Here is a 121,466-nt window from a genome sequence, read left to right as displayed (position 1 = left end):
CTTTTTATGTGAGTAAAGTACGTCGGGTAAAAAAATGTCATCACAGGCCTGATGGTAACAGAACATTTTTCAGTAAACCTTCCAAATATCGATGAAACAAAATACGGTCGACAAGGGGGGGGATCTTTTTATGTCGGTTACATTTATTATGCGATATATGTTGGTGGAAACGCAAATAATGATTAAATAACCATCATCTCCAAGTAAACTGAGAGTCATGTGATGACATGTTGTATGGTCCTCCCACTACGTCTATGGAAAGCATTCAGTTTAGGCTACAGTTGAAATAAGTTAAAATGAACAAAAATATAAATACAGAGCATCCCAAACATGCTCAACGGGTGACATGTCTGGTGTGTATGCAGGCCATGGAAGAACTGGGACAGCTTCCAGGAATTGTGTACAGATCCTTGCGACATGGGGCCATAGATTATCATGCTGAAACATGGTGGTGGCAGCAGATGAATCACACGACAATGGGCCTCAGGATCTCGTCACAGGAGCTCTGTGTATTCAAATTGCCATAGATAAAAATGCAATTGTGTTTGTTGCCCGTAGCTTATGACTGCCCATACCATAACCCCTCCGCCTCCATAGGGCACTCTGTTCACAACGTTGACATCAGCAAACCGCTCACTCACGCAATGCCAATCACGTGGTCTGTAGTTGTGAGTCCGGTTGGACGTACAGACAAATTCTCTAAAACGACGTTGGTAGAGAAATTAACATAGACTTTTCTGGCCACAGCTCTGGTGGACATTCCTGCAGTCAGCATGCCAATTGCACACTCCCTCAAAACTTGAGACATATCTGGCATTGTGTTGTGTGACGAAACTGCACATTTTAGAGTGGCCTTTTATTGTCCCCAGCACAGGGTGCACCTGTGTAATGATCAAAATCAAATTCTTGATAGGCCACACCTGTCAGGTGGATGGATTGTCTTGGCAAAGGAGAAATGCTCACTAACAGGGAAGTAAACAAATTCGTACACAGAATTTGAGATAAATAAGCTTTTTGCGCATATGGAACATTTCTGGGATCTTTTATGTCATCTTATGAAACATGGTACCAACACTTTACATGTTGCGTTTATATTTGTGTTCATTGTATGATGAACTTTATAGGGTGGTGAAAGTGCAAAGTGATGAGCTTGATATTCCTTTCCAATAAACATTGAGGGTCTTATTCTGTTGACATGATTATCGATGCTTGGCTGCCGTTTGACAAATTAACATAATCTTTCTCTTTTTGTCCATAATAATCTCATCATGTAAATTATTTGATGCACTCTAGTCAACAGCATGGTATATGCATGCTGTAGGCTAGAGCACATGTGCCAATACCACAGTGGGCACACGTGTTATATAACAATTTTTTTTGTGAGAAAACCATTAGTGGACCTTAAAATGCTTGTATCTTTATTCGGTATATGGGAATTTAATTTAAGGTATTTTTATGTGCTCTACATCATCATGCACAGCCTTTTATCTGCAACAAGTCAATTGGATGGGAAAATGCACACATTGTTTTAATGCAGATTTTAGAATGTTTGCATGAAAATCTGTTGCCAATTGGATGGAAAACTATAGCTATTGAAGTCATATTGTGAGGCAACATGAATCTTTACATGGAGGTGTTGGAAAAGGCTATCTGCCACTAACCGGATGTTCCACTTTTCAGGGGAAATGGAAAGAGAGCTTGTGACACGTGGAAAGAGAGCCTGTGACACAACTTCCACTTTTGGTTGTTAATTAATAACGTGACACCAGAGAGGAAGAGGCGAAGAGGTTTCACTTCCTCCAAAATATATGCAAAATAAGTCCAATACGTTTCAATATGATTATTTTGGACAGAAGCTTGTCGTGAATATATTTCTCAATTTCATTAAATCAACACAAGGTAAAATACGATTTGTATCAATAAAAGAGAGTGAGAAGTATTAGTTAAAGTATTGTCGAAGATGATTTATGAACCAGTATTTTGCAATTCAGTGTAATGTTGAAAATATAACCTAATACAATTAATAATTACAAATGAATACAAACAGTCAAATAAGAGTTGATATAATAAACATGTCTGTTTCGTTCATTCTTTGTTCAGCAATTGGACAGAAGTCAGATTAAACAATGATGCCTGCATGTTTATAACGCTTTACATTAAGCTGTTGAAATACCACATAGCTGAAATATTTACCCCTTTGATAACATCTGATTAATTACCAATAACTTCACAGTACCTACACCTGTAACAAATATGGATAAAATAAAAACATTTAATTAGCTATAGACTAACTGCGTTGTATGTGGGTAACTTAAGTGTTACCCAAATGTTTTTCATTGACACATAGAAGCCAAAGTTATACAGGTGTGCTATCAGTGACATGCAGAGCTAGAACGTTCTGCAGTAACAACATTACACACTGTAGCTGTCTGAGCCCTGTATATGGCTCTTCAGCACAAGCAATAGAACCATTTTGAAAAGTGATAACATTGTAAGATTACATTACACTGTTTTATTTCAAATCAAACATTTTGCCGGAAACACAAAAAAATTGCTTTTAGAAACTTAGTTTTGCAGCAGAAATAAAGAGGTCTAAATATGTAAAAAGAAGAAAATGAACACCCTCGGGCTGCACTTATTTAAATTAAAGGTGCTAGAGTAGGCCTTGATGCTCTTCTCCAAGCTCCCCTCACATGGCTTCTTTCGTAGTACCAGTGTGCTTTCATTTGTCCGCTATGGGCCGGACACTACAATGGGGTTCACTTCAGACACATTGAAAGATGGAAGCCTGTCCTTCATATTAGAAAAGTGAGCATGTTTCTCACCGGTTCCAATCCAAGTGCCAATTCTGTTTAGCAAACTCCAGGCAGTGCTATAGTCAGATGACATGAAAATAGAGCTCTTTGGCCATGCACACCAGCGGTGGATTTGGCGTCGAAAAACGGAAGCATATGGAGAAAAGTGCTTCATCTTATGGGGCTATTTTGCTTCCACTGGTCCTGTGGCCCTTGTTAAGGTTAAAGGCATCATGAACTTTACCAAGTACCAGGACATTTTAGCCTAAAACCCGGATGCCTCTGCCAGGACTTGAAAACCCTGTGGTTTGAATTGAAGAGGTCAGTCCATAGGAGCAGATGAAGGATATCAAGGATTTGGTAAGATTCTGTAAGGAGGAATGGTCTAAGATCCCTCCCATCATGTTCTCCAATCTCATAAAACATTTTAGAGAAAGGCTCAGTGTCGTGCCAATTTTACTCCTTTCTTTTTTATATTTTTTTGTATTACTTATAAATAAAATATTTCTCTGAGCAATTGTATTAGTATAAAATAAACGTTCTGCTGCTTGGATAACGTATCTTGGATGACGTCCTCCTCTGAGACCACGTTGCTTGTTGCACCAGTAGGAGAATTATAAAGAGAATTTATGCTGGCAGTTAAGGGAACTAACAAAGGTTAGGACATTTACGTTAAAAGGTTAGGAGAACTAAAACAACAAAGGTTAGGCAACTTTACGTAGCAGGTCAGGTGAATTGGCATAAGCTTAGAAAATGGTTAGGAGATGTTTTAGCTAAAATGCTACAGTTGTCCCAGACGCAACCTGAACACGCAACCTGTGGATTGCTAGAAGGATGCGGATTATGCCTACCCATCCTCCCCGACCAACCTCCCTACTTTCTGTCTAAAGTAACTAGTCCATTAGGCCAGGCTGAATATTCTATAGGGCTTTCATCCAGAATTGTTAATAAGAGTTATATTGTCATGCCTATTACAATCGCCATTATTCTCATATGTACACAATATATAATAAATTAACTACAGTGAGTTTTTGTACATGCTTATATATTTCTTAAAACTCTAATGTAAGGAAAGCTTTGTACATAAGGCATAGAATATGTACAGACCTGGTCTAAATTAATCAGTATCAAACATCTTCTTGTCAAATATTCACACTTTGGCAACATAACAGATAGTACATACAAAAAATACAAATACAAATATCCTAGAATATATATGTTTATATGTATAGGTTTTAATCTTTGAATAAAAAAAACGAAATAATATTAATTGATATCTTCAAGAAAAAACCAATGTTATCAAAACATGCAATTACAGAGCTTTTCAGTCCAGCCATTGTCATATACCATCTATCTTTGGGGGGCAAATTACCTCTTTAGGGCTAAAGCTGTCCTTGTTGTAGGGTTCCTAGGACCAGACCATCCTTGAACTCAGGTTCCCCATTTTTCTGCCTTGGCCCTGACCTTTGACCTGGGACCAGCTCACCTGGTCACAGCCATGAGGAGTAGAGACACCACAGTAAGCCCCTCTGGCCTAAGTTCTCTCCCCTCTACACTTTGGACTCGCTCTCTATATTAGCAATGTCACCGTTCCTCTCTGTCTGCTCCTCTAGCCCCTCTTCCTGGGTTACCAGTGTAGTATACTTCTTCTCGCGGCCCTCGGGCTCCAGCACCCCCTGCTGGCTGAGCTTGCTGGCCACAGACCAGGTGAAGGGCAGGTGGATGCGACAATTAATCTCAGCCAGCTCTCTGGCGCTGCAGCTGGGGGTGTTGGTCTCGTGGATGTCGTGAAAGCTGTTGTAGTCCACCTCGTAAAAGCCATCCTCCAGGGTGAGCACCGGCATGAAGCGGTAGCCCCACTTTATCTCGCTGGTCACATACGAACTCCTGGCCTGGCAAGTCATCCCTGTGGGGACAGAGAGAAGAAAGAACTTAGCCTCCTCTAGAGTTGACAAAAAAAATGGTATAGTTGTGGATATGACTCATTCAATGTTAGAGTCATTACAACATAATGACACAGGTCTACTAGCACTTTATGAGAAATAATGTTATATCATGTTATCATGTCATTGTTAGGTGTTAGTATCGGCGATCTCTGGCTAGGGCCGTATGTGTTGAGAGTGAGTAAATTATTAAATGTCAATACAGTTGGACACTATAGCTGTGGAAAACTGAGCACTCAGTAATATATACAGCCCTATCCAGTCCACCCAACACTCAGGAAGGGTTGGTATATTGAACATACTGTACAGAGACTATTAATAACTCTTAATTATGAACATAGCCACTAACCATTTTACCTTTCATGCAGCAGTACATTGTAATTGTACCTCAAGCACTTTGCCCAGATTTTATTGTCACATTAGAAGGAATGGTGCTGCTAGGTTCTGTGTGTAGGGTAAGTGAAGCCGTCCTCTAATAAATTTCTCAAGGAAAACAGCTTTCTCACTACTTAATAATTTGTTGGGTCAAATATAATGACATGTTAATAATTACTCTAGAAAGTGTCTGAATTCCTTGCCTCATTACAACAGAAAGCTACATTCTTAGAGAACAGAATTAGAGACATTTCAAGTTGGCAGTTAAAAATATTTTTTCACGTATAAGGAGAACTGTTTTAGAAGGGGAACTTCTAAAACATTGGATGAAAGACTTTAAACAGTAATTCTTACACAAGAAGAAGAGCCATTAATCATTAACCTCCTTTTGCCTACAGCTGTGAGTTAAGTTTTTTTTCTGATCCGTCAGGTTTCATAAGACATCCTAATAAGAAACCGTTAAACTAACACTGAATGACAAGCAATGTCCCTTTGACACGTGCAATGCTGCAGGGCATCAAAATGGCACAATTATTGAGATTTAAAAATATTTATAAAGTGGAGGGAGGTCAACAAGGCAATGAACATGCGATTAAAAAAATAATTGGTGTTTTGGAGCAAATCCATCAACAGGATATTGAGTAAAGCGAAGAGACGGTATAAAGGACTATATCAAGTGTGTGTGTGTGTGTCAGTATCATGGTAGGGGAGGAAGGACTGGTACATCTCGTACTGCAGTTTAATTTGGCTGATGATGCTGAAAATGTGCAGCTCCAATGAGCAGCTGGTGTGCTGCAGAAAGGATATGGCGTACCTTCAGGGCTCCAGCAGCAAGGATGCTGAAGAAAGCCTGCTGCTATGAGGTCTAACACATAGGTTTCTAAAACTACAAGCCAGCCCAAAAAAGTATGAATTTACAGAAAATGTAAAAGAAGTGATATAATTATCCTGCTTGGAAAGAAACCATTACAAAATGTTGTTTTCTTTCATGTCAGACCCTAAATTCCAGGCTGCACAGTACAACACACGCATTTCATGGACTAAAACATTTCAATAATGTTTTCATTGAAGACATCCAGGGGGTGGAATTGGATATACATACAGTTGAAGTCGGAAGTTTACATACACTTAGGTTTGAGTCATTAGAACTAGTTTTTCAACCACTCCACAAAGTTCTTGTTAACAAACTATAGTTTTGGCAAGTCGGTTAGGACATCTACTTTGTGCATGACACAAGACATTTTTCCAACAATTGTTTACAGACAGGTTATTTCACTTATAATTCACTGTATCACAATTCCAGTGGGTCAGAAGTTTACATACACTAAGTTGACTGTTCCTTTAAACAGCTTGGAGAATCCAGAAAAGTATGTCATGGTTGCAGAAGCTTCTGATAGGCCAATTGACATAATTTGAGTCAATTGGAGGTGTACCTGTGGATGTATTTCAAGGCCTACCTTCAAACTCAGTGCCTCTTTGCTTGAAATCATGGGAAAATCTAAAGAAATCAGCCAAGACCTCAGAAATTTTATTTTAGACCTCCACAAGTTTGGGTCATCCTTGGGTTTTCCAAATGCCTGAAGATACCACGTTCATCTGAAATGCCTGTTCTTCCAAAAGTCTATCTCCTTCCTAGGGAATCACATTTCCACATCAGGGGTGGAAATGGAAAGTGACCGCATTGCAACCATGCGTAATTGGCCGACTCCTACCACGGTTAAGGAGGTGCAGTGATTCTTAGGGTTTGCCAACTACTACCGGAGGTTTATCCGGGGTTTTGGTCAGGTAGAGGCTCCCATTATCTCACTGCTGAAGGGGGGCCCAGTGCGCCTGCAGTGGACAGCTGAGGTGGACAGGGCTTTTAGTCACCTGAGGGCTTTGTTTACCTCGGCTCCTGTGCTGGCCCATCCGGATCCCTCTTTGGCGTTCAAAGGGGAGGTGGACGCGTCCGAGGCTGGAATAGGAGCTGTGCTCTCTCAGCGCTTGGGTACGCCACTGAAGCTCCGCCCTTGTGTCTTCTTCTCGAAGAAGCTCAGCCCGGTGGAGCGAAACTATGACGTGGGGGACTGGGAGTTGTTGGCTGTCGACACGGTCTTGAAGGCGTGGAGAATGTCTGGCAGACACATAACCACACAGTTTGCTCATCCTGCTGTGGATACTGTGTTTGTGTTGCGTACTGCACAGCCCTCATACGACGGAACAGGTCAGCCGTGAAAATGGCCACAAGCTGTTCCTGATTCGCATCATGCCTTCCACAACCTTTCGACCTCTCCCCTTTCACCCAGAACATTCTCCTTTATGCCACTGCTGCTTCGGCTTATACAGGCCCTTGGGCTGAATGACAGGGCACCGCTCCGATTGTCCGTCTACTATTACTTCAGCCGAGCATGCAAAACAGGCCACTGACCCAATAACACACAGTGCATGGTACACGCGAACAATTATTAAACTTTGAGTCTGGCCTCACAAAGTTCACATCTCACCTCTTTTTCCAAAGTATAGTACCTTTAAATTATGGCGGGAGGGAGTGAATTGATGGTTTCAAATGTCACCTGTGGTACCACCTGTCCACGTTGGTAAATCTGGTCTTGTATTTAGTCTACACAATATCAACTACTCACCTTCAACTTTCCCAAAACAATGACTTCCCTTGAATCTCCCATTTATCTCAAACATTTTAGAAAAAGCTGTTATTGCCGCTATTGTTTTCATTATACATTCACCATATATTCTACCTCTTGGTGATGTCATTAGGGAACGCAATGTCAACTTTCACTGCTATGCGGACGATACACAGCTGTACATTCTGGTTAAACATGGTAAAGCCACAAAATTTGCTAACCTGGGAGCCTGTGTTTCAGACATAAGGAAGTGGATGGGGCATTTTTAAAAACTTTTAACCTCAGACAAAACAGAGATGCTAGTTCTAGGTCCCAAGAAACAAAGAGATCTGTTTGATCTGACAATTCATCTTGATGGTTGTACAGTCTTCTTGAATAAAACTGTGAAGGACCTCTACGTTCCTCTGGACCCTGATCTCTCTTCTGACGAACATATCAAAAATATTTAAAGGGCAGCTTTTTTTCGTAACTGCAACACGCTGATCTGTTTCACCTGTCTTTGTGATTGTCTCCACCCCCTCCAGGTGTCTCCCATCTTCCCCATTATTCCCAGTGTATTTATGTGTTCTCTGTTTGTCTGTTGCCAGTTCGTTTTGTTTTTCTTCAAACCCACCATCGTATTCTCCTGTATTCTCTAGTTCCTGCTATCTAGGTTTCCCGGTTTTGACCATTTTGCCTGCCCTGACCATGAGCCTGCCTGCCGTTCTGTACCTTGTAACACCTCCCTGGATTACTGACTTGTGCCTGCCCTGCCTTGACCCTGAGCCTGCCTGCCGTTCTGTACATTTCGGACTCTGCTCTGGAATACTGACCTCTGCCTGCCCTTGACCTGTTGTTTGCCTGTCCCCCCTGTTTTTGTAATAACCTTTGTTACTTTTAAACTGTCTGCTTCTGGGTCTTCTCCTGAGCCTTGACAGTAATATTGCAAAAATCACAACATTTTGTCCAAAAATTATGCAGAAAAGCTAATACTTCTAGATTAGACTACTGCAGTACTCTACACTCTGGCTACCTGGATAAAGCACTAAATAAACTTCAGAATCTTGACTAGATTCTGCTAGAATCTTGACTAGAACCCGAAAATGTTATCATATTACTCCAGTGCTAGCCTCTACACTGGCTTCCTGTTAAGGCTATGGCTGATTTCAAGGTTTTACTGCTATCCTACAAAGCATTACATGGACTAGCTCCTGCCTATCTCTATACTTTTGTCCTGCCTTACATACCTACACGTACCCTACGTTCACAAGCCTCCTTATTGTCCCTAGAATTCCTAAGCAAACAGCTGGAGGCAGAGTTTTCTCCTCTGGAGCAACATTTTTATGGAATGGTCTGCCTATTCATGTGAGAGACGCAGACTCTGTCTCAACCTTTAAATCTCAACTGAAGACTAATTTCTTCAGTAGATCCTATGATTGAGTACAATCTGGCCCAGGGGTGCGAAGGTGAATGGCAAGGCACTGGAGTGATGAACTGCCATTGCTTTCTCTGCCTGGCCGGCTCCCCTCTCTCCACTGGGATTTTCTGCCTCTTACCCTATTACGGAGGCTGAGTCACTGGCTTCCAAATAAATTAAAAGCAAACTAGTACTAGTTCTCTTCCATGCCGTCCCTAGGAGGGGTGCGTCACATCTGCCAGGCTTTTTTCCTGCTATACTCAACTTGAGTGGGTTGAGTCACTGACGTAACCTTCTTGTCCGATTTTGCGCCCCCCCCCCTCATGCTCGTGCGGTGGTCTGTTGATATCCCTCTAGTGTTGTCCGGGGGTATCGTCTGACAGTGCCATAGTGTCCCAACCCCCCCCCCAGTCTCAGCCTATAGAATGTATGCTGCAATAGTCTATGTGCCAGGAGCATGGGTCAGTCTGTCCTATCTGGTAAAATTCCCCTGTCTCATCTGTTGTCCTGTGTGAGCTTAAGTATGCTCCCTCTAATTCTACCATCTCTCTCATTCTCGCTTTCTCTCTCGCTTTCTCTCTCTGTCTCTCTTTCTCTCCCCTCCTGGAGTACCTGAGCCTAAGGACCATGCGTCAGGGCTACCTGGCCTGATGACTCCTGGATGTCCCTGTCCCCAGTCCACCGGTTCGTGCTGCTGATCCAGTTTCTGATGTTTTTCCTGTGGCTATGAAACCCTGACCTGTTCACCAGACGTGCTACCTTGTCGTGCTGCTGCTCCAGTTTCAACTGTTCTGCCTGCGGCTATGGAACTCTGGCCTCACCGGATATGCTACATTGTCCCGGACCTGCTGTTTTCTACTCTCTCCCTTCTTCTCTCTCCCTCTCTCTTGCTCTCTCTCCCTCTTTCTCTCTTTCTCTACCGCAACTGCTATCTCAACCTCTGAATGCTCAGCTATGAAAACCCAACTGACATTTACTCCTGAGGTGCTGACCTGTTGCACCCTTTACAACCACAGTCATTATTATTTGACCCTGCTGGTCATCTATGAGCGTTTGAACATCTTGAAGAACGATCTGGCTTTAATGGTCATTTACTCTTATAATCTTCACCCGGCACAGTCAAAATAGGACTGGCCACCCCTCAAAGCCTGGATCCTCTCTAGGTTTTTTCTTAGCTTCCTGCTTTTCTAGGGATTTTCTCCTAGCCATCGTGCTTCTACAGTACATCTGCATTTGTGCTGTTTGGGGTTTTAGGCTGGGTTTCTGTATAAGCACTTTGTGACATCTGCTGATGTAAAAAGGGATTTATAAATAAATGTGATTGATTGATTGCCTGACACCTGTAGTTACCTCAACATATAGAGATTAGAAAGACTGATGCCCTGTGCACTCATGCCTGGTGCGTGTCCCCATCTGTCGGGGCATTGGGGGACACATAGTAAACTGGTTGCACAAATATGGAGAGCACACTATTGAAATTCAAGAATTACCAGGAGCAGGACATCACAGCGAGGAAGATTAAGAAGTTTGAGCAGCACTCCAATGACTATGAACAAAATGAGGTGTATCTGTAGAGAGGGAATCCACATCGAGGACATGCAGTGATGTCAGAGACTACCCAAAACAGGTTACCCTACCTCCACACTTAAGTGCATCTTCTCTTGATGCAGATTCAGATTACAGCTATGACTCCCATGGGAGTGGATCTTTTTTAGGACGCAAGCGAGGGGGAAGAGGATACCCTCAATGGCCCGACAGGGGTCAGCAGCACCGCAGATGTGGAAGAAGTGTAGGAGGGGCAAGAAGAACAGAGGAGCAAGGCTGCAATTGGACACGCAGTCAGAATGCCTGAGTGTGATTAACCTTTCTTCACGTCCCATCATCACTTCATGTGAGTTGGCGTTGAGTAAGGGTTTATCTTTCATCCCCACTGCATCATGTAATGACTTTGACACCACAATAGAATTTCAGAAATTATTTCCAAATGTGGATGTGTCAAGTATGGGTGAGATGAGTGTTCAGACTATGGGTGACACAATAGAGAATGACATTTCCACCAGAACGAATACCCCGTTTTGAGCCAAATCCACCTTTTTTCGGCCAGATACAGAAATCCCTCCCTAGAAACATACTGCAGATTGGTGGAAAAAGATGTCTCAGATTTGGAATATTAAAGTGAGAATACAGAGTCTGCAATAATCTCCCTAAACAGAGACAAGCATTGGATGTTTTAAAAAATGATTCCACTTTGATAGTACGTAATTGCTGACAAGGGCGGAGTTGTGGTGTTGTTAAACCGTGATGACTATGTGAATGAGATCTGGGGACAATTGAACACCACCACTTTCTATCAGAAATTGTCACGTGACCCCACACCACTGTTCAAAGAAGAGATTCACTGCAAGCTAAAGTCTCTTGTGGAAAGTGGAGACATTATGCAAAAAGAATATGAGTTCATGAAAGTAGACTATCCAGTCATTAGCTTTATTCATGCCTAACTAAAATACACAAACTACTGGATAAGCCACCAGGGAGACCTATTGTGGCCTCCATTGGCTCATTGACTGAAAATATTTCTGCTTGTGTAGATTTCTTTCTAAAAACCCATTGTGGTGTCACTCTCACCCATTACGGGCAAGGCCATTAAGATTAAGGGCATCATGTTCCACAAAAAATTTGCTATACCTGATCAAGTGTATTTGTGGTCTATGCTATGTAGGAAAAACAAAACGAGCTCTGAAAACAAGGATAGCAGAACACAGGAGTAATATCAGGACACCCGGGGAAACCCGGTGGCCGCGCATTTCATGGAGGCTCGTCACACCATTAGCTCTTTGAGACACATTGGCATCGAACATGTTAAGACTCCTAGCAGGGGGAGAGATACTGATCATTTATTATTGAGAAGAGAATTGTATTGGATTCACCATTTGTGTACCATGTCTCCTAGAGGTCTGAACCAAGAGTTTGATATCAGACCATTTCTTACATGAATATGTCACTTTAATTTGTCTTGCCTTCCAGGTAACCCACTTGGTCATTTTGTAAATATATATCATTGTTATTAAATTATTAGAGGTACACAAATTGCTTTTGCACCCACCATGCGTCATGTCCGCAATGGTCATGTAAGGTGAAATGTGTATATTTTGGGATGTGAGCACTCAATTTGTTTGACCTGATGAAGATCCGTTTCGGATCGAAACGTTGTCAATAAATCAGTGAATTTGGAGCTTTAACAGTGTGCGGGCCTTCTTGTTCCTTAATAGTATTCTTTATTAGCCCAGCACCTATGTTTTGAAGGATGTGCTTATGACCACAAACTTTTCTATGCATTTTGAGTCTGCCAGAAAGTAGTTACGGCAGTCAGTCAACCCACAAAAACCCTTCCGTCCCCCTCCTTTTACAAATGCAGCCTGCCCCTTCGCAAACAGTCATCATCAAATTAGACAAAATGGCAGAATACTGTGTGCCCCCTTCTGCCCAAAGCGCTTCACACCTGGGGGGTTTGGGTCAGAGTGAAAAGTGCATCACCTTTTTCTAAATGTTGAGCTAATTACAAGGGTCAGACAAAAGGCAGTAATTGCTTTGGGAAAGTAGTATTGGAGGGGAGTAGCTGTAGTTATTGTTTAGTCTACATGCAAGATTAGTTTACCAACATGTACAGGTGGTACCACAGATGACCTTTTAAGCCATCAAACCACAGAATGCCAAGACGAGGACAAAGGGGCCAGCCCCCTCCCCCAGTTCAAATACATTATTTTACCCTTTGTTATTCTTTGACACCAGTCATGACAACATTTCAAGAGAGAGTTGACAACCACTGTTCCCTACCTTAACACAAAGCAGCACAAGGCACACGTATCTCCACCTGCATTGTCATTAGAGGGTTTATATATTCAGTGACAGAATTTGAGACAACCATGTACCACATGGCAACACCGTATCAAAGTATTGGCCATATCAAAAACAATTAAAGTAGAACTTGTGCAGTACAATAAATCTTTGTCTGTAAGAACAAAGTCCTCGCCTAAAATAAAGTTACCACCCATGTGCAGAGTTGGTGGAACGTAATAACTAATAGCTATTGGCTGGTATGGCCTGCTGTTTGGATAATACTGCTTAAAGGGAAACCCCACTCAAAAGCTGTCACACCCTAATCTGTTTCACCTGTTCCTGTGATTTTATTTCTCTTCGTTTATTTACATTTTTACAGGGACAGCGCACATTAATCAACATTTCAGTAAAAGTGCTGGTTTTAGCCAGCCGGCTAATTTTCAACTGCAGTCCATGGGCAAGCTATTAAAAACATTGTTGATTGTCTCCACCCCCTCCAGGTGTCGCTTATTTTACCCAGTGTATTTATCCCTGTGTTTCCTGTCTCTCTGTGCCAGTTGGTCTTGTGTGTTAGTCAAGTCAAGCAGTGCGGTTTTCCCGTTTCGCCTTTTGCTTTTCTCTTTTTGATAGCCTTCCCGGTTTTGACCCCTGCCTGACTCTGGACTATTTTCCCACCTGCCTGCCCTTCGGTACCTTTTGGACTCTAAACTGGTTTTGACCTTTTTACCTGTCCACGACCATTCTCTTGCTTTACCCTATTGGATTAATGAATATTGTAAGACTCCAACCATCTGCCTCCTGTGTCTGCATCTGGGTCTCGCTTTGTATCATAAAAAAAACTATATTTGGGGTATTTTGTTCATTAGTATTTTGTTTATTAGTACCGGCAGTCAAGTTAAGATATTGTCAAGTATGCCAGCAGTCAAGTTTTTAAGATATTGGACTTAAAAAGCTAAGTGTCTCTGGCCACGTTATGCAAAATGCAGAGAGATCATTCAAGATTCACCCTCTCTCTCTCTCTCACTCTCTCTCTGTCCATCTTACATGGGCACACTTCAGTTGCCATGGCAACCTCACAAACCACCGCAAATGATTGTATGGTTGCTTAGAGAGAGCAATAGAAGCAGGAGGAGGGAGGACTGTCTTCTCCTTATGTTCCAACAACAAGATGGGGAATTAGCCATGTCTGCAGCCCTGTGTTCATGTCTAACTGGAATATTCACAGTACTGTAGACACATATACTGTAGAATAGGATACAAAGAGCACTGCTCTAAAGTATTACCTGTATAATAATTTGGTGTGTGCTTATATTTGTCCTATTTCAAACAAGTGTGTATTATACACATTTCAGAATTGGAAATGTTATTTTTGCATATTCAAACTCTGCCTGGGCCACCCTCAGCAATTAGTGTTAAGTGATTTGCTGAAGGGCACATAAACAGATTTTTCACTTTGTCGGCTCGGGGATTCAAACTAGCAACCTTTCAGTTACTAGCCCAATACTCTAACCGCTAGGTTACATGCTGCCAGTAATGTGCAGTCAAGGTAGGCAGGGTAGGTGAAAATAAATGAAAAAGGAACTGTAATGAAAAATAAATATACCTTTTATCAATCATTTTGCTTTGTTTTTTCTGCATGATAAAATTGATTTCGGAACTAGTACAAATTAGTGGTGATCTGGTAAAAAATGCTCATGGAGGCCAGGGGAAAGGCAACCTCGCCATGTGCTTCTTTTCCACCCTTCAAACTCCAAACTACCCTATACTGCCTACTAATGGACACATAAAAAAGCAGCCAGAGAGCTTCACTGCCTTTCATGTGAACATTTAGCAACTCTTTTAGAGACTGGGTTGGTCTATGATGGAATTTTCAATAAATCTGACGCGCTCTTCCGTGTTCTGCAGAACAAAGTGATGGATATGGGTTTCTGACTTACAGCAACACAATGAAAGCATTAGAACGGCAGTGACAAGATTTTGAGAGTTTCTATGAGCGATTTGAGCAGAAATGCAATGAACTGGGCCTGGCAGAATGCAAAACTCATAGTAAACAGCCGATCAGAGTAAATATCAATGTTCAGCTGAGAGCTAGGTTTGAGCACTTTGGCGAACTTAATTTCCTTGGCTTAGTGGACTGAATTGTTTTTTAAACAATGTCACAAAAGTTCGACACAGCAAACGAGAGCCTGTAAAATATGGCACGTACTTAGATTTAGTTTGAGTTAAGGCTGATCTTGTCGGATTGTACAGTAAAAATGTTTTGAGACAAATTGGACAGCTCCTCAGCTTTTTGTTCCAGTATGACCTGACACAGACTGTCCCCAAGGCAACAAAGTTACTGCAGCTGGTCCTCACTATACCAGCCACGACAGCATCCGTTGAGAGGTCATTTTCTGCATTGAAATGAATGAAGATATACAGTCGAAACCAGACCGATCAAGGACAACACCCATCCCTTGCCATCATCTCCATCTCATCGAGACTGAGACACTTTTAACACTGAGGGCCAACAGGGAGCATTTTTACAGTTCCACCACTGATGTCTTTACCCAGAAAGATAGACGGTTGGACTTCGTTTACAAGTAAGTGCAAGTGTTTATTTACAGTAGCGCTGTAAACTAAATGGGTGTACCATTTAAACTGGCCGGTGAGTGTATATCTCAGTCAATAGAAAGTGCCTACCGGCCTGTTGTGTTGGTACCCGAGGTATAGTAAACCTGAGATATTAACCACTGGTATTGATTTGAGTGTTGAGAAAAGGGCAAAATGCAGCAAACCAGAAGCCTGCTTCTATATTGTATCTCTACACTCTTTATTTTCACATCATCAGTCCATCCACTTACCGAAGACTAATGTGAATGTTTGAAACAGTTGACTGTTTGACCGAATGACCGCTGAGACATTGAAGCCACACAATCCCATTCTAACTTTCTGTAACGTATTTACTATGGGTACAACAAAATTTAACCAGAAACATCAACCAACCTATCACAATAACCTGTCTGCTATTCCTATAACTCAGTGCTTGTGGCCATACATGTGCTTCCCATGTTTTCTGAGAAGGAGAGTAATGACAGAATAATGTTCACGGCTACATCAACATGATGTAAAAGCTATCAGGCCTCCGCTCATCTGAGGAGCAATAGCCAATTGATTTTGTAGCTTCCATTGTATTGTTCACTGCTATAATCCATCATTATGTTATGAATGAACATATATTATGCAGCCAATGTTGCTTGCTGTGGTAATCTCTCAGAGAAACATAGACTGTAACAGATGTATGTTCATTGAACCGACTCGAAAATAGTTTAACCACCACTTCATCATGTATACAGCGTGACCACTGGCTCCTGTCAGATTAAGCACTTGATGTCTGCCAGGCGTGCCATCTGACTACACTGCCTGTGCTGCAGCTACGAATCTTGTCACTGAAAGCCACAAAGCTTAAAATATTTATATCTGACTGGTTTATTCTGATACCAAATCTGACTATATTTGAACTATACATCTTTCTCTTTACTTTATTGGTTTGCTAGATATACAGTATGCTAGGTACAGTATCAAAAATAAGAGTGAAAAATCAGCTGGGATGTCTAATGGCCTGCCGACTGCCACCCCAAAGTCAGCCAGCCAGTATAGCCATCCTCTCTTGGACATTTTAAACAGTTCAGAAACAACGGACTGCAGTATATTGGGAGCTAGATGATACACCAGAGCCAATCAGTCAACTCCTTAACACCGTGGGTCCTCAAATAAGAGGGTAAACTTATTTATTAACAGCTGATAAGGACCATTGGAAGATTAGAATGATCAAGCAATTCCTGCTGCTTCCATTTCTAAATGATCCCTCTCATCATTTTCTGAGAAACCTTTTGTTGTAAACGCCAGCAGACTTGAGAGAAGGAAAATGTTCATTGTGAAAAGCTTTTATTTTTTAAGAGAGAATGTAATGCACATTTTACAACCCACATCATTACATTGGTATTTTATTGCCGTTTTATCATCAAAGTGCTGATATGATTTAAACCAACCGTGGCTATATCAAATAAAAAATTACAATTGTAAAAGAACAAAACAATAGGCGCAGACGTTTCCCCTTTCAAAATACAGGTTGACATTTATTGACATGATTCTTATACAGGAGGCAAAAGCTGAGCGATTTCCTCTAGATACTTGCTGCAAAGTCAACATTGTGTCACGCCCTGACCATAGAGAGCCATTGTTTCTCTATGGTGTAATAGGTTAGGGTGTGACTAGGGGAATTGATGGGAAATGATGTAAATATATCACTAGCCACTTTAAACAATGCTACCTTATATAAATGTTACTTACCCTACATTATTCATCTCATATGCATACGTATATACTGTACTCTATATCATCAACGGTATCCTTATGTAATACATGTATCACTAGCCACTTTATACTATACTATGCCACTTTGTTTACATACTCATCTCATTTGTACATACTGTACCCGATACCATCTACTGTATCTTGCCTATGCTGCTCTGTACCATCACTCATTCATATATCCTTATGTACATATTCTTTATCCCCTTACACTGTGTACAAGACAGTAGTTTTGGAATTGTTAGTTAGATTACTTGTTATTACTGCATTGTCGGAACTAGAAGCACAAGCATTTCGCTACACTCGCATTAACATCTGCTAACCATGTGTATGTGACAAATAAAATTTGATTTGATTTGATTTGATTTGATTTGATTTCTAGTTAATTATTTCTATTCTAGTTAATTATTTCTATGTTGTATTCTAGTTTATTTTTTCTATATTGATGTTTTGTATGATTCCCAATTAGAGGCAGCTGGTAATCGTTGTCTCTAATTGGGGATCATATTTAAGTAGCTATTTTTCCCACCTGTGTTAGTGGGATATTATTTTGTGTTTGTGCATGTGCACCACGTAGTCACGTTCCGTTGTTCGTTTATTTGATTTATTTGTTTTTGGCTCAAGTTTCACTTTGGAATGAATATGTGGAACTCAATATCCGCTACGCCTTGGTCCCGTTCTTACGACAACTGTGACAATTGGCTATATAGTATACAGTGCCCTGCAAAAGTATTCATCCCCCTTGCCGTTTTTCCTATTTTGTTGCATTACAACCTGTAATTTTATTGTATTTTTATTTGGATTTCATGTAATGGACATACACAAAATAGTCAAAATTGGTTAAGTGAAATAAAAAAAATACTTGTTTCAAAATATTTTACAAAATTAAAAACGGAAGTGGTGCGTGCATATGTATTCACACCCTTTGCTCTGAAGCCCCTAAATAAGATCTGGTGCAACAAATTACCTTCAGAAGTCACATAATTACTTAAATAAAGTCCACCTGTGTGCAATCTAAGTGTCACAGGATCTGTCACATGATCTCAGTATATATACACCTGTTCTGAAAGGCCCCAGAGTCTGCAACACCACTAAGCAAGGGGCACCACCAAGTAAGCGGCACCAAGAAGACCAAGGAGCTCTCCAAACAGGTCAGGGACAAAGTTGTGGAGAAGTACAGATCAGGATTGGTTTATAAAAAAATATCAGAAACTTTGAACATCCCACGGAGCACCATAAAATCCATTATTAAATGCAAACCCAACACCTCATCACATCGAGAACACATTGGCAGGGACTGGGAAACTGGTCAGAATTGAAGGAATGATGGATGGTGCTAAATATAGGAAAATTCTTGAGGGGAACCTGTTTCAGTCTTCCAGAGATTTGAGACTGGAATGGAGGTTCACCTTCCAGCAGGACAATGACCCTAAGCACACTGCTAAAGCAACACTCCAGTGGTTTAAGGGGAGCATTTAAATGTCTTGGAATGGCCTAGTCAAATCCCAGACCTCAATCCAATTGACAATCTGTGGTATGATTTAAGGATTGCTGGTAGGCATGTTACCACCAAAGTGGTAGGCATGTTGTGTAAATCAAATGATTCAACCCCCCCCCCAAAAAATGTTTTAATTCAAAGTTGTTAGGCAACAAAATAGGAAAAATTACAAGGGGGGTGAATACTTTCGCAAGCCACTGTATCATAAAAATGTATGAACACGAATGTTTATAAGGTTAGCAGTGTGGTTAATGTTAGGGTTAAGGTAAGGGTTAGGTTTAAAATCTGATATTATGACTTTGTGGCTGTGCCATCAGAGCTGCCACCAGTACATGAGTCATCCCAATATGCCAACCTGCTTTCAAAACAGCTTCGCTCATTTGACTAATTGACATGTATCTGCTCATATCGGCCACAAAGACAAGAAAGGAGGAAATTGGAAGACGGAGGAAAGGAATTGATTTGTTTGGCCTGCGCTCCAGAAACAAGCCAGAGAGCTACAGGATGAGTCAAGAAGCTGGGGACAGATAACTCTCAGAGCAGTTTCCTAGCAGGATCATTTCTAGTTTACTCTTTGACCCAACCTTTAAATGGGCCTGTTTTGAATGGATGCATTCAAGCTTCCATTATCAAATGCCCTTTTTCTTAGGATTTTCCTTCTGTTCTACAAAAAAACAACAGTATCAGCCCAGAAACTGCAGTGCAATGATTTCTCACATTACAGCAAGGCCAGACAAACTCTCACTGCACCCTGTGCGATTTAAAATAGAAAGTTGCAGTCAGACCTTCCCTGGAACACAATACAAAAATTGAATGTGATTTACAGACAAACAAGCACACTTCCTGCTTTGCATAATAATGTGCAACAAACAGACCTTACTCTTAGCTCAATTGTCTTACTCTTCAGCTCAAATCACACAAGCACAGTTACACGCCATACAGTACGACACCCTACACCCTGCAACTCTTAGGTACCTTTAGAACCGCTTTTCAGGGATGCCATCTACAGAAATATTGTTCCAGAAAAAATCTTGAATGCAAATGTCCTCAGTGTGTTAGCATTTTGTTGGCAAAAATGTTAAACAAGGCCCTGTGTTTTGAATGTGTGTGCACAGCCTCTGACAAGCTGCCAAATTCAATCGTGTCTATCCCTCTTCAGGGCTTCCCTGTTACAGTAGATCCCTGTGTGATGTGTTGCGTTGGAGCTGTGCAGTGAAAGGCCCTCTGTGCCTGATAGAGAGTGACTCACTCACATTAATGTTACCTCACTAACTCAACATGAGAATTCACAGGCCGAAGCACACGTGGAGACCTGCTTCTCACCCCATCAAGTCACTTAGCTGCTTTTCTGCTGCCTCTGAAAAGATAAAGTCACTCAGCCTTAGCAAATCCTCGCTGGAGCTCCTTTGAAACAGTTTAAATTTATGAAGTGCGTGTTTATGTCTTGCTTCCAAGGTTTTGTTTTGTCTGAGTGAAAGTCAAGGAAACTCAAGGTAAACATAACCTTCAAAGAAAAAGAAATTGAATTCTTCCCAACAACAGGATAAAATGGTCTTCTAGCAAGATGCACAATACATCTGGTATCTGGAGTGGAAATAATTAGTCTGGAATTCTGGAAAGGCATTGCACTTTATTTCAGTAACACACAGATGTCATGACGTTGCCCTATTTGGGTACAGCAAGCACCATCCCCCGCTCTCTGCTTCTACAACCAGACTGCTGTGGTCAGAGTGAGGTCGTAAATTCCTAGGGAAGACCCTGCCTCATGGCCACACAGTATAGAGATAGAGTGAAGTTTCATAGAGAACAAAGGAATTTCTTACACCTCACAGAACTTGAGGTCCGAACAAATTTAATGTTCTGGAGAAAGTATAAAAGATCGGTGAAGAATCCAGCTATGAACTGGTCCGTTTGTTACAACTTGGGGAAACTCATGGGAGACGGTGCGGCCACATTACCATAACGCTGTTTATATAATAGCCTCAGATATGAGGTTTACATCTTATTTTTGCATAAGATGAATGAGTGAGTATGATACTGTTTGTAAAATTGTGTAATGTGATTTTGGATTGTTCAATGAAGGAAACTCCAATTCCCTTTTGAGTTTAACTAAATCAGAGGACCGCCCATGAGCCCAGTTAGGGTCAGGCATCCTGGGACAGCCCTTTTCTGCAATTCCGAATAAAACCCAACTTTGAGAAATTCTCAGTAGACCATGTTTCTCTCAATCACGGGAGGACAAAGGTTGCAGACCATTGCTGAATCTTTGAACCATACCACGTGGTTAAACTCTTGGACTATTGATACCGACAGAATAAGAACAAGTCTGATATTAATTACTAGTCTGCAGCTAGGAATTTGGTATCATTGAACGCGAAGAAGGACAACCGCCGAAACATCCATTCTACAACAACATTAATGAATGTCGCTCTGAACTATCCCCTCAAACCACAACAGACAGAGAGAGAGAGAGAGAGAGAGAGAGAGAGAGAGAGAGAGAGAGAGAGAGAGAGAGAGAGAGAGAGAGAGAGGACGGAAACTCTCCAACAGAAACAAACTTTTCAACAGCGATTAAGACGACACTGAGCGTAAATATATATATTGATTGCAATTGTTCCCGAATGAGTGAGCGTTCATGGGTAAAGGATTAATATTTCAATTGTTATAATTATTAACTCTGTAGTGACTTCTTAGTCAACCCCCACTTCCCTTTTGTCTAACAATCCGCCATGCCGGTTTAGCCCACTAGGGCACATTCTCCTATCATTTCTTGTAACCATATTTACTTTGCCCCGACTTCCTAGTTAATTACAGTTACATGATTAATCAGTTTGATCGCGTAATACTAATTACAGAGAATCTTTGATAAAAACTAAGTCTTCAATTTAATGATAGTAAAGACATGCACTGAGGTCAAGCCAAATCAAATGCTGCAAAGCTAGACCAACCAACAAATAGCAATTTGAGGCAAGAAAAACATATTCACCTCACAATGGATACAATGAATACCTGTCTTGTGGGTAGGTTTGTGTTAAATAGTTTGTGTGTGTAATAAGTGTATGTTTTTTCATATAAATGCCAAAGGAAAGAAATCTGTGCTCTCTAACCTGTAACACCTGGCTGGCTGCACTGTGCCTCTTAGTTTTATTCCACACTGAACACTCTTTACTGCTTGTGTAATCAGGCAAAAGTGTCTGCAGACAGTGCTTACAATGGTCCATGTGGTTACACAACCAGGGATGCACCAGCCTTTTCCTGGTGATAACGTCTGATCTTTTTTGCATCTCCTGCACAATACGCTTATTGTGCAGGTGATAACCTAACAAAAGGTTGTGGGGCAACCCCATGGTGCACATACAGGACTGGATTAATGCAGGGGTTTACTGGGGCTGAAGACCCTGGGGTCAGGCCCATGGGGGGCCCAAGAGGCAGCAAAAAAATTAAGAAATAAAACATATAGACAGTATATATTATGCAGTATATACAGTACATATTGGATATGTAGTATATATACATATATTTTTTTTGTAATTTTTTTTTTTTTTTTACTGCAACCACAAACCACAGGAGGATTCAGGAGCAGGCTCTCAATGAGTATATACAGCCTGCTGCCGTTCTGGTAGATGGGTGGAGAGGAGGTAGGGGGCCCAAGTGGGTAACCGGGGGGCACTGCCTTGATTTTGTAACTGATTAATAAATATTAAATAAATCAACTGCATAATAAATGTGATAAAAGTATATATTTTTTACATTTTTTTTATTATTAATATAATTTTTTATCCAACTATAGAAGCTCACTCTCAATGTTCAAAATACACCAGATAGCATAATTTAGCCACAGAGGATCAATAGTTTCTGAAAAATAACTGTGGATAAAATTATCACAAGCGTACAGGTAACTACCAGAATAAAGGAAACATCAACATAAAGTGTCTTAAAAGGGTGTTGGGACACAATGAGCTGCCAGAACAGCAAGTGTACCTAAACCATGCCAGAAAAATGCACCCCACACACCATAACATAAACTTTGTATCCCTCATTTACTCAAGTGTTTCCTTTATTTTGCCTACTGTCGGGAAGGCCCGCAATTTGGGCAGCATTTGCGCCAAATATACAGCTTGTTGCATTGTGGGAATAGACATATAATCCATAGAAGGGTTTTGGGGCCACTTGCCCTGGTGTTAAAGTCATGGGTACACTAGCAACGGCTGCCAGTCCTGACTGTCTGGGAACTGCCATCTATGGAATATATTTCTATGGTTGGTTGCGGCTGTCTGTTTACCCTTTTCAAATTTCAAAATACCAATGCTGGAAAAACATAGTTTGGAAAGCAAAGGCCTACCGTTGAAAAGAGAAGAGTAATCTGTCTGTAGAACTAATATAATTTATTTTTCTCAACAACTCCCAATTTTTTGCAAACAGCAGCACTGTTTCTCAAAGTAGCTCATCTTGAGATAGGCTATTGCCAAGAGGAGCGCATCGGCCATTACTATGAGTAATAGCCTATGGTTTCTGCTGTGTGTTGCTTCAATGGCCTGGTCTATTGTTTGTTAGAATTCAAGACCAGTTTGATCTCAGTTTGTCAGAGTAGTCACTAATTCCGGTCATTTGTGTGGTATTAAAAAAGATTCAGCTAATGTCTTCTGTCATATAAATCACATAGAATTGCGTGAAATGCGTTTTTTAAAAGGCACACTTTTGGGGGGGAGACCCTGCTAACAAATGTTCCACTTGTGTGGAAATCCTACAAATGCCTCTGCTCAACTGTAGCCTATCCCACATCGCAAATATTATTATGGCTTTATTATAAAAGTTGTTCTTCTTCAACAGTGAATTTACTATATAAAAAAAACCCCAGGCCTATGATTTCATAATCTGGCCCTGTGCACATAAGGGCTGAATCTAGATTATTTTAATTATATCACATTGTCTGTTTTCCCTCATGCCTTTAATGACTCCCTCTCAAACCTCAGTGGAAAACAAGGTAAGAAGAAAAGGAGAGGAGACAAGTACACATGAATTCATTATTATAATAAGAGATGAAACATCCTTGTTCACTTCTGCATAATCCATGAACTACTAATGCAAATCAGTGGTAACATATGACTGGACGATGAGCATGGTCTTTGCTACTGTATACCATTACTAGAATTATTGTCATAGCTAATACAACACCCACACACAAATTAAATATGTATTATCAAACTGCAGAAAAGTTTCAGTTTAACTAGGTGAAATCTGCTAATAAGGAAACAAAGTGAAAGAGAAATTGGTTCATTAAACCTGTAATTTATATGTTTGATGCTGCTTACCTGTAGCCTCCACCATGCCCTCCAGAATGACCACGATCTCCAGGTCCTCTTTGTCCAGGTGGGCCTGGGAGATCTCCCAGAAGGGGCTGTTCTGGTTGATCTCATGACAGATGATGAGCGGGGACACCAGGAAGAGCCTGTCGTCCCCTGTGTCATAACCCACATTCATGTCTGTCTGGTTGAGGGGTATGAACTCCCCTTCCTTGGTCTGCTTGGACTTGATCAGCTTGGCCCTGATGGAGGCCTCCACGATGTGCGAGTTCCGAAGGTCCCCTACCCTGAACATCAGGCACAGCCGGCCATCCCTCATGGAGATGACAGTGTTGGTAGAGAATACCAATGTCTCCGCCCGCTTCTTGGGCTGCGAGATCTTAACAAACATGCAGCCCACCATGAAGGCATTAACTATGGACCCCAGCACCGACTGAATCAACAGCAGAAGGATCCCCTCTGGGCATTGGTCTGTTATAACCCTATAGCCATACCCTATGGTGGTCTCTGTCTCTATGGAGAAGAGAAAGGCTGAGACAAACCCATTGAGGTTATTGACACAGGGAGTCCACTGGTTGTCCCCTATGTGTTCCAGGTCACCACGAACATAGGCGATGAGCCACCACGCGAAGCCGAATAAAAGCCACGTCACTGTGTACACCAAGACAAAGATGAAGAGGTTGAACCTCCACTTGAGGTCCACCAGTGTGGTGAAGATATCCGTTAGGTACCGATAGGTCTCCTGGACATTGCCATGGTGGACATTACACTTGCCGTCCTTACGGACGTACCGCTGAATCTTCCTCTTTGCTCGCACCTGGTCCCCCAGCTGCTTGGGCAGGTCTTCACAGGCTTGCTTGGGGAGCTTGGCCTTTCGAATGGTGATTGCCGGACTCTCCACATCCTGCTCCATTGGGGCTTTAGAAGGAGTCAAGCCTACAGGGAGAGAGAGAAGACAACAAAACAAAAAGGGCAGGTTAGATTGCTGTTCAGCTAATGTACTGCACAACCCTACTGGGCACGAACTGGTTGAATCAATCTTTTTTCCATGTCATTTGTCAACCTATTGTGAAGTGGAATCTATGTGAAAAATAATCATGTGGTTGAAATTTTAACCACAGGATTTATTTTTATTTTTTATTTATTTCACCTTTATTTAACCAAGTAGGCTAGTTGAGAACAAGTTTTCATTTGCAACTGTGACCTGGCCAAGATAAAGCATAGCAACACATACACATACAACAACACAGCGTTACACATGGAATAAACAAAACATACAGTCAATAATACAGTAGAAAAAAAATAACAAAAAGTCTATATACAGTGAGTGCAAATGAGGTAAGGAGGTAAGGCAATAAATAGGCCATGGTGGCCAAGTAATTATAATATAGCAATTAAACACTGGAATGGTAGATGTGCAGAAGATGACTGTGCAAGAAGAGATACTGGGCTGCAAAGAAGCAAGTTAAATAAATAAATACCAGTATGGGGCTGAGGTAGATAGATGGGCTGTTTACAGATGGGCTATGTACAGGTGCTGTGATCTGTGAGCTGCTCTGACAGCTGGTGCTTAAAGCTAGTGAGGGAGGTATGAGTCTCCAGCTTCAGTAATTTTTGCAGTTTGTTCCAGTCATTGGTAGCAGAGAACTGGAAGGAAAGGCGACCAAAGGAGGAATTGGCTTTGGGGGTGACCAGTGAGATATCCCTGCTGGAGCGCGTGCTACGAGTGGGTGCTGCAATGGTGAGCTGAGATATGACGGGGCTTTACCTAGCAGAGACTTGTAGATAACCTGTAGCCAGTGGGTTTGGCGACGAGTATGAAGCGAGGGCCAACCAACAAGAGCGTACAGGTCGCAGTGGTGGGTAGTGTATGGGGATTTGGTGACAAAACAGATGGCACTGTGATAGACTGCATACAATTTGTTGAGTAGAGTGTTGGAGTCTATTTTATAGATGACATCGCCGAAGTCGAGAATCGGTAGGATGGTCAGTTTTACGTGGGTATGCTTGGCCGCATGAGTGATTGATGCTCTGTTGCTATATAGGAAGCCGATTCTAGAGTTAATTTTCGATTGGAGATGCTTAATGTGAGTCTGGAAGGAGAGTTTACAGTCTAACCAGACACCTAGGTATTTGTAGTTGTCCACGTATTCTAAGTCAGAGCCGTCCAGAGTAGTGATGCTGGACGGGCGGGCAGGTGCGGGCAGTGATCGATTGAAAAGCATGCATTTAGTTTTACTTGCATTTAAGAGCAGTTGGAGGCCACGGAAGGAGAGTTGTATGGCATTGAAGCTCGTCTGGAGGTTAGTTAACACAGAAGGGTGTCGTCTGCGTAGAGGTAGATCAGAGAATCACCAGCAGCAAGAACGACATCATTGATGTATACAGAGAAGCGAGTCAGCCCAATAATTGAACCCTGTGGCACCCCCATAGAGACTGCCAGAGGTCCGGACAACAGGCCCTCTGATTTGACACACTGAACTCTATCAGAGAAGTAGTGGTAAACCAGGCGAGGCAATCATTTGTGAAACCAAAGCTGTCGAGTCTGCCAATAAGAATGTGGTGATTGACAGAGTTGAAAGCCTTGGCCAGGTTGATGAATACGGCTGCACAGTAATGTTTTACCCCATCTTTTTCTCCTCCCGTGTATGACAGTTTTTTCCTACCTCACTCACGACACCTTTTGCCTATTCCCTGCCTGTACTGTTGCCATTTTTGGACCTACCGTGTCTGACCTTCTGCCTGCCCCTGGACCCAGCTACCTGCCTCCTCCTATGGTCCCTTTCATTAAACACCTGCTGCGCTCTGCGCTTGAAACCAGCCCGCTGTCTCCCCCGTGTTCATTACACTCATACAGTTGAAGTCAGAAGTTTACATACACTGAGGTTGTAGTCATTAAAACCATTTTATAAACCACTCCACAAATGTCTTGTTAACAAACTATAGTTTTGGTAAGTCGGTTAGGACATCTACTATGTGCATGACACAAGTAATTTTTCCAACAATTGTTTACAGACAGAGTATTTCACTTATAATTCACTGTATCACAATCCCAGTGGGTCAGAAGTTTACAAACACTAAGTTGACTGTGCCAGAAAATCCAGGAAATTATGTCATGGCTTTAGAAGCTTCTGATAGGCTAATTGACATAATTTGAGTCAATTGGAGGTGTGTACCTGTGGATGAATTTCAAGGCCTACCTTCAAACTCAGTGCCTCTTTGCTTGACATCATGGGAAAATCAAAAGAAATCAGCCAGTACTTCAGAAAATAAATTGTAGACCTCCACAAGTCTGGTTCATCCTTGGGAGCAATTTCCAAACGCCTGAAGGTACCACGTTCATCTGTACAAACAATAGTACGCAAGTATAAACACCATGGGACCATGCAGGTGTCATAAAGCTCAGGAAGGAGACGCGTTCTGTCTCCTAGAGATGAACGTACTTTGGTGCGAAAAGTGCAAATCAATCCCAGAACAACAGCAAATGACTTTGTGAAGATGCCGGAGGAAACAGGTACAAAAGTATATATAGCCACAGTAAAATGAGTCCTATATCAACATAACCTGAAAGGCCGCTTAGCAAGGAAGAAGCCACTGCTCCAAAACCGTCATAAAAAAGCCAACTGCACATGGGGACAAAGATCGCACTTTTTGGAGAAATGTCCTCTGGTCTGATGAAACAAAAATTAAACTGTTTGGCCATAATGACCATCGTTATGTTTGGAGTAAAAAGGGGGACACATGGGGACAAGCTGAAGAACACCATCCCAACCATGAAGCACGGGGTGGCAGCATCATGTTGTGTGGGAGCTTTGCTGCAGGATGGACTGGTGCACTTCACAAAATAGATGGCATCATGAGGGAGGACAATTATGTGGATATATTGAAGCAACATTTCAAGACATCAGTTAAAGCTTGGTCGCAAATGGGTCTTCCAAATGGACAATGACCACAAGCATACGTCCAAAGTCATGGCAAATGGCTTAAGGACAACAGAGTCAAAGTATTAGAGTGGCCATCACAAAGCCCCGACCTCAATCCTATAGAAATATTGTGGGCGGAACTGAAAAAGTGTTTGTGAGCAGGGAGGCCTACAAACATGACTCAGTTACACCAGTTCTGTCAGGAGGAATGGGCCAAAATTCCCCCAATTTATTGTGGGAAGATTGTGGAAGGCTACCCGAAACGTTTGACCCAAATTAAACTATTTAAAGGCAACGTTACCAAATACTAATTGAGTGTATGTAAACTTCTGACCCACTGGGAATGTGATGAAATAAATAAAAGCTGAAATAAATCATTCTCTCTACTATTATTCTGACATTTCACACTCTTAAATAAAGTGGTGATCCTAACTGACCTAAAACAGGGATTAGGATTAAATGTCAGGCATTGTGAAAAACTGAGTTTAAATGTATTTGGCTAAGGTGTATATATACCTCCGCCTTCAACTGTATTTTATCAATAATGATATTTAGGGCTATATAACATTTGTCATCAAGAGATATATATTTTTTAATTCAACTCGGAATTCAACAAAAAATAAACAATTTAACTGGGTTTCATGCTCTGGTGTATTTCAAATGTAATGATATTGAGTGATACTGAATTGTGTTTGATTCCAACGCAACCAAATATTCTACATATACCAGGAGATGTATATTCTGCTTCGATAGTTCCATCTGTGCCACTGACATAGTCTGGATTTAATTTCAGTGTGTCAACAAATTAATTGATATGTTGGATTAACGTCTCTATCTCAAACAAAAATCTCATGTAAAGAATAGGACTAAATCTAATAAACCTTTATTTCAAGTGCATTTTTTCTATGCTTGTTTATTTTTTATTGTGTCTGTGTTTTTGCTTGCTTATATTTTTGTACGTTAAACATTTACTGCAGTGGTCTAAATCAGGGTCACTGTAACGTGTGCGCTGGGAGTCAGGAAGCAAGTTCAGGGAGTGAATCATTTTATAAATAAATTAAACATAATACAAAACAAGAAACACAAACAACGTACAGACGGGAAACTCACACAGAAACAATAACGCCTGGGGAAGGAACCAAAGGGAGTGACAAATCTATATGTAGAACATGTATATTTAGTCAAAGTTTATGATGTTTATTTCTGTTATCTGGCGGTGCTATCTATAATTTCATCTGAAATTTTTGTGCATTTTCTGAACATGGCGTCAATGTAAACAGAGATTTATGGATATAAATGGCATATTATTGAAAAAAACATAAATGTGGCAAAAGGTTGCAAAGTTCAAGGGGGCCGAATACTTGCGCAAGGCACTGTATATTTTTTCCACCGATATACACACAATACCCCATAATGACAAAGGAAAAACATGTTTTTAGACGTTCAACAGGACAATGACCTAACACACCTCCAGGCTGTGTAAGGGCAATTTGACCAAGAAGGAGAGTGACCTGGCCTCCACAATCACCCAACCTTAACTCAATTAAGAATGTTTGGGATGAGTTGGACCGCAGATTGAAGGAAAAGCAGCCAACAAGTGCTCAGCATATGTGGGAACTCCTTCAAGACTGTTGGAAAAGCATTCTAGGTGAAGCTGGTTGAGATAATTCCAAGAGTGTGCAAAGCTGTGATCAAGTCAAAGGGTGGATACTTTGAAGAATCTCACATATATTTAGATTTGTTTAACACTTTTTTGGTTATTACATGATTCCATATGTGTTATTGCATAGTTTTAATGTCTTCAGTATTATTCTACAATGTAGAAGAAAAAAATATACAAAAACCCTTGAATGAGTAGGTGTGTCCAAACGTTTGACTGGTACTTGAGCTCAGGTGCATCCAATTTCCTTTGATCATCCTTGAGATGTCACTACAACTGTGGAAAATGTAATTATCTTGGGAAGGGTATAACACAATTTCTAGAGTGTTGAAAGTTTCCAAGAGCACATTGGTCTCCATCATTGGGAAATTAAAAAAAATATGGATCTACCCAGACATTGACTAGAGCTGGCTGTCCGACCAAACTGGGCTTCATGTGAGAGTGGCCAGATGGATGCCACTCCTGAGAAAAAGTCACATGACAGCACGCCTGGAGTTTGCAAAAGGGTATGTGAAGAGAGCATAAGACAAAAGAGTTATTGGTCTGATGAGACAAAAATATATCTATTTGGTCTGAATGCAAATGGCTTTGTCTGGAGAAAAGGTACAGCTCATCCATCATCTGTCTAAAACATGGTGGTGGCATCATCATATATGTTTGTGTCTGTCACTTTTCCTGAGGCGCTCGTCTCAGTCACTTGAGGGCTTTGTTTACCTTGGCTCCCGTGCTGGCCCATCCAGATTCCTCTTTGGCGTTCATAGTGTAGGTGGACGCGTCCGAGGCTGGGATAGGAGCTGTGCTCTCTCCGCGCTCGGATACGCCACCAAAACTCCGCCCTTGTGCTTTCTTCTTGAAGCAGCTCAGCCCGGCAGAGCGAAACTATGATGTGGGGGACCTGGAGTTGTTGGCTGTCGTCAAGGCCCTGAAGGCGTGGAGAAATTGGCTTGAGGGGGCTAGACACCCTTTTCTCATCTGGATTGACCACCGCAATCTGGAGTACATCTGGGTGGCGAGGAGACTGAACCCTCGCCAGGCAAGGTGGGCCATGTTTTTCACACGTTTTGTGTTTACCCTTTCTTACAGACCAGGCTCCCAGAATGTTGAGGCAGGCGCATTGTCCCGGCTGTATGGCACAGAGGAGTGGCCATGGATCCCAGTCCCATACACCCCACCTCTTGTTTGGTGGCGCCGGTAGTGTGGGAGCTGGACGCGGACATTGAGTGGGCGTTACTTGCAGAGCCCGTTCCACCTCAGTGTCCAGCCGGGCGTCTGTACGTACCGTCTGCTGTCCGCGATCTGCTGATCTATTGGACCCACACATCATCCTCCTCTGGTCATCCTGGGATCGGTCAGACGGTGCACTGTCTTAGTGGGAAGTACTGGCTGCCCACTTTAGCTAAGGACGTGAGGGTTTATGTTTCCTCCTGCTCGGTGTGCGCCCAGTGCAAGGCTCCTAGACATCTGCCCAGAGGTAAGTTACAACCCTTACCCGTTCCACAATGGCCGTGGTCGCACCTGTCGGTGGATTTCCTCACCGATCTTCCATCTTCACAGGGTACCACCAAGATCCTGGTCGTTGTGGATCGTTTTTCTGTCGTCTCCTCCCGTTGCCCGGTCTCCCGTCGGCGCTTCAAACTGGCGGATGCCCTGTTTACACACGTCTTCCGGCACTACAGGGTGCCTGAGGATATAGTTTCTGATCGGGGTCCCCAGTTTACGTCAAGGGTCTGGAGGGTGTTCATGGAACGTCTGGGGGTCTCGTTCAGCCTTACCTCAGGTTTTCACCCCGAGAGTAACGGGCAGGTGGAGAGAGTTAACCAGGATGTGGGTAGGTTTCTGAGGTCCTATTGCCAGTTCCCGCCGGGGGAGTGAGCAGTGTTCGTGCCCTGGAAACATGGGATGCCGCATATGTCCACCTTCAGCGCGCCTTGCTGCGCCAGAATGTTGGCACAGACCGTCACCGCAGTGAGGCCCCGGTGTTCGCACCGGGGGACCGGGTCTGGCTTTCGACCCAAAACATGCCCCTCCGCCTGCCCTGTCAGAAACTGAGTTTGCGGTTTGTAAGGCCATTTAATATCCTGAGGAGAGTGAACGAGGTATGTTACAGGTTACAGCTTCCCTCCAATTACCGCATTAACCCCTCGTTCCATGTGTCTCTCCTCAGGCTGTTGGTGGCTGGCCCGCTCCAGGAGTCTGAGGTGCGGGTGGCTCCTCCTCCCCCTCTGGACATCGAGGGGGCTCTGGCGTGCTCTGTTCGTTCCATACTGGATTCGAGGCTAGGGGCCTTCAGGGGCCTTCAGTACCTCCTGGACTGGGAGGGGTATGGTCCGGAGGAAAGATGCTGGGTGACGTGTTGGATCCTTCTATGCTGCGAGAGTTCCACCGTCTCCATCCGGACCGCCCTGCGCCTTACCCTCCAGGTCGTCCCCGAGGTCGGTGTCGACGAGCTGCTGGAGCCACGCGTCAAGGGCTGGAGCCACTGTCTCGACTTCCTCCGAAGTTGGTCCCTCTCCTTGTTCGGTCGACGTCACCGACCTTCTAGCCATCGCTAATCCATTTTCCATTGGTTTTGTCTTGTGTTCCATCACACCTGGTTCCATTTAACCCTATGTTTCCCCTCATGTCTTTGTCGGCGATTGTTTAGTGTATCTAGTAGTAGTGTATCTGTACGTCTGTACTGCTGTGCGTCGGGTTATGTTACCCATTGATTTTTACTATTATGTTTTCCGGTGTGTTCCTGTAAGTAAACTGTGCCGTTGGAAACACAGTTATTTCTCTCCTGCGTCTGACTTCTCTGCCGCCAGTTCACACCCTTACAGCCTGGTTCCTCTCCAGGTTTCTTCCTAGGTTCCTGCCTTTCTAGGCAGTTTTTCCTAGCCACCGTGCTTCTCCATCAGCATTGCTTGCTGTTTGAGGTTTTAGGCTGGGTTTCTGTATAGCACTTTGTGATATCTGCTGATGTAAAAAAGGCTTTATAAACAAATTTGATTGATCGATTTCTGAAGCACAGTGATAACATATTAGTCTATTGTATGGTTTTAAATGGTGGAATAAGCAATGATAGATAATTGGGTGACCACTGAACCAAAAATATTACAATTGGAATTTGGTTGTGCTTTTAGATGGTTAAAGCAGTGATATCAAATTAGAAATTCAATTAATTTATGTCTGTCTTTTTGAGTGGGCGAATATTGGTTGTAATCTCACTGATCAATGTCTCAACCAAATTATGTGGTGTACCAGTGGGACCTATAAACCTTGTGATGGTCATTTCATCCTAGATCTCACTATGTCACACTTCAAGTTCTGTGGTAGGACCTTGCTATGGTTTGATTTATCTTATACAATTCTGACTTTTTATTTCTCTTTGAAAATCTGTGCTCTAAATTCCTAGTCTTCATACAGTGCAAGACACAACACAGTAAATATAATGTTTATTTAACAAATGTTTTACTGCTGACAATCTCAGACAGATTTTGATCATGAGGGGCCTTGAGTAAAAAATAGATAATCTGTCAAGGTCAAAAGGTTAATATACTTGCTCTCCAATGCTACTCTCTAAATTCCATGATATTTACCAAAACAGTATCCCCACAGCACTTTTGAAGATCCTCTTCAATTTACAACATTTTCTGTCGTGCTTCAACTTTGAAGAGGCTGGCAGAGAGTGTTATAGGGATTTTTTTCACCAGCTAAAAATATAACTATGAAACTGGTAGTGGTTAGGTCATCGTGGGCTGAGAGGAGTGATGAGTAAGGTTATAGCGAGGCTTCTGCTCAATCCCCAACCAACCCTCTAACTCTCTCCACATGGGGTCCTTTGAGGTCTTGGGCAGATGGACGGTCGTCCAGTTAAACCATGACCACATCTCCCTCTTCTGCGTTTCTGGATACCACCAGATTAGAGACCGTCCATTCTGTCTCTGAGAGAACTGCCAAGAAGCAAATAAATGCTCACTCTGTTGAAATTAAAGCTACTCTATTCCACTTAGTCGGATGAGTCAAGAATTCAACCGGGGTCTCGGTCCTTTGTTGCTTTTCCACAATATTTTTGAAGAGATATCTATTAAATTCCACCAACTTTAAGCTGTCATCGCAGGATTATTTTCTCTCCAAAGTTTTTATTAAAGGTCGCTAAGCAAGTGTTTTGCTGAAAATATAGACATACACTGAGTGTACAAAACATTAAGGACACCTGCTCTTTCCATGACATAGACTGACCAGGTGAATCCAGGTGAAAACTATGATCCCTTATTGATGTCACTTGTTAAATCCACTTCAATCAGTGTAGATGAAGGGGGGGAGACAGGTTAAAGAAGGATTTTTAAACATTGAGACAGTTGAGACATGGATTGTGTATGTGTGCCATTCAGAGGGTGAATGGGCAAGACAAAAGTTTGAGGTGGCTTTGAATGGGGTATAGTAGTAGGTGCCAGGCACACTGGTTTGTGTACATAACCGCAACATTGCTGGGTTTTTCATGCCCAACAGTTTCCCCTGTGTATCAGAATGGTCCACCAGCCAAAGGACATCCAGCCAACTTGACACAACTGTGGGAAGCATTGGTGTCGACATGGGCCAGCATCCCTGTGGAATGCCTTCGACATCTTGTAGAATCCATGCCACAACAAATTGAGTCTTTTCAGAGGGCAATTCACCTTTACTGCCCCTGGGCCTCCATGAGTGTCAAACTGCTCAGGTCAGCAAAGGCTTAGCATGCGTCACAGATCTGATGAAAGACTAGAAAGCAAAATGCAGATATGCCTTGGCAAACAAAGCTGTGGCCCTGTGAGTGAGGGGCAGGGAGGCTTCTGTGCCCATGAATTATCCCTATGTCACTGGCTGCCGGCAGTCATACAGACTAGAGGCAGGTAATTCAATTACTCCAGCTTCACTAGGCCCTCCTCACATCCCCCAGATTTGTCATCTGCATCAGAGTTCCAGCTAGGGCAAAATGGAGATGGATGTTGAGCAACAGTTCTTTGTGGAGATGAGTACAATACACAACATGGAGTGTGTCCTTACATTTTTGTCTTCAAAAGACACAAATAAACACATTCAGCGTAATGGTATTGTCTTGATGGATAGATTTAATTTTGTTGCTGTAACTTCGTTGTTATTTTTGTCCTAGAAATGTATGCTATATTTAGATTTAATTGGCTGAACCCAATTTAATTACAACCGCCTTACAGTGCTTCTTCTCCCCTCCATTATTTTCAGCATTGTCAGTAGGCTGCATAGAGAGAATGTATGTATGATCTTTCCTGCCCTTATCCTGATTGACCAGCGTCTGTTGCCACTCGTAGCCATGTCTTCTTTTTCAAACGACTTCAAACGATCTCTGGGTCGCCATCACTCTAAATCCATAGAACTGAGTAATCTCCTTTTCACAGCGACAGTTGAAATGATTCAAACTGCCAAAGATAAGGGGATCCAGTGGATGTGGCCTTGTGGAACAACACTCATCATGTTTCAGACACCGAGTATCGTTTATGATGGTCTTTTACAGCCGTCCACCAAAAGAGTATATGGGTCAATGAAATGACCTACACTGACTGTTATCTAATGTGACACACATTTCTTTTACACCCAGCAATGCAGTGACTGACCCACCTTAACATGATTACAATTGTTTTATTTTATTGTAGCACCTAGATTCATATATACACAGCTCAAAAAAATAAAGGGAACACTTAAACAACACAATGTAACTCCAAGTCAATCACACTTCTGTGAAATCAAACTGTCCACTTAGGAAGCAACACTGATTGACAATAAATGTCACATGCTGTTGTGCAAATGGAATAGACAACAGGTGGAAATTATAGGCAATTAGCAAGACACCCCCAATAAAGGAGTGGTTCTGCAGGTGGTGACCACAGACCTCTCAGTTCCTATGCTTCCTGGCTGATGTTTTGGTCACTTTTGAATGCTGGCGGTGCTTTCACTCTAGTGGTAGCATGAGACGGACTCTACAACCCACACAAGTGGCTCAGGTAGTGCAGCTCATCCAGGATGGCACATCAATGCGAGCTGTGGCAAGAAGGTTTGCTGTGTCTGTCAGCGTAGTTTCCAGAGCATGGAGGCACTACCAGGAGACAGGCCAGTACATCAGGAGATGTGGAGGAGGCCGTAGGAGGGCAACAACCCAGCAGCAGGACCTCTACCTCCGCCTTTGTGCAAGGAGGAGCAGGAGGAGCACTGCCAGAGCCCTGCAAAATTACCTCCAGCAGGCCACAAATGTGCATGTGTCTGCTCAAACAGAAACAGACTCCATGAGGGTGGTATGAGGGCCCGACGTCCACAGGTGGGGGTTGTGCTTACAGCCCAACACCGTGCAGGACGTTTGGCATTTGCCAGAGAACACCAAGATTGGCAAATTCGCCACTGGCGCCCTGTGCTCTTCACAGATGAAAGCAGGTTCACACTGAACACGTGACAGACGTGACAGTCTGGAGACGCCGTGGAGAACGTTCTGCTGCCTGCAACATCCTCCAGCATGACCGGTTTGGCGGTGGGTCAGTCATGGTGTGGGTGGCATTTCTTTGGGGGGCCGCACAGCCCTCCATGTGCTCGCCAGAGGTAGCCTGACTGCCATTAGGTATCGAGATGAGATCCTCAGACCCCTTGTGAGACCATATGCTGGTGCGGTTGGCCCTCGGTTCCTCCTAATGCAAGACAATGCTAGACCTCATGTTGCTGGAGTGTGTCAGCAGTTCCTGCAAGAGGAAGGCATTGATGCTATGGACTGGCCCGCCCGTACCCCAGACCTGAATCCAATTGAGCACATCTGGGACATCATGTCTCGCTCCATCCACCAACGCCACGTTGCACCACAGACTGTCCAGGAGTTAGCGGATGCTTTAGTCCAGGTCTGGGAGGAGATCCCTCAGGAGACCCTCCGCCACCTCATCAGGAGCATGCCCAGGTGTTGTACGGAGGTCATACAGGCACGTGGAGGCCACACACAGTACTGAGCCTAATTTTGACTTGTTTTAAGGACATTACATCAAAGTTGGATCAGCCTGTAGTGTGGTTTTCCACTTTAATTTTGAGTGTGACTCCAAATCCAGACCTCCATGGGTTGATACATTTGATTTCCATTGATCATTTTTGTGTGATTTTGTTGTCAGCACATTCAACTATGTAAAGAAAAAAGTATTTAATAAGAATATTTCATTCATTCAGATCTAGGATGTGTTATTTTAGTGTTCCCTTTATTTTTTTGAGCAGTGTATATGTAGTCAATAGAGAACACCAGACTACAATGTTGAACACACTGAATCTAAGCTATTTTATCACACAAATGGGCTTGAATACAGTGATAAAATCATTCATATAGCCTTGATGTTCATTATTCCCCACACATACTGTATGTACCCCACAAGGTTCCATGGTTCCTTGAGATGTGTATAGGCTGTGGCCTTAGCCCCGGTCACTCCCTAGCCACACCCATAGTCACTTCCTGGTTTGAATTAATTAAAAAAGTGGGTGCATAATCTGTGTGTTGACAAATCCAGGTTCTTGGCCTTCATTGCGATGGTCGTGAATTGTGCATATTATAAAATTTGCCATTATTATAGGATCTACAGAAGATGTCAGAAGAAGAAGTGCTACCCTCCCCGGCCTGTGGGCAGAGGAGGGATTCATTTACCTGATCTCTGTAGTATGACTAGTGGGCAGTGTAGTGTATGTAGTTTGGGTGGATTGTATGGGTTTGGATGATTTCTAGCTAACAGAAGAGTAGAAGAAGTGGAGGTACAGTTGGTTCTGGTAATGCAACATTAATATTGGATGCCAACCGCAGTTAAACCCCAATGACGGAGAAGAAAAAGGAAGTGGGTGTGTCAATTGGGGAAGAAGCCATGTTGTGGTCAGTAATGTTTGGTTTGATAGTTTATAAGACTCACTCCATACAAGTGAGAACTTTCTCAAAGACTTTTAAGCCTCAGACGTAGGAATTTATGACTTTCCTACGCACACCTCAGTATTTAGTATTCAGACTCATCTTATTCAGTGACGTAAAGCACTCTGCAGGTGTGGCTACCTTGCACACTCTGAATAAATTTAACTAAACCGCTGAAAATCCTACCACTTGCTGGTCAACAGATATTCTCGTGGAGTTTTCATTCAATAGGGTTTTCAGTACATTTGTCTTAAGCCATTCGTGGTGCAAGTTTTACTTTTGGGTTCAGAATATTAGGGATCAATGAAAAATCCATCTAAATATATGCATATTTGTCTCAGTTTCAGCATCAATACTCTGTTCTTGTAAATTATTTAGGTTTATGGAAGTATTTACTCTATGAATCTCAAAAAACAGGTTTAGAGAGCCTTTACTCACAAAAGAAAGAAAATGGTGGTTCGATTTATTCTGCAAATTGCCACATTCAGTTCTTTAAACCATGGTAATATTGGAAGATTAGTGTACATATAATTATAATAGAGAGAATAGTGTACAATAGTAGGCTATACCCTTGTCTATTGCTTGCACTAACCATGGAACTGTGTGATGACACGGCCCAGTATTACACCATGCGTAGCTTTCAAAATGTTACGTCTTGGCCTGTGCTCTGCTCCATAACGATTTAATTAACCTACATGTCTTTTTTAAAATATTGTCAACTGTTACTTATGGTCCTCATCAACAACCACACGCCAGGACGGCATTTAGAGGAAACAAATTAACCAAACAACGTAAATGGAATGATAATGTAGGCTATACCAACGGAATGGAACTATCAGTACATTGGCAGTTGAATACACTTCCTTTTAGAAAGTATTCAAACTCCTTGACTTGACCAAATTATGTTTCATTAAATAAAGAAAACATCTCACCCATCTACAGACAATACCCAATAATGACAAAGTGAAAACATGTTTTAGACATTTTTGCTAATTTATTGAAAATGAAATACAGAAATATGGAATTTACATAAGTATTCACACCCCTGAGTCAGTACTTTGTAAAATCACCTTCGGCAGCGAATACAGCTGTGAGTTTCTCTGGGTAAATCTCTAAGAGCTTTCTACATCTGGATTGTGCAACATTTGACCATTATTCTTTTCAAAAGATTTGGTTGTTGATCATTGCTCGACAACCATTTTCAGGTCTTGCATTGATTTAAGTAGATTTGAGTCTAAACTGTAAATTGGCCACTCAAGAACATTCACTGTCTTCTTGGTAAGCAACTTCAGTGTAGATTTGGCCTTGTGTATTAGGTTATTGTCCTACTGAAAGGTGAATTCGTCTCCCAGTGTCTGTTGGAAAGGTTTTCCTCTCGGGAATTTGCCAGTTGCTTAGCTCCAATTTGTTTATTTTTTATCCTGACAAACTCTCCAGTTCTTAATGATTACAAGCATACCCATAACATGATGCAGCTACCACTATGCTTGAACATATGGAGAGTGGTACGCAGTATGTGTTGTATTGGATTTACCCCAAACATAACACTTTGTATTCAGGACAAAAACTCAAAAACTCAATTTCTTTGCCACATTTCTTTGCAGTGTTACTTTAGAGCCTAGTGTTACTTTAGAGCCTTGTTGCAAACATGATGCATGTTTTGGAATATTTTTTATTCTTTACAGGCTTCCTTCTTTTCACTCTAGCAATTAGGTTAGTATTGTGGAGTAACTAAAATGTTGATCCATCTTCAGTTCTCCTATCACAACCAATAATCTCTGTAACTGGTTTAAAGTCGATGTAGCCTATAATTAAGACATTCAAGAGTGCCCATCCCTGCAAGTTAAAATTATGTACAATTTCAATTCTGCATAATGGAATGAACTTTAATGTGGGAAAGTTGATGTGTTACAAATCCCACGGTACTGCTGCTCATTCGGTTCCAAACGCAGAATGGTTGCCAGCACGCTGTCCATGACGCTCGAACGGTCGACAGCTCGGCCTTTCCCACAGTCTATATTTTCACTGGGTCGATTATTCTGTCACGCTGTATAATGGTAGGAGACAGCCGCAGGAATACTTAATAGGGTGTTTTATTTCTCCACCAAAAATAAAGTACATGAAAACGACAGGGATGAAGCCCAAAAACACACACACATATATGTAAAAACAGGGATGTAACCCAAACAAAAGAGTGAGGTGTAAAACCTCTAAATAATACATGGGAGGAGATCCGTAATAACAAGTGCACAATAACACGTAGCACGAAAGCCGCTACAACAGAGCACAGGTACTCACAAGATCAACGGACATGGGGACAATAACCGACCAGGAGAATGGGGAACAAAGGGCACATACTAATCAGGGGGAATGGGAACCAGGTGTGCGTAATGAGACAAGACAATCCGTGGTTGGTGGTAATGAATCCAGTTCAGTGACACCTAGAAGGCCAGTGACTAGACCTGGTGAACGGAATGAGCAACAGTACCGGGGGATCCGTGACAATATGCTTCAGTTTGCTGCCAAATGCTTTGTCTCCAGCGACTACAAGGTAAAATAGATCTAAAACAAGTGTCATTTATATTTACAAGTCCCATATCCAAACTAATTACTAATTTATAAAGCTCTTATCAATAGTTCTTATCAAGATGTAAATTACAGTGCATGGAGAATGGAGTTATTTCTTTCTGGATTTTTGTTATTGTTGATGCTTGCTTTTTCTACTTGGAACCGGTAGGTTTGTTAGACCTTATTAAATGGTTGTCTCGTGTGTATAGGTGGTGGAATTATTAGGGAATTAGGTCAAAGTCAGCATACGGTGTATCTGTAGACCTTCTTTAACACTTTCTTTAAGACACGGATGTTTCATGGTAGAGTGGGGTGTGCAAAATGGGTCCATTTTGGGTCAAAATGGGTCAACACTTCCCCCATGTGCAAACACAGGGCTGGTCTTAACATTAGGCAAGATTAGGCCGCCCTCCGAGCCCCTGATCGGCTACTACACCGTCCGCGGCACCCCAGCCACCAGCTCATAGCGTTGCTGCAGTTCCCGCCCTCACCCCATTCCCGCTTCTCCCGAAGTTCACTCCTACCATATTTGGCAGCTATGGTGATGTGTGTGTTTTATATGGGATTATCCAATTGTGAAACATTAATACAAATGAATCTGCCAATTAAATGGTTGCATTTATGTTCATGTTTGTGTGTGAGGAAGACAATTGGTGATTAAGGCAGTAGCCTAACCTAGCCTGTTAAGCCTAGCTAACTACTATTAGTGGATATAATTTCAGCTAAAAGTCATCTATAGAGATTTGAAACAATTTGCTACCATGACTAAGAGACAAAAACCATCAGGAAGTGAATATATATTTAAAAAAAAACAATGATAAAAGAAGCACAATCTCTAATCCAAAGAAATTTGCTGGTGAAATGTATCAGCGTGCAGCAATGTCCATCAGCCGGTATGGAGAATGACAAGCCTACGAGGAAAGGCCATTCATTCGCATAGAACGCGCTGATTCTAGTAGCGAAGACGGCAAAACGGAGGAGTCCGAGACATGCACTTCCACCGACGATGACAGCTCTCTGGCTGGACAAGAACAGGTGGTCGCACCACGCCTAGACTCACCTCCAAACAATGCCGGCGAAGACCCTACTATCTTGGACCCAGACTCAGATTCGTCACTCCCCGTCCCCAATGACAGTGGTGGTGGTGCTGCTAAATCCAACTACCAGACAAAAAACATAAAAGATCCCAGTGAGTGGCCAAAATATATGTATGGATCTTTACGGGATATGTTAGTGCAGGCTGGGCCACATCAGGATGAGGAGGGGAATTTCCGAAGAGACGAGGAGCAAGGGAAGTTGTCCGTGACCCACTACAATTGGTGGATGCCAAACGGGGAGAGAGTGGCGAAACCAAGGCTTGTCTATCCAAGCAAAACGTTGCAGCCTTCTGTTTTCACAGGAGTGCAAATCTGCGATGGTCAGGGATGGAACCAGGGACTGGAAGAATCCGTGCCACCTCCTCAGCTCGCATGAGAAGTCGCATGACTACCTAGATAGTTCCCAGAGGTGGAAGGAGCTGGAGATCAGGCTTGAGTCCAAGCAAACTTGATTTGATTTCAGGACCATGGACATCTACCGACAGAAAACATCGCTGACTGCAATGCAGCACCACAGGAAAGGAAAGAGGCCACTCTTGGTGGAGACAAAATAAATAAATGCTGAAACTGATGTTGGACAATCAAATTGGATATGTAAATAAACTAACCTTGTTAAGGCTGGGTCATTGACATAAAGTTTATTTTACACTGCTCTAGCGAAACGAGGCCCGCCATGCATTTATGAAAGCACTTGTTTCCAAAGCTCAAATGATCTTACTCCATTTTACAGTTCTACAGGAATATTAAAATATATGTTAAATATGTTATATAAAGGGTTATTTTTATTGTAATTGTAACAATGATGGGGTCGTTCATGTGTGATGTTAATAAGAAACTTGTTTTCCTACTATAGGTAGTAGGTTGCATAGTGATAGCAACATTGTAATTCTTTGATGCAGTACAATCCATTCTGCCTGGTAAGGGACCTCCTATATGAGCACCAAACATTTTTATGGGCATAAACATAGAATTACATATATACTTGGAGCTTATTTCTTCATCTTCCAAAAAATAAGTGGTCAAGCCTACCTGTTTGACAGACACAATTATCCAATCCATAGATGTCGGTACAGTATAGCCAAATACTCCAATACTGTCACATGCACTGATTAAATACTTTGGTGTCTGGGAAGGGCTTGGTGTGCTTGACTAAAACCAGGGCTCAAATTAAGTGAGGGTATCACATATCCTTTGTTTTAAAGAAAAGGGCAAAAATGATGTAAATTGTTTGCTTTATATTTTGAAATAAATACATAAAACGTATCCAGATTACATCAAGCGTTCTACAACAATGCTTAACTCGGTGATGCCTTTATGGTAGAAACAAACTGTTAAATGCCCGCGAAAGACGTGACTCCGATGCATATGGGGATATTGATTCCTCTTTATGACGATCTGAAGCTAAACTGCAGCCTATAATATTCGAGGAGATAAAAACATTGAGTTTGCAAATCTGTCCCTATTACTTGAGCTTTTCTCTTTCTGAAAAGATAATATGTTTGTTTAAACCCAGGCAGCTTTTAGGGAAGCACTTCTGTTATTGGGTTATACAACGGACGAGTAGCCAGCAATTTAAGTTTACAGTTTTCTACATCAGTAGAGTCTGTCTGGGTGGAAAAGTAACTTTTGAAAGTGCCATGCTTAGATTCATAAGGATGTCTAAGATGTAATAATTTTGGTCCTGCCTATGGCAGCAGCAGTCCAGGGCATTGGGGATTTTATCAATGTAATCAGATTGAAAATATTAGGTTAAGTTATTGACATTGAACTGTTTATATAGCCTACTAACCAGATGTGTTAAAAATTGTGTTTAATTTGTAGCATAGGCCTATTAATTGGGCCTAACATTTATGGAAGGTTTTGTTCAAATCAAAATGGGTGCAGGTCAGAAAGTGATTGAAATCATATGGAACAACCCTACAGGCAGAGCATGTAGGAGAGTTAATGGCCCATAAATCCTGTGTCCATAGGAGAAGACATCATGTTCTCTGCATTCTAAATCAAGAGGGTCCCTGTGTCTAGGCCACATTTATGTTTCCCAATCAACATGAAGAAGAAATCCACAACAAGTATGGCCATAAAGAGGCCATTGTTCATATTTAGTTGGTGATGAAGAACAGCAGAATCACACGCATAACGGGCCACCATCAGAGAGCCAGAGAGCCACAGCATGATGTCTCATTTACACTGAAGAGGAGAGAGATTCTTTAGAATGAATGGTTGAACTGTAGCTAAGGCTAATGCTTGCGTGGGCACCTCATGGCCAAAATCTCATTTAAAAAAAGCAATTCAATCTCAAGGAGATTCATAGTAGAATAAACAATGGACAGACGAAGATGAATGACACAATAGCACTAGATGCATGTTCTATCCATCGATCCTATAGGGTTTGTCGTTGATTATTCAGCTGAAGAAGAGACCAATCAATGTCATCAAATAACCCACCCCTGACCTTCTACCTCTTGTGTGCCACTCCATTTCTACAGCAACCCACAATACAGGATTTTGGGATGAGAGGCACTTGAGACCATGCAGTTGACAACTCTGACATGGGATATAGATGACAGTGGAAAAGGCAATAGGATGACACAGAAACCTGAAATGGTGGAGTTGTGTACTTATATTCATTGCTATTGGATGCCGTTCTTATATTTCTGGTTTATTAATATGTCAGGGATATTCTCTCCAACCCTGGGTCCCTAGATGCATGGCCATGGACTAGGTTGAAATCTAATAAAAATCATGATCAGAAATGAAAAACTAAAACATTAATCAGCCCAGTTTCTGTCACTGTAATCCCAGCAAATACCTTTGCGTCAGTGTTGTTCTAACCATTCATGCATTATTCAATAAAGTTACTAATACAGCTATGTACGTATAACTCTGCTATGTAACTAATCCTCGCAGCAACATACTCAAGGCTTCCATCATATATGTAACAGAAGGAAGTGACAATCATAATGTGTCTGTCTGTCTGTCTGTCTGTCTGTCTGTCTGTCTGTCTGTCTGTGCGCTACAGGGAAGGTGTGAGAGGCGAAGCCTGCAGTGTATCTGAGATGCCGACTGTATGTAAGGCAGCTTGAGTATAATAAGACACGACATAGTGTGTCAACTCACAGCAAAGCCTAACCACTGATGGCCCACACATTCCGTGAACTATCGTCTCCCTCACTTTTATACTCCCTTCACTCCCAAACTGCTTCTCAACTCTAGACTCACCACCCTCACCCTACCTTAACGCCCTCCCGCTGGCCCTGCCCCCGAGCGAGACCCCGCTGTCTTCGATAAATATCAAATACCCTCTCCACAGCACAAACACTCCAGGAAAATCCATACAGCGCTGCTTAGACTACATCACATCTACAAAAACACACACACTGGAAGTGCCAACTGCAACACAGCCAAATGCAGCCTTTTTCAGGTGTGGTGCAAATAGTTTCACCCAGAGGTAGCTTAAAGATAGTTAGATGCACTGAGTGTACAAAACATTAAGGACATCTGCTCTTTACATGACAGACTGACCTGGTGAATACAGGTGAAAGCTATAATCCCTTATTGATGTCACTTGTTAAATCCATTTCAATCAGTGTAGATGAAGTGGAAGAGACAGGTTAAAGAAGGATTTTTGAGCCTTGAGATAATTGAGACATGGATTGTGTGTGTGTGCCATTCAGAGGGTGAATGGGCAAGACAAAAGATTGAAGTGGCTTTAAACAGGGTATGGTAGTAGGTGCCAGGTGCATGGGTTTGTGTCAGGAACTGCAACGCTGCTGGGTTTTTCACGCTCAACAGTTTCCCGTGTGTAACAAAAATGGTCCACCACCCAAACGACATCCAGCCAACTTGACACAACTGTGGGAAGCATTGGAGTCAACATGGACTAGCATACCCGTGGAATGCTTTCGACAAATTGTAGAGCCCATTCCCCGATGAATTGAGGATGTTCTGAGGGCAAAGGGGGGTGCAACTCAATATTAGGAAGGTGTTCTTAATGCTTTGTACACTCAGTGTATACATCTCCTTCTCTGTGGCTGACATGAGTAAGACTTTTAAAAGGGTTAATACTAGCAAGGCCGCGGGACCAGAAGGAATACCCGGGCGCGTGTCCTCAGAGCATGCACAGACCAGCTGGCAAGCGTCTTCACTGACATTTTTTAACTCCCAGTCTAATCACAACATGTTTCAAGCTGACCACCATTGTTCCTGTTCCCAAGAACTCTAAGGTAACCTGCCTCAATGACTAACACTCACTAGCACTCACATCTGAAATCAAAAAGTGCTTTGAAAGGCTGGTAATGGCACACACAAACTCCCTAATCCCAGATACCCTGGACCCCTTTGCATCTGCGTGCTTGTTGCGTTCTTCCTTGTTCGCTCGTTCATGAGCTGACTTGCTCATTCTAAATAGTATAATCTAATCTGTTCAAAACAGTGGCAGCATGTGCAGCAGTGGTCATTCAGTTTTTGACATACAAAAGTGCAATAGGTGCATTTATGCTGTTGTTGAAATGCACAGGTTGCTTTATATATCTTCTCAAATAAACTACCGGTAGTTTGAAAACTTGCCATCATATTTCTGTTATGCTGCTTTGTTGACAACTCCAATCCTCTTGCACCCAGTTTATTTAGTAAATCAGCCACCGCCGCTGCTCACACTCACAACCCTCATCCACCCCATAGCGAGTATCTCTCCCTCTGTAATCAAATCAAAATATATTATATTTGTCACATGTACCGAATACAACTGGTGTAGACTTGACTGTGAAATATTTGCTCACGAGCCCTTCCCAACAATACAGAGTTAAAAAATGAAATAGTAACACGAGGAATAAAAGGTACGAGGTATTTGAGGAAGATATGCACATGAAGGCAGGGTAAAGTGACCAGGCATCAGGATAGCTAATGGTAAAATAAAGAATAGAGCAGCAGCAGCAAATTATGAGTGTAAATGTGTGTGTGTGTGTGTGTGTGTGTGTGTGTGTGTGTGTGTTGTGTACGTGTGTGAGTTTTGTAATAATAAACTCTACAAAAATGTCAAGGTTATGTCCTTTTTTTGTGTGGAGGCTGGCTGTGTTCAAGCTCGGCTTCAGAGGAGGGAGAAACGCTCCGAAAACAATCGCTCTTCTTAAAGGTCATGCCATTTCACGTGGCAATCAAATCATATTAGTGGCGCAGAGTTTTCTGTTGAGGGACATTATGATGGCTCCTTTGTGCTACATCTGTAAAGCTGCCGGGCCAAAGGTTTATGTCACAACACACGCCATGTTTGTTAACTCCCACCGAGCTGTCAAAGAGGCCCGACCTCGGGGCAGCCCACCTGCCTGCGGATCTGCTTGCACTTCACTCACCCACCTAATCATCTTCCTTGCATTTTCTTCGCCAATGCAGTCACGAGTTAGGAGATATGACCACTCTATTGCCCAGGTCCCAGAGTGTCTACCTTCACAGTAACGGCACACTGACTGAGACAGATGGATTACCATGACTCCCTTGTGGAAGAACTCCTCCAGATCTCTGCCATACAAACTCTCTTCTTTCTTTCGCTCTCGTTCTTTCCAATCTCCTAAAATGGACCTGCCCATCACGACACTAAGTATTTACATTTCTTATATTGCTTGCATCTCAAGAGGTTTGAATGCTAGGATAAATGAATATATATGCATCGACAGATATCCAAGGAGCGGGATAACTGAACCAACTCAGGGTATCTCTGGCCCAGACTCCAACAGTGTGATGGAGGCCCTGTCTTGGGAGCCAATAAGTGGTGCTGATTACTGTTAGAATCTTACTTTAACTAGATAATATTGTCTGGCAAATCAACCCAAGGCAATCTGATCCAAGCTTTTCCAAACGTCCCCCTCTTTCATCCCCGGGCAGATTAGATTTGAGATGTGATTGGTAATATAGTTTTAAGTTTTAATATTATGTGCACAAGTACAGTGCAAGCTCCAAACCCAACAATGTCGTAATCAATATCAATGTAGCACTAAAAATAACATAAGGTAGAACAAAAACACACGATAAATAAATAAATAAAAACACAAGAAAAAAGAAGAACAGTGTCAGTTCCAAGAGCATATTTACATTGTACAGGGATACCGGAGTGATAGAGGTATATACAGTACCGTCAGAAAGTCCCCCCATTTCAAGGTGTCATAAGTATTTGGACAAATTCACTTAAGTGTACTAAAGTAGTCTAAAGTTTAGCATTCTGCCTCATATTCCTAGCATGCAATGACTACATCAAGCCTGTGACTCTAAATGTGATATTTCAGTTTTTTATTTTTTATAAATTAGCAAATATTTCTAAAAAACTGTTTTTGATCTGTCATTATGGGGTATTGTGTGTAGATTGCTGAGGAAAACAAACAATTTACCTTTTTTAAATTTTTTAAAAATAAGGCTGTAACGTAACAAAATGGGGAAAAAGTCAAGGGGTCTGAATATTTTCCAAATGCACTGTATGTACAGGGGTAAGGTGACTAGGCATCATGATATGAAATCAAATTGTAGTCACATGCGCCGAATACAACGAATACAGTGAAATGCTTACTTACGAGCCCCTAACCAATAATGCAGTTTAAAAAAATATGTACAGTGGGGCAAAAAAGTATTTAGTCAGCCACCAATTGTGCAAGTTCTCCCACTTAAAAAGATGAGAGAGGCCTGTAATTTTCATCATAGGTACACTTCAACTATGACAGACAAAATGAGAAAAAAAATCCCAAAAATCACACTGTAGGATTTTTTATGAATTTATTTGCAAATGATGGTGGAAAATAAGATAAACAAAAGTTTATCTCAATACTTTGTTATGTACCCACTGTTGGCAATGAGGTCAAAGTTTTCTGTAAGTCTTCACAAGGTTTTCACACACTGTTTCTGGTATTGTTCTGGTATTTTGACCCATTCCTCCATGCAGATCTTTCCTTTACATGGATCAGTCGTCCTGGTCCCTTTGCAGAAAAACGGACCCAAAGTATGATGTTTCCACCCCCATGCTTCACGGTAGGTATGGTGTTCTTTGGATGCAACTCAGCATTCTACGTCCTCCAAGCACGACGAGTTGAGTTTTTACCAAAAAGTCATATTTTGGTTTCATCTGACCATATGACATTCTCCCAATCTTCTTCTGGATCATCCAAATGCTCTCTAGCAAACTTCAGACGGGCCTGGACATGTACTGGCTTAAGCAGGGGGACACGTCTGGCACTGCAGGATTTGAGTCCCTGGCAGAGTAGTGTTTTATTGATGGTAGGCTTTGTTACTTTGGTCCCAGCTCTCTGCAGGTCTTTCACTAGGTCCCCCCGTGTGGTTCTGGGATTTTTGCTCACCGTTCTTGTGATCACTTTGACCCCACGGGGTGAGATCTTGTGTGGCGCCCCAGATCGAGGGAGATTATCAGTGGTCTTGTATGTCTTCCATTTCCTAATAATTGCTCCCACAGTTGATTTCTTCAAACCAAGCTGCTTACCTATTGCAGATTCAGTCTTCCCAGCCTGGTGCAGGTCTACAATTTTGTTTCTGGTGTCCTTTGACAGCTCTTTGGTCTTGGCCATAGTGGAGTTTGGAGTGTGACTGTTTGAGGTTGTGGACAGGTGTCTTTTATACTGATAACAAGTTCAAACAGGTGCCATTAACCTGTTAGAGCTCTAGGGGCGCTATTTCATTTTTGGATAAAAAACGTTCCCGTTTTAAGCGCGATATTTTGTCACGAAAAGATGCTCGACTATGCATATTGACATATTGATATTTTGGAAAGAAAACACTCTGAAGTTTCAGAATCTGCAAAGATTTTGTCTGTAAGTGCCCCAGAACTCATTCTACAGGCGAAACCAAGATGATGCATCACCCAGGAATTAGCAGAATTTCTGAAGCTCTGTTTTCCATTCTCTCCTTATATGGCTGTGATTGCGCAACGAATGAGCCTACACTTTCTGTCGTTCGCCCAAGGTCTTAGCAGCATTGTGACGTATTTGTAGGCATATCATTGGAAGATTGACCATAAGAGACTACATTTTCCAAGTGTCCGCCTGGTGTCCTGCGTCGAATTCGGTGCGCAATTGCCAGCTGCTTCTACTTTACCATTTGATTCAGGGGAGAAAGCATGTGTCCAAGAACGATGTATCAATGAAGAGATATGTGAAAAACACCTTGATGATTGATTCTAAACAACGTTTGCCATGTTTTCAGTCGATATTATGGAGTTAATTTGGAAAAAAGTTTGCGTTTTGAGGACTGAATTCATGGATTTTTTTTGGTAGCCAAATGTGATGTATAAAACGGAGCTATTTCTAATACACAAGGAATCTTTTTGGAAAAACTGAGCATCTGCTATCTAACTGAGAGTATCCTCATTGAAAACATCAGAAGTTCTTCAAAGGTAAATGATTTTATTTGAAGGCTTTTATGTTTTTGTTAATGTTGCGTGCTGGATGCTAACGCTAATGCTAACGCTAAATGCTAACGCGAAATGCTAACTCTAGCTAGCTACTTTTACACAAATTATTGTTTTCCTATGGTTGAGAAGCATATTTTGAAAATCTGAGATGACAGTGTTGTTTACAAAAGGCTAAGCTTGAGAGATGGCATATTTATTTCATTTCATTTGCGATTTTCATAAATAGTTAACGTTGTGTTATGCTAATGAGCTTGCTGATAGATTTACACAATCCTGGATACAGGGGTTTTTTCATAGCTAAACGTGACGCAGAAAACGGAGCGATTTGTCCTAAACAAATAATCTTTCAGGAAAAACTGAACATTTGCTATCTGAGAGTCTCCTCATTGAAAACATCTGAAGTTCTTCAAAGGTAAATTATTTTTTTGAATGCTTTTCTGTTTTTTTGTGTAAATGTTGCCAGCTGAATGCTAATGCTAAATGCTACGTTAGCCAATCAATACTGTTACACAAATGCTTGTTTTGCAATGGTTGAGAAGCATATTTTGAAAATCTGAGATGACAGTGTTGTTAACAAAAGGCTAAGCTTGAGAGCTAGCATATTTATTTCATTTCATTTGCGATTTTCATGAATAGTTAACGTTGCGTTATGGTAATGAGCTTGAGTCTGTATTCACGAACCCGGATCCGGGATGGGGAGATCAGAAAGGTTAATACAGGTAACGAGTGGAGGACAGAGGAGCCTCTTAAAGAAGAAGTTACAGGTCTGTGAGAGCCAGAAATCTTGCTTGTTTGTAGGTGACCAAATACTTATTTTCCACCATAATTTGCAAATAAATCCATAAAAAATCCTACAATGTAATTTTCTGGATTTTTTTTCTCTCATTTTGTCTGTCATAGTTGAAGTGTACCTATGAAGAAAATTACAGGCCTCTCTCATCTTTTTAAGTGGGAGAACTTGCACAATTGGTGGCTGACTAAATACTTTTTTGCCCCACTGTATAAGAAATAAAATAAACAAGTAATTAAAGAGCAGCAATAAAATAATAATAGCGAGACTATATACAGGCGGGTATCGGTACAGAGTCAATGTGCAGGGGCACCGGTTGAGGTAATATGTACATGAAGGTAGAGTTATTAAAGGGACTATGCATAGACGATAACAACAGAGAGTAGCAGCGGTGTAAAAGAGGGGGAGATAGGGGGAGGGGCAATGCAAATAGTCTGAGTAGCTATTTCATTAGGTGTTCAGGAGTCTTATGGCTTGGGGGTAGAAGCTGTTTAATAGCCTCTTGGACCTAGACTTGGCACTCTGGAACCGCTTGCTGTGTGGTAACAAAGAGAACAGTCTATGACGAGGGTGGCTGGAGTCTTTGACAATTTTTATGGCCTTCCTCTGACACCTCCTAGTATACAGGTCCTGGATGGCAGGAAGCTTGGCCCCAGTGATGTACTGGGCCGTATGCACTACCCTCTGTAGTGCCTTGCGGTCGGAAGGCCGAGCAGTTGCCATACCAGGCGGTGATGCAACCAGTCAGGTTGCTCTTGATGGTGCAGCTGTAGAACCTTTTGAGGATCTAAGGACCAATGCCAAATCTTTTCAGTATACTGAGGGAGAATAGGTTTTGTCGTGCCCTCTTCACGACTGTCGTGGTGTACTTGGACCATGTTAGTTTGTTGGTGATGTGGACACCAAGGAACTTGAAGCTCTCAACCTGCTCCACTGCAGCCCTGTCGATGACAATGGGGGTATGCTCAGTCCTCTTTTTCCTGTAGTCCACAATCATCTCCTTTGTCTTGATCACGTTGAGGGAGAGGTTGTTGTCCTGGCACCACACGGCCAGGTCTCTGACCTCCTCCCTATATGCTGTCTTGTTGTGGTTGGTGATCGGGCCTACCACTCTTGTGTCCTCGGCAAACTTAATGATGGTGTTTGAGTCATGCCTGGCCGTGCAGTCATGAGTGAACAGGGAGTACAGGAGGGGACTGAGCATGCACCCCTGAGGGGCCCCTGTGTTGAGGATCAGCATGACGGATGTGTTGTTACCTACCCTTACCACCTGGGGGAGGCCCGTCAGGAAGTCCAGGATCCAGTTGTAGGGGGAGGTGTTTAGTCCCAGTGTCATTAGCTTATTGATGAGCTTTGAGGGCACTATGGTGTTGAACGCTGAGCTGCAGTCAATGAATAGCATTCTCACATAGGTGTTCCTTTTGTCCAGGTAGGAAAGGGCAGTGTGGAGTGCAATAGAGATTGCATCATTTGTGGATCTGTTGGGGCGATATGCAAATTGGAGAGGGTCTAGGGTTTCTGGGATAATGGTGTTGATGTGAGCCGTGACCAGCCTTTCAAAGCACTTCATGGCTACAGACGTGAGTGCTATGGGTCGGTAGTCATTTAGGCAGGTTACCTTAGTGTTCTTGGGCACAGGCACTATGGTGGTCTGCTTAAAACATGTTGGTATTACAGACTCGGACAGGGAGAGGTTGAAAATGTCAGTGAAGACACTTGCCAGTTGGTCAGAGCATGCTCGCAGTACACGTCCTGGTAATCCATCTGGCCTTGTGAATGTTGACCTGTTTAAAGGTCTTACTCACATCGGCTGCGGAGAGTGTGATCACACAGTCTTCCGGAACAGCTGATGCTCTCATGCATTTTTCAGTGTTATTTGCTTTGAAGCAAGCATAGAAGTAGTTTAGCTGGTCTGGTAGGCTTGTGTCACTAGGAAGGTCTCGGCTGTGCTTCCCTTTGTAGTCTGTAATGGTTTGCAAGCCCTGCCACATCCGGCGAGCATCAGAGCCAGTGTAGTATGATTCGATCTTAGTCCTGTATTGACGCTTTACCTGTGTGATGGTTTGTTGGAGGGCATAGTGGGATTTCTTATAAGCTTCCGGGTTAGAGTCCCGCTCTTTGAAAGCGGCAGCTCTAGCTTTTAGCTCAGTGCGGATGTTGCCTGTAATCCATGGCTTCTGGTTGGGGTATGTACGTACGGTCACTGTGGGGATGAAGTCATCGATGCACTTGTTGATGATGCCAATGACTGATGTGGTGTACTCCTCAATGCAATCGGAGGAATCCCGGGAACATATTCCAGTCTGTTGTGAATTTTGACCTACAGTGATATACAGTGTTGTTATACAGTGGCTTCAGAAAGAATTCACACCCCTTGACTTTTTCCAGATTTTGTTGTGTTACAGCCAGAATTTAGATTTTTTTTTGTCACAGGCCTACACACAATACTCCATGTTCGAAATGTTTACAAATTAATTAAAAAGGAAAAGTTAAAATGGCTTGGTTCAATAAGTATTCAACCTCTTTGTTTTGGCAAGCCTAAATAAGTTCTGGAGTAAAAATGTGCTTAACATGATTTTTGAATGACTGTCTCATCTCTGTACCACACACATACAATTATCTGGAAGCTCCCTCAGTCAAAAACAGTGCATTTCAAACACAGATTCAACCACAAAGACCAGGGAGGTTTTCCAATGTCTTGCAAAGAAGGCTACCTATTGATAGATGGGTAGAAATTAAAAAGCAGACATTGAATATCCCTTTGAGCATGTTGAAGTTATTAATTATACTTTGGATGGTGTATCAATACACCCAGTCACTACAAATATTCAGTCCTTTCTAACTCAGTTGCCAGAGAGGAAGGAAATCACTCAGGAATTTGACCATGAGGCCAATGGTGACTTTAAAACAGTTACAGAGTTTATTGGCTGTGATAGGAGAAAACTAAGGGTCAACAACATTGTAGTTACTCCACAATGCAAACCTAATTGACAGTGAAAAGAAGGAAGCCTGTACAGAATACAAACATTTCTAAACATGCATCCTGTTTGCAATATGGCACTAAATTAAAACTGCAAAAAGTGTGGCAATGAAATTAACGTTATGTCCAGAATAAAACCCAACAAAACACATCCCTGAGTACCACTCACACATATTTTCAAGCATAGTGGTGGCTGCATCATGTTATGGGTATGCTTGTCATCGGCAAGGACTAAGGATTTTCTTTGATAAAAAGAAATGGAATAGAGCTAAGCACAGGCAAATTCCTAGAGGAAAACCTGGTTCAGTATGCTTTCCTACCAGAAAATACAATCACGTCCCGTGCCCCTCAGCCGGGGAAAAAGACCACTGCAACACTTTGAGGTACTGATGAGGCTATTGACCTTGGTCATCATAGCTGGACCAATCCATGTCTACAGTGCTCCAGCTCAGGCACAGCTTGTGACATATATAATATAATTTGGCCCTGGAAGATCTAAATGACACTGAGGCAACTGGACAAATATAGTATTGTGTAGGCAGAGTGGCCGGGGACAAAGCTGCATGCATTGAGTCACTGACACCAGACCATGTTAGAGTCAAAGTATATACACAATCACACAATCTGCTTGGAAAATCTCAGACAACTTTGAATATACAGTATAATATTAGAAGTTAAAATATGTCTGTGCCATGTTTAATAGATTCCCCTCATGCTTGTTTATACCATACACCAAAGAACTTCTAGCTTGGCTCAAAACGATGCAGACCTACGCAACAGCTCAGGCAGCAGCAACATCAATGCCAACAAATGACCACTATACCATCCATTGCACATACGAAACTGCCTTTGCATTATGATGATGATTCGTTTCGGTGGCTTGCCGCACCGCTGCAGTCTAGTTTTGACAGAATGGTGGCCAAATGTGTTCTGTTTCTGCCCAAGGGAACAGCCAACATTCCAACACCCACACATCCTGTCAAGTGATGTCAGCCCCCAGGTACCGTCCAGAGACAAGGGACAAAACATTATGAAGCACAGCCCTCAACACTTCAAAATGCAGACATCCCCTATTTGTTGACTATTTATCCCAGGCTTTGATGTGTTTTCTATATACAGTATATACATACACTTAGGTTGGAGTAATTAAAACTCGTTTTTCAACCACTCCACACATGTCTTGTTAACAAACTATAGTTTTGGCAAGTCGGTTAGGACATCTACTTTGTGCATGACACAAAGTAATTTTTCCAACAATTGTTTACAGACAGATTATTTCACTTATAATTCACTGTATCACAATTCCAGCGGGTCAGAAGTTTACATACATTAAGTTGACTGTGCCTTCAAACAGCTTGGAAAATTCCAGAAAATTATGTCATGGCTTTAGAAGCTTCTGATAGGCTAATTGACATCATTTGAGCCAATTGGAGGTGTACCTGTGTATTAGAGGTCGACCGATTAATCGGAATGGCCGATTAATTAGGGCCGATATCAAGTTTTCATAACAATCGGAAATCGGTATTTTAGGGCGCCGATTTTTTTTATTTTTCTTACATCTTCATTGAATCTTTATTTAACTAAGGCAAGTCAGATAAGAACACATTCTTATTTTCAATGACGGCCTAGGAACAGTGGGTTAACTGCCTCGTTCAGGGGCAGAAAGACAGATTTTCACCTTGTCAGCTCGGGGGATCTAATCTTGCAACCTTACAGTTAACTAGTCCAACGCAATAACGACCTGCCTCTCTCTCGTTGCACTCCACAAGGAGACTGACTGCCTGTTACGCAAATGTAGTAAGCCAAGGTAAGTTGCTAGCTAGCATTAAACTTATCTTATAAAAAACAATCAATCATAATCACTAGTTAACTACACATGGTTGATGCTATTACTAGATATTATCTATCGTGTCCTGTGTTGCATATAATCTGACTGAGCATACAAGCATACAAGTATCTAAGTATCTGACTGAGCGGTGGTAGACAGAAGCAGGCGCGTAAACATTCATTCAAACAGCACTTTCATGCGTTTTGCCAGCAGCTCTTCGTTGTGCGTCAAGCATTGCTCTGTTTATAACTTCAAACCTATCAACTCCCGAGATGAGGCTGGTGTGACCAAAGTGAAATGGCTGGCTAGTTAGCTCGCGCTAATAGCGTTTCAAACTTCACTCGCTCTGAGCCTTGGGGTGGTTGTTTTCCTTGCTCTGCATGGGTAACGCTGCTTCGATGTGGTGGCTGTTGTCGTTGTGTTGCTAGTTCGAGCCCAGGGAGGAGCGAGGAGAGGGACGGAAGTTATACTGTTACACTGGCAATACTAAAGTGCCTATAAGAACATCCAATAGTCAAAGGTTAATGAAATACAAATAGTATAGAGGGAAATAGTCCTATAATAACTACAACCTAAAACTTCTTACCTGGGAATATTGAAGACTCATGTTAAAAGGAACCACCGGCTTTCATATGTTCTCATGTTCTGAGCAAGGAACTGAAACGTTAGCTTTCTTACATAGCACATATTGCACTTTTACGTTCTTCTCCAACACTTTGTTTTTACATTATTTAAACCAAATTGAACATGTTTCATTATCTACTTGAGGCTAAATTGATTTTATTGATGTATTATATTAAGTTAAAATAAGTGTTCATTCAGTATTGAACAATTTCTAAACGCCTGAAGGTACCACGTTCATCTGTACAAACAATAGTACGCAAGTATAAACACCATGGGACCACGCAGGTGTCATACCGCTCAGGAAGGAGACGCGTTCTGTCTCCTAGAGATGAACGTACTTTGGTGCGAAAAGTGCAAATCAATCCCAAAACAACCACAAAGGACCTTGTGAAGATGCTGGAGGTACAGTGCCTTGCGAAAGTATTCGGCCCCCTTGAACTTTGCGACCTTTTGCCACATTTCAGGCTTCAAACATAAAGATATAAAACTGTATTTTTTTGTGAAGAATCAACAACAAGTGGGACACAATCATGAAGTGGAACGACATTTATTGGATATTTCAAATTTTTTAACAAATCAAAAACTGAAAAATTGGTCGTGCAAAATTATTCAGCCCCCTTAAGTTAATACTTTGTAGCGCCACCTTTTGCTGCGATTACAGCTGTAAGTCACTTGGGGTATGTCTCTACGTTAAAGTTTGGTCGCAAATGTGTCTTCCAAATGGACAATACTTCCAAAATTGTGGAAAAATGGCTTAAGGACAACAAAGTCAAGGTATTGGAGTAGCCACCACAAAGCCCTGACCTCAATCCCATAGAAAATGTGTGGGCAGAACAGAAAATGTGTGTGCGAGCAAGGGGGCCTACAAACCTGACTCGGTTACATCAGCTCTGTCAGGAGGAATGGGCCAAAATTCACCCAACTTATTGTGGGAAGCTTGTGGAAGGCTTTCCGAAACATTTGACACATGTTAAACAAGTCAATGCTACCAAATACTAATTGAGTGTATGTAAACTTCTGACCCACTGGGAATGTGATGAAAGAAATAAAATCTTAAATGAATCATTCTCTCTACTATTATTCTGACATTTCACATTCTTAAAATAAAGTGGTGATCCTAACTGACCTAAGACAGATACTGTTCACTAGGACAAAATGTCAGGAATTATGAAAAAATGAGTTTAAATGTATTTGGCTAAGGTGTATGTAAACTTCCGACTTCAATTCTATGTCTGTCACAGCGCGCAACGTATGTGACTCGGAAGCCATTTTCTTGCCCATTACTTCAACATATACCAGTTAATGAGTTTCTCCATAGAAACTAACGGGATAATTATTTTTCTTTCTGGGGAACAATGACATATGTCAATATGTCTTTGTTGTAAATGTTCTGGGCCCAAAGTTGCAGAGTTAATTGAAAATAATGTCATTGTTGATTATATGCTTTTTCATTAGGCTATTTTATCTTGAAACATATGGTCTTTCCACAAGAATCTCATGGAAACATATATATTTTTTAAAGTTATTAATTTATAAAGTACCTAAATTACCATAGATTGCCATAGATTACTTGTTAATAACCGAAATTACAGAAGGTAAATTACCGTAGCTTTGTAACCCTAGATTTTCAGTATACTGTCTGTCAATATCACGTCATATCATGTCACATCCCCCATTTTGCCAGGGAAAGAGCTTACCGGTCTGGCTGCCATTTTCAAACCCAGCTTGTCAACTCTTCTTCCCTTTCTATCTCTGTGAAAATGTGAAAGAGCCCTCAAACCAAATCTGACCTGTTCAGGATTTGCCCTGTGATATTACAATGGTTGAGAATAATTTGATCTCGGCTTCTCCTTCACTTCCGTTAAATAAATACTGGAGACTTAGCTGTTCCTTTTCTCTTATTACATTTTTCTTATCAAGCCATGGTGAAGATGTTTTGAACGGACTTCAGTAACACGAGGGGTTATATTTTTGGTTTTATGTCTGTCTGGAAGCGAACACGGATAAGAAAGACAGAAAGTACAAAAACTACTGACATTTCACTCTGGGCTACTCAGTGCAATGCCAGCCTGTCTGCTCCACCTCTCCCAAAGTAAAGGCTTCCTGCAGTCTGTGTACAAAGGTGACTGTAGCAATGTGTCAGCCATGGTGACATGTGACAAGCCTTTAATTCTCCTTACATGACTCCGTTGCAGCCAGAGTGTGAACGAATGATTAATGTGAGAACAGTTAGGTGACACCAGCCATGTTTTACATCCAACGTCCAAGTACACAATACTATTTAAAAAGTTCACTTTAATCATGGATTGAGGATTAATTACTGTAACCTCTAGATATATGCTATTTTTCCACACAAAAGTCACTGAAAATAAGTCATTATAAAAGCACTGCTGGGGTTTTGAATCAGTAGTGGTAACAAGAGTAAAGACAGCTACCTAATGGATAAAAAAAACTCCATATACAGTACCAGTCAAAAGTTTGGACACCTACTCATTGCAGGGTTTTTCTTTATTTTTACTATTTTCTACATTGTCGAATAATAATGAAGACATAAACACTATGAAAAAACACATATGGAATCATGTAGTAACTAAAAAAGTGTTAAACAAATCTAAATATATTTTACATTTGAGATTCTTCAAAGTAGCCACCCTTGATGACAGCTTTGCACACTCTTGACATTCTCTCAACCACCTTCATGAGGTAGTCACCTGGAATGCATTTCAATTAACAGGTGTGCCTTGTTAAAAGTTCATTTGTGGAATTTCTTTCCTTCTTAATGCGTTTGAGCCAATAAGTTGTGCTGTGACAAGGTAGGGGTGGAATACAGAAGATGGCCAAATAAGGCTAAGTCTATATTATGGCAAGAACTGCTCAAATAAGCAAAGAGAAACGACAGTCCATCTTTACTTTAAGACATGAAGGTCAGTCATTATGGAAAATGTCAGGAACTTTAAAAGTTTCTTTAAGTGCAGTCGCAAAAACCATTAAGCAAGATGTTGAAACTGGCTCTCATGAGGACCGCCACAGAAAAGGAAGGGCAGAGTTACTTCTGCTGCAGAGGATAAGTTCATTAGAGTTAACTGCACCTCAGATTGCAGCCCAAATAAATGCTTCACAGAGTTCAACATCAACTGTCCAGAGACTGTTATTCAGGCCTTCATGGTCGATTTGCTGCAAAGAAACCACTACTAAAGGACACTAAGAAGAAGAGACTTGCTTGGGCCAAGAAACACGGGCAACGGACATTAGACCAGTGGACAATCTGTCCTATGGTCTGATGAGTCCACACTTGAGATTTTTGGCTCCTCATCAATCTACTACACATAATACCCCACAAAAGTGTTATTTTCCTCATTAATCTACACAGAATACCCCATAATGACAAAGCATAAACAATTTTTTTGAAATGTAGGCTAATTTATAAAAACATAAAATTGTAAAATTACATTTACATAAGTATTCAGACCCTTTACACAGTACTTTGTTGAGGCAGCTTTGGCAGTGATTACAGCATCGAGTCTTCTTGAGTATGACGCTATAAGCTTGGCACACCTGTATTTGGGGAGTTCCTTCCATTTCTTCTCTGCAGATCCTCTCAAGCTCTGTCAGGTTGGATGGGGAGCATTACAGCACAGCAATTTTCAGAGATGCACAACTCTCCAGAGATGTTTGATCGAGTTCAAGTCCGAGCTCTGGCTGGGCCACTCAAGGACATTCAGAGACTTGTCCCGAAGCTACTCCTGTGTTGTCTTGGCTGTGTGCTTAGGGTCGTTGTCCTGTTGGAAGGTGAACCTTCGCCCCAGTCTGAGGTCCTGAGCGCTCTAGGAAGAGTTTTGGTGGTTCCAAACTTACTCCATTTGATATCCAGATGGAGGCTGCTGTGTTCTTGGGGACCTTCAATGCTGCATAATCTTTTTTGTACCCTTCCCTAGTTCTGTGCCTCAACATAAACCTGTCTTGGAGCTCTACGGACAAGTCCTTCGACCTCATGGCTTGGTTTTTGCTCTGATATGCACTGTCAACCTGTAGGACCTTAGATAGACAGGTGTGTGCCTTTCCACATGTCCAATCAACTTAATTTACCACAGGTGGACTCCAAGTTGTAGAAACATCTCAAGGATGATCAATGGAAACAGGATGCACCTGACCTCAATTTTGAGTCTCATAAGAAAGGATCTGAATACTTATGTAAATAAGGTATTTCTGTTCTTTTTTACATTTTAATACATTTGCTAAAATAAAATAAAAACTTTTTTCACTTAGTCATCATTGTGTGTAGATTGATGAGGAAATGGTTTTATTTAATCCATTTTAGAATAAGGCTGTAACAACAAAATGTGGAACAAGTCAAAGGGTATGAATACTTTCCGAAGGCACTGTATGGTTGTGTGTGTGAAAAATAAAGAGATAGAGAGAACAAATGAATAGTGAGTGCATGATAAATGGAAAGGGGAGAGAGAGAAAGAGAGAGAGAATCTGAGAGAAGGCATGAGGACGGTTTAATGGTGGAATTGTTGAGTGACAGACAAGGTGACGATGGGGACTAAACACAGAATGCCTGGCTTATCATGGCTGACACAGAGAAGACACATCCCACATTGATGGCGAGTGATATAATAATGATGATGCTGATGATATTATGGATATCAAATAAATTTACGCCTAGTCAAATGCTACATTGGCTGTCACAATGCAGTTGCTAGCCACACTCTCCTTTCTGAAGAAAATGGCCATATCACACAACTGTTGGTAAAGCATGAAAGAATGGAATATACTTATGGAATGGACTAAAATGCATAGATTTTTCTTTAAAGGAGCAATATGTAGTTTAAACAATAATTGAGTAAATAGCTGAAGGATGGGCCTGGAGAAATGTAACCCCATGTTTGAGGCAATACAGTGTTTGTTTACATGGTTATGTTGTTTACAAACAAAGGAGTAAAACAAGCTTATATTTTGGGTTCTGATGGGCTAACACAATTGAACTAAGCTCATTCGGCATGTATAAGTTATATTATTCAAGAATCAATAGGAATATATCATGAATTTAAAAGTAAAACAAATGATGTATCAATCACAGATTGCCCCTTTAAGTAAAGAAGGATATATACTGAACAAAAATATAAACGCAACATATAAAGTGTTGGTCTCATGTTTCATGAGATGAAATAGTAGAATTTCTGGGGTCTTTTAAGTTCTAGTAAGCTATATGGAATTGTTTTAAGAAGGTCATACCAAGGATCATTTTGCTATTTGAATTAGAATGTTAAGACCCCTTGAAGTATCAAAAACAAATATAAAAAAACTAATTCACTACACGGAACGACAGAGAGTCCCCCAAAAAGGACATGTACTTAATTAACCCCTTATTTTTTGTATTTTTGTATTTTGTATTTTTTTTCTCTCCAATTTATTGGTATCCAATTGGTAGTAGTTACAGTCTTGTATCATCGCTGCAACTCCTGTATGGACTCGGTAGAGGTGAAGGTCGAGAGCCATGCGTCCTCCGAAACACAACTCAACCAAGCCACACTGCTTCTTGACACAAGCCAGCCGCACCAATGTGTCAGACAAAATACTGGACACCTGGCGACTGTGTCAGTGTGCACTGCGCCCGGCCCGCCACAGGAGTCGCTAGTGCACGATGAGACAAGGATTTCCCTGCTGGCCAAACCCTCCCCTAATCTGGACGACGCTGGGCCAATTGTGCGCCGCCCCATGGGCCTCCCGGTCGCGACCCAGCTGCGGCAGAGCCTGGACTCGAACCCAGAATCTCTAGTGGCACAGCTAGCACTGCAATGCAGTTCCTTAGACCACTGAGCCACAACTCCTTAATTTTTGGCACTAAACAGTCTCCATGCATTTTTTCAACTGGCACCAGGCAACCTTCAAACAAGTCTTGTGAGGCTGTGTGGGCAAAACAATCGACATATACGTGTTCATGAGAGTCTCACTTTTCCACAAAGTGGTCATATTAGTGTGTATCCCAAACTGTTTGGACGCTACAGACAGAAGCTGGCAGATCAGCTGTACCAAATTCAGATGAGTTCCAAGACACTCGTAGGGCAAAACGGAGAACACCACCGCGTTCATGACAGTAAGTCAAACCGTTAAGACACTACAGACGTTTTTATGAGAAAAAACATTTTCAAGATGTTTCATGGTCTGACAAACATCGCTCTAGCTCTGTCACCTTTCACCGCAGATGCGGATGTGCGACATAGTTTTTAGGGAGCAAGCAATTGGCATGCTGAATGCAGGAATGTCCACCAGAGCTGTTGCCAGATAACTGAATGTTCATTTCTCTAGCACAAGCCGCCTCCAACGTCATTTTAGAGAATTTGTCAGTACTTCCAAACGGCCTCACAACCGCAGACCACGTGTAAACACGCCAGCCCAGGGCCTCCACATCTGGCATGTTCACCTCCGGAATCGTCTGAGACCAGCCACCCAAACAGCTGATGAAACTGTGGGTTTGCACAACAGACACATTTCTTCACCAACTGTCAGAAACATCTCGGGAAGCTGATCTGTGTGCTTGTCTTCCTCACCAGGGTCTTGACCTGACTGCAGTTCGGTGTCGGAACTGACTTCAGTGGGCAAATTCTCACCTTCGATGGCCACTGGCATGCTGGAGAAGTGTGCTCTTCACGTATCAATTCTGGTTTCAACTGTACTGTGCAAATGGCGTCGTGTAGGCAAGTGGTTTGCTGATGTCAACGTTGTGAACAGAGCGCTCCATGTTGGCGGTGGGATTATGGGAAGGCATAAGCTACGGACAAGGAACACAATTGCATTTTATCAATGGCAATTTGATTGAACAGAGATACCGTGACGAGATCCCGAGGCCCATTGTCGTGCCATTCATCTACCGCCATCACCTCATGGTCACACACCAGATACTGACTGGTTTTCTGATCCACGGCCCTACCTTTTTTTAAAGGTATCTGTGACCAACAGATGCATATCTGTATTCCCAGTCATGTGAAATCCATAGATTAGGACCTAATGAATTTATTTCAATTGACTGATTTCCTTAAATGAACTGTAATTCAGTAAAATCGCTGGAATTGTTGCATGTTGTGTTTATATTTGTGTATAGTGTAGTTATGTTATAAAGCTTAAAGGTCAAGTTAATTTTTTTTTTTAAACAAATCTCTATTTTTATCACTGGTGGGGTAAGTTTCTCAAAACTAAGTGAAATTCCAATTGACATAAAAAAATACATTTGATTAATAAAAAAAAGTGAACTTTCCTTTAACAATATTACCAGTTAGCACATTGAGCTTATACAGTATACCTTCTCTTTACTGATTTACATGCTTTGATTTTCAAATAGTGTTAATAACATGCATTTACACAAGTGTCAATTAGCTTCTGTGCATTAACAAAGTGGATTGAAAAATGACAAACCATTACTGTTTGTACACTCTTAGAAAAAAAGGTGCTATCTCGAACCTAAAAGTGTTATTTGGCTGTCCTCATTGCAGAACCCTTTGAAGAACCCTTTTTGGTTCCAGGTAGAACCGTTTTGGGTTCCATCTAGAGCCCTTTCAACCTCCCTATTGCCCTTGTGAGAGTGAGGCCAAGAGAGAATCCTGTTTGAAGGGTGCGGGCAATGGTGTATTAAATTAATTGTGATTAGTGGGGAAAGCTTGGTGGGTCTTCCAAAGAAAGAGATGTCCTTATCGGTGTCACACCATTCATGCTAAGCAGCACACAGGCAAATGAGGTGATATATCTAATCATGTGAACCTGCAAGAATCAGGTCATGTCTCCCTTTGCAGTGCACACTCTGACTCAAAGTAAACTGTATGGAATAAATAAACATAGAATCAACTGGAAATCGCAATTGAAGTAACATTTAAAGCCCCCATGCAGTCTTTAAAATGTTTCAATCATCACTGTATGTCTAATCAATCTCTGTGTGTGTTTATTTCATGAAAATAACTCTAAATATATTTTTATTATTTATTTCCCAGAGCCAGGTATTGCCATTGAAATGCTCAATCTGATCGTGTGGCATGTTGATACAAATGTAAATATATTTACATACACAGCCCAGATTGGCAGATAGGATCATCTGGACTCTTAAACCTATCCTGCTTACCCCTTCAAAACAGGAGGATGCATATGAAAATAAAACATGACTGGTCAGAATATTCAGATCAGATTGTGATGTCATGCTCTGGGCCAAAAACTCTATCCCACTTGAAAAGGCTGTTTTGTCTCTCCAAAACCTCTTACACTGAAATACCATTATCATAATTTTCACAGTTTCAGAGTGCTATTTCAACCTCATAGTGTGAAAACATCATTAAAAAAACTGGAAATCACGTTATTACATTTCAAGTAATGAGTCTTAGAATTTAGTCTTCTGCAGCAGTGGAGACTCCTCAGAGGACAAAGGGGAGGACCATCCAACTCAGTGAATTTCATAAAAATAAAACAAATTAAACTGGATAAAACTATTCTAAACATATTCACGTTACCAAATAACTGATTAAAACACGCTGTTATGCAATGGTCTACAGTAGTTTTAACACCACCCTCTAGGGTAGCACCATGATGTAGCCGGAGGCAAGCTATTTTCCATCCTCCTCTGGGTACATTGACTTCAATTCAAAACCTAGGAGGCTCATGGTTCTCAACCCTTCCATAGACTTACACAGCAATTATGACAACTTCTGGAGGATGTCTGTCAGAGCTCTTGCAACCTATCAGAGCTCTTGCAATATGAACTGACATGTTGTCCATCCAATCAAATGATAAGAGAATGAAACTAATACTGAAAGCATAAGCTAAAGTTAGCTAGCACTGTAGCATAAAGTGAGGTGAGTAGTTGACACAAAGAGAGAGAAAGACAATAGTTGAACAGTCTTGAACAAATGTATTTCTTCAAAAATTAAGGTGAAGTAGCAGAATGAGAGAGAGAGAAAGAGAGAGAACTAGCTAGCTATATTTTTTTGTATTTGTTTCATCTCAGTTTACCTTTCACTTTAGTAGCTAATGCAGCAAATGTAGCCCACTCAACAAACAGAGAGGAATGTTATTTATGATAGCTAGCTAGCTAAGGCTATCCAACACAGCAACTCTTCCAAGTCAAGGTAAGCTTTTGTTTTATTAATGTATTGCCACCGGGGCCCGCCGGTGTAACTGATGACCTGCTTGCTGTTGTACACATGGATTGGATGATGGGTTTCCGACGTAGGCTGTGTAGAGGTTAGAGGTTATGGTATGAAGATTTGGCTTCAGAGGTTTTTGCGCCTGGTCACAGACAGCTGTTGTGTTGTGCACTGAAGTCCACATGCGAATGGAAAAGGTGAGAGGAAGAGAGCACGTAGATGTGAGAAGGAATTATTTAACAAACAAAGTGATGATGCAGTATGTGGTTACAATGAAAATGAACTGTGTGTGCAGATGATCAGGGGTGTATTCCATCTTCCGATTTGAAAACATTTTTAAAATGGAAGCAAGTGGAATGAAAAGGGGAGGGAATTTGTCCAATAGAAGCTATTATTTTAGTTTCAGAACAGAATGTTTTGCAACTGTTTGGACTAATGATTACATCCCAGATCATCTAGATGCAGGCAAGAATACTGTTGCACAATTCTGGGAACTTTCAATAAATTCACTGGCTTTCCCAAAATCCTTAATGTGTCACCTTGATGACTCCAATTTGTCTCTCAAACTGTGCACTTACGTTATAAACTTTCCTATGTAGGCTAGGTTGTAGCAACCTCATGATGGGCATAGGGCAAATTTGAGTATCCTGTAGTAGCCTAAACCTATCGATGTTACATTGAGCTGGGAGGATGGAATATGAATGACAATCATCCAAAAAAAACCTGGCTTCCCTAATTTTAAACGGCACCGACTTGGCTAAATCCAATAAAGCAAAGACTTCAGATATGAAGAATTCAGAAACCCAATATAGCCTGTATCAGGTGTATACTTTTTCAATCGTCACTCCAAGGATTAGGAGCAACAATCCACCACATTGAGTCTGTGTTCTCGGCTGCTTTTCTGCACTGCAAGAGGCGGAGATGAAGCTGAAGAAACATCCTCTTATCTTTGGTCCTCATGTGTTGGGGCTGTTTTGTGTTAGATCGTGTGAGGTCAACCAATCAAATCAAACTTTGAGATTGTCAATAAATCCTATGGAGGTTTCTTTTGTAGATTGTTTCCCTAGTCTTCCACAATGGATGACATCGTGATGTTCCAACGAGCCAAAAGAGTAGATGATTTAAAGCAGTAATCAAATCTATGCTAAAAACACTAAAGCTAGCATCGGAGACGGACCCAAAAATAGCAACGCCGTCAAAGGTTAACTCATGCTAGATTCAGCATCGTGGGCACGAGTGGCAAGGAAAAAAATGTATTCTGTAGATAATCCTGGAAAATGTAGCCTTACATAACATCATGCAAAATGTACTCATATCTAACAGCTATGCCAGTTGTGGTAAGCTCTCACCTTAAGTACCTACATTGTCATATTGATTTTGTATCCGCATTGACTACTATTAGTTTCATTATGAACCAGCAAAGTATGCTTATATTCTCTGTAGTGGAGCCATGAAGTAAGTCTCATTATTCTAATTGAATAGAGGGCATATGGTCACAGCACAGCAGCAGATGTGTAAACATTTGTTGTGATTAATTAGCTCCCTCTCTCTCTCCCTCCTCGATCGCTGTTTAGCAGGCCATCACCTGAGTCCAACACATTCATATCATCACTCTCTCACTCCCTCCTTCCATCTCTCCCTGTCTCTCACCCTCTTTCTCTGTGAAGATTGAAATGAATGCTGAGGCACAACCCTCTACTCCTTCTTTCCTGCTAACTGTTTGTCTTTCCTCAACTCAGATCTGATCTGTTAGCTCCTGTCACTCTCCTGTTAGCCTCCTGCCTCTGTCTGTCTCTCTAAAGAGGGGCTTACAGAAAGGTTTTTGTAATTATGTTCCTATCAATAGGAGGCAATTGAAGTTTGGACACACTGACTCGATTGGTTTCCGTTGAAGAGGCGCTGAAGAGGGATGATGTCATTATGCCATGCATAAGGGAGTAATTAAAAAAAAAATATATATATTTTTTTATTTCACCTTTATTTAACCAGGTAGGCTAGTTGAGAACAAGTTCTAATTTACAACTGCGACCTGGCCAAGATAAAGCATAGCAGTGTGAACAGACAAGACAGAGTTACACATGGAGTAAACAATTAACAAGTCAGTAACACAGTAGAAAAAAAAGGGGAGTCTATATACATTGTGTGCAAAAGGCATGAGGAGGTAGGCGAATAATTACAATTTTGCAGATTAACAACACTGGAGTGATAAATGATCAGATGGTCATGTACAGGTAGAGATATTGGTGTGCAAAAGAGCAGAAAAGTAAGTAAATAAAAACAGTATGGGGATGAGGTAGGTAAAAATGGGTGGGCTGTTTACCGATAGACTATGTACAGCTGCAGCGCTCGGTTAGCTGCTCAGATAGCAGATGTTTGAAGTTGGTGAGGGAGATAAAAGTCTCCAACTTCAGCGATTTTTGCAATTCGTTCCAGTCACAGGCAGCAGAGAACTGGAACGAAAGGCGGCCAAATGAGGTGTTGGCTTTAGGGATGATCAGTGAGATACACCTGCTGGAGCGCGTGCTACGGATGGGTGTTGCCATCGTGACCAGTGAACTGAGATAAGACGGAGCTTTACCTAGCATGGACTTGTAGATGACCAGGAGCCAGTGGGTCTGGCGATGAATATGTAGCGAGGGCCAGCCGACTAGAGCATACAAGTCGCAGTGGTGGGTGGTATAAGGTGCTTTAGTGACAAAACGGATGGCACTGTGATAAACTGCATCCAGTTTGCTGAGTAGAGTGTTGGAAGCAATTTTGTAGATGACATCGCCGAAGTCGAGGATCGGTAGGATAGTCAGTTTTACAAGGGTAAGTTTGGCGGCGTGAGTGAAGGAGGCTTTGTTGCAGAATAGAAAGCCGACTCTTGATTTGATTTTCGATTGGAGATGTTTGATATGAGTCTGGAAGGAGAGTTTGCAGTCTAGCCAGACACTTAGGTACTTATAGATGTCCACATATTCAATTTAATGTGTGTGTGTGTGTGTATAATGTTCGCTGCGTAACACTCGTTCTGTAGCTGCATTTCCTCTTTTCCCCTTCTTACACACTAACACTGACCTTTTAAGGTTTGTTATGAGCATTTCACATCCAGCAAATGTTTACCCAAATGTTCAAATGATTAACCTCTTTTATGCTATGTGGTCGGGTGTCAATGTCCTGTCACAGACAGAAATTTAAAAATACAACACAAAAATAACTAATATTCATAAAGCCTTTCAAAAAAAGATGCACACTTATGAAAAAGGGTTCTTCGGCTGTCCACATAGGAGAACCCTTTTTGGTTCCGGGTAGAAACCTTTTGGGTTTCATGTAGAACCATCTGTAGAAAAGGGTTCTACCTGGAACAAAACGGGTTCTTCAAAGGGTTCTCCTATGGGAACAGCCGAAGAACCATTTAAGGTTCTAGATAGCACCTTTTTTTCCCGAAGAGTGTAAAAGCCAGAGCTTGACATTCAGGTAAATTTGCCAGTGGCACACCGGGCCAGTGCCAACTGAAAGCTACTGGCCCGAAAGCTTTAACCGTTGAGTGAAGAAATCGCTTCAGTCCATTAGCCAGTGCAGAGGAAGAAGACCAGGGCACAGTTGAAACCACGTGGAGTAACATCAAGAATGAGTACACAGAAACCGCAAAGAAAGTTATTGGCATTTGAAAGAAAAAGGGCAAGAAGTGGTTAACACAAGATACATGGAAGAAACTAGATGAGAGAAAGCTGGCCAAAGATAAACTGCTGAGCGCAAAATTATTGAGTGAGCACAGCAAGAATATAAGACCAAGGACAAAAAGGTAAAAAAGAGTGCTCTAAGGCAGTGGATCCAAAATGTTTATAGTCCCCTACCTCTTCAAACATTCAACCATCAGCTGCGTACCCCCTCTAGCATCAGGGTCAGCGCACTCTCAAATGTTGTTTTTGCCATTATTGTAAGCATGCCTGGCACACACACAATATACCATACATTTATTAAACATGAGAACAAGTGTGAGTTTTTTGTCACAACCCGGCTCGTGGGAAGAGCTCTAATAAGAGCTCTTATAGGACCAGGACACAAATAATAATATAATAATAATTAATAATTGTGAATAACTCACCACAGCTTAATGAGAAGGGTGTGCTTGAAAGGATACACATAACTCTGCAATTTTGGGTTGTGTTGGAGAGTCTCAGTCTTACATCATTTTCCACACACAGTCTGTGCCTGTATTTAGTTTTCATGCTAGTGAGGGATTTGCCAAGGCAGGATACTCTGAACGCAGCACAATGCAGAAATCTGTCAGTGGCCTCTGAATCAATTCAATTTTCACAGAACTGCTTGTTGCAATTTCGATGAGGCTCTCTTGTTCAGATATCGGTAAGTAGACTGGAGGCAGGGCATGAAAGGGATAACGAATCCAGTTGTTTGTGTCATCCATTTTGGGAAAGTACCTGCGTAAATTCGCACCCAACTCACTCTGGTGCTTCGTTATATCACATTTGACATTGTCCGTAAGCTTGAGTTAATTTGCACACAAAAAATCATGCAATGATGGAAAAACCTGTGTGTTGTCCTTGTTAATGATGACAGAGAAGAGCTCCGACTTCTTAATCATAGCCTTAGTTTTGTCCCGCACATTGAATACAGTTGCTGAGAGTCCCTGTAATCCTAGATTCAGATCATTCAGGCAAGACAAAACATCACCCAGATAGGACAGTCGGGTGAGAAACTCGTCATCATGCAAGCGGTCAGACAAGTGAAAATTATGGTCATTAAAGAAGACTTGAAGCTCGTCTCTCAATTTAAAAAAACGTGTCAATACCTTGCCCCTTGATTACCAACGCAGTTCTGTATGTTGTAAAAGCGTTACATGATCGCTGCCCATATCATTGCATAGTGCATAAAATACACGAGAGTTCAGGGGCCTTGCTTTAACAAAGTTAACCATTTTCACTGTAGTGTCCAAAACGTCTTTCAAGCTGTCAGGCATTCCTTTGGCAGCAAGAGCCTCTCGGTGGATTCTGCAGTGTACCCAAGTGGTGTAGGGAGCAACTGCTTGCATGCGCATTACCACTCCACTATGTCTCCCTTTCATGGCTTTTGCGCCATCAGTACAGATACCAACACATCTTGACCACCAAAGTCCATTTGATGTCACAAAGCTGTCCAGTACTTTAAAAATATCATCTCCTGTTGTCCTGGTTTCCAGTGGTTTGCAGAATAGCAATGTCTTATTAATTGTATCTGTTGCTTTTATACATGTCTTACTACTCGAAAGTCATCTTAGTTCTCACTCAAAAAACACCTGTGTCTTATTTTTCAAATGTACATGTTTTGTTTCTAAATGTATGAACAGGAGTGAAGGTTTCATTGAGTTGTGAGATAGTACTTTTGCACATATAACACACTGTGGCTGAGGAAAGGCACTACTCCCAATATAAGTGAACCCCAAATCAATGTAGTTCTCATCATATTTGCACCTCTTTGATGGTCCAACGTCCCTGACTGTTTTTGGTGCTTTCCCAGGTAAGGGGGCAGTAGCTCTTCTGCTGCAACAGATTCTCAACTGTCAGTGTCCATGCTAGCTGGGCTAACAACAAATGTAGAATTACTGATGCTAGCATTGGATGTGCTCGTGGAAGCAGAACAACTTGTGTCGTCGACAGGTGCATGTGTAGTACTGCTGGTAGTAGCAGTACTACCTGTAGAACTGGTATGTGTCTCTATGGGCCTTACTTTTTTTTAACCATTTATCAATTTTCGAGCAAATGGAATGAGCAGCAGCTACGTTTGGCTACATACGGACCGTTAGGGGAGTTCCCACGAGAGAGTAACGGTTAATGTGATTGGATATTAATTATTTGACTAGGCTACCTGTATTTGACATTGTGTTATTTCACTGAACACTAGATGGTTTAATGTTATTTTTGGCAGTGAAACGAGGCTACTCAGGGGAGAAAAAAACCTCACCCAAATGTATAGCCCCGTTTGAATACCTGCTCTCAGGGATAAGAGAGCCTTTCTCTAGGAATTGGCCTGTGAGGCAGAACTATTGGTTTAAATTTCTTAAGTAAAAATACTTTAAAGTACTCCTCAGTGGTGGGAAAAAGTACCTAATTGTCATAATTGAGTAAAAGTTAAAATATCGCCATCCCTTTGGCACATCAGATCACAACTCCATCCAACTCCCTTCCTATAGGCAGAAACTCAAACAGAAAGTACCTGTGCTAAGGTCTATTCAATGCTGGGCTGCCCAATCGGAATCCATGCTTCTAGATTGAGCGGACTGGGATCACACAGACTGGGATATGTTCCGGGTAGCATCCGAGAATAACATTGACGTATACACAGAAGTGTATAGGCAATGTTGTTCCCACTGTGACTATTAAAAACTACCCCGTACATAGGGCCAGCCAAATTAAATTTGAGATATTAGCTAACCAAGCGATAATCATCTCTGTCCCTCGCGTTTTCAGTAGCGTGAGTAGGCCACCTATATTTCTTTGTTTACCGCGAGTTCCGGTAATACATCACAAAAAATAACACAGAAAAGGTTTGAATGTAAGACGATTACTAGTAAAACCGTTCCCTTGTTTAAGGGGATCCTATGTTATGCTTGAAAGTTTACAAAGTAGGATTGGCTTGCACGATATGCTAGAGCTAACAAAGGGAGAGCAGCCATTTAGTTTTTCCTATGTCATGTTGAAATTCCTCGGTCTTGGGCGACTGAAGTCCCGCCCTTTGTACTTCCGTTTGATTTCAGCTTTCTGTGATCAGTGACCCCTGGTGGTGAAGAATCGGCAGTAATCTAAAAATATATATTATTTATGTGACACCCAACGTGTATCACGTTTAACTAGTGGTTACTTATGATATCCAGCCAATCTCAACTGACTGGATATCGTTGCCTCATTAAATTTAACTAAGAGGTAAAATTGCAAGAATTACCTTTTTCAAATGGACATTTGAAATAATATTCAAATTGATTGGTTTGTACAAATGAGACAATTGAAACGTTTCCACATTAACCTTGATACAGCTAGGCTTTCAGGTTAATTAAAGTTTAATTCCCAAATAGCCTATAAAGGTTTGATTTATCGTTAACATTGATTAATCAGTCAAATTTGCTTTTGCAGGCCTCCCGGGTGGCGCAGTGGTTAAGGGCGCTGTATTGCAGCGCCAGCTGTGCCATCAGAGTCCCTGGGTTTGCGCCCAGGCTCTGTCGTAACCGGCCGCGACCGGGAGGTCCGTGGGGCGACGCAAAATTGGCCTAGCTTTGCCCAGGTTAGGGAGGGCTTGGTCGGTAGGGGTGTCCTTGTCTCATCGTGCACCAGCGACTCCTGTGGCGGGCTGGGCGAAGTGTACGCTAACCAAGGTGGCCATGTGCACAGTGTTTCCTCCGGCGCATTGGTGCGGCTGGCTTCCGGGTTGGATGTGCGCTGTGTTAAGAAGCAGTGCGGCTTGGTTGGGTTGTGTATCGGAGGACGCTCTCCCGAGCCCGTACAGGAGTTGTAGCGATGAGACAAGATAGTAGCTACTACAACAATTGGATACCACGAAATTGGGGAGAAAAAGGGGTAAAATTAAAAAAAAAAAAAAAAAACATTTGCTTTTGCAAAGCTCATTGAGTACAAACCCCCAGTACTGACGGAAGTCCCGCCTTCGCAGGAATCCCATGTGGCTTCAGCCTTAGGGATATGTGAACCTGGTGACCGTAGAGATTTTTATGTCTCTATTTGGTTTGGTCAGGGTGTGATTTGGGTGGGCATTCTATGTTCTTTATTTCTAGGTTTTGTGTTTCTATGTTTTGCCCAGGTATGGGTCTCAATCAGGGACAGCTGTCTATCGTTGTCTCTGATTGGGAATCATACTTAGGCAGCCTGTTTTGCCACCTTAGGTTGTGGGATGTTGTTTTTTTGTTAGCTCTGTGTAGCCTTCAGAACGTGACGTTCTTTGTTTCTTTTGTTGTTCTGTTTAGTGTTCAGTTGTAATTAAAGTATGAACACTTATCACGCTGCACCTTGTTACACTTCTTCCGACGAGCATTACAGTACCCTAACATTTAAAATACTGTTTACATTTCTGATAATCCCAGCTAATCTCAATTGATAAGATGTCAAGATTGTCGAACATACCTTTTCAGGTTCTTCCAATTTAATGATACATTTTAAACTTTCCCATATTAACCTAGATGAACCAACTTCTCAGGTTAATTAAAGTTGAATTCCCAGATAGCCTAACCAGGTATGATTAATCATTATCATTGATTAATCCATTCAATTTGCTTTGCAAATTCATTCACGTTCAACTCCAACATTCCGGATACAGAAGTGATGGTTCATTAACATCTAGAAATGGATTAAAATAGTTTTTGCAGTTTCCAACGAATTCCCAACCCAAACTTTGAAAAAAATAGGAAACTTTTTCCTCTCAATCTTTCAAATAATGTGCAAGCTATCAGAGGGGGTGGTCTCCACTCCCCCACTCATTTGTGAACTCTCGCCCATTAAAGGATTGATCTCTGACCTCAGCAACGATACCAACCCTAACTATGCCATTGGCGGAAAAACTGTAGAAATCGCAACAAACTCTTTCCGAAATCAACCTTCGGGTGCATGCCTTGTAAAGGTTCTCTCCAGTTTAGCCCTGATGTCTTGCCATCCAAGATTGACATCGGGCCAATACCGCAGTGCACAGCTGAAGCACAAGCAGGAAATGGTAGACATAAAGGGACAGGTGGAGAGAACAGGGAAACTAATGACAAAAGCAGAAAAGGGAAAAATTATGCTAGCTATGGAACTGCGTTTGAAAACTGAACAATTTAATTAATGTATTTGCAAAAACTTATGACAATGAACGAGCATGAGCATTCTTCAACAAAATTGTATTCTTCAGGAACAAAATCGTATTCTACAGGATCCACTCGATTTAGCCAAAACTAAATACGACGATGTCCACGCAAAACTAGATAAATCTGACAAGTTATCTACAATCAGAAGAGCAAAACGTGATAACATGCATGCAGTTTTGTTGAACGTTACTCAGAGTAACGTTCTGCCAAAGACGTTCCATTAATGAACACAATGACTAAGTTGGATGACAAATCAGCAGAACTCATTGAATTCCGCTGACCAAATTAATGATGAGAGAACTCAGGTGATGAATATGGAACTATTGATTTCTAAGCGGGCGGAGGAAATCTCATCAATGAATCCCTCGAGGAATTCTCATCAATGAATCTCTCGCTCCATACTCAAGACCTCTGTCTGCAAACCATGGCAGATAAGTATGAGACCGAAAGGGCAAGTGCGATGCTCACATGTCCAAAATCAGTACTCTTAGCGCTCAAGTAAGTGGACTCTGCAATGCAGCAGAATACCAACCTTAGGTACAATCTGGTGGAATTTCAGAATGGTAACGCGCTACAGCGTGACTACGCAACCGGAGCCCGGTACTCAAAGGAGTGAAGACGATAGAAGTTTTCAGACTTTGCCTCCCTCATGTGTCCCTCAGTCTTCTATTCTTGGCCATCCGGCACTGAGTAATATAGTGCCTCTTTGAGAGCAAAGACAACTCGGTTTTGAAGTTTGACCAGGAGCACTCACTCCAGTTAGAGGGTACATTATCAGGTATTGGAGGGTTGAGAGATGACGCACAACAACAGTTTCTACCACGAAACCACTACTCCAATAAAGTACGACGCCATCAAAACGACTACTGCTACAATCGACCTGTTCGCTACGTTCCTGCACCCAACCCACACAAAGTGTCAGAGCACAACGGTAACAAAGGGTTAAAGGACGATCAAACCGTAGACCAATGGAGAAGAAAGACATTCTTCCTGTCAAAACTCCAAATCCCCAAATTGGAGAATTAAACAATATTTATATTTTTGAGAATGTGGGAATGGTCCGTGGACACTTAAGGGACAGTCATGTTGAGTTTGTTTCATTTGGTGATCTCATGAAGGACAGGAAACTCACATTACTGTGCCTTTGGTTGTGTACACTTCTCAATTATGGGGTTTACGTCTAAATGTTGTGAAACGTGTATGATTACATATTAAACTATTTGTGAAAAGATTCAATGTGATGTTAGCCTTCTAAATGAGAGTATTGGTTTTCATATAAAGTTTAACTAGTCAGTGGCCACGACCCCGTGAGCACAGACACTACACGGCGCCATAGAATGCCCCCCTTTTCTACTAGGTAAAAAACCCACTTCCAACAAAATGTACATTTGACCAGAAAATATGGAGCTGTCGTTATATGTTGAAATGGTTGGCAATACTACAAAAGGACTAGATCAGAGACGTGATGTGGAGATCATTCCCACTTTGAAATGGCTAAATCTACAAACTAAAGAACAATTTTTCAGGCTGCAGCTGTTTAAATACTTTAGTCTTGTAAACGCATCCAAAATAAGAACAATTCAGAATGGTACTCTGAAGTATAACAACCTACACCAATACAATACAATTTGATTTCATTTGAAAAGTCACCCAGTAAAATAGTACTTGAGTAAAAGTCTAAAAGTATTTAGTTTTAAATATACTTACAGTCGAAGTCAGAAACCTCTCTTGGGTAGGGGGCAGTATTTTGACGTCCGGATGAAAAGTGTGCCCAAAGTAAACTGCCTGTTACTCAGGCCCAGAAGCTAGGATATGCATATAATTTGTAGATTTGGATAGAAAACACTCTAAAGTTTCTAAAACTCTTAAAATTATGGCAGGCGAAACCCAGAGGACAAACCACCCTAAAAAAATATATTCAGCCTACGACTATTTTCAATGACTATCACTTTTATTATAAGGTCCTCCCAGATTGCAGTTCCTAGGGCTTCCACTAGATGTCAACAGTCTTTAGAAAGAGTTTCGGGCTGGTTTTTGGAAAAATTTGCCAGAAATTGTAGTTTTTCTCGGTGGCTCCCATTTTGGCTGTAGTGTTTCCAAGCGCGTGGAAAAGAGTGCGTTCTCCGTCTTAAATTTGATTGTTTATTTACGTATTAGGGTACCTAAGGTTTGATTATAAACGTTGTTTGATTATAAACGTTGTTTGACTTGTTTGGAAAAGTTTATTAGTAATTTTTGAAATCTTACACAGCGGCTGGATTAACAAGAAGTTAAGCTTTATTTTGATGTATTACACTTGTAATTTTATGAAAGTTATATATTTATAATACTGAAGTTTGAATTTCGTGCTCTGCAATTTCACCGGATGTTGGACAGGTGGGACATAAGAAGTTAACAAACTGTAGTTTTTGCAAGTTGGTTAGGACATCTACTTTGTGCATGACACAAGTAATTTGCCAACAATTGTTTACAGATAGATTATTTCACTTATAATTCACTGTATCACAATTCCAGTGGGTCAGAAGTTTACATACACTAAGTTGACTGTGCCTTTAAACAGCTTGGATAATTCCAGAAATTGATGTCAGGGCTTTAGAAGCTTCTGATAGTCTAACTGACATAATTTGAGTCAATTGGAGGTGCACCTGTGGATGTATTTCAAGGCCTACCTTCAAACTCAGTGCCTCTTTTCTTGACATTATGGGAAAATCAAAACTTTTTGGAGAAATGTCCTCCGGTCTGATGAGGCCATCCCAACCGTGAAGCACAGGGGTGGCAGCATCATGTTGTGGGGGTGCTTTGCTGCAGGAGGGACTGGTGCATTTCACAAAATAGACGGCATCACGAGGGAGGAAAATTATGTGGATATATTGAAGCAACATCTAAAGACATCTGTCAGGAAGTTAAAACTGGGTCGCAAATGGTTCTTCCAAATGGACAATGACCCCAAGCATACTTCCAAAGTTGTGGCAAAATGGCTTAAGGACAACAAAGTCAAGCCCTGACTTCAATCCCATAGAAAAATTGTGGGCAGAACTGAAAAAGCGTGTGTGAGCAAGGAGGCCTACAAACCTGACTCAATTACACCAGCTCTGTCAGGAGGAATGGGCCAAAATTCACCCAACTTATTGTGGAAAGCTTGTGGAAGGCTGCCCGAAATGTTTGACCCAAGTTAAACAATTTAAAGGCAATGCTACCAAATACTAATTGAGTGTATGTAAACTTCTGACCCACTGGGAATGTGATGAAAGAAATAGAAGCTGAAATAATTAATAAATAATAAATAATTCTCTCTACTATTATTCTGACATTTCAAATTCTTAAAACAAAGTGTTGATCCTAACTGAACTAAAACGAGAATTTTTTTACTAGGATTAAATGTCAGGAATTTTGAAAAACTGAGTTTAAATGTATTTGGCTAAGGTGTATGTAAACTTCCGACTTCAACTGTAAGTATCAAAAGTACATGTAATTGCTAAAATATACTTAAGTATCAAAAGTAAAAGTTTAAATGATTTCAAAGTCCTTATCTTAATCAAACAAGACTCCATCACTCAAACACATTTACAAACGAGGCATTTGTGTTTAGTGAGTCCGCCAGATCAGAAGCAGTAAGGATGACCAGGATTGTTCCCCTGATAAATGTGTGATTTGGACCATTTCCGTGTGCTGCTAAGCAGTAAAAATGTAACGAATACTTCTAAGTCTTGGGGAAAATGTATGGAGTAAAAAGTACATGATTTTTTTCAGGAATGTAGTGAAGTTGTCAAAAATATAAATAGTAATGGACAGATACCCCCCAAAACTACTCGTTACACCAAAAAGTCCTCATTACATTTTGAATGCTTAGCAGGACAGGAAAATTGTCCAATTCACACACTTCAAGAAAATATTCCTGGTCATCCCTGCTGCATCTTATCTGGTGTACTCCCTAGACACAAATGCTTTGTTTGTGAATTCTGTGTTGGAGTGTGCCCCTGGCTATACGTAAATTTAAAAAACATGAAAATTGTGCAATCTGGTTTGCATAATATAAGGAATTTGGAATTATTTATACTTTTACTTTTGATACTTAAGTATATTTTAGCAATTACATTTACTTTTGATACTTAAGTATATTTAAAAACAAATACTTTTAGACTTTTACTCAAGTAGAATTTCACTGGGTGACTTTTACTTTTCTTTTAAGGTATCTTTACCTTTACTCAAGTATGACAATTGGGTAATTTTTCCACCACTGGGCAGAACAAGCTGCAGCAAGAGCAGAAATAAGCACTGTATATAAGATCACGAGACAGCAATACAGCCAAGTTAGCAACCTCACAGAGCCAGTATAAAAGACAATATAAAATGTTTAAAACCAAAGAGGAACAAGCTGCAAGAATTCACATTCGAAAGTGATTGAATAAACCCCCACTGCCTTACATTCTGCTAGCAAACGTTCAATCTTTGAAAGATAAAATTGATGACCTACACGGAAGATTAAACTACCAACATGACATTCAAAACTGTAATATCTTATGCTTCACGTCATGGCTGAACAACGACATCATCAACATCAACAGGCTGGTTATACGCTGAATCGGCAGGATAGAACAGCGGCGTCTGGTAAGACAAGGGGCGGCCCACTATGTATTTTTGTAAATAACAGCTGGTGCACAATATCTAAGGAAGTCTCTAGGTTTTGCTCGCCTGAGTATCTCGTGATAAGCTGTAAACCACACTATCTACCTCGAGAGTTTTCATCTGTATTTTTCGTAGCTGTCTACATACCACCATAGACTAAGGCTGGCACTAAGACCACACTCAATGAGCTGTATTCCGCCATAAGCAAACAGGAAAATGCTCACCCAGATGCGGCGCTCCTAGTGGCCCGTGGACTTTAATGCAGGGAAACTTAAATGGGTCTTACCAAATTTCTATCAGCATTGTAAATGTGCAACCAGAGTGAAAAAAACTCTAGACCACCTTTACTCCACACACAGAGACGCATATAAAGCTCTCCCTCGCCCTCCATATGGCAAATCTGACCATAATTCTAACCTCCTGATTCCTGCTTACAAGCAAAAATTGAAGCAGGAAGCACCAGTGACTCAATCAATAAAAAAGTGGCCAGAGAAAGCAGATGCTAAGCTACAAGATTCCTCTATTCTGTGATTCCTCTGAAGGCATTGAGGAGTACACCACATCAGTGATTGGCTTCATCAATAAGTGCATCGACGAGGTCATCCCCACAGTGAGCGTACCTACATACCCCAACCAGAAGCCATGGATTACAGGCAACATACACAGAGACCTAAAGGGTCGAGCAGCCTCTTTCAAGGAGCGGGACTCTAACTCGGAAGCTTATAAGAAATCCTGCTATGGCGTCCGACGAACTATCAAACAGGCAAAGCGTCAATACAGGACTAAGATTGAATCGTACTCCACCAGCCCTGACGCTCGTAGGGTGTGGCAGGGCTTGCAAACCATTACAGACTACAAAGGGAAGCACAGCCGAGAGCTGCCCAGTGACACGAGCCTACCAGACCAGCTAAACTACTTCTACACTCGCTTCGAGGAAAATAACACTGAAACATGCATGAGAGCACCAGCTGTTCCGGAAGACTGTGTGATCGTGCTCTCCGCAGCTAATGTGAGTAAGACCTTTAAACAGGTCAACATTCACAAGGCACTTATTTTCAGTTCCTACCACTTCCACTGGATGTCACCAGTCTTTTGAATTTGGTTGAGGTTATTCCTTTGTTCAATGAAGAAGTAACACTGTTGAGAGTTGCGCAAGACTTGAAAAGTAGCGTTGGTTTGTTGTCTTCCTGTATTGAACACAGATAGACCTGTCTTCAATTTGATCGATTATTAACATCTAAAAATACCTAAAGTTGTATTATAAAAGTAGTTTGAAATGTTTTGGCAAAGTTTACAGGCAACTTTTTAGATATTTTGTAGTGACGTTGCGCAAATTGGAAGCTATTTTTTTCTGGATCAAACGCGCCAAATAAATGGACATTTTGGATATATTTGGATGGAATGAATTGAACAAAAGGACCAATTGTGATGTTTATGGGACATATTGGAGTGCCAACAAAAGAAGCTCATCAAAGGTAAGGCATGTTTTATATTTTATTTCTGCATTTTGTGTAGCGCCTGCAGGGTTGAAATATGCTACTCTCTTTGTTTACTGTTGTGCTATCATCAGATAATAGCTTCTTATGCTTTCGCCGAAAAGCCTTTTTAAAATCTGACATGTTGGCTGGATTCACAACGAGTGTAGCTTTAATTTAGTATCTTACATGTGTGATTTAATGAAAGTTGGATTTTTATATCATTTTATTCGAATTTTCCGTGCTGCATTTTCCCTGGCTTTTGGCCAAGTGGGACGCAAGCGTCCCCTATATATTAAGAAGTTAATTGACCACAGCTCAGCGTTCAACACCATAGTGCCCTCAAAGCTCATCAATAAGCTAAGGAACCTGGGAGTAAACACCTCCCTCTACAATGATCCTGGACTTCCTGACGGGCCGCCCCCAGGTAGTAAGGGTAGGAAACAACACATCCGCCACGCTGATCCTCAACACAGGGGCCCCTCAGGGGTGCATGCTTGGTCCCCTCCTGTACTCCCTGTTCACTCATGACTGCACGGCCAGGCACGACTCAAACACCATCATTGAGTTTGCCAATGACACAACAGTGGTAGGCCTGATCACCGACAACGACGAGACAGCCTATAGAGAGGATGTTAGAGACCTGGCCGTGTGGTGCCAGGACAACAACCTCTCCCTCAACGTGATCAAGACAAAGGAGATGATTGTGGTCTACTGAAAATAGAGGACCGAGCACACCCCCATTCTCATCGATGGGGCTGTAGTGGAGCTGGTTGAGAGCTTCAAGTTCCTTGGTGTCCACATCACCAACAAACTAACATGGTCCAAGCACACCAAGACAGTTGTGAAGAGGGCACGACAAAACCTATTCCCCCTCAAGAGACTGAAAAGATTTGGCATGGGCCCTCAAGGGCCCATGCCAAAAGTAGGAAAACCTAAGTAGGAAAACCTGCAAAATCGGCAGTGTATCAAATACTTGTTCTCCCCACTGTACATATTACCTCAATTACCTCGACTAACCGGTTTCCCCGCACATTGACTCTGTACCGGTACCCCCTGTATATAGTCTTGCTGTTGTTATTTTTCTGCTGCTCTTTAATTACTTGTTACTTTTATTTCTTATTCTTATTTGTTCTGAAATGTTGGTTAGGGGCTCGTAAGTAAGCATTTCACTGTTGTATTCGGCGCATGTGACTACAATTTGATTTGGAGATGTGTCCAGCACTTTGAAGAAGTCCTCAACTGGCCAAAGCCTAATGATCCAGCAGAAGCACCACCCTTGGATGAGATTGATGGTATTGACACTGGTCCACCAGTTGAAACAGAGGTCCAAGCAGCCATCAAGGCTATGAAGAGTGGCAAAGCACCAGGTATTGACTCTCTGCAGGCTACCAAGGTGCTGACTGACCTCTCTCGCAAGATCTGGGACCACAATGTCATACCACAAGACTGGAATAAACAAAAGACTCCACTTCACCAGATGATTACATGACCCATCAAGTTAGCCAGGTGTGTCCGACGGTGATTACGGCTATCTATTGTATAATAATGCGAAAATATTTGTATCTGGAATTTGTCTTTCAGCATCAGTAGAACACGCCTGACTCTCCTCCACCAGTCATACAAGGAGAACGGTCTAATGCCCCCCATCAAAAAGAGAGCTGGTCCAAGCAAGCACTTGTTCAGAGTGAGCGGTCTGTCTACCAGAGGATGGTTGCTGACTGCAAGACCATCTGTCAAGACCTGCAGCTGTCTCTGGGGGGCCCTACTGAACCAGCAAGCAAAGACATAGGATGCATTACAGCTTTGATTTTGCTCAACAAGTAAGCAATATGTCCTCCTTTATACTGATTAAGGACATACAGTTGCAAGAGAAAGCATGTGAACCCTTTGGAATTACCTGGATTTCTGCATAAATTTATCATAAAATATGTGATCTTATCTTCATCTTCACTACTGTTCGAAAGTTTGGGGTCACTTAGAAATGTCCTTGTTTTTGAAAGAAAAGCATTTTTTTAGTCTATTAAAATAAAATAGCACTCGCAAGACACCAGTCTCAACGTCTACAGTGAAGAGGCGAATCCAGGATGATGGCCTTCTAGGCAGAGTTCCTCTGTCCAGGGTCGGTGTTCTTTTGCCCATCTTAATATTTTATTTTTATTGGCCAGTCTGAGATATGGCATTTTCTTTGCAACTCTACCTAGAAGACCAGCATGCCCGAGTCACCTCTTCACTGTTGACGTTGAGACTGGTGTTTTGCGGGTACTATTTAATGAAGCTGCCAGTTGAGGACTTGTGAGGCGTCTGTTTCTCAAACTAGACACTCTAATGTACTTGTCCTCTTGCTCAGTTGTGCACCGGGGCCTCGCATTCCTCTTTCAATTGTTCTGTGAAGGGAGTAGTACACAGCGTTATACGAGATCTTCAGTTTCTTGGCAAGTTCTGGCATGTAATAGCCTTCATTTCTCAGAACATGAATAGACTAACGAGTTTCAGAAGAAAGTTATTTGTTTCTGGCCATTTTGAGCCTGTAATCGAACCCATCAATGCTGATTCTCCAGATACTCAACTAGTCTAAAGAAGGACAGTTTTGTTGCTTCTTTAATCAGAACAACTGTTTTCAGCTGTGCTAAAATAACTGCAAAAGGGTTTTCTAATGATCTATTAGCCTTTTAAAATGATAAACTTGGTTAGCTAACACAACTTGCCATTGTATCACAGGAGTGATGTTTGCTGATAATGGGCCTCTGTATTTAAAAACAAAATCTGCCGTTTCCAGCTAAAATAGTCATTTACAACCTTAACAATATCGACACTGCATTTCTGATCAATTTTCTGTTATTTTAATGGACATATGTTTTTGCTTTTCTTTCAAAGACGAGGAAATTTCTAAGTGAAAGCAGATTCCAAATTAGTATCGAAATTAGTTTGAAAGCAGTATCCAAATCCATCGGATGTAGTGATCACATTGTGGTAGCCATATCTAGGAAAACCAAAGTTATAATGTAATGTATAAGAGGTCATACAATAAACTATGTTGTTGATGTAAAGAATATTTATTGGTCCGTGGTGTGTAATGACGCTGCACTTGACACATTTATGAAATTGCATATGCCAGTTACTAACACGCATGAACCCATTAAGAAAATGACTCTAAATCCCAGGGGATTGATGAGGAATTTAAAAATTGTATGGTTGAGAGGGATGAGGCAAAAGAGATGGCAAATAGGTTTGGCTTTACAACCAATTGGAAAATGTAATGCAAATTGAGAAATCATGTGACTAAATTTAATAAAAAGAAGAAGAAACTACACAAAGAATGATAAGAAACAGCTTTGGAGCACCTTCAATGAAATTTTGGGCAAAAAAATCAAACTCCACTCCATCATTTATTGAATCAGATGGCTCATTCATCACAAAACACACTGATATTGCCAACTACTTTAATGATTTTTTAATTGGCAAGAAAAGTAAACTCAAATGCCAGCAACAAATGCTGGCACTACACATCCAGGTACAGTACCAGTCAAAAGTTTGGACACACCTACTCATTCAAGGGTTTTTCTTTATTTTTACTATTTCAAAATTTCTACAGAATAATATTGAAAACATCAAAACTGTGAAATAACACATATTGAATCATGTAGTAACCAAAAAAGTGTTAAACAAATCTAAATATATTTTATATTTGAGATTCTTCAAAGTAGCCACCCTTTGTCATGATGACAGCTTTGCACACTCTTTGCATTCGCTCAACCAACTTCACCTGGAATGCTTTCCCAACAGTCTTGAAGGAGTTCCCACATATTCTGAGCACTTGTTGGCTGCTTTTCCTTCATTCTGCGGTCCAACTCATCTCCAACCATCTCAATTGGGTTGAGTTTGGGTGATTCTGGAAGCAAGGTCATCTGATGCAGCACTCTCCTTCTTGGTCAAATAGTCCATACACAGCCCAGAGGTGTGTTGGGTCATTCTCCTGTTGAAAAACAAATGATAGTCTCACAAAGCGCAAACAGATGTGATGGTGTATCGCTGCAGAATGCTGTAGTCGACATGCTGGTTAAGTGTGCCTTGAATTCTAAATAAATCACTGACAATGTCACCAGCAAAGCAACCCCACACCATCACACCTCCTCCTCCATACTTCATGGTGGGAACCACACATGCGGAGATCATCCGTTCACCTACTCTGCATCTCACAAAGACACAGCGGTTGAAACAATAAATCGCAAATTTGGACTTGTCAGTCCAAAGGACAGATTTCCACCGGTCTGATGTCCATTGCCCAAACAAATCTCTTCTTCTTATTGATTTCCTTTAGTAGTGGTTTCTTTGCAACTGAACAGTTGATGTTGAGATGTGTCTGTTACTTGAACTCTGTGATGCATTTATTTGGGCTGACATTTCTGCGGTTGATAACTCTAATGAACTTATCCTCTGCAGCAGAGGTAACTGTGGGTCTTCCTTTCTTGTGGCGGTCCTCAAGTGAGCTAGTTTCATCATAGCGCTTGATGGTTTTTGCGACTGCACTTGAAAAAACTTTTAAAGTTCTTAAAATTTTCCAGATTGACTGACCTTCATGTCTTAAAGTAATGATGGACTATCATTTCTCTTTGCTTGTTTGAGCTGTTCTTGCCATAATATGGACTTGGTCTTTTACCAAATAGGGCTATCTTCTGTATACCACCCCTACCTTGTCACAACACAATCAATTGGCTCAAACGCATTAAGAAGGAAAGAAATTCCAATGAACTTTTTATAAGGCACACCTGTTAATTGAAATACATTCCAGGTGACTACCCCATAAAGCTGGTTGAGAGAATGCCAAGAGTTTGCAAATCTGTCAAGGCAAAGGGTGGCTACTTTGAAGAATCTCAAATATAAAATATATTTTGATTTGTTTAACACTCTTTTTGGTTACTACATGATTCCATATGTGTTATTTCATAGTTTTGATGTCTTCACTATTATTCTACAATGTAAAATTAGTACAAATAAAGAAAAACCCTTGAATGAGTTGGTGTGTCCAATCTTTTGACTGGTACTGTATCTGACCAAATTATGAAAGACAGGTATTGTAATTTTGAATTCTGTAAAGTAAGTGTGGAAGAGGTAAAAATAAAAAACTTGGATGGAAAATTACTGAGGATAATCCTATTTGCCATATCTTCAATTTAAGTCTACTAGAAAGTATGTGCCCTCACACCTGGAGGGAAGCAAAAGTTATTCCCCTACCTAAGAAGAGTAAAGCCCCCTGTACTTGCTTATTACCACCGGGGCCCACCGGTGTAACTGTTTACTGATGTTACTGCATGATTGTAGCGGGTTTACTAACGTGTTAGTTCTATTAGCTATGCTGACTATAACATTGCTTTAGCTAATACAATGATGTATACTGTGGGCAGCGGTTTGGCTTGGAAAGTTTTTTTTGCCTGGTCACGTACAGCTGATGTGTTATGCATTGAAGTCCACTAGCGAAGGCAAGAGGTGAGAGGCTGCTATGAAAGTGAACTGTGTATGTGTGATCAGAGGTGTATTCATTCCGCTGATTCTGTTGAAAAACGTTTCTTAAACGGAAGCACCCTATATCAGCTATATCCCCTATATCAAGCAAGAGTGTGCAAGTCGGTATTGAATGTCACTGTCTGTCACCTCAAATTTGTCTCTCGACCTGTGTGCACCTACGTTGTAAACTTTCATTCATAGGCTAGGTTGTAGCAACCTCATGATGGGTATAGGGAAAAGTAGAGTATCATGTAGTAGCCTAAATATATCCCGGTTACATTGAACTGGGAGAATGGAATATGAATGAGAGTCATACAATAGAAATAAGGCAATGCTCAATAAAAAAAATCGCCTGCCACTGATGGGAGATAATGTTTAATGTTCATGTTCCAAAGTATCCTGTGGCTGTGTCTACAATCACAGACACACAAAGAGAGACCCACAGCAGAGGTAGGTAGGTTTGCGATTGACACTGATGGGAGTGAATCATCCTCTTCCAACAGACAGCTGTATTTAGACCACTGTCCTGAAGGAAAAAAAAGCCCAGAGCCAAAGCGAGAAGCAGGGGCAGAGAGAACAGAAAAACACAATGTTTGTGACGCTGTGACACAAGACGTACACAACCGAGGGGGATAGGAAATTAGATTAGCGATTCACCACCTTTGATTAATTAATGATTCAGCCATTCATTTAAGCTTGGTACTCTGACTATATCATATTAGCAGGGTGATATAATATTGTGGCGACATATTGTGGAGCATAGGGAAGTTTCCCTGAAATCAGTGCCACTCAGAGCACAGGGACACACTGTGCTGCATCTCAGCTTGGTGACAGTTCCTGGATTATCAGCTTGATGACAGTTCCTAGATTTAGCATACTTTGGCAGGGAACATGCATATGATTTGGCCATCTAGAGGCTGGAATTCTAGGCTTACTCAACAGGTTGCTCTTACTAGGCTAGTCCCTGTGACAATACAGTATATACTGTATATAGGAAAGACATGGCAGGAGCCAGCGTTGAGTGGTCTCAACATAAATGAAACACTTATCTCCCTCACTAGCTTTAAGCACCAACTGTCAGAGCAGCTCACAGATTACTGCACCTGTACATAGCCCACCTATAATTTAGCCCTATCAACTACCTCTTTCCCAACTGTATTTAATTTATTTATTTATTTTGCTCCTTTGCACTCCATTATTTTTATTTCTACTTTGCACATTCTTCCATTGCAAAACTACCATTCCAGTGTTTTACTTGCTATATTGTATTTACCTTGCCACCAAGGCCTTTTTTGCCTTTACCTCCCTTCTCACCTCATTTGCTCACATTGTATATAGACTTGTTTATACTTTATTATTGACTGTATGTTTGTTTTACTCCATGTGTAACTCTGTGTTGTTGTATCTGTCGAACTGCTTTGCTTTATCTTGGCCAGGTCGCAATTGTAAATGAGAACTTGTTCTCAACTTGCCTCCCTGGTTAAATAAAGGTAAAATAAATAAACATTTTTTTTTTAAATTAACACGCATTCAGAACAGAGGCTTCGATCCAACAGAATAAATCCAGTAATAGAGTTGGAAGGATCATCTGACTGAACAATGTGCACAATGACTTCTTGCATACTTTTCTGAGGGAGAGGCACAAAGCTAAGGCGCAGCATGTTGCATATTTCAAGTATTTTTGAAACAGACTTTTAATCAAACCATAGACTGTGGACTATTCAGTGGAGTAGTCAAGACGAATCAACACAGAGTTAGCAAAACAGTGTACATCGACTTCCCCCAAACCTGGTGCCAAAAGAAGGCTCACATGCGATGATTCCTTTCCTCCAAGATGGCGTAGCAGTGCAGACGTGTTTTGTTCGTCCTCTTGTGTACTTTTGTATTTTTTCGTCTCTTCTCCATTATAGTTCAATTATACCTTCCGGTAACCTGCCTCTCCCAATGTGATACGGAACCGCTAATATTTTTAATTTTTAGACCCTTTCTAGAACCACCTAGCCATCAGAAGCTAACCAGCTAATTAGCTACACGCTATTTAGTCATTGTTAGCCACTGCTAGCGGCTGTTACCTTCTGCACAGGTACCAGCCCTTTTTTTTTAGCTTGGATAATACTCGCCAGCCTACCAGTAACGGACTGTCTCTCCACCACAACGCCGGATTCCTGCCGTAATCCCTGGACCATTCTCCTGATCTTCACAGCAAGCTAGCACCCACCGAGTTACCCAGTACCGAAACTATCCCTGAGGCCCACCTCCCGGCCAACTCAGTTGTTCACCCGGACTCCACCCAAACACGGCTAGAACACACTACTCCACCGAATCCTTAGAGTAAGCTCTGGACCTTGGCAACCGGATCACCGCTGCTACGGAGTGGCTATAGTGGCTAATGCCCCTGCCCCGAAGCTAGCACCAGTTAGCCGTGAGTCAGGCGCGTCTCCCGGCTAGCAAACTAAATTAATACAACTACAATATCTCTTTCGCCATCTGGCTTGGATCCTTAGTCGACACGGCGCCCGGCCGCACCACCAAGAAAAGTCTGCCGCCGAATACGCCATCCGCTATGTCTTCAACCGGCCTCCGTCGGACGTCTGAGCAGACGCTTCTACTGGCCCCGGGCTACTAACTTTAAATGCAGTGTCGCCCGCAAGCTAGCGTGGTAGTGACTACCCGGCGGCTTCCCCGTTCCATCTATTGCTGCCCCCCTGGACCCTATGATCACTTGGCTACATAGCTGATAACCGCTGGACTGTCCATTACTCACAGTACTCCATTCTGTTTATTTATTTGTATTTATTTGTTTTTTATCTGTCGGCCCCAGCCGCAAACTCAGGCTCTGTGTGTAGTTAACCGACCCTTTCTGCCCATTCATCGCCATTTTACCTGTTGTTGTTTTATCTTATTAGCTGTTGTTGTGTCACCCGTTGTTGTTTTAGCTAGCTCTCCAAATCAACACTTTATGCCTCGCTGTATGTCTCTCTCATATGTCAATATGCCTTGTATACTGTTGTTTAGGTTAGTTATCATTGTTTTAGTTTACAATGGAGCCCCTAGTTCCACTCATTATACCTCTGATACCTTCATCTGTCCCACCTCCCACACATGCGGTGACCTCACCCATTATAACCAGCTTATCCAGAGATACAACCTCTCTTATCATCACTGCGTGTCCCCAGGCACCCTCATTTGTTGACTTCTGTGATCGAAAAAACCTTGGTTTCATGCATGTCAACATCAGAAGCCTCCTCCCTAAGTTTGTTTTACTCACTGCTTTAGCACACTCCGCCAACCCTGATGTCCTTGCCATGTCTGAATCCTGGCTTAGGAAGGCCACCAACAATTCTGAGATTTCCATATCCAGCTACAACATTTTCCGTCAAGGTAGAACTGCCAAAGGGGGAGGAGTTGCAATCTACTGCAGAGATAACCTGCAAAGTTCTGTCATACTTTCCAGTTCTACACCCAAACAGTTTGAACTTCTAATTTAAAAAATGAACCTCTCCAGAAATAAGTCTCTCACTGTTGCCATCTGCTATCGACCCCCCTCCGCTCCCAGCTGTGTCCTGGACACCATTTGTGAATTGATCGCCCCTCATCTAGCTTCAGTGTTCTGTTAGGTGACCTAAACTGGGATATGCTAAACACAATCTCACACAAATCATCAAGGAACCCACCAGGTACAACCCTAAATCCGTAAACATGGGCACCCTCATAGACATTATCCTGACCAACTTGCCCTCCAAATACACCTCCGCTGTTTTCAATCAGGATCTCAGCGATCACTGCCTCATTGCCTGTATCCGCTATGGGTCCGCAGTCAAATAACCACGCCTCATCTCTGTCAAACGCTCCCTAAAACACTTCTCCGAGCAGGCCTTTCTAATCGACCTGGCCCGGGTATCCTGGAAGGATATTGACCTCAACCCGTCAGTCGAGGATGCCTGGTCATTCTTTAAAAGTAATTTCCTCACCATCTTAGATAAGCATGCTCCGTTCAAAAAATTCAGAACTAAGAACAGATATAGCCCTTGGTTCACTCCAGACCTGACTGCCCTTGACCAGCACAAAAACATCCTGTGGCGGACTGCAATTGCATTGAATAGTCCCCACGATATGCAACTGTTCAGGGAAGTCAGGAACCAATACATGCAGTCAGTCAGGAAAGCAAAGGCTAGCTTTTTCAAGCAGAAATTCGCATATTGTAACTCCAAAAAGTTTTGGGACACTGTAAAGTCCATGGAGAACAAGAGCACCTCCTCCCAGCTGCCCACTGCACTGAAGCCAGAGGTAACACGGTCACCACTGATAAATCCATGATAATTGAACATTTCAATAAGCATTTTCAACAGCTGGCCATGCCTTCCTCCTTGCTACTCCAAACCCGGCCAACAGCTCCTCCTCCCCCGCAGCTACTCGCCCAAGCCTCCCCAGCTTCTCCTTCACCCAAATCCAGACAGCGGATGTTCTGAAAGAGCTGCAAAACCTGGACCCGTACAAATCAGCTGGGCTAGACAATCTGGACCCTCTCTTTCTAAAACTATCCGCCGCCTTGTTGCAATCCCTATTACCATCCTGTTCAACCTAACTTTCATATAGTCCAAGATCCATAAAGATTGGAAAGCTGCCGTCATCCCCCTCTTCAAACCCTAGACCCAAACTGTTACAGACCTATATCCATCCTTCCCTGCCTATCTAAAGTCTTAGAAAGCCAAGTTAATAAACAGCTCACTGACCATTTTGAATCTCACCGTACCTTCTCCGCTGTGCAATCTGGCTTCCGAGCCGCTCACGAGTGCAACTCAGCCACGCTCAAGGTACTAAACAATATCATAACCACCATCAATAAAATACAGTACTGTGCAGCCGTCTTCATTGACCTGGCCAAGGCTTTCGACTCTGTCAATCACCGTATTCTTATCGGCAGACTCAATAGCCTGGTTTTTCTAATGACTGCCTTGCCTGGTTCACCAACTACTTTGCAGACAGAGTTCAGTGTGTCAAATCGTAGGGCATGTTGTCCGGACCTCTGGCAGTCTCTATGGGGGTACCACAGGGTTCAATTCTAGGGCCGACTCTTTTCTCTGTATATATCATCGATGTTGCTCTTGCTGCGGGCGATTCCCTGATCCACCTCTACGCAGATGACGCCATTCTGTATACATCTGGCCCTTCCTTGGAAACTGTGCTAACTAATCTCCAAACGAGCTTCACTGCCATACAACACTCCTTCCATGGCCTCCAATTGCTCTTAAACGCTAGTAAAACCAAATGCATGCTTTTCAACCGTTCGCTGCCCGCACCCGCCCGCCCGACTAGCATCACCACCCTGGACGGTTCCGACCTAGAATATGTGGACAACTATAAATACCTTGGTGTCTGGCTAGACTGTAAACTCTCCTTCCAGACTCATATTAAACATCTCCAATCCAAAATCAAATCTAGAATCAGCTTTCTATTTTGCAAAAAAGCCTCCTTCACTCACGCCGCCAAACTTACCCTCGTAAAAAACTGACTATCCTACCTATCCTCGACTTCGGCGATGTCATCTACAAAATAGCTTCCAGCACTCTACTCAGCAAACTGGATGCAGTCTATCACAGTGCCATCCATTTTGTTACCAAATCACCTTATACCACCCACCACTGCGACCTGTATGCTCTAGTCGGCTGGCCCTCGCTACATATTCGTCGTCAGACCCACTGGCCCCAGGTCATCTATACGTAAGTCTATGCTAGGTGAAGCTCCGCCTTATCTCAGTTCACTGGTCACGATAACAACACGTTCCAGCAGGTATATCTCACTTATCATCCCCAAAGCCAATACCTAATTTAACCGCCTTTCCTTCCAGTTCTCTGCTGCCAGTCCCTGGAACGAATTGCAAAAATCGCTGAAGTTGGAGACTTTTATTTCCCTCACCAACTTTTAACATCAACTATCTGAGCAGCTAACCTATCGCTGAAGCTGTACATAGTCCATCTGTAAATAGCCCACCCAATCTATCTACCTCATCCCCATACTGTTTTTATTTTATTTACTTTTCTGCTCTTTTGCACACCAGTATCTCTACTTGCACATAATCATCTGCTCATTTCTCACTCCAGTGTTAATCTGCTAAATTGTAATTATTCGCTCCTATGGCCTATTTATTGCCTACCTCCTCATGCCTTTTGCACAGACTGTATATAGACTTTCTTTTTTTCCACTGTGTCATTGACTTGTTCATTGTGTTATTGGCTTGTTTATTGTTTACTCCATGTGTAACTCTTTGTTGTTGTCTGTGTCACACTGCTTTGCTTTATCTTGGCCAGGTCGCAGTTGCAAATGAGAACTTGCTCTCAACTAGCCTACCTGGTTAAATAAAGGTGAAATAAAAAATAAAAGTAAGAATTCAATATTCTTCCTTCGGTGGCTCAGTCAACAAACCCAGAGCTGCATTTTCACCAAATGAAACCGTAGCACAATAGCAAGTAAAGGCAGATCTGTAAAATTACAACAAGGGAACATAATCACGCAGCCTTTTCACATAGAACCGTGGGTTTTCGTAATGAAATGTCCTTGGGTTGATGGTGTGCATATCTTTTTGATAACCTGCTGGCTCTGGGGCCATAGGCAGCATGATTCATGCCCAAGGGAGCAAAACAAATTACCCCAAAAATGATGACCTTAAATCATGACAGCAGTTATAACTGTCCATTTAAGGGCCTCCTGAGTGGCACAGTGGTCTAAGTCACTGCATTGCAGCAACTGTGCTGTTAGAGATCCTGGTTAGGGGAAGGTTTGGCTAACAGGGATGTCCTTGTCCTATCATGCTTTAGCTACTCCTGTGTTGGGCTAGGCACATGCACCCTGACATGGTCGCCAGGTATACAGTGTTTCCTCCAACACATTGGTGTGGTTGGCTTTCGGGTTAAGTGGCCACTGTGTCAATAAGTGTGTTTTGGAGAATGCATAGCTCTCGACCTCCGCCTCTCCCGAGTCCGTACGGGAGTTGCAGCGATGCGGCAAGACTGTAACTACCAATTGTGGAGAAAAAGGGTTAAAAAAAAACAATAATAATGTCCAGCTATGAGCTCTCGTCTCTGACCCAAGCTCTTCCTTTCCACTCGCTCACTTTTTACATTAAATTAATTTCCACGGTCCCTCACTAAATCTATAGTGTGCCACAAAGCCATTAATCAGCTGTAGCCACCAGGCGAGGAGCCCCAGAACCAATCATGCTGTGGTGTGGCAGCATCTTCCTTTAGCCTGGTAAATCCTAATGGATTTCCTCACAGCCCAGACTGAGATACATTATTATGTACATACTGCACAGTAGGCCTATACCATTACATGCACAGGTGCACACACACGTGCTCTCACAAATGTAGGACAATAACACACAAGCACAAACTCATGCACTTGCGCAACACACACACGCATGCATACGCAGATGCACACATTAAGACACATGCACATCAGTGATGTGGGGGTCAGCTGTTTGTTCAACGCACCTGCCCACAATTGCTATTAATCCATCCGCAGCCGCCAGATTATATGTGATATAGTGGAAATCTGAGGCCCGCAACTAGGCCGATAAAAATGCGCTGTACAGCCAGAGACGGCAGAATTATTTTTTGACAGGGGGTGGGGATATCTTTTTTTAAGCTTAATTTAGATACGTATCTGCTTAAAACTTCTGACGCTTTGGTTAGTCTACTTGTCTATAATTAAATACATGTAGCTTCTCGTCTGCCCTATAAGACTAAATAAACCCTTGCTCACCAGAAAAAATGTCATAAATCCATGAATGCTTCAATCTAATTGACATCAGTTGACATTGAGCTGCTTTCCAAATAGATATCCGGGATTGTAACATACTCTGTTTCACAGAGACATTGCTAGCTGGGGACATGCTGTCGGAGTCCGTACAGCCAACGGGATTTTCAGTGCATTGTGCCGACAGGAACAAACATCTCTCTAGTAAGAAGAAGGGTGAGGGTGTATGTTTCATGAGTAACGACTAATGGTGTAATTGTAACAGCATACAAGAACTCAAGTCCTTTTGTTCACCTGACCTAGAATTCCTCACTGAAAGGGCGTTCGTCTGTAGGAGGAAGAGAAGCGGACCAAAGCGCAGCGTGGTGGTTATTCATGTTTTAATAAATCACTACACATGAACAAACTAACAAAAACAAGAAATGTGAAAACGCAAAACAGTCCTATCCTGTGACAACAAACACAGTGACAGGAACAATCACCCACCAACACACAGTGAAACCCAGGCTACCTAAGTATGATTCTCAATCAGAGACAACTAATGACACCTGCCTCTGATTGAGAACCATACTAGGCCGAAAACATAGAAATGCCCCAAAACATAGAAAAACAAACATAGACTGCCCACCCAACTCACGCCCTGACCATACTAAATAAATCCAAAACAACAGAAATAGAGGTCAGAACGTGACACTCACAATCAAATGCTGACCGTATTATCTCCCAAGAGAACTCTCCTCAGTTATAGTGAAAGCCATGTTTTTTTATCACCTTTATTTAACCAGGTAGGCTAGTTGAGAACAAGTTCTCATTTGCAACTGCGACCTGGCCAAGAAAAAGCGTAGCAATTCGACACATACAACAACACAGAGTTACACATGGAATAAACAAAACATACATTCAATAATACAGTAGACCAAAAGAAAACAAAAAGTATATATACAGTGAGTGCAAATGAGGTAAGTTAAGGAAATAAATAGGCCATGGTGGCGAAGTAATTACAATATAGCAATTAAACACTGGAATGGTAGATCGGCAGAAGATGAATGTGCAGGTAGCGATACTGGGGTGCAAAGGAGCTAAATAAATAAATAAATACCAGTATGGGGATGAGGTAGGTGGATAGATGGGCTGTTTACAGATAGGCTAAGTACAGGTGCAGTGATCTGTAAACTGCTCTGACAGCTGGTGCTTAAAGCTAGTGAGGGAGGTATGAGTCTCCAGCTTCAGTAATTTTTGCAGTTTGTTCCAGTCATTGGTAGCAGAGAACTGGAAGGAAAGGTGACCAAAGGAGGAATTGGCTTTGGGGGTGACCAGTGAGATATCCCTGCTGGAGCGCGTGCTACGAGTGGGTGCTGCTATGGTGAGCTGAGATATGACGGGGCTTTACCTAGCAGAGACTTGTAGATAACCTGTAGCCAGTGGGTTTGGCGACGAGTATGAAGCGAGGGCCAACCAACGAGAGTGTACAGGTCGCAGTGGTGGGTAGTGTATGGGGCTTTGGTAACAAAACAGATGGCACTGTGATAGACTGCATACAATTTGTTGAGTAGAGTGTTGGAGGCTATTTTATAGATGACATCGCCGAAGTTGAGAATCGGTAGGATGGTCAGTTTTACGTGGGTATGTTTGTTAGCATGAGTGATTGATGCTCTGTTGCTATATAGGAAGCCGATTCTAGAGTTAATTTTGGATTGGAGATGCTTAATGTGAGTCTGGAAGGAGAGTTTACAGTCTAACCAGACACCTAGGTATTTGTAGTTGTCCACGTATTCTAAGTCAGAGCCGTCCAGAGTAGTGATGCTGGACGGACGGGCAGGTGCGGGCAGTGATCGATTCGATCGAAAAGCATGCATTTAATTGTACTTGCGTTTAAGAGCAGCTGGAGGCCATGGAAGGAGAGTTGTATGGCATTGAAGCTCGTCTGGAGGTTAGATAACACAGTGTCCAAGGAGGGGCCAGAAGTATACAGAATGGTGTCATCTGCGTAGAGGTGGATCAGAGAATCACCAGCAGCAAGAGCAACATCATTGATGTATACAGAAAAGAGAGTCGGCCCGAGAATTGAACTCGGTGGCACACCCATAGAGACTGTCAGAGGTCCAGACAACAGGCCCTCCGATTTGACACACTGAACTCTATCAGAGAAGTAGTTTGTAAACCAGGCGAGGCAATCATTTGAGAAACCAAGGCTGTCGAGTCTGCCAATAAGAATGTTGTGATTGACAGAGTCGAAAGTCTTGGCCAGGTCGATGAATACGGCTGCACAGTAATGTCTCTTATCGATGGCGGTTATGATGTCGTTTAGAACCTTGAGCGTGGCTGAGGTGCACCCATGACCAGCTCTGAAACTAGATTGCATAGCGGAGAAGGTATGGTGGGATTCTAAATGGTCAGCAATCTGTTTGTTAACTTGGCTTTCGAAGACCTTAGAAAGACAGGGTAGGATAGACTTAGGTCTGTAGCAGTTTGGGTCTAAAATGTCACCCCCTTTGAAGAGGGGGATGACCGCGGCAGCTTTCCAATCTTTGGGAATCTCAGACGATACGAAAGAGAGGTTGAACAGGCTAGTAATAGGGATTGCAACAATTTCGGCGGATAATTTTAGAAAGAGAGGGTCCAGATTGTCTAGCCCGGGTGATTTGTAGGGGTCCAGATTTTGCAGCTCTTTCAGAACATCGGCTATCTGGATTTGGGTAAAGGAGAATTGGATGGGGCTTTGGCGCTTTGCTGTGGAGGGTGCCGGTCAGCTGACCGGGGTAGGGGTAGCATGGCCAGCCGTAGAGAAACGCTTATTGAAATTCTCAATTATAGTGGAGTTATCGGTGGTGACAATGTTTCCTAGCCTCAGAGCAGTGGGCAGCTGGGAGGAGGTGCTCTTATTCTCCATGGACTTTACAGTGTCCCAGAACTTTTTTGAGTTAGTACTACAGGATGCAAATTTCTGTTTGAAAAAGCTTGCCTTAGCTTTTCTAACTGCCTGTGTATATTTGTTCCTAACTTCCCTGAAAAGTTGCATATCACGGGGGCTATTCGATGCTATTGCAGAACGCCACAGGATGTTTTGTGCTGGTCAAGGGCAGACAGGTCTGGCGTGAACCAAGGACTATTTCTATTCCTAGTTCTACAATTTTTGAGAGGGGCATGTTTATTTAAGATGGTGCTGAAGGCACTTAAAAAAAATAGCCAGGCATCATCTACTGACGGGATGAGGTCAATATCATTCCAGGATACCCCGGCCAGGTCGATTAGAAAGGACTGCTCGCAGAAGTGTTTCAGGGAGCGTTTGACAGTGATGAGGGGTGGTCGTTTGGTCGCAGACCCATTACGGATGCAGGCAATGAGGCAGTGATCGCTGAGATCTTGATTGAAAACATCAGAGGTGTATTTGGATGGCGAATTAGTTAGGATGACATCTATGAGGGTGCCCGTGTTTACTGATTTGGGGTTGTACCTGGTAGGTTAATTGATAATTTGTGTGAGATTGAGGGCATCAATCTTAGTTTGTAGGATGGCCGGGGTGTTAAGCATGTCCCAGTTTAGGTCACCTAGTAGCACGAGCTCAGAAGATAGATGGGGGGCAATCAGTTCACATATAGTATCGAGGGCACAGCTGTGGGCAGAGGGAGGTCTATAGCAAGCGGCAACAGTGAGAGACTTGTTTCTGGAAAGGTGAATTTTTAGAAGTAGAAGCTCAAATTGTTTGGGTACAGACTTAGAAAGTAATACAGAACTCTGCAGGTTATCTTTGCAGTAGATTGCAACACCGCCCCATTTGGCAGTTATATCTTGGCGGAAAACGTTATAGTTAGCAATGGAGATTTCAGGGTTTTTGGTGGTTTTCCTAAGCCAGGATTCAGACACGGCTAAGACATCTGGGTTGGCAGAGTGTGCTAAAGCAGTGAGTAAAACAAACTTAGGGAGTAGGCTTCTAATGTTAACATGCATGAAACCAAGGCTTTAACGTTTACAGAAGTCAACAAATGAGAGCACCTGGGGGGTGGAAGTGGAGCTAGGCACTGCAGGACCTGGATTAACCTCCACATCACCAGAGGAACGGAGCAGGTTTCTGGGCACGATAGCATAGATTAAAGGCATAGTGTACAGACAAAGGTAAGGTAGGATGTGAGTACATTGGAGGTAAACTTAGGCGTTGAGTAATGAAGAGAGAGATATAGTCTCTAGAGATGTTTAAGCCAGGTGATGTCATCGCATATGTAGGAGGTGGAACAACATGGTTGGTTAAGGCATATTGAGCAGGGCTAGAGGCTCTACAGTGAAATAAGACAGTAATCACTAACCAGGATAGTAATGGACAAGGCATATTGATATTAGAGAGAGGCATGCATAGCCAAGTGAACATATGGGTCCAGTGAGTGGTTGGGCTGGCTGGGGACACGGCGATTCAGACAGTTAGCAGGCTAACAAGCTAACAGTTAGTAGGCCGGAGCTAAACAAGCTAGCAGCTAGTAGACCAGGGCAAGCTAGCAGTTAGCAGGCCGGGTTAACAAGCAAGCAGTTAGCATGGGCTAACAGTTAGTAGACCAGGGCAAGCTAGCAGTTAGCAGACCGGGTTAGCAAGCAAGCAGTTAGCAAGGGCTAGCAGTTAGCAGACTGGGCAGGCAAGCTAGCAGTTAGCAGACCTGGTTAGCAAGAAAGCAATTAGCCGACCGGGCAGGCAAGCTAACAGTTAGCAGACCAGGGCCCGGCCGTTTAGCAGTTAGCAGACGGATACCAACATGGCCATCAAGGAACTTCACTGGACTTTATGCAAACTGGAAACCATATATGCTGAGGCTTCATTTATTGTAGCCGGGGACTTTAACAAACTAATCTGATATCAATCAGCATATCAATTGCAGTACACGAGTGAGTAACACACTCGACCACTGCTACTCTAACTTCCACGATGCATACAAGGTCCTCCCCCGCCCTCCTTTTGGCAAATCTGACTATGACTCCATCTTGTTGCTCCAAAAACTAAAACAGGAAGTGCCCGTGCTTAGGTCTATCCAACTCTGGTCTGACCAATCGGATTCCACGCTTCAAGATTGCTTCGATCACGTGGCCTGGGATATGTTCCTGGTAGCCTCAGACAATAACATTGACGTATACACTGAGTCAGTGAGGGAGTTTATAAGGAAGTGTATAGGAGATATTGTACCCACTGTGACTATTAAAACCTTCCCTAACCAGAAACCGTGGATTGATGGCAGCATTCGGGCAAAACTGAAAGCACGTACCACCGCATTTAATCATGGAAAGGCGACTGGAAACATGACCGAATACAAACAGTGTAGTTATTCCCTCCATAAGGCAATCAAACAAGCAAAGTGTTAGTATAGAGACAAAGTGGAGTCGCAATTCAATGGCTTAAACACGAGACGTACACTACCGGTCAAAAGTTTGGGGTCACTTAGAAATGTCCTTGTTTTTGAAAGGAAAGCTACATTTTTGACCATAAAAATAACCTAAAATTGATCAGAAATACAGTGTAGACATTGTTAATGTTGTAAATGACTATTGTATCTGGAAACTATTTGTAATGGAATATCTACATAGGCGTACAGAGGCCCATTATCAGCAACCATCACTCATGTGTTGCCATGGCAAGTTGTGTTAGCTAATCCAAGTTTGTCGTTTTAGAAAACCCTTTTGCAATGATGTTAGCACAGCTGAAAACTGTTGTTCTGATTAAAGAAGCAACAAAAATGGCCTTCTTTAGACTAGTTGAGTATCTGGAGCATCAGCATTTGTGCGTTTGATTACAGGCTCGAAATGGCCAGAAACAAATAACTTTCTTCTGAAACTTATCAGTCTATTCTTGTTCTGAGAAATGAAGGCTGTTCCATGCGAGAAATTGCCAAGAAACTGAAGATCTCATACAACGCTGTATACTACTCCCTTCACAAAACAGTGCAAACTGTCTCTAACCAGAATAGAACGAGGAGTTGGAGGCCCCGGTGCACAACTGAGCAAAATTACAAGTATATTATAGTGTTTAGTTTGAGAAACAGACACCTCACAAGTCCTCAACTGGCAGCTTCATTAAATAGTACCTGCAAAACACCAGTCTCAACATCAAAAGTGAAGAGGTGACTCTGGAATGCTGGCCTTCTAGGCAGAGTTCCTCTGTCCAGTGTCTGTGTTCTTTTGCCAATCTTAATCTTTTATTTTTATTGGCCAGTCTGAGATATGGCTTTTTCTTTGCAGCTCTGACTAGAAGGCCAGCATGCCGGAGTCGCCTCTTCACTTTTCGAATGCACTGTATGGCTGGAGACGTTAGCAGACGTCAAATTACAGGGTAGCCTACACTGTTGACTCTGACAAACAGATCAATAAAAGCGACATTGTCCATATAATAGGCTTACGAGAAGGTGAGACAAAAATAGACAGGAGTAGGCTAATTAGGGTATATCATTTATAATTATAATATATAATTCAACAGACACCTCCCTCGGTGAGTCATGTAGTTTCTCCTATTTCTCTCTTGCTCATTCTCCCTGTCACTCACTCAAACTCACTCAAACTCTCACATGTACAGTTGAAGTTGGAAGTTTACATATACTTAGGTCGGAGTCATTAAAACTCATTTTTCAACCACTCCACAAATGTCTTGTTAACAAACTATAGTTTTGGTAAGTCGGTTAGGACATCTACTTTGTGCATGACACAAGTCATTCTTCAAACAATTGTTTACAGACAGATTATTTCACTTATAATTCACTTTATCACAATTCCAGTGGGTAAGAAGTTTACATACACTAAGTTGACTGTGCCTTTAAACAGCTTGGAAAATTCCAGAAAATTATGTCATGGCTTTAGAAGCTTCTGATAGGCTAATTGACATAATTTGACATCAATTGGAGGTGTACCTGTGGATATATTTCAAGGCCTACCTCCAAACTCAGTGCCTCTTTGCTTGACATCATGGGAAAATCGAGTCCTATATAAAAAAAATATATCTAATGAAGGATAATTAACATTCATGTCTAAAGGCTTGATTCTGTCGACATACATACTTGAGGTAGGGTTCATTCAGATCAAATGGTTACAAGATTGGAGAGTGAAGGACAGTGCCTGTTGCGCACTGCACATCACTCACCTGTGATAAAGGAGAATGGTGCTGTAATGTATAGGGGCCATTTTACAGGCTCCTTACCAATTCTGCTATTTTGTGTTTTTTAGGCGCTGATCTGAACTTTTTTTTAACATAATGTTTCTGTCATCGTTTCCTTTGACCGAAAAGAGCTTCTGAAAATCAGAAGAGCCTTTTACCTCATGATAAGCTGTAGACCATACTATTTACCAGGAGAGTTTTCATCTATATTTTTCGTAGCTATCTATTTACCACCACACTATTTACCACGCAATTTCAACTAATGTTTGAGACATGCCATGCTAATGTAAGGTGAGGATTAGCTAGATGAAACTTCTCTCTTCGATGATAGCCCAAGCACTCCAACAGTGTCTCCTCAGGTCAAGTATGCAGCCATTTGCACATCTCCAGTCAAAACAGGCAGTTAACCCACTGTTCCTAGGCTGTCATTGAACGTAAGAATTTGTTCTTAACTGACTTGCCTAGTTAAATAATTGCCTTCATTGTTTTCCTTAATAATAATTACTATGCATCCCTGTCAAAGTAAGTGCCGTATTACCTTATCATAAAACAGTTTCTGTGTAACATGTTATGTCATTTCTACTGTAGCACACCATATTTATATATGGCGCATAATGTATTATTTGTGTATTCATTTATAACTGCAGACAAGTGATGTATTGATTTCATAAACTTTATGGTGTTATACTCAATTGTGCTTATGTAGTTATATTTTTATATTAGTTCTGTAAAACAATGGTAATTTCTCCAAAGAAGTATTAGCTTGTGTTGTATCCTTGGAAGCTGCCTTGGCCTTATCATGACCATTGCATTGTCCTGTGTATTAATTTGGTCTGCATAGGTCTGCCCTGCCCCATTGTGAAGCCCTTGTGGAGCTCTTCAGTTATTGTAATATTGTTTTATTGAATATATTTTATTCTAATTACTAATAATTCCTCTTTATTCTGTACTTTCAGAAGCCACATACATACAGTATTGAACAAAACTTGCCAACATCATAACTGGAACTGAACACGTGCAGAAGATTGAGGTCAGCTTTTGTATGCTAGCAACATACTGTTTGGAGAGGGAGTAGGGAAGTTGAGGGAGTGGAGAGGATGATGAGGGAGAGGTGGGTGAGATATTGTCAATATAATTGCATAATAGAACTGCATTTGATTTGTATGTGAACTGTCCAATTACAAAAAACGTTGTTCAGTAATCATCTAGATGTTAGATGGCGGTGAACTATGTGGCCATTGAGGACAGCAGTGTAGATCAGATGGAAAAATATCTTCTTATACCACTTGGTGGTTTTCCGAGTGCATGTCACAAAGCTGTTTATCATGTCCGCTTTATCCACTGCCCCCATTTTGCGATTAAAGTCAAGCACACAGTCTGGTTTGATTGTTCTCTTTCCTGTCAGGTGGTCCACCTTCCCCGTGGTTGTCTCTTCTCCTGTAGCTCCAAGGCATAGCAATTGGTCTCCAACACTGTCTCCCACCAGATCCCCTGTCAGAATCAGCTTGAAGCATTCTGCCTCAGAGGGAGATGGCAAGGGGCTTTGCACTCCAGACTGGCTTATCAAAGCCAACAACAGGGCCAGGAGGAGTGAAATGGCAGGAGGCCTTCCAGCTACCACAGACTTCCGTACTTCACCCACTTTTGGTGTGCCTCCAAAACCACCAGCATCTTCAGAGGGACCTGGGACTTTGTCGATGGACAAGGTGTCCTCAGAATCAGGGTTCTCACTGGCCACAAGGTGGGGGGCGGGGGCTGCTGCTCCTCCTCCTCGCTGTCAGTGTCAGAATCTGATTCCTCACTGTCATAGTCAGAATCATTGTCAGAATGGACAAAAATCTCCAGAATTTCTGCTTTTTTGACTGAATGGTTTCCAAGTGAGTGTTAGGGGTGATGTGATTGGCTGGTGTGGTGATACTGATGCTTTGTCTCCAGATAGTTTGTTTACATAGCAGGTTAATGTAATTAATGTGTCAGGTTAGGATAACTAAAGCAGCAGGTTAGGTAAATTAACATAGGAGGTTACGAGAATGAGGTTAAGGTTAGGAAGAGGGTTCGGGATAGGCTTAACTACAATGCTACAGTTGTCAACAACCGTTGTCTCCGACATGACCCCTAGGGGTGGCAGGGTAGCCTAGTGGTTAGAGCGTTGGACTAGTAACTGAAAGGTTGCAAGTTCAAATCCCCAAATCTATTGTTCTGACAGGCAGTTAACCCACTGTTCCTAGGCCGTCATTGAAAATAAGAATTTGTTCTTAACTGACTTGCCTAGTTAAATAAAGGTAAAAAAATACATTTAAAAAAAGAGAGCTGTTCTTGGCCTAGCTACTCCATCTAGCTACAATGGTAGAAACTTAAACAGACCATCTGTGGTGACAAATCCTCAGTATTGTTTTCATAATACCGGCACGGGCCACTTGTATCAATAAATCACCATCAGAAATTGGTTTGTGTGGTAATACATTTTTTATTTACAGTTTTAAGTACTGGTGACATTTCATGCATTCCGATTCTTGCATAGATTATAATGGACACATATAATGTGTGTAAAATACATTTTAGAAGGTTGTTCTGGTTAGTACACATCAAAGGGTTAATGCAGGAAACAGAACTGTCTTACCTAATTTTTACCAGCAAGTCACTTCTGCAACTAGAAACGAAAAAACTATTGAACACATTTATTCCACACACAGGGACGCATACAAAGCTCTCCCTCGCCCTCCGTTTGGCAAATCAGACCATAACTCTATCTTTCTTATTCCTGCTTACAAGCAAATACTCAAACAGGAAGTACCAGTGATGAGCTCAATGCGGAAGTGGTCCGATGAAGCAGATGCTAAGCTACACGACTGTTTTGCTAGCACAGACTGGAATATGTTCCGGGACTCGCCCGATGGCATTGAGGAAATTACCACGTCGGTCACCGGCCTCATTAATACTTGCCAGAGGACAGCTAGTTTCCGTTCTCCTCTAGGTAAATGTACTTTATACAAAACCTAGGAGGCGCGTGGTTGTCACCCCCTTCCATAGACTTACACAGTAGATTGACTAATGATTACACCCTAGATCAGGACACTAACCCGGACGCTTATAAGAAATCCCGCTATGCCCTTGGATGAACCACCAAACAGCCAAAGCATCAATACAGGACTAAGATTGAATCCTATCCTATCCTAATCCTTCAAGCTGATTCTGGCCCTGATGCTCCTCGGATGTGGCAGGACTTGTAAACTATCATGGATTACAACGGGAAACCCAGCTGCGAGCTGCCCAATTACACAAGCCTTCCAGACAAGCTAAATGCCTTGCTTCGAGAAAAGCAACATCAACGGGGCTGTAGTTGAGTGGGTCGAGAGCTTCACGTTCATCAATGGCAAGCAGTACAGAAGTCTAGAACCAACAGGACCCTGAACAGCTTCTACCCCAAAGCCATAAGACTGCTAAACAGTTAGTTAAATAGTTAACCAAATAGATATCCGGACTGTCTGCATTGACCCTTTTTGCATACTTTTTTTGACTCATCACATACGGTGCTGCTGCTGTTTACTATCTGTGACTTTATTCCTAGTTATATGTACATATCTACAGTACCCCGTACCCTTGCACATCGACACGGTACTGGTACCCATTGTCTATAGCCAAGTTATCTATATTCATAGTGTATCTATTATTACTTTTGTAATTAGATGTTTAACCTTTCTATAATTTATCTATTTTCTTTCTCTCTGCATTGTTGGGAAGGGCCCGTAAGTAAGCATTTCACTGTTAGTCCACACCTGTTGTTTACGAAGCATGTGACAAATAACATTTCATTTTACCTTGAATCTGAGCGGAGGCGGTTAGCATTTTGAAACTATTTAACCATAATCTTAATTGTTTAAAACCTGGATGTTTCATGTCATTTTATGAAGCATATCATATCTTGTTTTAAAGTAGCCTAGCCTAGCCAAGCCAAAATACGATCATAGACATGTTGGGGGAATTATTATTATATAAACACTTTATATGCCATTGAAACCAGCATTATCTATTGGTTTTCAAATCAATGTTATTTTATTGTCCAGCAGCCAAAGGCATAATCCTAGTCAAATCAGTAACCCAGTTGATGCATCTTTAGATCTCCCCATTCTCATGCGGTGCGCTTTTGAGAATGGTGTTTTGTCGCTAATTACATTTCCTGCCTTCTAGATGGTAGTGGGGTAAACAGGCCGTGGCTCGGGTAGCTGAGGTCCTTGATAATCTTCTTGGCCATTCTGTGACCCCGGATGCTGTAGATGTCCTGGAGGGCAGGCATGCATTGGGCTGACCACACCATTGTCTGGAGAGCCCTGTGGTTGCGGACGGTGGAATTGATGAGGATCTACCCCATCACACCACTCTTATTAATCATTAATAAAAAATAATACAATGGGCCATTATATCGTCTGTTTCCCAGTATTAAACTTTAATTGGTGCCTATGTAAACAAATATAAATATGAAATGTTTTCAATATCCAACTTGTTCCTCTACAATACTTTTTAGGGTTGGTAATAAGCTGTAGTCAGGTGGTCATTACCAGGTTATGATGAGGTCTTAACTATGACCAGTACATAATATAGCACATAATAGTGGTCAAAACTATGACCAGCTGGTCAGATAGAGGTCACAATTATGACCAACTGGTATCATGGCCAGAAAAATAATTAATATTCTGGTCAGTAAAAATATGTAAAAACCTCCATAATTTTCTTCACGGTGACAGCTGAGAACCCTTTTAGGTTCTAGATGGCACTTTTTTTGATTAACCCTTTTAGGTACTAGATGGCATCTTTTTTCTCTTGGGGAATCCAGTTTCTCTCCTGATGCAGAGAAAAAAACTGTAATGATCATTAGCATAGCTAGTACAAACCTAGCTCTTACAAAGCTGGCTAGTAGGAATCAATACACATTGAAGATCAGAGTATCAAACAGAAGAAAAAAAAAGAAAAAACCCCACAAAACTTGACTATTGATTTAAGGAGTGGTGGTGCTGCTCTCTCCTTTCCACAAGGTGTGTGGCCAAGCACTGCTGTAGAGGACATGCATCAGGTCATTGACATTTTTCAGGAACTGTAAAGACAGAGACAAATCACGATTAACCATTACCTAAGGTCTTCACTAAGTTAGACTTAGCATAGAAAGTACATTCTATTACATTGCCCCTCAGCAATCTGTCAGTCAGGCAGACATACGGAGAGAGATCGAGAGAGAGATAGACAGCAAAACATAGGCTATTTACGTACATTTCTTAGTTAGGATAACTTCTGTACTCCTTCCTTTTGTTCCCTCCTCTATCCTGCCATCCAAGCTAGAAGATTCCTGCAAAAAAGAAAACCAAGAATTGAAAAAGGCAGTTGAGAGTTGTAACGTTAGAATGAGTGTTGAGGGGGAGCTGGGATAGACAAAATGTATTGTATTGTCAAATACAAAATACAAGTATCCCTGATGAATCAAGAAAAACTTCACTTCCATATGTTTCAAGAATTAGGATATCTTAAAATATCTCTCTCTCTCTCTCTCTCTCTCTCTCTCTCATACACACACACACACACACACAGCTGGCATGACACAATGTTGACATGATGAAAATCTTTTCAATATGTTTTTGTGATCATCATCATCATCTCTCTCCCCCTCTCTCCAATACGAAAATGTGGCTCCGGACATTTGACCGGCAGCATTTTAACATTTGAGAAATTTACCAGACCTGTATGCATTGGATGCGTAACCTGATTAGGACATCGACCCAAGGTACTCAGAATGACAGAAATCACATTTAGATTATGGTAATTCATCTTAACAGAACCTGCAAGTTGAGGATGCAACGATGCGCGGTCCTTCTTACCGAATTCTGATGCCAACAAGACATTTCATGTGACAGAGATTAAAATATAATTTCTAAATTTAGAAAGAGGGGAGATCTGATATACAACAACGAACATGGGGTGCTAGGATTGTGCATTTGGCTACTGGACAATGAAAGAAAGTTTATATAAAATAATTGCCTCCACGGATATGGTCTGATTTTGGCTGGGTTACTTTGAAGCAAGGTACTTTGAAGCAACCATTAAATATATGTTTTCAAAATGCATACTGCCTCCAGCTCATTACAAAGTGGTTTGAGATACTGTAGCTGTCGCGCTGTCTGACAGATTTTCCGCTCTAAGGGTCTGTATCTGTATGCTATAAGCATGACTGGTCAAGTGTATTTACATCGACTGGTATTAACATCAATGAATAGGATAAAAAGCATTATTTCACAATGGGATTTTTTCTTCTCCCAGACAATTGGCCAGTACCAATTTTGTTTATCTGCTTTTCTATTTTTTTTATCTGCCAAAAGCCAGCTAATACTGGCTAATGGAAACTATTTCTGCAAATATGTCAATACCACTTGGGAGTCCTCTTACATTTGGGAACTTAACAGTCCTATTGATCAAACAACCATGAAAAGTTAGGCTTTCTCTCCCTCAGTTATGCACATCAACAAAAAAATCAACAACTAATGCTAGCCATAGAAAGATGAGCTAAAATCTAACGAAGGAACATTAGATAAACTCTCTCAAACTTTTTCATTTAATTGACAGTCAAAATTGCACTGATAAACAGTGGGGAATTGTAGCCTACTCCTCCTTCTTCAGCTTGCCTGCTAACAATACATGCTTGTCCCAACCAAGTTCCCAAAGCTAACTGGCTAAAGTTGGCTAGCTTGCTAGCTAGCTACTTCTAGACACAAACGAGAGAACACCTTACTGACCATTTTACTCGCCCTAGCAAAGCTGGTCAAGCTGTTTACATGTTATCTAGAGCGTTCATGACTAACTATTCATTTATTTTCTTACGTTTACTGACACTGGTCGGTCATGTTCAGTGGGTGTTGCGCTTCGTAAATTCATCAGTTATTCTGCACTCTGCCACACTTAGCGAGATTGCTCTGAAATCGGAGTAAATAGCCAGAGTGAATTTGCGAACGCAAGCGATATGCTAACGGGATAACAGTCGTTCACCTGCATCTCTAGCTGTGTACAGTATAGTCACCGAAAAATTATATGAGGGGGAAAAGTCACTCACTCACCCACTCCTCCAATGACATGACATGACATCCTCCTAGCAGCTAGCTATCTAGCTAACATTTAGCTTGCTACGTAAATAGATATGCCAGCCTATTAGCCACATTATGACTGACTTGTGATCATTGCCCTTGCTAGTTTGATTGTATTGACATTACCAGCCTTAGTTACATTCATTTGTTTTTGTCCTAAATATTGAGCAATTGAAACTGAAACAGTGCATCCCAAATGGAAGCAGCAAACTATGTACCAGGCCAGCTGTGATTTAAACCTGATCGTAATATTTTTTGGAGTACCAAGAAATGCATTGGTGAATTATATTAATCATGCATTGAACTGCATCCATCTATTCTGCCAACAATGCCTTAGTGTACATCATGAAATGTTACGGCAAATATAACCTATTTTTAAAACCTTTTATAAAGTTGGTTCTGTAGCATAAACTGGACATTTTCGATTTTGGGATGATATTATGATTGTCTGTTTGTTTCACATCTGCAAAGTAGTTAAAAAGCTGACAATTCCACTTTAACTAAACAGATATCAAAATGTTAGCTAGCTAGCTACAACAGGTAACAATTTTAACTTACCATGTCCATGGAGGATTAGCCAGGGAGCTAACATTAGCTAGCTAAAACTAGCCAGCTAGCTAGCAACACTTTTCTTGATGTTCTTCTCCCCAACAAACCGCCGCTTTAAAATAAAACAAGAATGCAGGAGAACAGGGACTACCACTTAGCAGTCTAATCTTTTACATTTTTTTGTGTACATTCCGAGAAACTGATGTTGTTTCCCAGTGATGTTGTTGTGTAGCCTACTGGGCACTTTGTCCCAACATGCTGTATGGAATGTTGACGCTCGAGCAATATGCTCAAGCAAGCAGGCTGCCTGCGCTCACAGATCTATTGCTGCGCGAGGCACAGATTCCAATCCAAGTTTTAGCTGGAATTGATATGCCTACGTCCTTACTTAGTTACTGAAATTAAAATAAAATTACTGCATGCATTATGTTAATTGCTTAAAAGCTTTAAGGGAAAAGACAATTGTTATATTCTCAGGGTCAAATTCAGGTGCAATAATGCTTTTGTAATTATTGATGGAAATAAATGGGATAACAATAGGGTTTTGTAAATCCTGGTGGATTGTAGTAGGATATTGCAATGAAAGACATAGGCCTATGTGTTATTTGTTAAATTCTGAAAGCAAATGTAGTTAGTCATAATAGAACAGCAAATTGCATTCAGTGGAACAGAAGAAAATGTACAGAAAACTACAATAAATATTGCAATTAACATCAACAAAAGATTATCATTAGAAGCCAACACACACAGCAAGCTACCAGATATCATTCATTAAACAACAATTATTTCAATGTACTGCAGGTTTACCGCATTTTTGTATTATTGTGCATATTTATCTTACATGCTGGTAGCCAAGAACAAATGTTATGGAAGTGAATGTGCACTTTTCAATTGGGTGGCCTGCAACTATGAAAAACACTGCCATAGCCTGTAGTAAAAGCAAAAGCATTTATAGCATCGTAGATTCTATAATTTAGGGATCATTTCTGATAGCTATAGGACCGCAGAGACTGTCACTAATGTTAGCTTTTAATGACCTATCAAATTTGACGACCTGGAGGTGAAATATCACAATTCTTTGTTATTTTTAAAATTGGTATTTCATTACCTGCTGAATAAAAACTTCAAATGACCCTACTCCTGAAAAAAGTGAATTGGGCTGGATAAGCTGAAGTGGACTCGGCCAGAGTACCATTAACCGGAGCCCAGAGTAATATCATTCTGCCAGACTCTGGAAAAGCTTGGCCTGCATGAAGCCCACCGAGTCCATGCAGAGTGTCAAAATGGAATAGGGCCGAGCCCAGCATGTTGACTGGGTACAGTATGCCACGAGACCCTAACCTGCTTTGGTGCCTTCTGCCAGCTGTTGTTTGCCAAATGTGCTGAGCTGAATCATGCAAACACTTCTGGAAAAAAAACATTACTCCAACTGTAATACTTGTAATGGTTCTAATGTCTTATTTGCACTGGGTGCATGGCTTACAAACACTATGCACATGCTTATATAGATTGGTGTCTTTTAATTGAGTAGCATTTAGATAACTGGTCAGTAGTTCAATCAGATTTCAACCAAAAAACAGATATCACCCAAAATAATATGTATTTTTCATGACGTCAAAAAAACGTTTGGTTGCGATCTGGTAATAAGACTTCCCCGACCATTATTTCAACCACATCGTATGCCCACTGGGCTGCGCTGCTGCAGAAAGGCAACAGTCTGGAGGCTAGACCTATAGCCTAAAAAAAAAGACATTTCCCAGGATAGGGTAGCAAGCAACAGGCATTGTTCTTAAACAATAGTCTAACCTTACTCAGTTCACTCACCGGCTCCTTTCCTATGAAGATGACTTGTGTCTCAGAATTGTTCCCCTTTTCGTCCCCAAAACAGATCCTATCGTTTATCTTTTCTTCCGCAAGGTAGAGGGCTCCTCTACCTTTCGCTTTGTCCTGCCATCGAACCGATCCCCTTCAAGCGAGAAAGCTGCGCGCACACTCCATGGTTATGAATGTAAGATCTCCACGTCGCCATGGAGATGGAGGGAGCTCTTATCCAGAAAATAATAGGTATCGCTTCATTAGCAACAACGCTTCACCAAGCTGGCCCCTTCAGCATTTGCTTTGACGACAAAAATGCCTTATTGTCGTGATCACTAATTTAATGAGAAAGTATTCTCTATACAGAAGCTGATTCTAGAATAAGATTATATTCTAGAACATTAAAAAAATGTCAGGCCTGTGTTTGAAAGAACAAGACGCAATTTAATGGAAAATGCAATAACTGATAGTTAAATGTTTTTGTTTTATGGTATACTAACATTATTAGAAAGGTTCAAAACCTCAAGGAAAATAAAGTGCTTCATTAATATTCTGTGGAACATAGGCCTATAGGCTAAGTAGCCAACACAGATCTATGGAAATACTCTTTTGACAGATTTTTCTGATAAAGCACACACGTTATTCAATTACTGTTAATAATGTCTGACAAATGAGAATGCAAGGATAGATAAGAGATCATGTGGAAACCATCTGTATAAGGTTCCACTGTTCCTTTTTCACGTGCGGCAAGTGCATGTTATAAACGAGACTTCACACTCAAAGCTTGTTGCTTTTTCATTGCAATGATAACTGGATACTCTTGTTCACTTGTACAATTTACGAAAGATAAAAAGGGGAAACGGTGCACTGTGTTATGTAACATCACCCACTCCCCCACTTATATTATCCGTAATTTCTCAGTCACCACAAAACCAGTCTAACGTCCGGGGTAAAATAAGCCAGTTTACATAACCTACCTTGTTGATAGACGCCGCTCTTATTCATTCATTCTGTTGAACAATTAAGATTGTCGTTTCACATAGGGGCAACGTAGGCTAAGAGTTGCTAATTTCACCTTTCCCCTCACATCTCGTTGAAAAATCCATCTCCTTTCATTCTGTTATGTCCCCTTCTTTTGAGCTCGGCCAAGTATGAAGAGAGAGAGAGAGAGAGAATGGGCGAGAGAAAGTCTGAGTGAGGGAGAGTAGGCTATTTGTGTGTAAAGAGGGACAGGGGTTGAGAGAGAAAGAAAGAGCGGGAGAGGGGGAGGAGGACTTCAAATAGCTGAGATCCAGGTTGTTGTGTATGGACAGAGCTGTCATGAGGAAGTGTATGAGTATTGAGGAAATCACAGAGGATCTGTGGAAGCAACCCAACCAGGCAACCTGGTCTCAGAGCATTTAGTATTATTCTGTACGTAAATCCGTGACACTCCATTTAGTATGATATGTTATGAATAACAATTTGTAATATGTGTTCTGAATTTGCAAAAAGGTACAATATGTTACGAATTTGTAAAACATATGATATGTTACAAATTCTAGCTAGATGGCTAACGTTAGCTATCTAGCTAACATTAGCTAGGCTATGGGTTGGAGTTGGGGTTAAAGTTAAAGTTAAGTTTAGGAGTTAGGTTAAAGGGTTAAGGTTGGGGGAAGGGTTAGCTAAAAGAGTTAAGGTTAGAGTTAGGGGAAGAGTTAGCTTAAAGGGTTAAAGTCAGGGTTAGGAGAAGGTTTAGATAACATGCTAAGTAGTTGCAAAGTAACTAAAAAATAGTAGGTAGTTGAAAAGTTGCTAATTAGTTGCTAGATGTTTGTGTTGTACCAGCAAGGTCTCATAGACTAGATGTAACAGTAAATGTAAATCCGGAACACTAAAATGAGTCTGAAATGGTACGTTTGTATGGTTAGCAGTGGGGCAAAAAAGTATTTAGTCAGCCACCAATTGTGCAAGTTCTCCCACTTAAAAGATGAGAGAGGCCTGTAATTTTCATCATAGGTACACTTCAACAATGACAGACAAAATGAGAAAAAAAATCCAGAAAATCACATTGTAGGATTTTTTATGAATTTATTTGGATGGTCTGGATGGGCATCTGTCCACGGTGGCAGCTCTGGCGCGGGACGTGGACCCCACTCCACCATAGTCTTGGCCCACTTAAGGGGCGCCTTTGGAGCGGTGACCCTCGCCGCCAACCTCGGACTGGGGACCCTTGTAGTGGGCCCCGAATAGACGGGAGACTCCGGCGGCGCCGGACAGGCTGGAGACTCCGGCGGCGCCGGACTGGCGGGAGACTCCGGCGGCGCCGGACAGGCGGGAGACTCCGGCGGCGCCGGACTGGCGGGAGACTCCGGCGGCGCCGGAGTGAAGGGCGGCTCTGGCAGCTCCTGACTGAAGGGCGGCTCTGACAGCTCCTGACTGACGGGCGGCTCTGGCAGCTCCTGACTGACGGGCGGCTCTGGCAGCTCCTGACTGACGGGCGGCTCTGGCAGCTCCTGACTGACGGGCGGCTCTGGCAGCTCCTGACTGACGGGCGGCTCTGGCAGTTCCTGACTGACGGGCGGCTCTGGCAGTTCCTGACTGACGGGCGGCTCTGGCAGCTCCTGACAGGAGGGCAGCTCTGGCAGCTCCGGACAGGAGGGCAGCTCTGACAGCTCCGGACAGGAGGGCGGCTCTGGCAGCTCCGGACAGGAGGGAGAACCTGGAGGGAGGAGACTGAGAGACAGCCTTGTGCATGGGGCTGCCACAGGACCCACCAGGCTGGGGAGACCTACAGGAGGCCTGGTGCGTGGAGGAGGCACCGGATGGACCGGGCTGTGGAGCTCTGGTGCGCAGCCTTGGCACCACTCCTCCAGGCTGGATGACCACTTTAGCCCGGACACTCCAGAGTGCAGGCACAGGTTGAACCGGGCTGTGGGTGAGCACTGGAGATCTGGTGTACCGGAGACCAAACACGCTGGGCCGGCATAACATGCCCTGGCTGGATGCCCACTCTTGCATGGCACTTGCGGGGGGCTGCGATGTAGCGCACCGCGCTATGCATGCACACTGGGGACACCGTGCGCTTCACCGCATAACACGGCTCAGGTCTCCTACCTGACTTTGCCAATCTCCCCATGTGCCCCCCCAAACATTTTTTGGGGGGCTGCCTCTCGTGCCTGTTGCGCTGCCTTACCTCATACCGCTCAGCTTTCGCTGCCTCCAGCTCTGCCTTAGGGCGGCGATATTCCCTAGCCTGTGCCCAGGGTCCCTTGCCTTTCCAGTATCTCCTCCCAAGTCCAGGAGTCCAGAACCATCTGCTCCTGGTTACCACGCTGCTTGGTCCGTTTGTGGTGGGTAGTTCTGTAACGGTTTTCTTCTTCGTCTGAGGAGGAGTAGGAAGGATCGGACCAATATGCAGCGTGGTAAGTGTCCATGTTAATTTATTAGAACTGAACACACAAAACAAAATAACAAAGTGAATGAAAGAAACGAAACAGTCCTGTCTGGTGAAACACTAAACAGAAAACAACTACCCACAAATCATAGTGGGAAAACAGGCTGCCTAAGTATGGTTCTCAATCAGAGACAACGATTGACAGCTGCCTCTGATTGGGAACCATACCAGGCCAAAAGCAGAAATACAAAACATAGAACAAAAATATAGAATGCCCACCCCAACTCACGCCCTGACCAAATTAAAACAGAGACCTAAAAAGGAACTAAGGTCAGGAGGTGACATTCAGAATGTAACTGTGGGGGGAAATACTGCAATGGGTGATGAAAATGTGGTGAGCACTCCAGTCAAGCCCCAGGGGAAAAAGATGAGAGGCCAAGAGGGTATGTCACTTCTTGAGATGCAAAGAAATATTGTAATGCTTTTGACAGCAAAGATAGATGAAAGGGCAAATGGCTTGGAGGTCATGGTTAGGGAGAATACGATGAAAATTGGGGCCATTAAAAAATCTGTTGACTTTATCTTTGGAGAAGTGAAATCCCTCAAAAGTGACATGAAGAAAGTGGAAGTTATCTGCCAGGAAAATTTAAAGAAGGTGGCTGAACTCGAGCAAAAGGTGAATGAGGCGGAGAGATACCAGCGCAGGTGGAACCTGAGGCTCCATGAAATTCCAGAGCAGGCGGGTGCGGACATCAAATGCAGAGTTGTTGACATTTGTGGAGCTATCATTCCCAATTCAAAAGCTGAACCTATGGAAAATGTAGACATCATCTATCGTTTGGGAGACTCGAGTATCAAGACAAGAGACCGAGGACAACAATCATCTGGTTCACCAACAGATCTACACAGGATCGTCTCTGGAGGCGAGCGAAGAATTGTGAATTCCTCATCAAGCAAAAATTGAGGTTCACGGAGGATCTGACCTCATTGGTCAAATTCACAAGAGAGAAACTATGGCCGATGGTGGCTGCAGCTCGAATCGAAAGGCAGGGAAAACTGCATTTTTAATCTGTGCAAGAGTGATCATCGATGGGAAAGAAATGCGGCCAAATCATACATTCGAGAGAGAGCCAGAGTCTAACTCGGACAGAACTGTCAGGCCAAAAAATTGATTGCCAGGTGAAAAGCAGCCTTTTATTATAAAAAATGTACACAAACACATGAATGAGAAAAGACTGACCCGAGAACTGGTAAACTAAACACTAACTAAAGGTGAATACCTGCTTATTGTAAAGTCTACACAATGTCACCCCCTTGTGAGAAAAATAATACTTTGGTAACTTTATGACCAATATTTGTTTGTTTTTTTGTTAGAGAGGTTAATAATGGGATGGAAATCCTTTTGACTTACATATCATTAGGAAAAGCTTATATTAGCATAACAAGGTTGTTGGTTGAAGTTTATGTCTTTATCTCTTTGTTCAATTAATGTCAGGGGAATTCGTAATTTACTCAAGCGTAAGACTATTTTCCTGTATTGCAAACGGTTTAATGCAGACTTTTACTTTTTACAAGAGACTCATGCTTGTTCTTCCTGTCTATCTTTTTGGAAAAATCAATGGGGTAACGATATCTGGCTATCATATGGCAACAACCACTCTGCAGGTGTAGCAGTTTTAAGAGGTGCATTTAAAGGGAAGGTCATCAGTAGTAAGACTCACCACTCTGGACGTTGGTTAATTTTAACAGTAAATTTCAACAGTGATTTTTTTTTATTAGGGAATATTTATGCATCCAAAAACAAACAAAACAACAGGATATTATTTCAAGAATTTGAAGAAGAGATTAATAGAGTTATAGGTGTATTTCAGGATATCAAAATTATCTTAGGTGGAGATTTTAATTCTGTATCTAATGTAATGATTGACAGATATCCCCTCCTAACAGATCCAGCATTGCTAATCCTGAGTTTAATAACATATGTCTTGGTCTTGGATTAGTAGATATCTGGAGATCTAAATGTCCTGGTAAAAAGGAATTCACTTGGAGTAACAAGGACATGTCCAGACAGTCAAGAAATTACTTCTGGTTGATTTCTAATTCATTAGATAATTCTTTAGTCAAGGTATCAATTGAACCATCAATTATTACTGATCATGAAGTTAAATTCTGATCTTTAAATATTATTGGATCTGAAGTTAAACCGAATCCGAGTTATTGGAAACTCAATAGTAGACTGTTGGAAGATTATAATTTCAAGATGGATGCCAAAGATATTATACAAGACAATTGGAGGAAAGCCCAACTATTTAAGTCTTATGGGAAATATTGGGAATGAATGAAGTATGAAATAAGACAAACAGCCATGAAGAGAGGCAAAGAAATTGCTAAACTTAAAAGATTGAGGGAAGATAAACTTGTTAAGGAAATACTTTCTCTAAACTCTATGGATGACCTTGATGAAGAAGGAAAGTGTCAGTTATTCTCTTTGCAGCTAGAAATGGACCGAATGTATGAAGAGAGAGCAAAAGGGGCATTTGTAAGATCAAGAAGGAGATGGTTGGAGGAAGGTGAAAGAAATACAAAATACTTTTACAATTTAGAAAGAAAAATTCTGAATTTACATCTATTCATAAGCTTAATATAGATGACAAAGAAAATGAAAACCCCAAAGATATTTCAAAATATGTTTCAGAATTCTATGGTACGTTTATACCAGTTAATGCCTGTCCTACTACTGACGTATCTGCCTTTCTAGACTCTGTCAAAGACTATGTCGGCCCCAGCCGCACTCAGGCTCTGTGTGTAGTTAATCCGACCCTCTCTGCCTAGTCAACGCCATTTTACCTGCTGTTGTTGTGCTAGCTGATTAGCTGTTGTTGTCTCACCTACTGTTTTAGCTAGCTCTCCCAATCAACACCTGTGATTACTGTATACCTCGCTGTATGTCTCTCTCAAATGTCAATATGCCTTGTATACTGTTGTTCAGGTTAGTTATCATTGTTTTAGTTTACAATGGAGCCCCTAGTTCCACTCTTCATACCCCTGATACCTCCTTTGTCCCACCTCCCACACATGCGGTGACCTCACCCATTACAACCATCATGTCCAGAGATACAACCTCTCTTATCATCACCCAGTGCCTGGGCTTACCTCCGCTGTACCCGCACCCCACCATACCGCTGTCTGCGCATTATGCCCTGAATATATTCTACCATGCCCAGAAATCTGCTCCTTTTATTCTTTGTCCCCAACGCTCTAGGCGACCAGTTTTGATAGCCTTTAGCCGCACCCTCATACTACTCCTCCTCTGTTCCGCGGGTGATGTGGAGGTAAACCCAGGCCCTGCATGTCCCCAGGCACCCTCATTTGTTGACTTCTGTGATCGAAAAAGCCTTGGTTTCATGCATGTCGACATCAGAAGCCTCCTCCCTAAGTTTGTTTTAGCACACTCTGCTAACCCTGATGTCCTTGCCGTGTCTGAATCCTGGCTCAGGAAGGCCACCAAAAATTCTGAGATTTCCATACCCAACTATAACATTTTCCGTCAAGATAGAACTGCCAAAGGGGGAGGAGTTGCAGTCTACTGCAGAGATAGCCTGCAAAGTAATGTCATACTTTCCAGGTCCATACCCAAACAGTTCGAAAAATTACTCTCTCCAGAAATAAGTCTCTCACTGTTGCCGCCTGTTACCGACCCCCCTCAGCTCCCAGCTGTGCCCTGGACACCATTTGTGAATTGATCGCCCCCATCTAGCTTCAGAGTTTGTTCTGTTAGGTGACCTAAACTGGGATATGCTTAACACCCCGGCAGTCCTACAATCTAAACTAGATGCCCTCAATCTCACACAAATCATCAAGGAACCCACCAGGTACAGCCCTAAATCTGTAAACAAGGGCACCCTCATAGACGTCATCCTGACCAACTGGCCCTCCAAATACACCTCTGCTGTCTTCAACCAGGATCTCAGTGATCACTGCCTCATTGCCTGTATCTGCTACGGATCCGCAGTCAAACGACCACCCCTCATCACTGTCAAACACTCCCTAAAACACTTCTGTGAGCAGGCCTTTCTAATCGACCTGGCCCGGGTATCCTGGAAGGATATTGACCTCATCCCGTCAGTTGAGGATGCCTGGTCATTCTTTAAAAGTAACTTCCTCACCATTTTAGATAAGCATGCTCCTGCACTGAGGCTAGGTAACACGGTCACCACCGATAAATCCATGATTATCGAAAACTTCAACAAGCATTTCTCAACGGCTGGCCATGCCTTGCTCCTGGCTACTCCAACCTCGGCCAACAGCTCCGCTGCCATGCTATGTTGTGTCTTAGGTCTCTCTTTATGTTGTATTGTGTTGTCTCTCTTGTCGTGATGTGTGTTTTGTCCTATATTTTTATTTAATATGTTTATATTTTGATTCCCAGCCCCCGCCCCCGCAGGAGGCCATTTGCCTTTTGGTAGGCCGTCATTGTAAATAAGAATTTGTTCTTAACTGACTTGCCTAGTTAAATAAAGGTTAAATAAAATAAAATAAATTATAATAAAATCCACCCATGCACCCTGACCAACCACCGTACTGTCTTATGTAACCATACCAAACGTAACATATCATACTTATTTAAGTGTCCCGGCTTTACTTTTACTATGTTACATCTAGTCTATGAGACCAGGCTGAACCAGAAGGTAAAAAAACAAGTCAAAGTCCAGACACGGGGACCACATCAATAAGTAATTCAACTGCAGAAGACACAGATCATTTGATTAGATGTATTGCCTTCATGCTTGCAGTCGACAAGACTGAATTATGCAGAATGCACATTTAGAAAATACGTAAAAAAATGCAAGATATTACAGTAAATAACAAATATGCTATCTTACAAGAAATGACAGTTAAAAAAGTCACTTTTGGTTATTAAAAAGTCTGATGGAAGTGGCTATGGTGGAATTGCTCAGCTTATTTGTCCTTGTGTTGATGCTGGACAGTTGGTTCTTGTTTCAGGGGGACTATGCAAGTACTGTCTCCCCTTCTCTGTGGTAGGAGATCATAGAGGGTGGTCAGGTTGGTGCATCCCAGTTACCAATCTTACTGCTGCTTGCTCTCTTCTCGACTCTAGTGGCGGAAGGGTCAGTGGGGAGTATCTGGTTTTTGTTGCTATTTTGCTTGCCCTTTTCTGTACCCTATCCAAAGTGTGTGCCCAGTGTGTCATTTTTCTACCCAAGAATAGCAAAGCACCTTTACTGGTTGAAACAGCTGAGCAATCAACCTCCTTTTTGACCAGATAAAATGCTATTTCACAGTAAACAAACTAAACTGCTTGGTGTAACTCTAGATTGTAACATATTGATGCAACGGTAGCTAAGATGGGGAGAGGTCTGCCACAAAGAAAGGACATAGGCAAATTAAATGTGGCACAGAAAAGAGCAGCACAGCTGGCCCTTAAATGTACACAGAGGGCTAATATCAATAACATGTACAGTGCCTTGACTTTTTCCACATTTTTGTTACATTGCAGCCGTATTCTAAAATGGATTAAATTAATGAAATTCCTCAGCAATCTACACACAATACCCCATAATGACAAAGAGAAAAATGATTTTTTATGAATTTTTGCAAATGTATTAAAACACAAAACCAGAAATACCTTATTTACATAAGTATTCAGACTCTGAGAATTCAGTTATGAGACTCGAAATTGAGCTCAGGGGCATCCTGTTTCCATTGGTAATCCTTGAGATGTTTCTACAACTTGATTGGAGTCCACCTGTGTTAAATTCAATTGATCGAACATGTTTTGGAAAGGCACACACCTGTCTATATAAGGTCCCACACTTGGCAGTGTATGTCAGAGCATAAACCAAGCAAAGAGGTCGAAGGAATTGCCCACTTGGAGTTTGACAAAAGGCATCCAAAGACTCTCAGACCATGAGAAACAGGATTCTTTGTCCTGAATTCCAAGCGTCACATCTGGAGGAAACCTGGCAACATCTCTACGGTGAAGCATATTGTTGGCAGCATCATGCTGTGGGGATGTTTTTTAGCGGCAGGGACTGGGAGACTAGTCAGGATTGAGGGAAAGATGAACAGAGCAAAGTACAGAGAGATCCTTGATGAAAACCTGCTCCAGAGCGCTCAGAACCTCAGACTTGGGAGAAGGTTCACCTTCCAACAGGCCACGACCCTAAGCACACAGCCAAGACAACGCAGGAGTGGCTTCGGGACAGTCTCTGAATGTCTTTGAGTGGTCCAGTCAGAGCCCAGACTTGAACCCGATCAAACATCTCTGGAGAGACATGAAAATAGCTGTGCAGCAACACTTTCCATCCAACCTGACAGAGCTCAAGAAGATCTGCAGAGAAGAATGGGAGAAACCTCCCTAAATACAGATGTATTGTAGCGTCATACCCAAGAAGACTCAAGGGTACTTCAACAAAGTACTGAGTAAAGGGTCTGAATACTTGATTGATGAGGAATTTGACAAAAAAATATGTTTTAAATTAGACTGTAACCTAACAAAATGTGGAAAAAGTCAGTCTCTTCTGACATACAGAGATTTCTTGTCTCTGTGAGAGGTATTGCCATGTTTAAAGCTAACACACAGCTCAGATACCCATACATACCCCACAAGACATGTCACCAGGGGTCTCTTCACAGTCCCCAAGTTCAGAACAGATTCTGGGAAATGCACAGTACTACCTAGAGCCATGACTACATGGAACTTTCTTCCACATCAAGTAACTCAAGCGAGCAGTAAAATCTAATTTAAAAAAACGATCTTTCATGGCTGGTAGGCTACACAAGACTAACTCATCTTAAACTTGACTGTGACAGCAACAAAATGGTTTGTCTTATGGCCATAGTAAAATATTATCTGTAGCTGTAATCCTTATATGCCTAACTAAATGCTTTCTATTTCCCTAGTCATTCTATTCTAGTCCTATCTACTTCACTGTCATTCTTCATTAAAGGTGGGCACGCAACCCATTGTAGATCCTTGTCTCAATAACAAATCGTCTTCATTGCAATCCTCTGTGGCGAGCCTTTATGATGTGAAGTCTGTCCCTCGTTAATGTCTATTCTTGGTCACATTAAGGAAAGGGGGATACCTAGTCAGTTGTACAACTGAATGCCTTCAACTGAAATGTATCTTCTTCCTCTGAGTCAGAGAGGTGCGGGGGGCTGCCTTAATCGTCATCCATGATTTGGTGCCCTGGGAACAGTGGGTTAACTGCCTTGCTCAAGGGCAAAACAACAGCTTTTTATCTTGTCAGCTCAGGGATTCGATCCAGCAACCTTTTGGTTACTGGCCCAACACGCTAACCACTAGGCTACCAACATTAGAGAGTGGATGGCTGTCACTTTAACTAGAGCACACAATTCATCCACTATGATCCCCCCATCTGACAGGAGGGGTATGTATAAGGGGACCTCTTGGATATCACAGAAGTGTGATATCCAAGAGGCCCACCTCAGGGAGCCAAAGGCTTTCTGCTGGAAAATAGAAACATCTGTCACTCAGCAGCAATCGGGCTAAAGCCTAATCATACTGACGGTGTCCTGCAAGAAGCGTTTTAACACGGCCACCTGCACTGTGGCCCCTGCCTTACCTTTAAGTGTCTCCCTCTCACTGAGGGCAGCTGATCTAGGTTTGGCGGTGTGAAGGAGGGGGGACCGAAATGGAAGGCTTCTCATTCCTTTCTTGGGAGCTCTCCAAGGTACCAGCTACTGTGTTCACTCAGATCTGTTTTGTGAAGAGTACATTGAGAAAATACAGACAGGTACTATATTCCACTTAATCCCTACTCCCACCTGCTGTTTCTCTAGTAATTGTGTCTCTTGAAATCTTATTGGATTTTTCAATTACAATTTGGTTTTGATGGCCTTCAAGGGCCATTATGGAAATTGATTACAGCACAGGCAGATCATTGATTCAACGCTCTGTGCTCACTGGGAACGAGTCCTACTTCCCAAGTGATTTGCAACCATAATGGCCTCTTATGCACAGTATACATAAACAACCCCTGTCATCTTACAGAACTGAAAAACATTGCCCCTGAAATTAACCCGTCATCTCAATCAGATAGTTAGAGTAGTATCTGTTTCAGTTTCTCTATTTGTGGTTCTTGGAGAGAGAAATGAGAGAGCTGGTTCAAGCACAGTGGCTCATTGGGATCAAGCTGGTGGTTTGGCATTGCCTGCAGTGCTGGGGCCGAAAAAATATTCCAAGATGGGAATATACAAGAGGAGGTTTTGTGGTTACGGGGCTTGATG

General features: G+C 42.0%; 1 protein-coding gene across 3 annotated transcripts; it reads right to left on the bottom strand.

The window, feature by feature from the left end:
- Positions 1-1,939: 1,939 nt before the first annotated feature.
- kcnj6 (potassium inwardly rectifying channel subfamily J member 6) lies at positions 1,940-111,154 on the bottom strand. 3 transcript variants are annotated; one of them, XR_002475645.2, is made up of 4 exons: positions 110,794-111,154; positions 108,011-108,113; positions 105,594-105,669; positions 102,778-105,420 (listed from the first exon to the last, which is right to left on the bottom strand). XR_002475645.2 is itself a non-coding variant. In XM_021623705.2 (3 exons), the coding sequence occupies exons 1-3, from the start codon at positions 110,819-110,821 to the stop codon at positions 4,346-4,348; spliced, it is 1,311 nt and encodes a 436-aa protein (XP_021479380.2). In that variant the 5' UTR covers positions 110,822-111,134; the 3' UTR covers positions 1,940-4,345. The 3 variants fall into 3 exon arrangements, 1 of the variants encoding a protein (XP_021479380.2); XM_021623705.2 differs by lacking the exons at positions 102,778-105,420; positions 105,594-105,669; positions 108,011-108,113 and adding exons at positions 1,940-4,701; positions 24,131-25,057 and having other exon boundaries at positions 110,794-111,134; XR_005034972.1 differs by lacking the exon at positions 108,011-108,113 and having other exon boundaries at positions 110,794-111,134.
- Between the last annotated feature and the right edge of the window lie 10,312 nt (positions 111,155-121,466).

The sequence above is a fragment of the Oncorhynchus mykiss genome, chromosome 12 (assembly GCF_013265735.2).
Source record: "Oncorhynchus mykiss isolate Arlee chromosome 12, USDA_OmykA_1.1, whole genome shotgun sequence".
In the NCBI taxonomy this organism is placed as follows: domain Eukaryota; kingdom Metazoa; phylum Chordata; class Actinopteri; order Salmoniformes; family Salmonidae; genus Oncorhynchus; species Oncorhynchus mykiss.
The sequence above is the reverse complement of the archived record's forward strand: the minus strand, read 5'-3'. Positions and strand labels throughout refer to the sequence as shown.

What these genes read in the sequence shown, in the direction of transcription:
- kcnj6 (XM_021623705.2), bottom strand. Translation starts at nt 110,821, where the DNA reads ATGAATAAGAGCGGCGTCTATCAACAAG. An exon ending in GAGCGGCGTCTATCAACAAG is followed by an intron (nt 25,058 to 110,793) that starts GTAGGTTATGTA and finishes CTCTCCCTGTAG; the next exon opens with GCTTGACTCCTTCTAAAGCC. An exon ending in GGGCATGGTGGAGGCTACAG is followed by an intron (nt 4,702 to 24,130) that starts GTAAGCAGCATC and finishes CTGTCCCCACAG; the next exon opens with GGATGACTTGCCAGGCCAGG.